This window comes from Amia ocellicauda, chromosome 10, assembly GCF_036373705.1.
Source record: "Amia ocellicauda isolate fAmiCal2 chromosome 10, fAmiCal2.hap1, whole genome shotgun sequence".
NCBI lineage: Eukaryota > Metazoa > Chordata > Actinopteri > Amiiformes > Amiidae > Amia > Amia ocellicauda.
In genome coordinates this window covers 7,579,318-7,723,496 of record NC_089859.1, presented here as the reverse complement: position 1 = coordinate 7,723,496, position 144,179 = coordinate 7,579,318, and the positions used below count along the sequence as shown (strand labels likewise).

The 144,179-nt window shown below is 37.6% G+C and overlaps 5 protein-coding genes, 5 non-coding genes and 1 pseudogene across 11 annotated transcripts; 9 read left to right on the top strand and 2 right to left on the bottom strand.

The window, feature by feature from the left end:
* Window positions 1-70,786: 70,786 nt before the first annotated feature.
* On the bottom strand, window positions 70,787-75,793 carry taf9 (TAF9 RNA polymerase II, TATA box binding protein (TBP)-associated factor). The gene is made up of 7 exons (XM_066714834.1): window positions 75,706-75,793; window positions 74,950-75,031; window positions 74,242-74,378; window positions 73,762-73,896; window positions 73,254-73,335; window positions 72,594-72,707; window positions 70,787-71,570 (listed from the first exon to the last, which is right to left on the bottom strand). Exons 1-7 carry the CDS (start codon window positions 75,739-75,741, stop codon window positions 71,404-71,406), a joined length of 753 nt encoding a protein of 250 aa, XP_066570931.1. The 5' UTR covers window positions 75,742-75,793; the 3' UTR covers window positions 70,787-71,403.
* A 1,683-nt stretch (window positions 75,794-77,476) lies between these two features.
* Window positions 77,477-87,242, top strand: tmlhe (trimethyllysine hydroxylase, epsilon). Of its 2 annotated transcripts, none has more exons than XM_066714832.1 (8): window positions 77,477-77,582; window positions 78,920-79,106; window positions 80,176-80,352; window positions 81,969-82,248; window positions 83,490-83,609; window positions 84,893-85,129; window positions 85,564-85,702; window positions 86,170-87,242. In XM_066714832.1, the coding sequence occupies exons 2-8, from the start codon at window positions 78,923-78,925 to the stop codon at window positions 86,299-86,301; spliced, it is 1,269 nt and encodes a 422-aa protein (XP_066570929.1). In that variant the 5' UTR covers window positions 77,477-77,582; window positions 78,920-78,922; the 3' UTR covers window positions 86,302-87,242. The 2 variants fall into 2 exon arrangements, with proteins under 2 accessions (XP_066570929.1, XP_066570928.1); XM_066714831.1 differs by lacking the exon at window positions 77,477-77,582 and adding an exon at window positions 77,911-78,092.
* A 2,702-nt stretch (window positions 87,243-89,944) lies between these two features.
* Window positions 89,945-97,566, top strand: dkc1 (dyskeratosis congenita 1, dyskerin). The gene is made up of 15 exons (XM_066714830.1): window positions 89,945-90,070; window positions 91,082-91,140; window positions 91,272-91,358; window positions 92,011-92,102; window positions 92,425-92,609; window positions 92,718-92,782; window positions 93,227-93,353; window positions 93,557-93,687; window positions 93,988-94,131; window positions 94,263-94,383; window positions 94,723-94,841; window positions 94,921-95,024; window positions 95,440-95,500; window positions 95,759-95,917; window positions 96,788-97,566. The coding sequence occupies exons 1-15, from the start codon at window positions 90,055-90,057 to the stop codon at window positions 96,854-96,856; spliced, it is 1,539 nt and encodes a 512-aa protein (XP_066570927.1). The 5' UTR covers window positions 89,945-90,054; the 3' UTR covers window positions 96,857-97,566.
* On the top strand, window positions 91,426-91,650 carry LOC136762346 (small nucleolar RNA SNORD17). The gene has a single exon (XR_010820548.1). It is a non-coding gene; the product is annotated as a small nucleolar RNA SNORD17 (small nucleolar RNA).
* On the top strand, window positions 92,246-92,325 carry LOC136762339 (small nucleolar RNA SNORD83). The gene has a single exon (XR_010820541.1). It is a non-coding gene; the product is annotated as a small nucleolar RNA SNORD83 (small nucleolar RNA).
* On the top strand, window positions 92,929-93,153 carry LOC136762347 (small nucleolar RNA SNORD17). Its single transcript, XR_010820549.1, has one exon. It is a non-coding gene; the product is annotated as a small nucleolar RNA SNORD17 (small nucleolar RNA).
* On the top strand, window positions 93,764-93,897 carry LOC136762344 (small nucleolar RNA SNORA36 family). The gene has a single exon (XR_010820546.1). It is a non-coding gene; the product is annotated as a small nucleolar RNA SNORA36 family (small nucleolar RNA).
* On the top strand, window positions 94,491-94,570 carry LOC136762338 (small nucleolar RNA SNORD83). Its single transcript, XR_010820540.1, has one exon. It is a non-coding gene; the product is annotated as a small nucleolar RNA SNORD83 (small nucleolar RNA).
* Window positions 97,567-97,837: 271 nt separating the features above from the next.
* Window positions 97,838-121,362, bottom strand: mpp1 (MAGUK p55 scaffold protein 1). The gene is made up of 12 exons (XM_066714833.1): window positions 120,809-121,362; window positions 107,697-107,831; window positions 107,258-107,336; window positions 106,727-106,812; window positions 106,127-106,195; window positions 104,433-104,629; window positions 102,051-102,157; window positions 101,411-101,491; window positions 100,982-101,062; window positions 100,407-100,609; window positions 99,922-99,996; window positions 97,838-99,528 (listed from the first exon to the last, which is right to left on the bottom strand). The coding sequence occupies exons 1-12, from the start codon at window positions 120,929-120,931 to the stop codon at window positions 99,352-99,354; spliced, it is 1,413 nt and encodes a 470-aa protein (XP_066570930.1). The 5' UTR covers window positions 120,932-121,362; the 3' UTR covers window positions 97,838-99,351.
* Window positions 121,363-128,133: 6,771 nt separating this feature from the next.
* gpr34l (G protein-coupled receptor 34 like) lies at window positions 128,134-131,064 on the top strand. Its single transcript, XM_066714829.1, has 2 exons — window positions 128,134-128,206; window positions 128,943-131,064. The coding sequence occupies exons 1-2, from the start codon at window positions 128,200-128,202 to the stop codon at window positions 130,019-130,021; spliced, it is 1,086 nt and encodes a 361-aa protein (XP_066570926.1). The 5' UTR covers window positions 128,134-128,199; the 3' UTR covers window positions 130,022-131,064.
* Window positions 131,065-142,204: 11,140 nt separating this feature from the next.
* LOC136759598 (uncharacterized) lies at window positions 142,205-143,383 on the top strand (annotated as a pseudogene).
* The last annotated feature ends 796 nt before the right edge of the window (window positions 143,384-144,179 follow it).

Genomic DNA, 144,179 nt, shown 5'->3' with positions numbered 1-144,179 from the left:
AATATGCCCCTTCCTCACGACTACTCGATTACCAGTCCCTGGTTCTCTCCCTCCTGGACTATTGCAACCCCCTCCAGCCTGGTCTGCCTGCAAATACTACCCGCCCGCTCCAGCTCATCCAGAAATCGTCTGCTCGTCAGTTGTCACTCTGCCCCAATTCGCACACGCTACTCAACTACATGTGGGATCTTACTAATGTACTTACTATGTAAAACAAACAATGACAGCTTGCCCTTTTACCTATTTTTTGAGTCCTGGTCACCTTGTGGGAAACCATTAAACTAGACCGAATGTTTCCATTCATATGCTTCCTTGTCACCAAGTTCAATAAGATGAACAGCAAAGTGGACAGAGACAAGGGTGTTTTAGACGTGGCACAGACATTACAATACAGACAACCTGGATAACTGCAGCCCAGAGAACTAGATACAATTAGAGCCACTTTCGATGTTTTCTTAATTTCTGTATTTTATTTGTTCTGTAATTTCATGCAATAAGGCAAGCTGTTGACAGCAATAAAACCTACATTAGCGAGAAAAATAGAATGCTAATTATACAATTTATGTTTGTTTGTTTGATTGATTGATTGATTGATTGATTGATTGATTGATTTACCTCTGCCATGACAAAATTCACAGCAACTTCATAACCTGATATCAGATTTATAAAGTAATTAACTGAAAAGCTAATTAAATATGATTCAGTAGCAAATTACATTATCGCTCTGTATGTTGCCTGTTTTAATTTTCCTTCAAATAAGCCGATATGGTTTATATGCTGGGCACTGGAACCAGATGTTTCAAATGTGTTTCCTGACAGGAAGGAGAAGTTTTTAAAGAAACTGATTGTTTTATATACATTTTCATACAGCTCTTGTATATCATGTTTAATAGTTTGACAAGCATAAGAAGCAAGTCACAACGTGTCTCCTGTATAACCTTTGAACTATGTGACCTTTCAAAACAAGTGAGAAACTCCAAGCTCAGCATGTACCTGACAGTTCAGCATATACCCTTTAGTTTTCAGCTGAGCAGTTAACATCTCAAGGGTGCTCTAGGGTTGAGACACCACTGCCTGGTGTTTCAGGTTGAAATAAATAAGTTTCCCCTAGTCAAGTCCGGTGGAACTCCACAGCAGAGGGGAGATGTAGTCTGTTTATTTATGTGACACAAATGGCATGCAGGTCACCTCTCTCACGACCCCAGTCTGAAGAGAATTACGAAAACCTTTACCCATGAGTATCCATTTATGAGTTCAGCAGATCCCAAAGCTTGTGGTAAGCACTTGGTGTGTCAGGTTAATAGGGAAACGAGACCAGCACAAACATTTCCTTCCCAGGCATGATTGTCTGTACAGGGACACTGGTTGACCTCTCATGGTAATGAATTGAAGGCAAACTAGGATTTAGAACCAATTGGAGACTAAAACAAAGTTAGAAAAGCAGCTGCTGTTTTTTTCTCTACCTCTAGGCTAAGCACTTGGTGGATTCCTTTTCTGCTGACTTATTAGCATCGTGAATGATACGTTGGCCATTAATAAAAAAACGACTGAATAAAGAGATTTAGCAAAAATGCTCACATATGTGAAGTTAGTGTATTGTAGTAGTAGCCCCATTATGCGCTTTTAAATAAAACGTGAACTGTGGGTCAGTAACTGTGGCATCTCAACTGCCAGACTATGTTTACATGCACCTGCTACTACTTTACTGTTCCTCATTAATACCCCAGTTTGGAGTAACTTGCTGAAACTGTAGTATAGTCCAGCTTGTTAACAGATTCCCATACTGACAGGGGTTAGCAGCTGACATAGCAAATACAATTCAGGATCATCATCGCAGCTGCCTGTTTTTTGCACCCTGAACCTTTTTAGAAAGACAGTTCTCAGCAGTGTCTAGAGAACAGGTTCTGTTCTAACACTAAAACTAAACTATCATTAAACTATCAAGTCATTGCTGTTCACCAAAACAAGAATCTCCAAAATTACATTACCTAAACCTCTCTCCAATGTCCCTTTGGCCAATTAAGTATGAATACTGAGATAGTTGTCAGGAGCAGAGAATGAATTTTACCCTGCAGGGATCATGAAGGGATTTTTATTTTTACAAGGTCCACTCCTGTACAAAATAAACTGCATTATAATGTTGACAGTTGAACTGAAATGACTCAAAGAAATATTGCTGCAAAAACCATAATAAAAACTAGTCACATTTCTGGGGACACCACGAGATAATTGTAGGGATGTAAGCCTTGGACTCCCAACGTAAGTAGTGCATTGGAACTGAACAGGAGATAAAAGGGGATTAATTTGAATATCTCCGGTTTATAATAAAGTCTGGGTATGAACACAGATGGCTTCCAACACTGGTGGCTAAGTGTGAGAGGCCATTATAACAGATGCACATACTGAGTTAGAAAACATGTGACATTAATCTATTGTCACAACATTTCAAATTAATCCTGTGAAATGCTAGGCAATCAGGTGCAGCAGGTGTACAGCTAGAGATACAACAACCCCAGAGCTGACATGTTGGATTATGGAATTTAGGCATTTTTATAAAAGCATCCATAACTAAAATATTCTAGAAGACACACACATACACACACACACACACACACACACACACACACACACACACTTTTCAGTTGCATATTTGAGCGATTGTATTTCAGGTAAGTAAACATTTTAGTACTCCCAACTCCCAAAAATCCTTTGTTTTATGAACCAAAAAAAGTATACTCCCACACTCAAAAATGATATAGCAAGTTCAAAGTGAGATGCTTTTTAAAGTGAGTGTATTAAACTGGCAAATTAGTATTGCACACTCCACTGGGTATTGTATTGTTTTAGAGATATCGACTATACTTGTAATTCCTTTCAACATAAAGACATTTTACTTCAATTATAAAGCAGCTTCTTCATTCGGAATATTTTTTTTTTTAGGGAAATCTCACTTTCACTATGCATGTTAGTTTTCACTGACTTAAAAAATGCTGGCCTATCTCTTGAAAATAAATTGATAATATCTAAATGTAACTCAGTTACTTTAAATGTATCAGTGTATATTATTAAACTGCACAAAGGGGTGAAATAGACTATAACTGAGAGCATACCTTTATTCCACCATCTCTTTACTGATCCATTACTTTAGATATGTATGCTGGTTATAACACTTTAAAAACTGTGCACTTGCTAATGAGCTGCAATAAATGTAAATAATTGATAATTGACTGAGTTATTAAATCTCTTGGCAGGGTCTGGAGAATGTTAATCAAAAAGCTAACTTTGAACCCAGGACCACAGGACTTAAATTAAAATAAAATTTAAAAGCCATGAGAATATGCAGTATTTCTTTCCACAAAATAAGGAAAAAATAAAAACAGGTGGGTGTATAGAAGCAACTACCAAAGCCATATTTTGATGGCTCATTCTTCCTCCAAGAAATGGCTTGGATTTGTCTTGGATTACAAAACCCCTATCAACCAAATGGTCTTCTCTCCTTTGTAACCTTCCTGATGTCTTATTTTTCATGAGACTGATGGTGTATGATACTCAAGAGAGAGGAAAAAGCAAGGGAGGGAGATGATTTACTTAACTACATATAGAAAAGATAGGTATACCAGAAACAAAACAATTATTTTTTCATTTATTCCCAATACACATAAGTAAGAAAAAATATATTTACATAAAATAAAATTAAGTAAATAACAAGAGACACTGACAGCAGGGTGTTTGTTTTCCTGGGTGTGTGTGAGAGTTTGTCAGTGCCTAATGGAAGTGAAGTAATTTGAGCTGATTATGTACACTATTTAATAAGCAAACAAATGATATGTAATGTAATGGTAACTGTCTGGCAGTTGAGCAGCATGGTGAATTACAGTAAAACAAAAATCACGAGCCATAAGTGTATTCTTTGTTTGATTCATAAAATCAACAAATGTTTTAATTAAAATGAGAAGAAGAAGAAGAAGAAGAAGAAGAAGAAGAAGAAGAAGAAGAAGAAGAAGAAGAAGAAGAAGAAGAAGTAAGCAGTTTTCATTAACATAAAAGCTTTTGGACTGAAAAAAACTGAACAAGCTTTACATTACTATATCAATAAGAAAATTAAAATCACATTGTATTTCATTAGAAATATAATTAACTTTATCATTTATCAATTTTTTTATCATCTTGGGTTGAACTAGCTCATGAAATGACACTAACACCAGACTCCCAAGCCAGTGGCACAATACTGCTCAACACAAAGAAGCCATGCTTACTTTACATATTATACTGGAGAGAGGTAACCCCCCCACATGCCGGCACGATGCGTTAAGCTAGGGTTGGAATTCAATTAAATAAAAACAAACAATTAATTAGCAACACAGAGATCATCTATGGCAACACAGAAGCATTAATAACATACCAAGAACACAAACATGAATAAACAGCATCCATTGTGCTTTACTGATCATTTACATATTCCTCAGTGGTTGTTATGAATTAGTAATGTGCTAATATTACTAGTATTACAATCGTACAGATCCTTGGAAACAACAAAGCTTGCAAAAAGATGGGAGATATTGGTGTCTGGGAAAGGAAAATCAATGTGTGCCTTTGAAAAGCATCACTCACACATGGGGCTTTCATGAGGTGCAAGGACAGTGTGAAACAAATTAAAAATAAACTTATCTCTAGGACGATGAAGTCTCAAACATCCATCAGGGCTTATATCAGGCCATTTATAACCGTGGCATTCTTTTTTAAATGACTGGATGACTTGACCATTAAATCATTTCATATGCAATTGATGCCTGTTTTAGGTTTAATATCTGCCTGGAATGGAGCTACCTTCTGAAATTATATTATATTAAAAAATCTGTAGGATATTCAAATTAACCAATTACAAAATGCCATAACAATGGTAATAATTAATACTTTTAGTTGTAAACTAAAAATACTTAAAATAAAATAGTAATAGATGATTAGCCTGCAAACCGTACTGGTTTCTGTTAACTTATGTCCTGTGAATTGTTATTGTAATAAAGACTATTACAACTGTAGTGTAATATAAATATGTTATAATGCACATATATTGAAATTACTCATATGTAATAAACATATATTGGCACAAGGGTATTTATATCCACCATATTCTTTCCTCATCCCAAAGTGACTGGTTCCATGTTTGAAATTAAAAGCCCTTTAACATGGAAATATATACAATATTTTCTTCCCCCATGGAAAACTCCATCTTTCCAACTAATCTTTGAGCCCTTATTTCCAACAATAACAGCTTGTCCCTGATTTAATATAGCTGGTCCATGAGGGATATAATACATTTCAAACATTTTCTCTTCCAGCCTATATTAATTGTCCCCACTCTGCTGTACAAAGATTTTCAAGGTATGTTAACCTTTATGAAATATATCGGAAATTCTCATTATAACAAAGAGAACGACCATGAAAACATATTAAATCTAAAATGTGAAAATAAAGTTTTGATTTGAATCTTGGTGCCATATTGCATACTAAAAAAATAATGCAACTAACCCCCAACAGAGCACTTAAAATAACAAGATTGATTTGAACTGGCAATTTACATTCAAGAACTCCCTCGGCAGATTAAATTATTTATATTCATACATATGGATTCATACTGTATTTCACATATAATTTATATGTGATCATAAAGAGTTATAACAGTATAAATCACATGTCCCTTTGCATAAAGGACCATTGGAACAATCAGCTGGAAATAAATTAGAAAAAACATTATAATTTAAGTCTTTCCATCCTGGATTTAATATTATTTATGATGATGATGATGATTTTGTCTGCTGTTGTTTTTTAAGCAAAGCTGGGTCTGGGGTAGAAATTTAATTTCTGGATGAAATTAGCTAGGATGGATGAGTGTATGTGATAGAAGTTTTCATTTCAACTTCTAAAACAAAGACATCAAAGAAACGTGTGTGTGTGGGGGGGGTGGGTCAAAAAAGTAAAATGCATTAAGCAATTCATACTTTTAAGAAAAGAAAGAAAGAAAAAAGCACATTATAAATAATCCAATATTTAGCATCATCTGCTATACTATACATATGTATGCAAAAATGCAACAGACAAACAAACAAACACAAATCTGATTACACACATCGGTTCCAAGCAGAGCTTAGATGACAGCAGATGAGTGTTGACTCCTAAATCCTGTTTCTTGGTGAGATATCTTGAAATAGCAGAGAGCACATAATTTACCAAAAATGCTGCCCCCCTGCTGAGACCCAGCATCTTGTTCTCAGAGGTGTCCTTTACTCGTTCACAGAGCTGCAGTGAAACACTATTTCACGGTGAGGAACAAGGCCTGTACTAATGCGGGTTAAATCAACAGTAGGGAATGCCAGGTTTCATAGCACTATCCTTAGCACATTCTGTGGAGTGAAAAGTTATTTTTATTCCCCTTTAGAAATGCTTTCTTCTTGTGGCCACCTGAATATTTTTTAATGCCCAACTTTCTGCTACTGTTGGTTGTCTAGTCAGCATCCTGTCGGAAAATGGCCCTTCATCTCAGGATAAGTTTGGAGAAAGATCTTGTGATACAAAGTGTTTTGTTTGTCTGTTTGTCCGTTGTCATTATACTTCCTTAGGAATCAAGAAAAACTAAGAAATTATATATGAGAGATTAAATTGTATAACACCATTGTGTGGTATATATGTTAATGCCTATGAAAATTTTAAATAGAACGTTGTGTGATAAAGGTTGTGCTGAGTCTCAGGAAGAGAAAACAGAACAGGTGTGAAGCAATGATGTCTACACCCACACATTAGAACAATTAATTCATTAATATATTTTCTTTTATTTTATTATGATTTTTCCACAGAGAGATTGGCCCTGCGATATGCAATGACATTTAAAATTGTCTTTGCTTCAATAATAAAAGATAGTCCTGCACATCTGCTGCAGAGACTCGTGCATTACCTGATAACTAACTTTATATAACTTCATATTTCTTCTGAACTAATACCTGCTGGTGACTTTTATATATGTATATATATATATATACATGTTTGTACCCATGTTGCATGTAATGAAAAATTATTTAGTTTTACTGTAGCTGACAGCTTCTCAGGGAGATTATAAATCATCATCATCAGCCTTTTGTAATCCACTGGTCTACCCACTTTCCATGTTTCAATCAACATCATCCCTTCTCCAGGTTACTCCAGTAAAGCTTCTGTCCTTTTGCTCCCATCTTCCATATGTATTATTACACGTTCACCCAAGGAAATTGACAAATAGATTTATCACGCAATATTCCACCATAATCTAATATTTCAAATATTTGAATTAATCCAAGACACTTGGCTAATGGCTGAACTGTTAGTGCTAAGAATCTCCCTACATTAATCTTTTCTATGCCTGTGGAAAAAGAGATAGTTATCAGTTATACTTTTCTTATATCTCCAGTCAATTTTGAGGCACTTAAATAGACAATGAAGTATGCATAATTGCATTTTTGCTATTTTATATATAACTTTTATATACTATACTATGTCACCTTTACACAGTGAAAAAGGTGTATTTATATGAAGCTTATTATGTAACAAGGCAAAAAGGTTTTCTGTGGATGAAACTAAAATTTCAAAAGAGCTTTGTCAAGAATAATATCTAAATTTCCTTTATTTGTTTCTCTATAAGACATCTTTGTCATTGCTGCAGCATGTGCATGATGACAACAACACATTACAATGGGCAGATAATATTTAGAAAATACAAATATTTACTGAAAATACACTGAGAGACTCAAGACGGCGGAGTTCACAACATTGTGAAAACAGGCAACATTACTCTTCTGAGATAATCATACAGAATGTATCTGCACTAATCCATATCCAAGACAGTATTTATTAGGACTTGAGATGTATTTATTTATAAATGTATTTATTTATTTGAATACATGTATCTATTTCTTGAAATGCCTGTTGATCTTAATCCTGCTTTTATCTCATTGAGATAATCCCACAGCAAAGCTCTTGAGTGAAGACTAAAAGATTCAAAAATTGAATGAAACATAAGGATGAGATGCAGGGGAAATCATTTGAATAGCGTATCTCTGCGGTTTCCAAAAAATGAGAATAAGAGCATAAGCAGTGTTAAGTTACGTATAAAACTGTAAAGGGAATCTACAGGCAAGAGCATTTACAGTTCTCTGACCCAGATTATGTGTTAAATTGGCCATCATTATATAGTGTTTTTCTATTGTTGGTCTTTGGCAGCTATAAAAGACAAGACAGAACTACTGTAATGAGCCAGCTATGGACTGGATCTAGGCTGACATTTCAGTACAATAAGAATAACCTTGTAATTACCACACAGTTTAGGCATCAAATAAACTCCAGTAAGGGACCCTGAAACACAGACACTTCATTCAGCTATTCATGTTGAAAAGCATCCGAACCACGTGAGACTCCGATGAGTTTCTCAACAACACCCCCTGCTGTGTTTGCCTCTGCATGCTCTAATTTGATATACGCAAATTAACGTTTCTCTGTTTTGTTCGGGAGCTGGATGGAGAGAAAACTGCAGATGAAAATAATTGCCACTGAAGAACAATTCTGGCTTTCCCTGATGAAAGATGGGTAGTGTGGCTGAAGTCTCAAAACAGCACTAGTTACCATTTCCTCTGATCTGAACATCTAGGTCGAAAGAGCAGCAACCCTACTGACAAAAGTAAGGATGTATAGAAGAAAGAGTTTAGGCTCAATCACAGAAACAGATGCTCTGACCTTCTATACCTTTCCATAGACATCAGATTGGCAGTCTCATTTATTCTCTCCCATTTCCACTAACCTTGACTCAATAGACTTCCACCTTTGGCAAGAAAAATAGTGAGTTTCTTTTCCTGCATAAGTTTGTATTTCCAGACACATATATTAAAAGTTTAATTTAATTCTTAAATGGATACATAACAGCTGAAGGTTCTGGTTTCTGGAGTAGAAAGACCTCTTGCCATTAAATCACTTTTGAACAGAATTACTTGCGGAGGTACCACCATATTAACAATAGAGCATCATTATAGTGTCTCATCCTGGTTTAGACATATTGTGCCTCTGTCATAAACTGCTTTAAATCAATTTGTAAAACCTTAATGCAGTATTTCTATGCTGTATCGTGTCTGTTATACTTAGAGAAAGTGTAGAAGAAAAGTCATAACCCAATAAAAAGATGACCGCTGCAATTCTGTCATTCTGTCCATCTTTAGATTGGTAAAGTAAGTCCCAGATTTAAGCAACATCTTGAACACCTTTAAGCCTACATCAGCAACACTTTATGGTTTATTTTATTTTTTTTAAGAGACTAAAACTCAGCATTTTCTCACCTCACATGCTCTGGTAAAAAATACCAAATGCTTGGCTTTGAACCTCTTCCAATGGATTGAAAACAAATAAATAAATAACTTCACACTATTGCCGATGCTTGCTTAAAAGAGTGAACTTTCTTTAACTGTACTCAATATAGATTTTTTTAAATATAGACTATTTTAGTTTAAAACATATCAGCTAAATTGCCTGACTCAGGACCTAGTTGCAAATTTCAAGATACCGTTAAACATTTAAATGTAACTGCAATTCACAACTATCAAAGACCATTACATGTACAACAAAACAAACAAATAAACAAAAACAAATTATTTGTTTATTCTGCTTAGTAGGTGCTGAGCAAGAATTAATTAACTCAATATTAAAGGACAACTTTGCAGCTCTTCATGCAGAGAACGTGCAAATCACATCTGGCCCAGAAACTCAATTGTGTAAACACCCTATAGGCTACTTGCAAGACTGTTCCATCTCCAATCATATACACTCACCTAAAGGATTATCAGGAACACCTGTTCAATTTCTCATTAATGCAATTATCTAACCAACCAATCACATGGCAGTTGCTTCAATGCATTTAGGGGTGTGGTCCTGGTCAAGACAATCTCCTGAACTCCAAACTGAATGTCTGAATGGGAAAGAAAGGTGATTTAAGCAACTTTGAGCGTGACATGGTTGTTGGTGCCAGAAGGGCCGATCTGAGTATTTCACAATCTGCTCAGTTACTGGGATTTTCACGCACAACCATTTCTAGGGTTTACAAAGAATGGTGTGAAAAGGGAAAAACATCCAGTATGCGGCAGACCTGTGGGCGAAAATGCCTTGTTGATGCTAGAGGTCAGAGGAGAATGGGCTGACTGATTCAAGCTGATAGAAGAGCAACTTTGACTGAAATAACCACTCATTACAACCGAGGTATGCAGCAAAGCATTTGTGAAGCCACAACACGTACAACCTTGAGGCGGATGGGCTACAACAGCAGAAGACCCCACCGGGTACCACTCATCTCCACTACAAATAGGAAAAAGAGGCTACAATTTGCACAAGCTCACCAAAATTGGACAGTTGAAGACTGGAAAAATGTTGCCTGGTCTGATGAGTCTCGATTTCTGTTGAGACATTCAGATGGTAGAGTCAGAATTTGGCGTAAACAGAATGAGAACATGGATCCATCATGCCTTGTTACCACTGTGCAGGCTGGTGGTGGTGGTGTAATGGTGTGGGGGATGTTTTCTTGGCACACTTTAGGCCCCTTAGTGCCAATTGGGCATCGTTTAAATGCCACGGCCTACCTGAGCATTGTTTCTGACCATGTCCATCCCTTTATGACCACCATGTACCCATCATCTGATGGCTACTTCCAGCAGGATAATGCACCATGTCACAAAGGTCGAATCATTTCAAATTGGTTTCTTGAACATGACAATGAGTTCACTGTACTAAACTGGCCCCCCCAGTCACCAGATCTCAACCCAATAGAGCATCTTTGGGATGTGGTGGAACGGGAGCTTCGTGCCCTGGATGTGCATCCCACAAATCTCCATCAACTGCAAGATGCTATCCTATCAATATGGGCCAACATTTCTAAAGAATGCTTTCAGCACCTTGTTGAATCAATGCCACGTAGAATGAAGGCAGTTCTGAAGGCGAAAGGGGGTCAAACACAGTATTAGTATGGTGTTCCTAATAATCCTTTAGGTGAGTGTATAAATAACACATAACACAATCAATATTGGATGCCAAGTTTTCAGGATGGTCCTGTTAGTGTATGGTTTCACACCAAATTAGTACAGATACTGGGCCTTATGGAGCTTCTCTAAACATCTTTATTTATTTATATAATTGAATATGAGTTTTAAGAGAATTATTTACATAGTCCTTGACAGCTTAACATACTGTATTAAGTGTAGTAAATTCCTTTAAATATATCTGGATAAATCATTAACATTGACTACTTTTTCTCAAACTTCACAAGCTGGAGCTTTTTACCTTTTTAGTGCAATCCAGATGATGGGCATTCCTTAATCAGATCAATATTGATCTCAGGGGGCTGCAACTGTAATCCTGGAATGCTACTAACCGAAAGATTTTAGGAATAGTCCTGGATGACATGCTAACACCTTGAGAAATAATTGGTTCAAATTGTTAATTTATCATACAGTTGAAATGCAAACTAGAAAACCCTGCAGCTTGCCAGGATCCAAGGTTCTTTAAATGAGTTTATCTATCCACCATCAATATGCTAACAAAGGCATAATATTACCCTGTAAACCACAATCAGTGCAGACACTAAAAGGACCCTATGCGCACTAGGGTCTAAGTGCTTTGTCGTGAATGTGTATGTATAATTTCCTTCTCTTCCAGTTATCGCAACACCACTTTGTCAAATGATCGTATTTTGGTGTCTCTCCTCTTTAATGGTGATATGATTTTGCGTGCTGATAAAATAAGCTGAGAGGGAAACATCACATTATCTTTTCCACCGCCGGCCATTTCACAATCACAGGTTTTCCTGCCGAAGGATGAGCACACAGATTTTCCATACAAAAGCAGCTAAGTGTGGGATGATATTTCAAAATATAAAAGATTCTAACTGTGTTTTTCATTCCTTTTATCTATCCTTCTATTTATTTATTTTCTAGTGAGTGGAATTCAATCCAAATGCGCTGGTCCAAGGTCATTTGAAGGCATTTGTTTGAACTCCCTAAGGAAAAGGCACACCAGTTGAAAACATAAAAGATAATTCCCCCTCAGCTTGTCTGATGAACACCTGGTATCATAGCACCGGTGAAAGGGGACATTTGGAAAAGGAAAACCATGAAAAAGATTAATAATAATAATTAAAAAAATCCTATTTCTATACAGAATGTTTTTGTTTCAGTTCACAATACTGTACAATAGCAATGGTTTAGACCTGAGAAAATCCCCAGCCATGAATATTAAGACCGCAAAATGCTAAATGCTAAACGAGCCAAGAGTGAAATTGGAACGTAGCTATAAATACCCGATAGCCTGAGTAGACCAGGAGATACCATTTAGAATGTGGAATTATAATTTACTAACAGGCTTATAATAGAACAATTAGTGCAATTTTAATGGAAATATATGCAACGGAAACAAAGCTATAATTAAGGGGAATTTCTTGGCCCCTGATCAGTTCTTTGTATGAAAAACTGAATACATGGAAGTAAAGGGCTATATTAATTCAAACAGAAATGCAAGAATGCGCAATGATGAAATAGCACAGAGCTAAGTTGTGTTCTGGTTAGAAAAGAAGATGTGAAAAATTGTATTCACCCCCCCACCTCTTCTGTTAGCCCACATTCCTAGATCATCATTTAATGAGAGATCTTAAGAAAATGATGTAACCACAGTGAACATTTATGCTTCTTCAACCCACGTTATATATTTTTTTTAAAACACTTGTGTAAGGATACATGCAAGTAATCTGAATGGCGGTGGTGTAGAATTAAAACAAAGAAATAAATGTCATAGCCTTGCCATTGCTCCAGAACAGCATTACTGCTAGTGAAATCATTTAAAACTTAAATTAATAACACAATATAGACCAATCATCTAAATCAATAATCAGTGTGGGAGATAGTAGGCAGTGCAAGAGTTTTCTCATTTTTTCTCAAGGCTTTCCATAGAGTTAACATGGCCTGTTTTTCCAAAGTTTTTTTCAAACATTCACTTAAGATACAGTTCACACAATGTGGTTTATCTTCGATTTCCTGTCTGAAGTCTCATTCTTCAAATCAGCATCTTTCTCAACTGCACTGACCTGTGAGTAGCCACGACTGAAGTGAATACACCGGGGATTTATACCTATAAATCTCATCTTTATTCAGTTAACATACTGTACACAGTACCTATAAATAAACCCTAACTTTGAAATTGTGATAAAATTGAATAAAAGTAATAAAGTAGTTTAATTCAGTGTATTCGTTGGAGCTCAAATGGATGTCTTGTCATGCATCATGAAGGTTACACAAAGACACACCAGTTATCTTAAACCTTTTACTTAGGTATTGGTAACTCTCACCTCCAAAAATAGCATTCATTTAGAACAAAGCGAGCTGCTTCTAATGTCATTATCAGTGAGGCTTAATAATGACAAATAGACAATTTAATGGCACTGAAGATGAAGGGGGAAGGAAAGCGTGGCCTTAAAAAAAATAAGTTGACACAATGGTATCTGAGAACCCAGACAAACTGCTGTTGTTTCATGGCAGAGGCATTATATAGTATGGTAATTATTCTAGTCCTTAGCTGTCACTCCTGAAACAGAAGGCAGATGCTGCCAGGTTTCCTCATTTTAAATGGCCAGGAAATGAAAAACTGTACAGATTAAATTGATCCGAATTGTTTTCATTTGATACGACACCGTCTGAATAAAGGACAATTTGCTCCCTTTAGTTCCAAGGTTTCAATTGTAGAAGATACTACCCGGATTATAAGGAGTTAACATGAATCTTGAATATACACTATGAATATTGTCCTGATTGTGTATTTATCAGACCCAATACATAACACAGTTTTAGCTCCTTCACCTGCAAAAATAAGCACTGTATTATATTTTAAATTCATGCAATAATGCAAGTCTGAATAACCTGATAGTTGCTAGCTTCAACTAACAATTAAGTGTAAATTATTAACGCATGATCCACTATTCACATATATAAACCCTTTGCAAGCTAATAATGAACTGTTAATAGCTTGGTTCTTATACATCTATAAAGTACCATGTGAGTACCTAAAGTGTTACACCATTTTTTAAGGAAAACCTAATGCAGATATAACAGTGCTTGATACAAACCCTTGAGGTTTTATGTCAAGCTTTGACATGAACTATACCAAGAGCAAACACTGTGCTCAATGCTAGGAGAATAATACAAAAATACAGTGAGGTTTGCCATTGAACTTGTGTCAAGATAACAGCTCACAATAGGACTACAACAGCACAAAAGAATTAAGCAGTACTCTGCAAAGCTCTGTAGAAAAAGTGAGCTGCTCAAAAAGGCTATAGACACAAATAAATAAATAAATATAGACCGCATCCAGAAATAGTAAGAGGTATACTTTACGAAGACAGGCAAACAGCAAGAGATTTCTGTGACACTTTGCTGACAAAGGGATTTTATTTGTACCGATTAACAGGAAAGGCCTATTGAAAGATTAAACAAAATGTTCCAAGGCATTGATTTCCCCACACAGAAATCAGAACTAAAGATACAGTGACCCATTTTTCCCAAGGTCTCAAATGCATTAACACCCATTCAAAACAAGACAAACAAAAAATTATAGTTCTTCAACCACCTACCATATACCTATCATTCAATAGAATCATTTTCTTGGATCGTTAATTGGAATTGAAGATATTACAGCTAAAACTATGGAATAGCTGATTGCCCAGTTCAAATTTACAACATATCAGTTGTATTTAAAAATAAATACAATGGAGTAAAATCTAAATAAATCTGAATTTCTATTGAATGAACAGTGAGCATGAGATCACAATGTACCTGTGACTAAACAAATGGAGAAAATAAAGAATAACTTTGAATTCAGAGATATTGTCACATGGTGACATCAGCATACTAGAACTGAAAACCAGGGAGGTTCCACTAAAACTGAGCATTTCTACCAATCAGGGGTCCTTTAACCAATACTAAGCTAAACCATGACAATACACACTCCTTTTGACAATTAGATGTTGAAAATATGCAAGAAACAAAACTGTCCTTTCGATCACGTATGTGATTTGTCTTGTGCTTTTTACATAAACTGCCAGTTTCATAAATATATATATATATATATATATATATATATATATACTCACCTAAAGGATTATTAGGAACACCTGTTCAATTTCTCATTAATGCAATTATCTAACCAACCAATCACATGGCAGTTGCTTCAATGCATTTAGGGGTGTGGTCCTGGTCAAGACAATCTCCAGAACTCCAAACTGAATGTCTGAATGGGAAAGAAAGGTGATTTAAGCAATTTTGAGCGTGGCATGGTTGTTGGTGCCAGACGGGCCGGTCTGAGTATTTCACAATCTGCTCAGTTACTGGGATTTTCACGCACAACCATTTCTAGGGTTTACAAAGAATGGTGTGAAAAGGGAAAAACATCCAGTATGCGGCAGTCCTGTGGGCGAAAATGCCTTGTTGATGCTAGAGGTCAGAGGAGAATGGGCCGACTGATTCAAGCTGATAGAAGAGCAACTTTGACTGAAATAACCATTCGTTACAACCGAGGTATGCAGCAAAGCATTTGTGAAGCCACAACACGTACAACCTTGAGGCGGATGGGCTACAACAGCAGAAGACCCCACCGGGTACCACTCATCTCCACTACAAATAGGAAAAAGAGGCTACAATTTGCACAAGCTCACCAAAATTGGACAGTTGAAGACTGGAAAAATGTTGCCTGGTCTGATGAGTCTCGATTTCTGTTGAGACATTCAGATGGTAGAGTCAGAATTTGGCGTAAACAGAATAAGAACATGGATCCATCATGCCTTGTTACCACTAGGTACACTTGCACAAAGACAGGGATTTTTAAGGCATTATAGTCAGGTGTATGATTAAACAATTATACAAAACAGGTGCTAATGATCATCAATTCAATATGTAGTTTGAAACACAATCATTACCTGAAACAGAAACAGCTGTGTAGGAGGAATAGAACTGGGTGAGGAACAGCCAGATTCAGCTAACAAGGTGAGGTTGCTGAAGATAGTTTATTGTCAAAAGTCATACACCAGACTGAGCACAGCAACAAGACACAAGGTAGTTCTACTGCATCAGCAAGGTCTCTCCCAGGCAGACATTTCAAGGCAGACAGGGGTTTCCAGATGTGCTGTCCAAGCTCTTTTGAAGAAGCACAAAGAAACAGGCAACCTTGAGGACCGTAGACGCAGTGGTCGGCCAAGGAAACTTACTGCAGCAGATGAAAGACACATCATGCTTACTTCCCTCGCAATCAGAAGATGTCCAGCAGTGCCATCAGCTCAGAATTGGCAGAAAACAGTGGGACCCTGGTACACCCATCTACTGTTCGGAGAAGTCTGGTCAGAAGTGACCTTCTTGGAAGACCTGCGCCCAAAAAGCCATACCTCCAACGTGGCAACAAGGCCAAGTGACTCAACTATGCACGAAAACACAGGAACTGGGGTGCAGAAAAATGGTAGCAGGTGCTCTGGACTGATGAGTCAAAACTTATATAAATATTTGGATGTAGCATATGGCAGTTTGTTCCTGAAGGGCTAGAGAGCAGTACATGAATGAGTGTCTGCAGACAACAGTGAAGCATGGTGGAGGTTCTTTGCAAGTTTGGGGCTGCATTTCTACAAATGGAGTTGGGGATTTGGTCAGAATTAATGGTCTCCTCAATGCTGAGAAGTACAAGTAGATACTTATCCATCATGCAATACCATCAGGGAGGCATCTGATTGCCCCCAAATTTATTTATGACAACGACCCCAAACATATAGCAAAAGTCGTTACACTGAAGATAGTTCTTAAAGAAAAACAAGGAGTCCTGGAAGTGATGTTATGGCCCCCACAGAGCCCTGATCTCAACATCATCATCTGTCTGGGATTACATGAAGAGAGAGAAGCAACTGAGGCTGCCTATCTCCGCACAAGAACTGTGGTTAGATCTCCAAGATGTTTGGGCCAACCTACCTGCTGAGTTCCTTCAAAAACTGTGTGCAAGTGTACCTAAAAGAATTGATGCTGTTTTGAAGGCAGGAAGTGGTCACACCAAATTTTGATTTGATGTAGATTTTTCTTCAGTTCACTGTGCATTTAGTTAATTGATAAATATAATCTATTAACATGTCTATTTTTGAAAGCATTCTTTACACCATTTTTTCACACCTGCCTACAACTTTTGCACAGTACCGTATATATTGATATATATACAAGACTGATGTGAATATATAATCTAAACAAGAACTATACTGTATAATGACTATTGAAAGTATAAACCAGCAAATATTACTCTGCAATCTACTTTAATTATACATTGGTATACAAACACTGAGTAATTTGTAAAAAAGGATTTGTGGAAAAAACTCCAGAGGAATTGGAAAGCGAAAACTATTATTTTGCAGTTAAAAGCACCTTCACTTACAGCCTGTATTACATCAGCTGAAATGGGGAAATATAAAAAATGCCACCTTTAACATAATTATTAGGTTTTATTATGTCTTGAGGTGTTTGTATAACTTTGGAAACAATGTGAAAATAAACAGATTCACTTTATATTCCACAAACAAAGTCACGGCAGGGAGGCCTTTAGAAATTTGAATTTGAAAAATAATTTCTTTCAAATATCCCTGTGCTTGTTATGAAGATGCCTGTGGGTCTGTGTTCAAGTAGGTCTCTCACTTTTACATTCATCATGGGAGTCTGTGACGCTTTCATTAATATATGTAAATTATCATTCTGTTGTGACACTGCCGCTCAGTGCTCTCACAGTTATAAATTCACTGGTTTTATGTACTTCCACTGTCTTTGTCCAGTCAGAAGCCAACTCTGCTAATCTAGCTTCCCTGAATTCACAAGAGCTAAACAGTTTTACCCACAGGCAGGTAGCAGTGTCACATATCTCACTGTGGTTGTGTTAACCCACGATAAAATATGATGGTTGCCAATATGCGAGCAGCTGGCGCAGGGATCTAACTGTGAGTGCTCTGCGTCTGCAAGCTGTGGACTGTGGAGTGTGAAACCATCCAGTTGCCTCCAGCCTGGCAATGACCATTAACCTGTCCCAGTTGTTGTTGGGGTCATTCAAAAAGCCACAATCATAGTACAAGAAAGTTTAGAAGAGTTTTAAATATATATTTACAGAAGCTTCTAGAGAGAGGTGTGAATCTGCATAAAGGCAACCCTCATATCTGAAGTGAAACATGCACTGATTTATACTCTAAATATATGTATGACAGCAAGTTCTATCCATTGTCAATTACAAAAGACCCTCCTAGGTGATTGTAATACAGTGTGGTCTTCAGATCTTCACTGGACTGATGCTCTATATGGACTGCCCAAGGAACAAGGAATGTTTCAGGTCAAACAGGTTGCCTCAATTAAGTCTAGTTGTGTATCTTGTTGACCTAGGTGTTCCTCACATGTAAACCTTCCAATACATAATCTATAGCCCTACAATCTCTAGAGTTAAACATTCTGATGAACATGGAGTGGATGCTTTAGCTGCCATTAGTACAGTTAGTTACACAAAACGTTAAATGGTCACAGATAAAGATTTTCCGGATAATTAGCAGGATTGGCAAAGTTAAAACAATGAAAGCTCTAAAAGAAACAACACCAAAAAAAAACTCTACCTACTGGGTAACTGTGGTAAAATAAGACCTTTGTTGTGTTATGAGCACCAGCTTGTATATGTCCTCTGAGTTGGAAGAGAATGACCTCATAGATGCTGTTATCTTCCTGTACAGGAAACTGTAGCATAAAAATAAAAGTAAATCAAATCAAATCAAAGCACTAAGTATGATGAATGCTCTACCAGAGCAATGTCCCTTACTGCATTGCTGTTTTAAAACACCCTGTGGAAAATAAGTCAGGATTGATGCTCTATAATGTGACTGTTTAGAGCTACAATCCTGTTTAGAGCTACAATACTTTACTTACTTTAGATTTACTGTAATGCTGCACCTAATATTGATGGCCTGCCTGTATGGTTTGAACACAATGCACAATTTAAGATAGGAATTAGTAAATTAAAAATATCAAAACCTGAACTACTTTTACTTAACAAATTATACACAGAATGTGCTGCCCTATGATGGTGGTGCAATACAAGTGTGCAACACAAGTTTTGTTTGTTAGTTTGTTTGTTTTAAAAGGATAATATTACATCAAGAAAGCAATACATAAAGTCAAAAGCTAAACAAATTCCAACCCTAAAAGTTGATCCTGTACTCTAATGATAAAGTTGCCTGATCCAATCTTATTCATATCACAGTACTGGAAATTGCAAAAAATATTTTAATCCTTCGTTTCATTTGTACGTGGGTTGAACTCATCTGTTTCATCCTTCATTTTTTTATTTTTTTAACCAAGACAATCCCTGCATACATTTAAAGGTTTTATCTTTTGTGAGGGTTACAACTAGGAAGAGCTACTGCAACAAAGGGATTTATTTTAGGGCCCCAGAGATTATGATAAAGAAACAGTGTATCTGAGCATACCAAAGAAAAACAAGGGCATTGCACGATACCTAGTATTCCCTTTTTATTACTTCTACTATTACAATTGTTGCTTTTTTTAATGTAGTGTATTGTTATCAGTATTTAAAGATATTAAATGGACACAATTTGACAGGCTAATCCTTAAAACATAGATGATGATTATTATTAATATGTTTAGTAGTATTACTATTATTAGCAGTAGTAGTGTTGGTGTTAATAATGATTAAATAAATATAATATCATACATTTGAGGAAAAAACATATTTGTGCAGTAGGCTTGCTCTATTAAAACCTGTTCCTCCAGGATTGATGACACGCACCAATAAATCCACAGGGTCACCTTTCACAAATCAAAATAATGGGTCTTAGCTCTCTTATCAGCCCTAGGGATATTTTTCAGTGAAGCCATTAATTGGTAGTGTTGGCTCACACTCTCTCCAGCATGGTGCAGAACGTCTTCAAAATGGAATTGTACTAATAAGCTGCAGTATGGTGGTAGTCAATCACATTCGTTCTGTGTAAATCTATGCAAAAAGATTCCCACTTATACTGTTAACTGAAGCATGGGGGTTGCTCCAGTAAATACAGTGGAGAAGAAAAGAGATAAGTTAATCTGTTTAAAGCATCACATATTGGTGGGGATATAATATGTGCTTGTATGGCAGCTCATTTCTTTCACCAGATAACCTTGGACAATCCTGATTAATCTTGGGTACCATGGCACGTGTCCATTGAGTGGTTTTGCACTAAAATAATAAGTGGCTGAGCAAAGCAGGGATTTTTTGCTGTTAATGCATGGTAGCCTGTACAGGGAAAGGAATCAGTGCATAGCAATTTTTAATTTTTACACATACATTATGCTAACCTTGAGTAGATATACATATCCTCCCTGTTGTGGAGAGGCAGGGAGGTGTACCAGTGTGTGGATCTGGAGAGAATCAAAGAAGAATTGATTACAGTAACAGACTCAGATTTTGATCGTGGACTTTGCATTGGATTACAGATTGGATTGAACGTGGTCTGTCATGCTTGTGTTTATTAGTTGTAGGTGTATAGGTAGACTCAAAATAGAGCTGGGTGTTCATTTGGTTTTTGTATGTCTCTTTGTTTTGCTTTGCCAATGCACTGCATAAAATAAATCACCACCTTTCACCATAACTCTGCTTTGTGTTTCCTAAACCCTTACATCCCCACACGGGATCATAGCACACATATATATATATATATATATATATATATATATATATATATATATATATATGCTGTACATTGAGTGGAAATGGAGTGGAAATACCTTGAGGAGGCCTTCATCCAGCAGTGGATCGATAAAAGGCCGCGGGGGCTCATCTGAATGGCAGCACACAGAGGCCAATTGGCAGCGTTGTTGTACGTTCCATCCAGCAAAATCCCATAGTCCCCTTTGGGAGCTATATTCAACTTGAAAGATTATTGTTCTTCACATACCAATACTAAGGTGATATTCTTAAAACATGATTGACCAATCATATGGAACCCCATAATAAGGAAACTCATTACTTCATTTATAATCATTGCTATACAATTCCCTCCACATATTTTTTTTTCTATCAAAAATATATTACTTTAAATGGTAGATTTACACTTGTATAAATATTAGAATTATATATTTGGGTTACAACATTGATGTTATTTAATATTAAATAAATATATAAACAAATAAAATATTAATGAAAGCGAAATTGGGTAACTGTTCACTAGGATACCTACAAGGTATTGCTAAAAGGCAGATTCATGCAGTTCATACATTATGCAGCTGCGATGTAGGTTTCTGGCAATTAAAGGCCTTTAATTTTTAATTATACCTGACACATGTAATATCAGATAATTATGTCTTAGAAAATGTACATGTTAAGGGTGGTAATAACAGTTTCAGATCACTTGGTCTGAATTCCCAAGTATTAGCTACATTCAAAAGCCCTGCTATGGTACAACTGTTCATTAGGAAAAGTGAGAGGGGTTAAGAAATATTGTTATGGCTCAGTCACTTATCTTATAAGACAGCCAGTGTGGTCACTGGGCAGAATCTCCTTGGATTCCTCTGGGAACTGACGCCCAAGGTTGACAACAGCAAAGTGGTCTATATTACATGATTTATCAAAAGCTGTCATAAAGCCTTTAATTAAGGCCTGATGACAGACAGCCACTTAAGATAAAAGCACAACAAGTCTTGATGTGGATTTCTGCCTGACTCTTCAATGCCGTGTGGACATCTTGGGACACTAGTACATGGGAGAATTTACTTTCTCATCACATCCACATCTCAGAGTTACTCTGGAGTTGTGTTTCTCAACCTATTTTGTATGCAGACCACCTGATTATTTGGGGAGATCCCTTCTGAATCTTTATGTGAACAAGGATACGGGATTGCATTGCCAACCAGAATTTGGAATATGCACTATTGTCTTACACCATTAAGGTACTGTCATGAGTCAAGGTCCTAGGCAGAAGCCCTTTGAAGTGAAAGGGTCTAGGACCAAAGCACAGGGTGAAATATAGAGCAGATACAAAGAGAACAAGGCAATAATCAAACTACATTGTAGAGACAACGGTAGATCAGGAACACAATAATATCAGTCAGCAAGAATGCTCTGTAATCATTATGGAGAGCAGGCAGACTTCACAAAGTATATATACAGGGAACAGGTGAATCAAGGAAACAAGAGACAGGTGTGCTAATGAGCCAGAGAAACAGAGGACAGGTGTGCTAATGGATTGGGGAACAACAATCAATAAACCAATAATAGGGGAAACTGTGAACAAAGGGCCAGGAGGAAAAGACAGAATCTGAGAAGAGTGACATCTGGAGTAAACTTGTGGAAGTTCATGCAGGAAACATGACAGGTACCTAAATCCATCATTAGCATTTACAACAACCAGAAACCATTTCCTAGCCAACAACAAGATTTGAACAGCTCCACATAAAAAAAAATATAACATCAGCCCTAACAGAAGACCAAGTTTACTGGAGAATCTAAAAGTAACCCTAGCCTAAACCAGAATATTACAATTTCATTCCTACCTGGTTCGATTCCTAAACTTAATGCTAATGAAAATAATTAAATATGGAGTACATAACTTTTTTGCAGACCACCTGAAAAGAACCTATGGATCGCCCTTGGTCCACAGACCCGGCTGTGCAAATAAATCAATGTATCGAATCCTGTTTATTTTCATTCTGTAATGTTTACTGAGAAGCAGTGGAAATAAACTGAAGTTAAGTAAAACTCATTAGCTGCTGAGTAGAAAGATTTTCAGTGACACTGTGCTTATATACACACTTTATATATGTATACATGTATTGTGAGTGCTTGTTTAAATGTGTTTGTCCCCTACAAGAGCTTTAATATTCTGTTCTGAAATAAAAGTACACAATTTGATCATTCTGAGCAAACACTTACTAAAAACCAACTGAACAATTTGAGTCATACCAGATTATCAGTAGCTCCAGCCTTTGGGAAAAGAAGAAAAAGAAAAAGAAACCTCCCACACATGGTATTTCTCTCGTCTGTCCTTTTTGAATAAACCCTACAAGGAGAACTTCCTCAGGAGAAAGCTACCTACAGAGTTATTGACATATCATTCAGATCATCAATATAAGTGTCTTTCCCAGAAAAGTCAGTTCCTGCAGTGTTTAACAGAGATTACAAGAACGGATGTATTTCATAACTTAACATTTAGCCAGCTGGAGCACCGTACACATTTAAAAGCATCTTTATTATACTGAAATCCACATTAAACCTTTTCAACTGACACTTTGCTCGATGCAGCAGATACATCATATGCATTCACATTAGAAATCCCACATAACACAGCTTTGATGCCAAGAAATACTGGCATGGAGCGAAATGATCTTCACATTTTTTAATGGTGTACACACATGAAATTTGAAGTTCAGGTTTTAGGGTTTTCAGAATCCTCCCCATACCACCCACAGTCACCCACAGCAACCACTAAAAAGCGCCAAAAGTGGCTCATCTGCTCCTCCACGCCTACATCCTAGAGTACATATGTCACATTTCTCTGTTACTTTTATCTTCGTGGAAACAACTAGGTGTGAAAAACAAACTATAAGCCTTGGAAACTGAAAATAACAAGATCTAAGATTGACCCAATCAAACGAATTTGAGTTTGGTTGCCGATTGCATTTTACATTCCCCGGCGCCAGGATATGAAGCAATAAAAGCACCGAAGATTATCAGAGTTCAGTTTCCCGTGTGTATTTATTAGGTTTATTGGTAAGCAGTGGTGTAGTCCAGGGCAAACACAGGCATTAGCCCTATGCCCACTTCAGTTTAAAGGAACTTTGCATATGGCCACTTATTTCTGGAAAATCTTGTGTATACCCTCAAATAATTTCCTTTGCCATTCCTCGGCCGAGAAAATGCCAGAAGCTCCCCCAACCCAACCGCTCAACAGATCGCCAGCTATTTGTCGAATACAACAAACCTAGCAATTTCATTATTGTTGCCATATGAGACAATGGAATATAACTTTGCAGGATTGGGAAATGTGACCTTTTTTGTTTAACTCTACCAGAGGTCTTTGCTTTTCTCAGGAGACCTCATTCACAAATGCCAGCCTCTCTTTTGCACTGTTCCTCTGTCATTAGTATTTTCCAGGGTTTATGAGCTCTCTTGGCATCTTTGAATACTACGATCAGATAGAGGTAAAAGTTCTTGGTGTTGGGATCACATTCGTCATTCTAATAAGAATTTGTCTGCCTGCTTTTTCAGTCTTCTAACTGCATATTTTAATATATAGGCTACATTGTTTTTTGGAGGGGAGGTAAGATTCAGTTATTGTCAATGTGTGTTCTTGTTCATTTCATTTAAAGTGGGTTTACATTTTTTAGAAGATTAAAATATACCATACTCTACGTGGTTCTGTTGTTTCTGCTCATTGGCATTCTAAAGGAGCACTGAATGTTATGGTAGCTTCTGAACTTTACTGCTGTGAATGCAGCCCTTATTTCACAGTGAAACATTATACCACTCACATTAACACTGAAGAAACAATATCAAAAGAGATTGATCTTAAAGCTAAATATAATGGAAGGAATCATTTATGAAACTACCCACTTAAAAAAATAGAAACGCCTACAGTCGGAGGCTTATGCAACTCTTCATAAATTCGACCCACCGGAGAGCAGCTGAATGAGACAGCTACACAAAATAGTTTTCAGGGCAAAGAATAAAACCTGTGCATTCATCCTTTTTATTGTAACAGGAAGTCTGGTTACATGTGGAAACTGCCTGTAAAAAAAACATTCTTCCATGGTCATGTTTTGTTGGAAAACAAAACAATGGTAGTGTATATCGGTGTTTATAAACAGGAGGCATTTTCCCAGAAATAACTGACTCTGAAATCAATAGCAAGCAGATTTCTTCAGATCCGTTTATGCTTTAGAAATGAGTAGATCATCAATGACTTAGAGGCTTTTAATCTTCCCAGCATCTTGGCCGTTCCCCCAAATTCTTCCCAGAAACTCCCTGTTATTAATCTGTACTGTTAAGTATCTGGGTATATTTTTTATCTCAGGATTTTCAGTGTCCATTTCCCCACTCCACATTTAAAACCTCTAAATGCGAACTTCAAAGTTTTAAAAATGCCATAGCAATTGGTAAGCTTTGTGATTTTTCTTTACATGTGTCGCATAACTCTAATAACACTCTCCCACTCTCTTACAGTCTTCTTATGGTATATTTCTCTTGAAACAGTTCAAGTTATTGTAAAACAGACCTTCAGCAAAAGTGGCAGAGGATAAAAAGTGCTTTGTTATGTCAACTGGGATGTTTGTTAGTGCAAGTTTCGTTGCTTTTTCTTCCTAATACAAAATCAGATCATGACAGAAATTTTCTCAGCGTGATGTGCTTTTTGGAGTTTACAAACCCCCCACACGCCCTAGAGAGGGGTTATCCTCATTTTCTCTTCCTAGCTGCTTTCCTGACATCCCACATGTGGTAAGTGTCACATTAAATTGAACTCACTTCAGTTTTATTGTACATTTAGCACCTCCAATTTATATGTCCCCTTTCATTCACTGCATAATATCAGAATTGAACCACATGCAGGCACATGTACATCCTTTAACAACTTTTAACTCTTGCCAAAATCTTCTACTCAGTATCAACTGAAAACCCAGGGGCCAGGCACTTAAAACAGGAATGTGACACAAATAAAAACATCAAAAACATTTGTAAAAATAGTTTCCTTCTTTTTTCATTATGCCAGCTAACGGTGGAAGGCACCATTGGAAGGTATGAAATATAAAATAAATTAGACATCAGCCATGAAATGCTGTCAGGGAAGGAGTCGTAAAACCTTGCAGTAATTGTCACAAATGGGAAGGGCCATGCAGGGATTTATGTTTGGTTGCTTCCACTGGCAAGGGCATTCTCCACAGGTGTTAATCTTATAGAGGAAATTCATTTGGGTGGGACACAGAATCTTCCATCAGTTGATACCAAACTGCTACTCTCTAATGTGTGTGTCAGCTTTAACCTTGTTGATCTTTACATGATGTTTGTAAGATACTGCTATGGCAGTATGTATATTCAAATCTCTAACTGAAATGTTACACTAGGGCATGATAAACCAATAGCTGTGGAATTGATCACTCGCTTTAAAATAATTACTTTTCTTTTATGGTAACACTTTACAGTAAGTCTCGCAGTAACCACTGTTACACAACCATAGTCATTCATTCTCAAAATGTAATTCGATTTTTTTTAATGGAAAATTGGAATCGGATTTATATGTAATCACATATGCATTTAATAAGAACCTTAGATACAAATGTAGTTACAATTGTGTACTTACATATACTGTTAATCATTTCTACACATTAAGTACATTGTAATAATGTATAACTACACTGTTCTTATAAGTAACTACAAATGTAGTTACTGAGTACCTACTATGTAACTATACTGTAATTGTGAGAAACGTGTTACCGGTTTGACAATGGGATTGAATAAGGAAGGCACGTGTACCTTTCTTTCCAGTTGGGGTTATCCCTCTCTATCGCAGTAGGTTCAGAGTTACAGCACTCATTACAGTACAGATTAAAAAATTATGTATTTTAAATAGTTTAAAGAACTGACTGTTGTAATATAGACTCACCTAAAGGATTATTAGGAACACCTGTTCAATTTCTCATTAATGCAATTATCTAACCAACCAATCACATGGCAGTTGCTTCAATGCATTTAGGGGTGTGGTCCTGGTCAAGACAATCTCCTGAACTCCAAACTGAATGTCTGAATGGGAAAGAAAGGTGATTTAAGCAATTTTGAGCGTGGCATGGTTGTTGGTGCCAGACGGGCCGGTCTGGGTATTTCACAATCTGCTCAGTTACTGGGATTTTCACGCACAACCATTTCTAGGGTTTACAAAGAATGGTGTGAAAAGGGAAAAACATCCAGTATGCGGCAGTCCTGTGGGCGAAAATGCCTTGTTGATGCTAGAGGTCAGAGGAGAATGGGCCGACTGATTCAAGCTGATAGAATAGCAACTTTGACTGAAATAACCACTCGTTACAACCGAGGTATGCAGCAAAGCATTTGTGAAGCCACAACACGTACAACCTTGAGGCGGATGGGCTACAACAGCAGAAGACCCCACCGGGTACCACTCATCTCCACTACAAATAGGAAAAAGAGGCTACAATTTGCACAAGCTCACCAAAATTGGACAGTTGAAGACTGGAAAAATGTTGCCTGGTCTGATGAGTCTCGATTTCTGTTGAGACATTCAGATGGTAGAGTCAGAATTTGGCGTAAACAGAATGAGAACATGGATCCATCATGCCTTGTTACCACTGTGCAGGCTGGTGGTGGTGGTGTAATGGTGTGGGGGATGTTTTCTTGGCACACTTTAGGCCCCTTAGTGCCAATTGGGCATCGTTTAAATGCCACGGCCTACCTGAACATTGTTTCTGACCATGTCCATCCCTTTATGACCACCATGTACCCATCCTCTGATGGCTACTTCCAGCAAGATAATGCACCATGTCACAAAGGTCGAATCATTTCAAATTGGTTTCTTGAACATGACAATGAGTTCACTGTACTAAACTGGCCCCCACAGTCACCAGATCTCAACCCAATATAGCATCTTTGGGATGTGGTGGAACGGGAGCTTCGTGCCCTGGATGTGCATCCCACAAATCTCCATCAACTGCAAGTATATATATATATATATATATATATATATATATATTCAGATATAGGAAAAAATATAATTATTCTGGCGTATTTTAAGTATAAATAAGAAGTTCCCGTACAGAATTCTTAGACTTACCATACAGTTTCAGTCTTTAGGGAGCCTCTGAAAAATACTTGCAGTCTGTCAGAGAAAGGGAGAAAAAAAAAGAAGAATGATGATTTTGAAAATCCAATGTTACTGTCGCATTTTAATACCTACAGTTCTTTGATTAGAATGTGGGCATAGCAATAATTCAAATTTTTCAAGGGGAAAATATAGATTAGCTCCCCAGGCATAATGCAACTTTTTCCACACTAGCTGTGTTGATTAATATTATGCAGTGATAACATACACTAAAATGAAGGCTTATAAATCCACTGAAGATAGGTGATTTCCAGTTATTTTGCTATTTTACCATTAACAATATGGTACTAGCAACCTACAGACACTCCTATGGCAAGCTATATATATTTAAAGATATCTCTAAATCATTTAAAGATATCTGCAAATCATTTAGAGATATCTTCAAATAATTTAGAGATATCTTCAAATAACATCCTGTTCATTTAGAGATATCTTCAAATAACTTCCTGTTAATTTAGAGATATCTTCAAATGACTTGCTGTATTTTGGCTGAGATTATCACTTCCTGTTTCCTTATTCAGTTACATAGAAATGAATGAACAAGTTAACAGGAAGTGATAATCTTAGTCTACATACAGGAAGTCATTTGAAGATATCTCTAATTGATTTGCAGATTTCTTTAAATGATTTAGAGATATCTTGAAATATTTGAAGATATCTCTAAATATTTGAAGATATCTTTAAATGAATTACAGATATCTCAAATGATAATTTGGCTTGCCATACACACTCCAGACCCTTCTGTAGATGTCGGACAATCATAGAAATCCACGGGTGAGTGTTAACAGTTTACACACCCCTTAACTTTGATCAATGAACTGTAATCTTTACATATATTTTAGGCATAATCAGTATTCAACAAATGCTGAACATACATCATTAAATAAGTATAGTTTATTGAATGGTATGTATAATACTGAACAAATCACTGAATAACAAGCTAAGCTGTTGCTGTTGTTTACGATAAAGACACAGCTACAGAATAAGATAGTAAAGACATCATTAGAAATAGGAAAATAGCCCTCATCCAATTAATACATGTCACCACATTTGAGATTTATAACATTAGCTCCATGAAATTCATAGGGCCATGGTCACAGCCTCGCACTAATGTACATTTTCATTACAATGTATCTACCTTATCCACAGATGAAGGTCATTCTAGATTTGTGTTGCCACTAACATACGGCCTTTGCACTTTAGACTATCTATATAAAACAACTAAATTAAAAGCGTGAATTGTTAAGCTTACTAAATCAATAAAGTATGTGCAAAAAGAAAGAAAGAAATAGTTGCAGGAATTCAAAATAAAAAGTCATTGACTGCAATTGTATTATTCCCAAGTTGATGCAACCTGCTACCAGCACAATGCAATGACGCTCATTTCAACATTATAAAGTGTTATTTTGGGCCTAATATGCAATTCAACAAGATAGGGCTTGTCATCCTCACACAAAAGGACCTTGAAATTATTCTGGAGTTGATTGAAAATGCCTATTAAATTCCTTGATGACGCAAAAGCATATTTTGTTCAATTAACTATGATCTGGGTGGGGGGGTGTGTGTGTTCCAAACTATAATTAGCTATAATTAGTTATAATTGTTTAGTCCATGTTTAATTTGTATTGATTTTCTTATTCTGTGTTAGTTTTTATTTCTGCACAATACTGTTGTCTTTCCTCAATCTGGCCTCAATGAAAATATCAATATTACACAAAGTGCACTCAAAATGCATATAACGGTTTGAAAATGAGTAGGATGGAGTTATCTAACTATTTACGTAAATTCCCATTGTTATGCCATCCTCTTTGCAGACTTCCTTTTAATAATGGTGAGGAGTTTCAGTTTTTTAAAAGACACTGGAGAAATATTTAAACAGTTAAGTCATCCTTATTTATTCAGATTACAGATAATGGTTGTGGAAGATTCTGATCCTTTAACTAAACAATAGTGCGATTTTTCGAGTTGAATAGAATTGTTTATCCATGTAATTGGCCTATATAATACTGGCTATTTTATGGGCATACAGTATAGATTTTTTTGAGGGGCATGTTGGAAAATGAAAGACAAAACATCAACAGAGTTTAAAAACCTGACTTCTGACATTCACAAAGAACATCCTGGACATAAAATATAGATTCCGGTCTGAAATGCTGTTCTTGACTCTGGAACTGATCCACTGTAACAATGATAAGTTTTAATTTAGCATCTGTTTAAATAAATTATAAGACCAACTAAGACTGAACCCCTGATCGTGATTTCCACTGAGCAAGACCCAAGAGTGTGCTGAAATGAATGGCCGCCGACAGCCTCAGTACAGACATTCCTTGTAGAATTACAAGTTGCACATCAGCATAGAACAAAAGACTAACATCAAACTAGGATAGGTGTTCTATAAATGTTCAATTAATGCATTAAGCTAGTACAAGCTCTTAAGAAATGTAATTACAGTAAGATCTGTTACAATATAAAAACATTAGTTAGTTCATTGTACACAGATGGTTATTTAAACATGAATAATAATCTATACATTATTTACCCCTAGGTAGGGTTAAGATGGGAAACATATTATGTTTTGCTAATTACGTAACAAATCCCTAGCACAGTTCATGTAAAGAGGCCTGGCAGTTTAATTACACATTATTAATTCACTGTTAAAATAGACCAGGTTATAAAGAATGGAACATAACATGGTAAGCAGCTGGATTATCATCAGCCAACCAGGTAACATTTCTTCATCTAATTAAGGACGGGGCAGCCACAAACTGTAAAATGACGAATTGCAAGTTGGATCCTGTAGCTTGGTTGTCCGATTCTGAGCTGAGGTCCCTCTGCAAGGGTTATGTCTGTCCTCTGACTGACACTAAAGCCCTCTTTATTTAAGAACTGAGCTTTCAATGCAGATAGCAGCAGACAGTTTGTCAATGCACTTTTCTCCAGGGACAAGTCTGCGTCTTCATATCTCCCAGGTTGTAGAACTATTTGAATGATAATTATCTGGAAGAATCTAATGGGCACAAATGGGGATGATTATAATCAATCAAAAATGTAAATGAAAATCACTTTATGTGACATACTCAAGGAATATTTGAAGTCACGTCTGAAATGTGTATTGCTCTACAATATTCTAGCTCTGAGGAGAAATGTGCTGTAAAGGCTACAGAACTTTCATGCACATGACAATCAAAATCCATGTAAAAATTACTTGTAATTGTAGTTAAAGGATATTGTATTTTGAATGATATAAACCTTTTGATACACAAAGTTCTTTACATGTCCTTACTTGACATGTTTTATGTAACCCAAAGTACTCCCATCTGTGTGTGCCTTAGGCCCAGCCAAAGGCACAAAAACTGCAATTAATCTGAAAATGTGAACGGTACCACAAAAAAAATTACATAAATAAAAACAAACAAACAAGTTCAACTAACCCTGGGACTGTACATAAACAAATTACGTTTGTGAGAACTTTAAAACTAATGAGAGAAAACTACAATTAGGATGCTGTCTAGACTATTGTACAACTTATTGTAGTGACACAATCAAATTGTTTACAGTAGGAAATGTATGTCGGCACCAATTTATCATCACATTTTTGAATGCTTCTATTTCCTTTTCTTGACGCATTTTTCTATTGATGTTTCAGATCAGATTATTATTTGTCAGGCCATCTGTACAGACAAAAAAAAATGTTTCTGACGAGATAGGAAAAAAGCACGAGGAACCTTTGCAATTGATCTTTATTTATCAAGGCAATGTTCAGAATGTTACCCGTGCAAAGAAGACAAAAAGAGGAATAAAAGGCATATATATAAATAACACAAGAACACTCCAGGGAAATCACAGGAGGATGTAGGAAAAAAAAATGGTATGTTCCACGGATATCTTTTTAAAAAGGTCTAAAGCATTTCCTGATAAGTTTTCTAAAAACCATCTTCCAATTGCATTAAAAATAATTGTCAGTTTCACAGTGTCAGTGTGGCACATTGAGCAATTCGATGTTACATATTTTGTTGCCAGCTAGAATAAACAATCTAAATTGTGAGTGTCTCGCTATGCAGCTTTTATCTGAATGCAGTCATTTTCCAGCTGGCTGTATAGACCTGTTTTAAATACAGAAAATGATATTGAACTCAATCTGCTCAGAGGTGTTTCTGTGATCTCCAAAGGATTGCTGAAAACATTGTGGTCCCTATTTTTCAGTGCAAGCAAGCTGCCCACTCCGTAGTAAATGAATTAGATGGGCAGCTTGCCCACACTGGAAAATTGCGGCCCTACATCACAATTGTTCTTTACCAGGAAACTAAATTAGCAAAATGAATGGCATGCTAAGCTGTAAATGCAGCACACTTAATAGCAAGACCAATAAATACAATACATTATAACAGTAGCAGACTTAATAAGCTCAACTTCTTTTTACACAATATTTGTATGTAAATGCACTAAGGTTGACTTAAAGATAGAGGATTAATTAGAATTATAAACACACACACACTCAAAAGTGCTATTCAAGGTGTTAGGAAGCAACTGAGTTCTGTTTCTTTTGATATTATAGCCCGTATCCAGGGAAGATTCATAGCATCAGCCCTTAGTGACATTTTTGTACACTCTGTTCAGACTAAGCCTCCTTGTCACCTTTAATCCCAAAAAACTCCAACTCATGTGTCAAGCTTTTACTAACACAATCCCCTGAAATCATATGAGCTTTGTTTTAGATATTTCAGATGGGTCACGGACGTGTAACAGGGTTTGACATATTTGGGACATCGGTGCTTTACCTTTTGTTTTAGGAGAGCCAGGTAAAGCAGAATGTGGCAGTCTCTACACATTGTTTCTGTCATCTCAAGGTTAATGCACTCTGACATAGCAAATTATCTGGGGAATTTATGGAGATGTACCAATGATGGCTTTCTTTCTTTTTTTTTTGTTGCAGGGATTTCCAAGGGAACATTGCAACAGCACCTCAATATGCTCTAGTTTAAATCATTTTAGGAGACACAAAAACCCAACACCAAACACTCTAAGATATACAAGATGTTCCTAGTCAATTAAAGTATTGGAATAATTCAATGTATTTGCATATTCTCTGAAATTAGATTGAGTACAGCTTATTACTAATTATCAACAAAGTGTGCATGATTAAATTAATGTTAACCAAATACAATTATACACTATTAGGTTCTAATGCACATAGTTTGTAGCAATACACTGATTAATTGAGATGATAAAAGAAACACAATGGATGATTGTTCATGATTGTTCAGCAGGTGGTTGAATGAGAAAGTTATATCGACCTCTTGGAGCCGAAATAAAGGTTTTCATAAAGTTTCAAAACTGAAAGATAACTGTAAAGATGAAAAACACTCAAATGTAAAATAAAGCCTTACTAATATTTTCTCTTCCTCTTTTTTTGTAATACAGTAGCATTTAGGGAGGAACCAAACACTGCCTGTTGCTTTTCATTAAACCGCCATTTTAATTTATTGAGCCATTTGGGCTGTGCCTGAAGAAAAGTCATTTATTGGCTCAAATGAACTGGGCAGATTCTCACACTGTAAATTAAGGCCACTTTACAAACAATATTGTTACGAGACTTCGACACAGGACTTGACCAAGCTCCTTAATTATTTATTTGACCATTATTCACTCTAGTTAGATGTTTAAAGAGCGGCTGGTAACAACCCTGTAGTGAATGGGAAGTAACAGCACTGTCAATTTAAATGTGAATGTTTGTGTCACATTTAACCATGAACTCCAAATTGGGAAGGAATTATTTGTCACATTTGGCTCATTTCAGTGTGGCTCAAAATGTAACTGATTTTCTCCAGAATTAACATATTGTCTAAGATATGCAAGCATCTTCCCCAGGGCTCTTCTCTGTGAATTAGGGAACTGACCCAATTAACCCCACCAAAATCTAAGTTTTATATGTTTTATTATAAATATGTGAATTTCTTCCCAATAAATGTGTTATTAAATCAAAGATTAATCTCTCATCTAAACACCTGTGGTAGATTTTGTAATAAATTGAATTAAAAGTCCGGAGTGGGCTTGTAAGGTACATATGTACCCTTTAAGCCCACATGTGTCCCAAATAAGCCCACAGGGGTTTTAACAGTAATTACTTCCAATTGTATTGATTAAGCACTTAATATTTTATAGATTATTGAATTCAGACCTCAAATAACCAACCTAACCAGTTCAAATCATATGACAGGAAAACATGACAGGAACAACTTTGTGCATTTGCTCTAAAACCAATCATCCTCCTAAAATGTCCTGTCTTTTTTGAATTTCAAAATAAAAGAGCAAGTGGGCTTATATAGAAACGTGGGCTTAATTGAGTCACTTCCCCTACAGTACTTTTACACATAAATCATACACTGTCTTTCTTTTAGGATCACAGAAAAATACAGTTTAGGTGCAATGAAATCCTGCAGTGGTTATGATTTGAAAAACAGTTTCAGGGAATGGACTTATCTCCTAGAAAAGAGTACTCCTGCTGATGTTAATATAGATCAGGATAAATGTCAGGTACTTGAGTCAGGGTCTCCCACAATAGCTTTGCATCATCAGTGAGCCTTTACAATACATTAAGCCGCAGGAGAGTCCTGTGAAGTTAAGTTGTCCCTGCAGCTATTTCACTAGGAAGGAACTCCATAATTGTACAGGTGTGAACAAAACAATACCGAAGACATTTTTTCTCGCAGCAGGATTTCTCATGTTAAGAGATCTATGGTGTGCTTCTCCACAACCTGCTAATATATCCCAGCAAAGAAACACAGTGAAAGAAATAGGATAACAAACACTGAATAAAATGCAGAGAACATAAAAAACAGGAGACTGTGTTGACAAGATAACAAAATGCACTCCATAAAAGAGATGTACTGTGTGATGTACTGTGTGAATTCCAAAGGGGCAAAATAAGGTATTGGCTTCAAATATCGGTTCTAAAACTCAAACTCCTTTCAAACGGGTTATTTAAAATGAAACATTTATCCACTTTAAAAAATATATAAAGGTAATGAAAGCAATTTGGTTATATAAATGAGGCTTTAAAAAAAAAACTTTCATCTTCTTAAGACAGATTGTTGAAGTGAAAGTAATTTAAAAAATTGACCAAGGAAAAAGAAAATCAATGGAAATGAAAGGAGAGGAGAGCAAATGGTGGAATAAGAAAATAAAGTATTATTTAGGATGCAGAATTCCAATTCATTTTGTTTTTCCAATAAGGTGTTGACATTGAAAATAAATCTCAGATTTCAAAATGGTTTTAGATTACACTTATGTTTTCAAATGCCCTTGGTGTGCCCTTCTGGACACCTGACAGATGCTTAGTATCAAGACAAGAATGTGACGGGTTCAAATTCCTAGGTGGAAATAAAAGGATCTTAAAGTAACTCAGCATCAACAGGAATCACAGGAGAGAATAAAGAGGGAGGTATTTTCAGTTGCATGGAAATTAAATAAACCAGAAAAAAACTATTTAATGAGAGTATAGAAAAACACTTGGAGACAAACAAAATGGGCATAATATTTTGCATTTATATGCTCACAAATGACCCATCTAAATGAAGTATTCCTGAATATCCTGCCATTGGGAAGAATAGCAGATGTTAGCTCCATTAACATCTTCCAGTTAAAGCTTCTGGGGGACTTGTATAATACACAGCTGTAACCCAGAAGCTTTTATGGAATTAGCTGGAAATACAAAGTTCTACAAAACCATATGGAGTTGAATATGAGCTTTAACACCTTAGCATTAATGTGGAAAATTCTAATTTTTGGACAGAACGCCCCCCCCTACCCACCCACCCAGTCTTGTTCACAGTCTGTTCCTGTTTTTGGGAACATGGTAACATTTTGTAAGAGCAATAGCCTATGGACAGGATACAAACTGCTGCATCATTATTACACAGAAGGAAAGGCAAAATAAAGTAGGTCAAAGTAATAAAACAGTTTGTCCTAAGGATAGTTAATATGTGTACTGTCAATTGAAAATGGAAATTAAGAATGTTTCGGAAGAGATGTTTCTGTGAGTGTTTTGATTGAGCAGAACTTGTCATTAGATGCCATTAATTAATTCTGTCAGATTACATTTATTTAAAATAATAATATGGTATTAGAAATCTTGAATCATTCTGAATTTATTACTAGGAATTTTTTGTCGTTGTTGAGATGCTTATATTGTGTATATCTTAAGTTTTTCACTTCGTCTGCCATTAGAAGTGCATTTGTCTAATTAATTAATTTTTCAATTGGAAATAAAATGCAAATATTTAATGCAACAAAAAGACAATTGTGTTTATTATGTGTCACTTCCTCTAAGAATCAATTTTCTGAGGCTGGAAGTGACATACAGTGTCTATAGAAAGTCTACACCCCCTTGAACTTTTTTCACATTTTGTAGCATCAGTGCCTCAGAGTTTCATGCATTTAAATGAGGATTTTTTCCACTTATCTACACACCATACTCCAAACTGTTAAGGGGAAAGAGGTTGTTATTGTGACAAATATATATTTTATTAATATAATAATTGTATAAGTCTCCACACCCCTGAGTTAATACTTGTTGGAAGCTCCTTTGGTAGCAATTACAGCCATAAATCTGATGGGATTCGTATCTACCAACTGTTCACACCTAGATTTCGTAATATTTTATCATTCTTTAAAAAAACACACATAAACAACCACACATGCCACACATTTTCAAATGGATTTAGGTTGGTGCTCTGACTTGGCCACTCCAGTGTAGTGTGCTTCGGGTCATTGTCATGTTAAAAGGTGAACTTCCTTCCCAGTTTCAGATTCTTTCAGAGGGCAACAGGCAACAGTCCCTCCATTGAGAAACATCCCCAATAACATGATGCTGCCGTCACCATGCTTCACAGTAGGGATGGTGTTCTCTGGGTTCTCCAATGAAAGATCTATTGAAAGTTGAATTTGTCCGGAAATCATGCAAATCACTACAATTTGACACAGGTGGAGGCCACTTTACATGGTGTGTGATTTTAAAGGTGATTGCTTACACCTGAGCTAATTTAGGATTGCTAGTACAAGGGGGGTGGATACTTATCCAATCAAGCTATTTCAGTTTTTATTTTTAATTAACTTTCTACAACTTTCTAGTATATTTTACTTGGAAATTGGGGATAGGAGGTAGGATTTTAATTCCAGGCCATGTATATACACACACACACCTGTACATGTATAATAAGGTAAGCTCTCTGCCTCAGAAGATACACTAGTTGGCAAGAAATGAAATAACTTTTACAGCTTCTACATTGCACTCAATAGTACACACATCTCTTTCTTGTAATGGTCTTGGCTGCATGTAAATGCTGAATATAAGATCTTTGTACACTGCCAGATTATCTTTGGAGAGCAATATTTTTATCAACTGCTCTCACGTCGTTTTACTGCTTTTCAACGTTCATTTTCTCCCTCCTTCAGAAATTACTGGAGCAAAATGCTGACCTTTTAAATGAAAGGGTTTCTCTTAAGTTGGTCATTTAAATCGGTTAACTGTCCAACTGTCTGACCTTTTGAACAAATTATAATTTATATCCACCTGCTCAAACCTAATAGCACAGCCGTGATGGGGTAAGACTTCTGAAAATAAAATACATGCACAGAATCAGAGAGTCTGGTGTACTAATTGCCTCCATTATGTACTAATATAACAGAGAGCATGAGAAAGAAGTCTCTTTCACCTTATCTTATTAAATAAATTGACGCAAATGTGTTTTGGATTGGACACCATGTAATTTAGAACAAGTACCAAGAGCAGGCTTAAATAATGACCAACTCCATTTAAGTTGGGTGTTTTGTTGCAATTATTTCTGCACTACTAAAAAGCAAACATGGAAAAGGTCAACATTTTTAGCATAATCAAATTCAATCCCCTCAGAGGCCGATATTGTAGTCTACTTTCTAGTTCAAGGAAGAATTATTACTTGGCTATCATCAGCATGGAAACTTCACATTCAGGACTGGTATGGACATTTTCCATCATGGCTGCTGGCAGTTAAAAAATCAGAATAAAAATAAAAAGGGTAAAAGAAAAACGCTGCTCAATATCCTATCTTGGCAATGCCTTGAAATAGATGTCGATGGAATTAGAGGCAGATTGTTCGATAACAGCTACAAGGGATGACATTTAATTGGCTGCATCAAAGTGCCTAGAATGCAAAAAGCCCTGGCACCCAGCAAAGGCCTGGGTACAAATGGGTTAAAGTGTCTTTTCGCTACCTTTGATTAGTGATGTTGTGCAGATGTCTTCATCACTCTTTCCTTTTTACACCATTTAGTATATCGGTCTCATGAGACACAGAACAGATTTACATTTTTTATTTATTTTATTTTTCTTGGCCTGTTCTGTAGGAAAATGCTCGGATGGACGAAACAGCCGGCCATAAAAAAAAAAAAAAAATGTTAAAAAATAAATTAGATTTAAAAAAAAATATGCTGACCTGTTCCATGACAGATTTTGAAAGCACAGAGGAGGACGTGTTCATTTCAGATGATTAACCCTTCAACAGAGAATTGAATTCAGAGAAACAGTTCACTTCATGTTCTGAAACTTTCTACCTTCAAACATTGACTCCAGGTCTTGAAGAGCCGATGGGTCTTCTAGTTTTCATTCCATCTGATCTGTTGACTATATTGAATAAATTATTGAAATAATTAATCTAAATGGCCACTTGCTTCCATGTCTTTGGCCTAATTAGGAGTTGCCAAACTTACCAGGCTGTGGCTTTGCAGGGAAAGGTATGAGTATCACTCTTAATATACTAACAGTAAAAAGTATAGAGAGTATTCCTGCCATTAACATTATTTTGGAAATAGTTACCATCGCTTTTCATATTAGCTTTCTTTCTATTTCATTTGGAACTGGCAGTCCTGATTCTGTTACAACCTTCCAATCTGGAATGACCAGTTGGCAATCAGTGCTTAAAGGGAGAGATGAAAAAAACAAATGGAGCCTCCAAAATGAGTTGTGTCAAGCCAATCCACTTCTATTCACACTGGCAAGCCTACAGCGCAAACTGTAGCAGTATTTAAGCCAAACAATTTACCACCACTCTGTCAGGAAACACTGTTTTATGACCACAAAATTAAATAAAAAGAAAGCTTATGAAATGTGTACTAGTAAAGCTGTCAACTAAGAGTTAGAAGAAGTGAAATTGGCCCATAGAAACTACAGAAATTAAGCCAGTTAATCACATATTAGATTAACTTAAGTCACTGCGACATAAGATGAGGTATAATACAAATGAGCCTACAACTGGCCATTCCACAAATTGAGAGCATCTTCATGTACTATATATAATACTCTCTAATAATATCACCTTCTACATTTTCTTAGTATTTCTTATATTTTGTCAGAATGATAAGGCTGTTCTTTTAACATCCCCTGGCCTTTCTTCATCACTGATTTACTTAAAGTAATTGTTGACTGTACGCCTACCTTGGCTGTCCTTCCTGGGCACATATGAAAGTCTGACTTTAAGCTCAGCTAGATTTGTTGCAGCAAAAAGATCATTTGAGGTAATGAGGCCTGCCATGGTTTTCCTCAGAAGAGCTCTGGAGAAAAGCTCTCTCCAGCCCCACTGATCACACACTATATACATTCTTGATCATATAAAAGACATTACTGCTTTAGGGTACCATACTGTGGGAAATAACTCAAGATTTTTACTAACTATGTTATCTAGGGCACAGATACTTACCCCCTTGGTCACTTTCACATTTTGTTGTGTTACAACTTGAAATTGTGATGCATTTAAATGTTGTTGTTTTTTTATTTCAAATTTGCAAATGTGCAGGAGTCCAAAGGGGATGAATACCTCGCATAGCCACTGTATCAATCATAATTTACAAAGCTAATGTTTGATGGTCGCCATGTTTGACAGCGGATTTTACTGGATTAAAAATTAGCTATTGGGAGATAGTTTTCATTAAATCCAAGATTAGATCAAATAAAACAATCTCTTGTAGCCTACATTTATATTAGTATACATGCAAATTAACAAAAAAATCTCTCAGGTTATTGTTCTGTGTGTTCTTGGTAAAGATGAATAGTTCAGACCCTTGGCCAATTATCATCATTTCCTTAATCATGAGCTATATGTATTTAAGCATATAATTAAAACATACAGAATATTCATAATATGAATAGTTTATGCTTCAAACTGAGTATAAAGATATGTTGTTTACTTAGAAATTTGTGGCATTTTATTCCCGTTTCTTTTCCATGTGGAATTTCATGGATGTGCCATAACGGTGCTTAAAAAAGTGGCACGAGTGGATTTCTGTCAGATGTCCAGCATGAATTTCCATGATCAATATCCATATATGAATAATAAAACCTTGAATTACTTGATAAGCATGTTACTTAGTACGTTTTGTGCTTCCCATTTATATGTGCAATCGAAACATTAAATTGATACTATCAGGTAATTTCATAATTGTAAGTTATTGTACCCCTTATACGTTATGTTTAAACAGGTTAACTACAAAATGTAATTACCTGAATTTCAACTGCTGGTCTTACTCACAAGTGAATATATTACCAGCTTTGAAAATCTAGCCCTATGTTACACGTCAACAAGTAAATGTATTTCAAAAGTGTAACATTTGCATTTTTAAGACATTTCAACAAGCTGCTGTTTATTAGATTTAAAACCTATCCCCTTCTCAGCTGGACATTTTAATAAGCAGAAATCTTCTCAATTACATGCAATTTAGAGTTAGAAGCCTCTTCATTTGTTGGAATATATATATATATACACACACACACACAGACACACACACACAACATAGTAGGACACATTTCTACAACTATAATCATGTTTAAGTTATCTTGCTCTAAAATATAAGTACTGGGAAAATACATATAATTTAAGAGCTCGCATTGAAGCCAATTTTATTGATGTAATAAATCAACCTTAATGGTTCATAAAGCTATGAACTAGTTATCTGAGGCAATCTATTCAAATTCTGCTCCTTGCAATGAATATATCTGTTACAGCTGTATTACAGCTTTGTTCCCTTACTGTGTGTTATTTTGCTCTCCCTTCAAATAAGCATAGACATGCAACAGAATCAAATCAGTTTGATTAAAAGGCAGATGAAATATGCTGAAATATTCTGTTTCAATCCTACTTTCTGTACACTTACTCTGTACTGTCCATGAAAATTAAACAAATTATATCTCCCAGTATTTGAGATTGTAAGCAATTAAGACTTAACTTATTATGTCACACACTTTATGATGTTGAAGGCCTTTACATTTCCAGTTTATTGAGAGATCTGTACCCAGCATCTCAACCTCTGCTGATCCTCTCACAGCTGCCAAGATATTATGCCAAGATCATAACAATGTAACCTTTCCTACTGGACATATGAAGCATGTCTCCTTTGCACCACGTTTCAGCTGCTTTTCAAACTCCAGCTGGATTCACTGGCACATGTTCCATTCCCATTCCTCTCCAGTACTGAAGACACTAAGTTACTTTTGTGATGTACCTGCATGGCCTCTACAATCAGTGCATGCTTAGAAGAAATAGACATTTGAGTGGCCTGGATTTTACTTACTGGTGATGACAGCAACTGAAAAGAAACATTATCCTCTTTTCATAGGAGATAACATCAGGAAGTGATTGTTTCACTGAACCCTGGAAGATCTAGCAAGACCAGGAAAGTCCAACTTGTTTAAGAGCATTAACTGCACCACAATGAAAAAAGCAAAAACTCCTGGCAGCGTGCATAACAGATTTTAAATTTGGAATACCAATGCCAAAATCTTGAGGTCCTGGCGTGTGCAACAAGGATTATTTGACTTCTACTTTCAACTGCTGCTACTGGCCACAGAAATAGAAGCACTTATCAGTAATGTGTTATGGGCAGAAGTATGGAGTAGTGCTTAGGGCTATGGAGCAGAGGGTTGTGGGTTCAATCCCAGGTGGGGGATACTGCTGTTTGTACCCTTGAGCAAGATTGCTCTAGTGAAAATCCAGCTGTATAAATGGGTCATTGTATGTGATATATTATAACCCTGGATAAGGGTGTCTGCTAAGAAATAGATTTTAAAAAAGAATTCAGCATTTGCCATTCCTTATACTGCTTTCTGTGTCCTAAGATGTATCACTTCTCCTTTAATGCAGGTCTGTGTCACTTCAGAGAGATAAAGGTAGCCAAGGGCATGCCTTGTCCCTACACTTTACTGAGGTTTACAGAGAGCTCTCAAAGAGTATATGTCGAGGCAGGGCAATATGTTTTTACACCAGGAAACCACAGAACAAATGCCAATAGAGTTTACCCTCCTCTGGTGACACACAGCTGCAAACAAATAAATCGCTTGAACACCACGGTAAGCAGTCTCAACAATGACATATCCTCCGTGTCTACGATGGCAGTCAAATGGCTGATAATGTGGCTCATTCTGGTTTTATTAATAACTCTATTAACTACCAAAGACATAATTCAAGCTCATAAACTGATTAAGGACTGTTTAAGACTTTAGTTTAGAGCAGATATACACAAGATTAATGTGTAGAAAACAATTATAATAATTACACTGTATATTAAACATGTCTGAAAAAAATGCAGATTTTGGTCCACTTAAAAATGTTATAATGCCTCTCTGACTTTATTTTTATTGGACATCGTTCATTGTTATTACATTATAGGTGTGATTACAAAATCGACATAACAACATATTTGATATATCTTTACGCTTCTGTAAACTTTACAATCACATGAGATTTGTCAGTGGCAAACCTGTCAGAAGATTCCCAATAGTTTGCGGAGGGATTGTACTGTAAATATAAGTATATCCACTGAATAACCTGTCTAAACAACTTTAATATGATGGTGAAGCAGTGAATATTGCTGTCAGGATCAGTAAACGTTATGACTATTTGCAAAAATAACATACAACGAGAGACTTGTGGTTTCAAAGAACCTGGAATTTTCCAAATGTGCAACAATATATGTAATCTGGAAATGGATATGATACAATATTTCCAGAGGAATGAGGTGAAGCCTGTTTTTCTCATTACTTTTTTTTTTACCTGAGTCACTGGCTTCAATTGTGCATACACATTTCAAACCCCAATCTTAGACATTGTAAAGGAGGACTAAAGTGCACATGCTATTGTTAGATTGTAATATCTGGGTTTAGTTTAGTTTGATTTGGGGAATTGTATGTATGGATATTTCTGCCTGCCTTACTGCAGGTGAAAAATTACCATTTTAATTAAAAAAAAATATTTTGCATGTGATTAGAACCAGGAAATAAAACAGGAAAACATGAGTTAAGTATAATTGGTGTTGACTATTTCCTAAATGCCTAAATTACTTTAGGCCTGAGAAAATGCTCTTACTTATGATTCTTTAAACTGAGAATGTGTAGTCCCTTGACTGCTACTAATTTCCCATGCATATCCTCAAATGCTTTGTTCCAAGTAAACATTTTCCACATTTATACCCATTCCTCAGGTAAGGAGTTTTCTGGCAAATACTGCAGAAATATTACCTGGTTGAATCACACGGGACTAATATGAAAAGAGTACATCTGTTTTCATCTATAGATTTCTGATGGAAATAAATGAAAGGAGGATTTCACATTCCACTAGAGAGGATGTAAAGAAAACAAAATGGCACTAAACTAAATTGTATTGATGACTGCAAGAATAAAAAAATCTGTATGCCACAACTGAGCCTTAACATCTTGTTAAATCATTTCAATTTGTTATTGATAAAACTTCATGAATTCGGAGAGCACAAAGTATTTTCAACCTCTGCCATGATTATTTTAATGTGGAATTATAACTGTGTGGAGCAATCTTCTCTACTTTAGGCATTATCGCAACTGGAAGAGATGACACTGTCTTGGTTTTAAATGCTATGAGAATACAAGCCCAGTATTGGAAACTCTACAACCATATATTCCCTGGGCTCTTCCAAATGTTTCCCCCAAGGTGCAGCACCAGTATCTGTAATCTTTTATACAACAGGCTGTAATTTGTGAAGTCATCCATTCTTCCCGGTTGTCGCAAGCAAAATTTAAAATAGATATCTAAGATAATTGGCAGAACCCCCAAAAAAGCTAAAAGAAAGAAATGAATGTATTGCAAGGCCTTGGATTATTGCCAGTGTTTGTATATGTGTTTCTGATACTGCTCTGTGAGGATAATTACAGTTTTATCTTCAATGTGGACCATGTGGAGAGGGAGATTTTTGTCAAGTAGAAAAATTAAATTTCACGGTTTGCTGAGCTCCAACTAAACAAGTAGAAGCTGGAGTGTCCATACAATAATTAAATCTGCGCAAACAGACCCTCTGTTCTCACATGTATTTTTCTACCGTCTCCAGCACAATGAAATAGATAAAACCAGAACTGTTGTCTATAATTAAACTAGTCTTTGCTGAGGAAAGCGCACAACACTAAACAGATTTTGATTCCCCTGGCATGTATGGTTTATTTCTCAAAATCGAGTGCAGTACATTGTTTACAGGCATCATTGTTTTGTTCCGTTTTTAATTAACCTTTTTGCAGTATTGTTCTGTAAATTGTACAAATCCCTAACACCCAAGGGCTGTGCATTGGTATTGGGTTAATCACTTGCTGTGATGGCGTAGGGACAGATGCTCTGAGGTTTGCCCAAGATGGTGATCTGAATATGGTGTGCAACCCTATGATATGCCACAGTTGTGCCTTGAATAAGGTGCAGACCTATGCATTGGAGTCACTAGTTGCTGTGGAGATCAAAAGGAGATGGTGTAACAGGACCCACATTGTAGAAGATACTCTTAAAGAAGCGTAAATCTTCTGGGTTCTCCAGAGGGTATACAAAAAAAAAAGAGATGGTTTGGTTAAAGCGACTACCTCCGAAGAACACGCAGTAACAGGAGATCTTGAAAATCCTTTGAGAGGAACCGACTTCAGCCCCGCAATCTAGAACATTCTGGGATGCCTTAGTTAGTGAATCTAAATGACTTCGCCATTGCCTTTCATCATTCAGGCTTTTTAACCACCACCTCACACCACCTTAAATACCTCCGATTCTCTGGCATAACAAGAGTCTGCTCTTTATGGTGTGGTTTTATTGAGTTTTCTCCTCTGGACGTGGAATGGTTGTAAGGGAGGAACTGTAGCAAAGGTGGCCATTGTTATTCAGCACTTTCACATCTTTAGGATCATATCAGTAATTTTTTGATGTGCTGTGGTGTCATTTGTGTCACTCTCGCACTCATAGCATAGCTTTTTTTTCCCCCCTTGTGATTATAAATACACAAAAAATCCAGCCAAGGCTGCAGCTTTTGTTTTTCACCAGGAGAGCATGACTTGTGTACTTTACTGTCAAGAGCAAATGCGTTTACCTCGACAATCTAATTTGCAGTAAAGCAGGTCAACAGTTCCTTATGGCAGATATTAGAATATAAATTGGAGACTTAATTTGGTAAATAGTTGTTTTAATTTCAGCGCAGGACAAGAACCTGTCTGATTAATACGCTACTGTCGAGCGATGCGTTGTTTTCCCCACCTTGCAGGGCTCTGTGCAGGACTCGCTTTACAGGATCTATGTCGGCTACATTATCAAGGAGGGACATTATATAATGGAGGACATTAAAGAGGGACAGCAATTAAAGACGCTGGTAAGGTGCTTCACAGATGACCCCAGGAACTTGAATTTGCTTTTCGGTCTCCCACTTACATGTTAATGCAATTATCTCACACATGACCCGATATCTAGTTCAGTGTGTTTCCATTAATTTACATTAATGTAATTAACCCAAGCCATGTCTTCTCTTGCCAATTCCAAATGATATCCCTAACATTTCATTAATCTTCACAGAAATATTAAAACACAATATTAACCCACGGCTTGAAATTAGAGCCAGTCCAATAGGGTACTGATGTATATCTTGTGTGCATAGAGAGGAAGAAGTCTTCTAACTAGGGTAACAACCAAATAGACCCAAAGATCTATGTATGTTAAATTCTAGCCTTAACCTTAAACCTGACTCCAACTCTAAAATAGTGTACACTTAAAGATATCAAGGTTTACACAGATTAGATTTTAAATAATCTAGAATACAAAAAACCTTCAGCATTTGTAGAGTGTAATACGTTCTACATACTACATACAATTGGATGAGACACTTAGAAAAATGTACATTAAAAAAGTAAATTAAATAAGTGCAGGGTGTTGCAACTGAAAGCTTTAAATTAATTTTGTGGGCCACTTGACATTATTGGACAGTAAGGATTAGGGTATTTTTAGTGGCAATAATAACTTCACCAATCTCTAACAGAGGTAAAATAGTTCACAGAGATGATGAGTGAAAAGGCGTCTGCTATAATAAAGCAAAAGCCAGATTTGTTGACCTTGTGTCAAGAGGGTACCTGTATAAACAGGAACACTGAAAGAAACGTCATACATGAAAAAGAAATAGGGGCACTGACACATCGCAGGACCTTGGCTGACCCTGTCACAAATCGAGAGCTGACAACAGCTGTGTGTGTGCATAGGTGTATTGATGTATGGTAATGAATTCAAATGGAGTTTGAATATTAGAGTTAAAATAACAATAAATAGACCTCAGTAAGCATTAAAACCTTCAGCAGAATCTTCCCCAAATACATTATTTTCATTCCATCCAAACACAGACTCTTTGTAGCACTGAAGACTGACCGAAGACTGATTGGAAACAGAAGATTGCTTGTTTTTGCCCTTTGTGTCAAACTGTAAATGTTGTGTTACCAATGAAATCATGTCTACCTTTACTGTATTATTTCTTGAAGGTTCCCCATCTCTCTACCCTATAAAATAACTCTTGGGAATTCCACATGGTAAAGCCATGCTCATTAAATATCTGGGAATCAGTATTATATCAGCTGAAGCAGTTTTCTTTACAAGGTGAATCAAATGAGCTGAAGCTTGATACTTTAACTTGTATGTTATTTGGGGAATTTCAGTAGAGATGCTATTATGTGTACATATGTTAACATTGAGCTATGTTAGTGCATAGTTGTTGAAAGGTGCCAATATCACTTTAAGAGAAGGATTTGTGGAGGTGCGGAGGGGTACTCTTTACCAAACTGCATTTTACCTGAAACGTAGAAAAAAAGAGATGTGAAACTATGCATGCCACATACTGAATGTCTGCAATACAGTTCAAAATTTAAATAAATACAATTCTGAATATCAGACACTGCAGTCCAGATTTGTAACAAACGCACCCTGCTTGCAGAGGGTGGTAGTGTATTCTGTTGACCACATCTCTGCTGCAGATGACTAATCCTCACGGGTCTCCAGTGCAAAAAAACTAAAAGTCTACAAATTGTGATTAAGTATGTGATTGGCTGATGGATTAAATCCTAATAAGAAGCCACACAGATTGAATAATTCTCTATACAGAAGCCTGTAATATTCATGAGGTACCTCTTCAGAAGCTACATCTCTGTAGTTATGTGCACGTAGAAAGCATGAAGCTAGCATCAGGTGTGCGTTCACAAGCCAAAAGATAGATTAGAAATCTTTTTAATATATATATATATATATATATATATATATATATATATATACAGTGAGGGAAAAAAGTATTTGATCCCCTGCTGATTTTGTACGTTTGCCCACTGACAAAGAAATTATCAGTCTATAATTTTAATGGTAGGTGTATTTTAACAGTGAGAGACAGAATAACAACAAAAAAATCCAGAAAAACGCATTTCAAAAAAGTTATAAATTGATTTGCATGTTAATGAGGGAAATAAGTATTTGACCCCTTCGACTTAGTACTTGGTGGCAAAACCCTTGTTGGCAATCGCAGAGGTCAGACATTTCTTGTAGTTGGCCACCAGGTTTGCACACATCTCAGGAGGGATTTTGTCCCACTCCTCTTTGCAGATCCTCTCCAAGTCAACAAGGTTTCGAGCCCGACGTTTGGCAACTCGAACCTTCAGTTCCCTCCACAGATTTTCTATGGGATTAAGGTCTGGAGACTGGCTAGGACACTCCAAGACCTTAATGTGCTTCTTCTTGAGCCACTCCTTTGTTGCCTTGGCTGTGTGTTTTGGGTCATTGTCATGCTGGAATACCCATCCACGACCCATTTTCAATGCCCTGGCTGAGGGAAGGAGGTTCTCACCCAAGGTTTGACGGTACATGGCCCCGTCCATCGTCCCTTTGATGCAGTGCAGTTGTCCTGTCCCTTTAGCAGAAAAACACCCCCAAAGCATAATGTTTCCACCTCCATGTTTGACGGTGGGGATGGTGTTATTGGGGTCATTCCTCCTCCTCCAAACACGGCGAGTTGAGTTGATGCCAAAGAGCTCGATTTTGGTCTCATCTGACCACAACACTTTCACCCAGTTCTCCTCTGAATCATTCAGATGTTCATTGGCAAACTTCAGACGGGCCTGTACATGTGCTTTCTTGAGCAGGGGGACCTTGTGGGCGCTGCAGGATTTCAGTCCTTCACGGCGTAGTGTGTTACCAATTGTTTTCTTGGTGACTATGGTCCCAGCTGCCTTGAGATCATTAACAAGATCCTCCCTTGTAGTTCTGGGCTGATTCCTCACTGTTCTCATGATCATTGAAACTCCATGAGGTGAGATCTTGCATGGAGCCCCAGACCGAGGGAGACTGACAGTTATTTTGTGTTTCTTCCATTTGCGAATAATCGCACCAACTGTTGTCACCTTCTCACCAAGCTGCTTGGCGATGGTCTTGTAGCCCATTCCAGCCTTGTGTAGGTCTACAATCTTGTCCCTGACATCCTTGGACAGCTCTTTGGTCTTGGCCATGGTGGAGAGTTTGGAATCTGATTGATTGGTTGCTTCTGTGGACAGGTGTCTTTTATACAGGTAACGAGCTGAGATCAGGAGCACTCCCTTTAAGAGAGTGCTCCTGATCTCAGCTCGTTACCTGTATAAAAGACACCTGGGAGCCAGAAATCTTGCTGATTGATAGGGGATCAAATACTTATTTCCCTCATTAACATGCAAATCAATTTATAACTTTTTTGAAATGCATTTTTCTGGATGTTTTTGTTGTTATTCTGTCTCTCACTGTTAAAATACACCTACCATTAAAATTATAGACTGATCATTTCTTTGTCAGTGGGCAAACGTACAAAATCAGCAGGGGATCAAATACTTTTTTCCCTCACTGTATATATATATATATATATATATATATATATATATATATATATATATATATATATATATATATATATCCATGTCCCTTGAAAACAACTGGAACACAATATGACAGGGTGTGAAATGATGGCGGACACCCTGAGAGTTTGCAATGTAGATAAACCTCCAGCACCAGCGGGCTGGTGGTAGTGGGTCACACTTCCACAAAGAGAACTTCCAGATCTATTTTGCAGATTATCTGTATAACTAAAAATATGACTGTGGTGGCCAGGTGAAATGCTGCAGTTCTGGTCAGCACCACTCCATATTAACTGTTCACTAAACATTGTGTCCACCGGTACAAAGTCCCATCCTGGACCTTTAGGCATCACTAGTGATATGGTTCATTCATCAGTGGAAACCTCCTTTCATTTTATAAGCTTTTTGCCAAAGGGAACTTCATTAGTATTGTAACGATCCGGGACTCGGGGGTTATCTGTGGGGTTTGTTCATGTCTGTTTAATTACTTCCGGGGGTCAGGGGTCGGCCCTGCGCGGGAACATGGGGGCGCCGTGATTGGGGGAGCTGGTCACGGGGTGCAAAAGAATAAAGAGGTTGGAGTGGTGGGGGAATAGAGAGCGCATCACTCCGGGTTAAATAAAAATAAAGTTCTTGTTCTTGCATCCTGCGCCTCTGTTCTCGTTTCTTCTGCAGTCGTGGAATGTAACAGAGCCAGAGAAACGGTAAATGTTTAGATGATTTGACCATCTTATAAAATATTTTTCTTTTAAGCATTTATTAAAAATTAAATTAAATATGTTTATCTCCCATGCACATCAACAAGCAGAAATGTCTTGCATTTATGTTTCCAATCTATGCAAAACCATAAAGAGTTTAATAGTATTGAAATGGTCATTATAAATTGAAAAGTTAATAAAAACATAATTTCACCTCATTATAAACAGTACATTTCACAGTTTTGTGAAACCATACATATTCATGATTAGTTTAATTTTGTTTTTGTATTGCAGGGGAACTTATGAAAGCAGAGCATTACCTTAAATAAATTAAAACACATTGAGTTACTTAAAGGTCTAATTGCGCAGTTTTTTTGAGAAAGTGTTTTTAATTCTTGTTATGTTTGAACATACACATCCATTTCAAGCTTAAAGCTGATGTCAAATCCTCTGAACAGAAAGGTTCATATTACAAAACACAGGAAAATGTTCTATATATTCATATCTATAGTACCATGTACTGTGGATCTTCGAATGTGTGTACCACGCTATAAAATCTGTGTGGAAACAAGTAATCAGTGACATTATTCAGACTATAATGGTTTGCCAGTGTTGTGTCAGTACTTGCCAGAAAGAAAAAAAGATGGAGTGAAGATAAATCAGAAAAATCTGATAAATTTAACAGGTTATATTGGAAAAAAACTGAGAATGACAGATCTACATTTTGATAAAATTGAGTTCAGACATCTGTAGTGACCACTACGAACACAGCACACAGCACAGCAATCATAGCTCTTACGCGTTGTCTATTACTATCAGTCTGTTTGTTGGTCTGTCTATCCTCTTATGAAAATTGTTTATAGGTTTCCATACAATTCAATACATTCACACAGAAACTGTTGCAGTCTTTTTCATAGCAATTTGTTGCCAAAAAGGTCTGTGTGAAAGGGTCTAAGCCGGCATATCGACAACAGAAATGTTCCACATCGCGACTTAGTCTAGATGCTAGCAAATTCACAGCAATGTGTGTGAATGGAGCAGGATAGGAATGCCAGCATATGATGCATCATGTCCTTGTGACGCAGTACGTTAGCTAACTGCCATAACCAATCAGAATGGAGTGACATACAGTTTGTGTTTCCCTCCTGACTAATTGTTTTCAGTAACCTGCTTAGAATGAAGAGCCCAGTAAACACAATGGAAGGAAACTGGCAAAATGGGGACATGTATCTGTAGACTGAGCTACACTTACCCAGAAACCATCACTACGCAGAGACGTTTACCTGTATCTTCACAGAAGCGTAAACCAGGCTTCAGTCTGGGGCTATCCATGGCAATCACCATGTTGGGATTGCAAATGTGCTAATCAAACCCAAATACATGTATCAAATATGGCACCAAAAACTAAGAAAAGCTAAATAACATCTAACACGCCCACAGAATCCAATTGTATCACAATAATTACAGAGGAATCAGAATCAAATGTTAAATAGGCTACATGTAGGCTCTAATGTATGTATGTGTGTTGGCTCACATAAATCAGCTATAGTGTATGTGTATATCATAAAACACTCACAATAGATTAGACTTTTGGGACATTTGAGGATGATCACACCTTGTGATACATAACACTTAATTTTCTTTTGATGGTTAATTGATTCTTATTTTTATTTATTTTTTAACATGGGTGTTGAAGTGTAGTTGGGAAGTTTCTATCACAGCATGATAATAACCAAATTTTTGCTAGTCTCTGAAAGTCTTCAACATTTCACAAGGTAGCAATGTTTTATCGTCTTTAAGCCTGTGTTTCTTACTGCAGTATACATGGCATTTCGTTTTTTCCTTTCCATTTATGCACCACTTAAAAAATAAATCATTAAATATGAAATATGATCACTAATTTTGTTGCCAGTCTTTGAAGATTAAGGATCTTTACTTACATTCACATTCTGAAAGTCCGTTTTTAGGTTTATACATAAATGTACGTGTCCCCACTGGAGACATTCAAAGTAATTTGCAGAACAACTGGGTTAAAGGACAACAAAGAGAAAAACACAGATATAAAAATGCTTTACATTCCTATTTTCATTAAACATGTAAACATTGAGATTGGGTGAACGATGTAGAAATTACACTCATTTTTATATGTGGTCCCCCCAATTTTAGGGGCTCAAAAGTAATTGTAAAATTGGTTCCATGGCCAGGTGTGTGTTATTCCTGCATTAATTCAATTACAGGTGAGCAGATACAAAGTCCAGATTTGATTTCAAGTGTGGCATTTACATTTGAAAACTGTTGCTATTAACTCTCAATATGAATTCCAAAGAGCTGCCACTGGGAATGAAGCAAGCCATCATTAGGCTGAGAAATCAGAACAAACCAATCAGAGAGACAGCAAAAACATTAGGTGTGGCCAACTCAACTATTTGGCACATTCTTCAAAAGAAAGAATGCACTGGTGAGCTCAGGAACACCAAAAGGTCCAGAGACCACGGACAACAACTGTGGTGGATGACAGAAGTATTCTTTCCCTGGTGAAATAAAACCCCTTCACAACAGTTGGCCAGATCAAGAACCCCCCTTTCAGAAGGTAGGCGTATCTGTGTCAAAGTCAACAATCAAGAGAAGACTTCACCAGTGTAAATACAGAGGGTTTACCACAAGATTTAAACCATTGGTAAGCCCCAAAAACAGGAAGACCAGATTAGAGTTTGCCAAAAAAACATCTAAAGAACCCAGTACAGTTCTGGAACAACATCCTATGGACAGATGAGACAAAGATCAACTTGTACCAGAATGATGGAAGAGAAGAGTATGGAGAAGGGAAGGAGCTGCTGATGATCTGAACATACTACCTCATCTGTGAAGCATGTCATGGCATGGGCATGTATGGCTGCCAAGGGAAGTGGATCCCTTGTATTAATTGATGTTGTGACTGCTGTCAAAAGCAGCAGGATGAATTCTGAAGTGTTTAGGGCTTTATTATCTGCTCAGATTCAGCCAAATGCTTCAAAACTCATTGGACAGCGCTTCACAGTGCAGATGGACAATGACCTGAAGCATACTGCGAAAGCAACCCAAGATTTTTTTAAGGTAAAGCAGTAAGTCAATCACCTCACCTGAATCCAATTGAGCAGCATTTCACTTGCTGAATGCAAAACTGAAGGCAAAACGCCCCAAGAACAAGCAGGAACTAAAGACAGCTGCAGTGCAGGCCTGGCAGAGCATCACCAGGGAAGAAACCCAGCATCTGGTGATGTCTATGGGTTCCAGACTTCAGGCAGTCATTGACTGCAAAGGATTTGCAACCAAGTATTGAAACTCACAATTTTATTATTTTCATAATTTGATGATGTTAGTTTGTCCAATTACTTTTGAGCCCCTAAAATTGGGGGGACCACATATGAAAATGGGTGTAATTCCTACTCCATTCACCCAATTTAGATGAAAACACATTAAAGATGAAAGTCTACACTTATTATTATTATTATTATTATTATTATTATTATTATTATTATTATTATTATTATTATTATTGATTTTTTTTTTTCTTGGCAGACAACATAAGTGCAAAACAAAGTGCAAAAATACAGTTAAGTACACTTAGAGAACATCCTGACTGTTTCCTTTCAAATCCATTGTGGTGGCGTAGAAAGCCACAATGATGACAATTGTGTCACTGTCCAAATATTTATTACCTAACTGTATTTGCAAACAGCATTGCATGAGCTGTTCAATTTAAAAAGTAAATTACAATTCTATTTTATTTTATTTAGTTTAAATATTCTCAAACTCTTCCCACTTTGGAAATCAAACACAATGCTATGACAGGGTGGGGGGCAACCATTTATTCCTGGAGGGTTTATAGGTCTCTCGAAGTCATTAATCACCAGACACCTAAAGTTGAACTAATTAAAACACTGATCTTGGCACAATTGGCTCGATTTAGCAATTAACGATCTGCATTAAACAAAAACCAAGAAGCACCTCAGGCTTCCAAGAGTAGGGTTGGCCACCCATGTGCTATGCAATGGCATACATCTATTATGTGCACAATTTTATCAATTAAAAAGTACAACATTAATGAGAATAAAGGACAGATGAGTCAATCTTGAGTCATTCCTTTTTTAATGTAACACTGACTTGAACAACCATAGAGACTTGACAATGCTTTGATGAATTCACTGTAAGGTGTAGCTGAATATTTTCAGTTTAAGTATATATATACAAGCACCCTTATCTTTTTAATTAGTACAAGGGGGATTCTAAAAGTTCAGATAATTTGTGGACGAGATGAGAAGAAGTTAATTTAGTTTGAATATGACTCATCAGGCATTTTCAGGGTGCGTGTTAACTTCCTCATTAAATAGATATTTTCTAGACATGTTCAGTCCCTTGCAGTAATTTGTGTGTGGGCTGCTATTTTAAAAGTGATATAATGAAGAGGCAAGCTGTACAATTTACTTATTTATTTATTTTATTTTTTCACTCAACAAAAAAGTTAACCACCAATGTTTTTCTATCTGAAAGTAAAGACCAGTTACAAACAATATACTCCAATGACATGTAATGTCACCAATGCCTTAACTCAGTGTTCTTAAGCAAACAGAATCTTCTGGCTTTTGTTCCAACCAAACTATAACTATATTATATAACAATAATTATAACTTAATTGGTCTGATGAGCTGATTAGCTGGATTAATTAAATGATTCTCTAAAGCCCTCAAATTTTGTTTCAGGTTGAACCTGAATTAAGAATCATTTAAACTACAAAAATAATCTTTTCAGCCAATTTAAGCCAAACAGAATAAGACCTTAAAATAAGTCATAATGAGCTTTCAGTGGGAGGAAACACAGAAGAGAATGGGTAAATTCATACCATAACTAATCACAAACTAATTACATTTATATATAGATGTGTGTAGTTGTCTCTAGAAACCATCATAGAAAACCGCAGGTGGTAGAGCATTTAGTTATAGGGCCCTGAAACCCCGAAAACTGTGGAAAGATCTTCCAGCCTCTGTCTTAGCCTTCAAATCACGGCTGAAGACTCATCTTTTTAGTCTCTGTTTTTCTAACCCAGGGCTTTTCAAACTGGTCCTGGAGTACCCCCCGCCCTGCTGGTTTTTGTTCCAACTTTATTACTGAATTGAATGGCATATTGCTTTGTTAGATAAATTAATGATTCAATTAAGCAATTAAGACCTTGGTTGGAACAAAAACCAGCAGGGCAGGACCGGTTTGAAAACCACTGTTCTAGCCCATAGTGCCGCCATTGTGTTATGGACATGCAATGCACAATTGTACCAGAACCAGAATTTTATTTTTGTCTTCCAGCAATAGACCCTTCTGAGGGGCCGATGAGGCACCTCATCCACCACTGTGGAAGCCCAACGAGGCACAACCCACCACGGAGGACTAAAAGTGCACCCATACCCCAAGCTCTGACGAGCCATCACCACCCAAGGGCTGTTGACATTCCACCTGATCCACAGCTTCCCCATGAATGGCCCCCCGACTTTATAAAGCAGGAAGTGGCTGGCCTGGGCAGAAGAGGAGAGGAGAAGGGAGGATGTCCTTGTGTCTTTTTCAATAATCTTCTACAACTTTCCTATAATATTGTCAGTGGTAAAATATACATGAAGTATAACGATACATACATATTGAACTTTTCTTTAATTGTTGTTTTGAGATGCATAGCTAATTATGACTATGCTTTAACAAGGATTATCCTGAGTGAAACCACTGCCTATACCGTTATTATCAGTAATCCCTATAATATCCCAGATGATATGCAAGTGTGAATACTTTATAATACATCTTGATAACACCAATTTCAGCTCTTGTCTAATTAGGTGAAAGATATTCAAAGAGAGAAGCAACCTACACCTTTCAACAACAGAAATTCATTTTCCTGCATCTGTGAATTATTCAGAGATTCTAATCAGCCTGTCTGAAGCATGTCAGATTGGTCCAGTTTGTTTCCTATTTAAAGGAAGAGTGATCAAGCCTAAAGCAGCTATCTCTTAAAATTAAACAAATACTATATATAAGCAGTCTCAGGCAGGAGTAAATGCATACTTATTAAGGAATTCAAAATTCTGGTTCTGTATGAGTTCTATGCATAGTGTGATATTATTTACTTTGACATCAGAACCTTGAATTGAATTTACTTACAGGTGCTTCATAGTGGGTTTGTGTCTATTCCTCATTGGTGCTGTGAGTTGAGTGTGTGTGGAGGCCTCTTGAATAGGTGCATACAGTATGTACAACTGTTTTTCTAGGCCCTGCAGAGGACAAAACTTTGTAAGGACCTTAGATCCCTTGTCTGACCTGTTCTGTTCCTGCTTGAATGTAGCATCATGATGAATCAGCAGAGAACAGTTTTTGAGATAAGTAGTGGTAATTTACAGCTGTGCCTTCCATGTGTGATGTTTTATATCAATCTTATCACATGGTTCACATGGTGTATCTTTTCTTCACATGTTGCCAGCATACAACGGCTCTTTTAGAACACTTTTGAGATCAATTGGAATACATCTTCCATTTTAAAACATGGAGTAATGTGTGTGCATGTTGTATCTACTCGTGTATGGTTGGGAAGATGTGTTGTGACCTAAATCTGCAGAAGGGTATTTTGTTTATTTATTATATTTGTTTATTTAAGATATTGCACTTGTTTCTATGAGGAATTGAAATTTCTATTGAAAACACAACTCTCTGCTCATTTACATAGAGCTGAAGACAATAATCAATATTAATGCTCAATTCATACATTCTAGTTTTAAATAATGCATAAATGTGCTCTACCATCTATAATGCTCCCACAGTATTTAACCTTCTATGGTAGTCTACTTCAATGATGGTTCTTATGGATGATGATATGGCTCTTCTTTTGAAGGATTTAATTGGTGTCCACTATGCCTACAGAGCCAGGCACACAGGTGACTCTGGGTGAGTAAGCAATCCAGCTAAAATGACAAAATACTGAAGTACAAGTACTTGAAAAACGTACTTCGTTACTTTACACCCCTGTTCAAAACTGTGTCCCATGTGCAGTTAAATGTGGCTATTTGTCAAGCTGATCCCTTGAAAATCTTATTAAAATCTACTGAATTGCTACAATTCATCATAGGCAGAGAATGTCAATTTGTTAATTTAAAATGGATACATTTAATTAAGGCCCTCACGTGTGTCTAAAGTTGTTACAGTTTTATTTATTCCCAGTCACACTTTAACACTAAACCCACTTCAATACATAATTTGAAGTACTGTAGATAAAGTACTTTTTTTAAAGTGCTTTTATCAACACCAAACACTGTGAATGGAAAAAGGCACATTACCCTTTGTGTTGACAATTATATTCACATTAGGGGAAAATAGGGTGAATAGGAAAGGTTCATAAATGGACAGCTAGCACAGACAAACAGTATGTGTGTTGTAGCAGCTTTCTCTTCTGCTATTTGTCCAGGAAAGTTTATTCACTGATTGTCCAGTCCATAATCTCCTGTTTGTGTAAACCAGATCCATTGTGAGAAGCAAAGACTAACAAATTACTGCGGAAAACAAGTGCTTTGGTTTTATCTTGGATCCTATGGGTTTTATTGAGTTAAGTGAGGACAATTTAGCAATAAAGTCTTTGTCAGAACTTGACATAATGGCAACCCTATCTTCAGTATTGGAAGGTTCAGCAAAAAGCTGGCAGACTGCAGAAAGGCATAACATTAACTCATTGGCTCATTTTAAATCAGCATTTTTGAAAGCATTCTTGTCTTCAGATTTCCAGACTGCATCCAAATATTCAGATAATACACAAACGGCAATTAGCTTACCAATAAAATAATATTCAGAATCCTCCTTCTGCACTGTGATAATACATTGCCATATTGAAAGGAGAGACGTTAGACAACACACCACTGTGTTAAAATAAAATAATAAATATAATTATATTAAAATAATATCAAAATTATTCCTACCAGAATTACACTACTCTGTATATCAGGATAGCTTAGGTTTGTAATATAAATTAAGTAAAAATTTATTTTATAATGTAGTGGATGGGCAGAAGGGATTGTTGTGTCACACAAAATGTCATGTTATGTTCAGTAGGCTTGACAACATTGGGCAATATACAGTGAGGGAAAAAAGTATTTGATCCCCTGCTGATTTTGTACGTTTGCCCACTGACAAAGAAATGATCAGTCTATAATTTTAATGGTAGGTGTATTTTAACAGTGAGAGACAGAATAACAACAAAAACATCCAGAAAAATGCATTTCAAAAAAGTTATGAATTGATTTGCATGTTAATGGGGGAAATAAGTATTTGATCCCCTATCAATCAGCAAGATTTCTGGCTCCCAGGTGTCTTTTATACAGGTAAAGAGCTGAGATTAGGAGCACTCTCTTAAAGGCAGTGCTCCTAATCTCGGCTTGTTACCTGTATAAAAGATACCCGTCCACAGAAGCAATCAATCAATCAGATTCCAAACTCTCCACCATGGCCAAGACCAAAGAGCTGTCCAAGGATGTCAGGGACAAGATTGTAGACCTACACAAGGCTGGAATGGGCTACAAGACCATCGCCAAGCAGCTTGGTGAGAAGGTGACAACAGTTGGTGCGATTATTCGCAAATGGAAGAAACACAAAATAACTGTCAGTCTCCCTCGGTCTGGGGCTCCATGCAAGATCTCACCTCATGGAGTTTCAATGATCATGAGAACGGTGAGGAATCAGCCCAGAACTACACCGGAGGATCTTGTTAATGATCTCAAGGCAGCTGGGACCATAGTCACCAAGAAAACAATTGGGATCACACTACGCCGTGAAGAACTGAAATCCTGCAGCATCCCCCTGCTCAAGAAAGCACATGTACAGGCCCGTCTGAAGTTTGCCAATGAACATCTGTATGATTCAGAGGAGAACTGGGTGAAAGTGTTGTGGTCAGATGAGACACAAATCGAGCTCTTTGGTATCAACTCAATTCGCCGTGTTTGGAGGAGGAGGAATGACCCCAATAACACCATCCCCACCGTCAAACATGGAGGTGGAAACATTATGCTTTGGGGGTGTTTTTCTGCTAAGGGGACAGGACAACTGCACCGCATCAAAGGGACGATGGACGGGGCCATGTACCGTCAAATCTTGGGTGAGAACCTCCTTCCCTCAGCCAGGGCATTGAAAATGGGTCGTGGATGGGTATTCCAGCATGACAATGACCCAAAACACACAGCCAAGGCAACAAAGGAGTGGCTCAAGAAGAAGCACATTAAGGTCCTGGAGTGTCCTAGCCAGTCTCCAGACCTTAATCCCATAGAAAATCTGTGGAGGGAGCTGAAGGTTCAAGTTGCCAAACGTCAGCCTCGAAACCTTAATGACTTGGAGATGATCTGCAAAGAGGAGTGGGACAAAATCCCTCCCGAGATGTGTGCAAACCTGGTGGCCAACTACAAGAAACGTCTGACCTCTGTGATTGCCAACAAGGGTTTTGCCAACAAGTACTAAGTCGAAGGGGTCAAATACTTATTTCCCTCATTAACATGCAAATCAATTTATAACTTTTTTTGAAATGCGTTTTTCTAGATTTTTTTGTTGTTATTCTGTCTCTCACTGTTAAAATACACCTACCATTAAAATTATAGACTGATCATTTCTTTGTCAGTGGGCAAACGTACAAAATCAGCAGGGGATCAAATACTTTTTTCCCTCACTGTATGTGGTATATACTGTATGCATCACTAGTGAGTTAAACATTATGATTAAATTAACAGATATTCTGTTACAAGATACAGAACCTGACCTGTATACTTTTTGTTTTAAAGTAGGGAAAATAATAATAATTAAGAATTGCTTATGTTGTCATTACAAATTCATGATATCTACAATTTCATTCCAAATAGCACCTTGTGGAGTAGCTGCTAAAGCTTGAAGCATGTGTTGCAGATATAATCTAATTACTTCTCCTCTATAGGCCCAGAAACCTAACTAATTTCACTTCATAAATCTAATTCTGATCTTTTAATTTACAGCCAAGTCAGTTTTTAATACACATTAAAATTAAGATATAAGATATGCTTAAAAAAAAGCAATTGCAATAATGTGTTATTATCAACAGCCACTGTGCACTTATAAATCCTACTTGTTATCTGACTGTAAATCACTATTCCATCTGTATCTCTTTTGCTGTTAGGTGACCTACACAGGAGAAGACTTAATTGAGATTATCAATAACTTAAATGTTTTTCTTATACCCTTCAATCCTAAATCGATTAACGACTATGCCATTGGAAGCTTAAGTTCTCATTTCACTTCATTTACATAAGGGGGGGGTGAGGTATTTTTTTGTGGAAGAGAAACTTATTTTTTGTATTAATTTCAGAGCTGACATTTCCTAACTGAAAATATGACCAAATTTGCTTTTAATTTTAGTTTTAATTGCATAACTTAGTAAATTTGTGTTTTTTGGTGGGGCCACACTGACACAATGCACAGGAACAAAAAGTGTATGATATGCAAAAACAATCCCAGAGCAATTTCTAAGTGCACTGTATCTTTATCATTCTTTTTGCTTTTGCAATGGTGTGGAAAATGAAAAATACAAAATATGCAAATGGAATTGCAGCCAGACACTGGGTGATGCCTTGTACATATAAAGAAAAGAAGAAGAAAAAACACGCATTTTGAACAAGGCATGATAACGGAATGTGATTTTCTAGGCGTGACCCGCAGCAGTGGTCATGTGACTGAGCACAGAGTTACATCTTCAAAGAGGACCCGACTGAAGACCAGTTAATACAAAAGGTCCTAGCAAGCATCTTCTCTCGTGGCCTGCCTGCTTCAGTGAATGCTTCATCAGCCTGGCCCCCTTAATTTGAGAGCAGGGTGCATACATGCATGTGGTACTTATCTGTCTATTGGCACTGCCTGTCACTGGCAAGCAGCAATGTGTTCCACTGTTTGCATATCTACTGTCATCACTTTGACCTTCATTCCCCATGTGCTCAATATACACTATCATTAAGGTAATTGACCCTCAAATCCATTTGAACAAAGTAAACTTTAAGCAACGTGATCCCGACTCCAGTGACGTATGAAACATCAGCTGAGACATAATTCACTGTACCTGATGTTCCTTGTTCTTGTTTTTAAGGATGAGCAGGACAGAGAAGAAGAAGAAAAAACATCAAATTACAATTAACACTTAAACTGAAGTTACTTAAAATAATTGTGTGTTCTTATTCGGTGTTAATGAAAAGTGAGACTGCAGTATATATACAAATAGTGAGAACAAGTCAGACGTAGACTTGCCATATGGGAAAATGTTCTTGCAGTATTAAGATTCAACAATTCATCTAATTAATTCTGGTCACTTTCTATTGGGTTTTACTCAAATAATCAACAATGTTAAGCCTTTCTATGCCATCGAGCTCCTTCTTCTTCTGTGATGTCAGGGAGAGCTAACCCTTCACTTATGATCGATATGCACTGTAGACCTGGAAACATCAAATGTTATTGGTTTGTAGAGGGAAAAAAGAAACTCTCCAACAGCTACAAATGAGAATCGAGGGGGGAAAAGAAAAATCACAGTAGGATTAACCTCCCATGTTCTCTCTGTGCCTGAACCCTGCTGTCCTCTTGTAAGGCACCATGAGTAACTGTTAAATTATGTAAAACCCATGAAGAAGCAAACATATCCTTCTTTTTATAGGTCTCCAATAAACAGCACAATACAGTTTACAGAGTTGTGCTTTAACCAGGCTCCAAACCCCCTAAATGTTTACAAAATACAAAAGAAAAGCCTGCTATGTAAGAAGAGGTCTATTTTCAGGTCCTGCTATTCAAAGAGGTTATGACGAACACAACAGGACCCATACCTCGCAACCACTGGTGCATGTGGGGTTTCATAACCTGGCAAAGGAAAATCAACAGGCATTTTTCACATTTTACCACAACACCCCTGCCCGTGAAATACAATATTGAAAAATATATATTCTAACATGCCATCAATCCCATAGAGGGACTCTGGGCTTGCGGATACGACGCACTGATACACACCAATGTGTTTTTCTTCGGCAACCATGAGCCAGAGCTAAAGCAATATAATGGGGAACTGATTGACATACAAGGGTCTCGAGGTTCTTTTGGGCTGCCATTCGGCCAACTCCCAACTGGACTGGCAGTACTATAATGGGCCAGTGTGTGGAGGTATGTGAGGCAACACGAATAGTTGAACCAGAAAGATACTTTATTCCAGGCAGCTGGGGAGATATTGCATGATATTTTTGGATACTGATTCATATAAGAGGAAAAAATCGGACTAATGCAACATATATTTGAAGTTATTGAAGTGTTGTGTTTTGTTTTTATGTCACTGTATAGAAAATAATAACTAATAAACATATTTTTGTGTCAGTATACAAGTGTTGGTCCCCTTTAAAAGACTGCAGAGAAGTATGGGTTTTAAGATGAAGGAATGGTACCTGAACAGGGTTTGAAACTCCACATTAAAATGTCAAGTTTCATTAAATGGGTTGACTAAAGTGGAATTTGTCTCTAAATAGGCATTAAAAAAACAAGAATAAGCATCTTTTTCACCTGTATTGTCTGTTGATGAGTGTTCTGCGTTATTAATATGATTCGAGATTTGATTCATGCAGACAGCAATGCAATTTCCAATAACTTGCCTTACGCAATGGTATACTGAGAGATAAACATAAACTTGCATCAGTTGTAAATGTTTCTTTTAGCTGGCTGTTCTAGATGCAGGGCAAAGTATGAAAATGACTGAATACAGAACACATAATACACTTTGTTTGCTTCTGTACACCCACGGTTTATTTTTCTTTTATGAGAGATACTTTACTCAGTACATGGGTATAAAGGTTTATTTGTTATCTTTTCTTAACATAGACAAACCAAAATTCATACCGGCATAAATACAAGCTTTTAGCTGTATCTCTTGAACCCAAATGAAATCAAAATATCAATGTACATGCAAACAGCATACTCCAGACACAATACTTGGTGCCACTTGTACATTGTGTAGATGCAGGAGTCTTCTGGGAGACAGAAAGCCTGCACAAAGTTGACGTGTTTGGAATTTTTCAACTGACAATTGGGTTGAAGTTTTGATTCATTGTGTGTCAGATGAAGTTATAGATACATGCTTTTGATTATTTTATTTTTACAAGCAGCATGAGCTGAAATGTTATATGTAAGGACAAATGTTCTAATGGTCATGTTCCCTTTTGGATCATACAAGCAGTTTTTAAAATAACTCCCATCTGAGCACAACAAATTTGTGTCTTCATCTTTTTTATTTTTTCTTCTTTTCTTATTCTTCTTTCCACTTCAACAGTATATACTTTCTTTTGGTTCCTATAGCTGATATCACACCTCACTTTCTGATATTAAACCCTTATCATGTGCCCATAAGGCACCTCCTGCAGCCCACTGCAGGGCACAAATTAATCTTTAATTATTAGCTAATTTAAGTTAAGTAGCTCATGAATAACTCCACGAGAGAATGAAAAAGCCTAGTAGTTGTGAGCAGCTAAATCACTTATCAAGGCACTAATCAGGACATTGTAATTAAGAAACATATGATCTTAAAACTCCTCTAAATTATTAAGTACACTATGATTAATGTGTCATTTTGGAGAATTCATATCAATTGCCCTTTTCCTCGTCATTTCATTCTTCTTACAGATGCAAGGTATTTGCATTACACATTTTCTCTATAATTGGAAAGCATAACGGGTGAATTGGCATTATATTGGGATGAGATGCTGATCCACACAAAAGTGTAAATCATATACACCTGGCAGCCTTTGTATCCACAACATAGAGAGTGACAAATATATTAAATGGCAAATCGAGTATATCTCTCGGATATATGAATTCCATATATCTTACCTTCTAACATGTTGAAATGGTAAATGCCTCTGCTGGAGAACTTGTTTTTCTTATAGAGCCGAAGTGAATGTAATCATCCTATTCAATGGAGCATTTTCCAGCTTTATCATCCTTTTAGAAGCAGCCATTAGGTACCTACCAGCCGACCAGGACACTGAATAGCAAGTTATCATTTAGCAGCAGGTCAGGTAAGTCATTATCCAAGACTAGATCTCAGAGCAAGATTTGGATTTCTTTGGCAGAGGAAAGGAGAGTGTTCATTGCCAATCCAAAACCAACCTGCCCTATAGATAATATAGGCATTCAAAGGACAACCAAAGGAGCTAAACAACAAATAAGGGAGAATCAACTTTCCAAAATCGGGCTCTGACAACATCAACCATTTGGCAGATTTTGGTAAGGTATCCGAAATGAATGCAATCATTTTAAGACAGCTGTTATAAATCACAACCCTGGCAATGTAAACACAGTCAGATTGGGGGCTCTGTGTCTGCTGAAAGACACCACACAAACTTGGTGCACCTTACGCCAAGCATTAAGAGGAATTAGAGGGGATTGGTTTATGGCAGGCAAAGGATTTGATAGACTTCGATGAGCAACTGTTACAGTGCCAACTTCAATTGCTCCATTCTTGACCTCTCAGAACTATCGACTGAAGTCTTAAGCAACTTGAAGGCTTTACACTCCATCCCTGAAAAACATTTATTGGACGTGTGCTGCATCCTACTTCAACAGTGAGGTACAATAACCGCCATGCACGGAGCTCCCATTTTCTTCCCCTACTCAGACTGCTGCTCGGTTTCTCTTCTACTAAAAAATGTTTTCTCTCATCGTGATTCTGTCAGAAGGGACACATTCAAAGAAAGTGTTTTGTTCTAGCCCACCACTTTTCATCAACAGTTTGGGTGTAAAAGTGTAAAAATACATTCTTTTAAAACATTAATAATAATTCTGGTGTGCCAGACAGATTTAAGGAACGAAACCAAAGGCTGGCATGTATTCATCACAGGCAGTCCACCTATGTGTCTAGAACTGTCTCATCCTTTTGTGGAAACAAATAGTGTTCATATTTCCTAATATTTAACTTGTAACATGAAAGTTACATCACACAATTTATGACCTGAAAGAAGGCAGACTCCTATTGCTTGAGTTTGATATTACTAAATATTTCCAAGCACTCTAACACATCCGCGTGAAATTTGTTCCTGGAGGATGCGCAGCACCCCAAACGCTAAATCATTCAGGAGTCACTTCCTTTTCCTATACAATAAAAGGCAATGCGTTTTGCCACGCTAGTGAATCACACAAGAAACTACGCAAGTCTCTGAATTAGAGAGTGCAAAGACAATGAGATAGATCTTTATGTGGAAGTCTACAGAAGGATTGTAATTACAAGGCAACAATGTTTTTTGTTTTGTTTTTTGCTGATAAAATGTCTGCCACCTTCTTACTGTCAGGACAAAGAATACTTCAGTTTGCAAATGACAGTATCTGAAAAAGAAAGATCTAAAACAGTTAAAATAAGTGAAATGTCTGGAAAACAGCTGCTGGCTGTAAAAGTGGGTGTAAATGTATCCTTAATAGTCTTAAATTTGTACGGGATCCTGTTAATGAAGGAACTTTTGTTACACTCTGTTAACCTGGATACGCTGCAAATGGAAAGGAACTCCATATTGCTACTAAAGCTTTTATTATTTTATTTTTTATGATCTGTAGCCCAATCTTTTGTTAGATTTACAACATAATTCTCTGAGCCGGAAAATAGCCATTCAAAATGCATGCTGTCTATGACTTTCCAAAAGCTCATTATCCTCTCATTCACACGGCAGAAGACAAGTTCACGAAGAGCAGAGGGTATTAGATCATTTTAATTTTTTTGTACCAGCCACCCAAAGCATAGCCTTAAATCCTAACATTACGAGAAGGGGAACCGAGAGCACTGGGATTTCGAAAAGCTCCTTGTTCACACCCTAGTAAATATAAACCACATCGCGCTGATATGAAACATGTGACAAGTGATCACATTTGTTTTCTTTTATCTATTTTTTACCTCTTAAATCCAAATCCTTGGCTTTTACAGCCCAATGCTTTTGAGATTTTAATGAATTCTGATGACAAGCTTATTGGGGCCCTCTGGAATGAAGTATTATTGCTCTTACAAGGACAGCACATCCTCAGAGGTAGTAGGCAATATCATCATTTGGAGAGAACTAACAGAGGACATGAAAACACAAATAAATATTATTGTCAGCATCACTGAACCAAGGTGTTTTTTGTGTATCAAAATATGTTGGGGGGAGGGGGGGGAGAAAAGAAACAAACTTCAATAAAATAAAGTAATGTGTTGCACTGGGTAGAAGGAAGATGCCAAGCACAGTGATCTCCAAAGAGACGTTGTGAATTTGTGATTGGCAGATGTCAGTTTTGAGTTATGTTGGCTAATATTCATAGTGTTGGTGAAGCCTTTTTGATTATTTCTTAATATTTTAATGTACGAAAAGCATAACATACGCTGTGGACTTGTGTTTGGGAATCTGAGAGCCTGTAAACTTTAATTTATGACTGATCATGAGAGCAAAATCAAAAAAGCAAACCGGAGAGCCAGGCCCGGCAGCAGGATTAACTCGGCAAGGGGGCATCAGATGTTTTTTTCATCTCAAGTCAAAACGTCAATGCATGCGATTTGTCACATAAAAAAAATGTGATGACAGATACCGCCGCCAAAAGCAGGAGCCTGAAGGGGGGTGGGCACAGAAAGTTTTGGAGCAAATGCGTGAGATTTTACCTACAATGTGTGACAGCGGGTAGGATGCACAGAATACCTGTGGGCAAGTGTGTACGATTTTAGGGACAATGCGTGAGAGCTGAGGAGCCTCAATGCGTGATACTTAAGAGCTGTATTTGCAGCCACACTGTCCTGCCACAAGAATACTGCACTGCTTCAGGACAATTCATAACTGAAATGGTCAAATTGACCCCGGACTTCTACTGTGTGAAGGCCAATCAAAATTATATATTTTTCCAACTGGTAAAATGTGTGTGACTGGCATATGAATGGTGCAGTGGAGTTGCATGAATGAAGCACATAGACGGACCAGAAGTGAGCTGTGTGCCTCTGAAAACGTTTTTACGATATTATTCTATTCCGCTACACAGCGCAAAACTCTATGTAACACATCGGGTGGGCATGAGTGAGGGGGCAAATTGTAGGACACAATAGGGATGCAAAACTGAGGAGGGCACTACCACCTTTTGTCTCCTTATGGCACCGGGCCTGCAGATAGCATACCAATATGAACTGGCAAAAGCAAAATGTAATGCAAGGCAATAGTATGAACTAGCAGACAACAGGGAAAGCTGTTACCTTTGGATGTACATTGCAAGGAAGCAATCTATGAAGCAAGGCTAGATTTGCTGTTGGTGACCAGCTGCTACCAAGAGGCTACCAAACAAACCTGACCACCAATATGAGTTAATATGAGCTTGTGCTTATCCAGGTGTAGCAAGACAGCTCTGTGGCATTCGACAAAAACGTCCCCATGCCGTTTGTGCCAGATATCAGCTTGCTCACGGGCAGATTGTTTTGACAAGGCACAATAAAACACAAAATCCAATGCACTTAGGGACCCAGAACTATAAATGAACAATAAAAGCACTGTGACTTTTTCCAAAACAAAAATAATAACCTTTTCTCTAATGACAAAATAAATCAAACTTTGAGCACATCTGAACTGGATAAATATAGTCTAGACCTCAAAATGGGTTTACTCGTGTAGCTCAATAATGGAGAACATACAGCTATCTTTGTTTTTTGTTTCTGGGTTTGTTTATTTGGTTCTGTTTTTTTTTTTTTAAGAGCTTTGGGTTTAAAGCACAGAAAAAAAAATCAACAATTTGTGGTAAGGATAAATGGGGAGGCATTACAAACAAGTTACCATTGTTGCTCATTTTTGCAGAAAATACATTTCTAATACGGATGGCAATCACAGTAGTAATGATTTCTGCCTTTATACACACCTCAGATAAAGCTAGTTTTGTGTCAGTTCATACAAAGCTGCTCTTATTTAAAATTGCTGCCTCTATTGTTGATTTATAGAAGATACATTATAAGACCAGATTAAATGGTAAAATTGACTATGGCTCATTCTGAGTATTGTTCCTGGATCTTGCTTCTTAAAAATAATATGTCCTTTCATTAGGACATTTAGAGTTTAGGTAATGCTTCTTGTTTCATTAATTAAGGTGTTGCGTTTAAAGACATACAAACAGACAATTGTACTGCAATCATCCTTACTAATGTAGAGTGTGCAGGTCGGATTCAACATTAGACACAGCAATGGGTCTCACTTTTATTTATTTATTTATTTATTTTTAGTTTTAAATCTCTGTGACCAGTCAGATTTGTCATGAAAATATTGTTTTATTGAAATATCCATGTGATGCTAGCTTTTACTTCTGGGCCGGGGTTTATTCTTCAGCATTTGCCTTTGAGACCCACTGGAATGGAAATGAATACCTAAATCATCTTGTATAAAAGTTGTATAATAATGTGGTTACAATAACGCAAATGCAATCATTTTTCCCAGCATTGTTTGCCTTGAAACCGCAGCTGTTCAAAACCAGTAGGGGAAAAAAAAAACAGAAAAACTATTGTGTCACAGAACAGGGGAAGTCTCTAAGGAAAGGTGTGTTATTCCACACAGTCTTAAAGGCCTTCAACACAGAAACAGACGGTGACACCATATGAGCTTCTTGGAAAAAGATGAAAAGGTGACATCAGAGTCAAATAAATGGGGATTCATTAAAAAAGAAAAATACTCACAAAGACTGCCAGAATTGCAATACAATATCCAAACCAAACCAGCTCCCAGGCCTAAACCTCATATGCAATTTATTTCTACTAGAGATGAAACACCCGGAATTGCTTACCCAAAGAGATGTCACATGCAACAGTAAAAACAATAATAAATTCCACGAAGCTGGCAGCCAGCCTGCGAGTTATTTTATTTGCCACATCCCGAGACATCTCCTAGTACAGGTATTCATGAAAGAGACAGATTCCTCAGCTTTAGTTGTCAAGCTTCATTTTCTCAGTGACTCTGCAATTACACTAAACTAACTTCAAGTAAACAAATGACTACTGCAGGGAATGACTGTTCCTATGTATTCATGTTAGGCTCTGAAAAAAGGATTTCATTCATCATTACATGTGTACATGGATAGACAAGAGCCCTATTTATGTATGCTGGTGCTACACAGTCATTTTATGATATAGGGTAAAATAAATTAGATATATCTAGAAGGTGAACAAACAAGACATGGCAACAGAAACTGCAGTTGCCTCCTCTAGCTAATTTGATGTACATCATGAGGCAAAAGCTGGAGCAGTCCATCCTGCAACAGTCATTATTCTATATGTAGCATGTAAAGCACTGCAAATATTATCTTGGAAATTGGAATTGTATTATTTTTAGGAGTGTAGAAGGAAACACTCCTTTATTCCAAACAAATACTAAACTAAAATAATTACCACACACTTCTCAACTGTTGTAAAATCTCATGAATGCATACTAATCTTAGCTTTATAAAATGTGGTGTTTGATTTTAAAGATGGAAAGAAACAAATATAATTGCAATATTCAGTCAAAAACTATTATATATTTTTCCACCATTAATGGCCCAATAGCACTAAGCAGCATAGTTCGCACTGCACAGGGCACGGACCCTAAGCACAGTAAGAAGAAAATGATTCTGAACCGAGAGCAACACCTTGTGGTATCCAGACGAACTGTCGGCAACAACACCCGTGTGCAGCCAAGAGTATAAGAGAATATTTGGAAATGCTGTTGCAAAGAGCGGATGAAGCCAAATTAAGCCGAGATCCCAAGGGATGAAAGCAATCCCCTTTTAAAAGCTTGTGATTAACAATGTATAATTGCCTTTTTAAAGCACGGCCTTGAAAACTTTTAGACGAGCCCAGTTTTTGCTAACTGCATTACAGAATGAAACATTTCAACGGGTCTCATTAAGATGGTTGCTTTTGCCCATGCAAGGTCCAAGTCACCTATCGATATTCCATATAATGCAGTTTTAACATTGTGCTATAATTCCAAAATAATTGATTCCATCTTTACTTTAAGGTTTGGAATTTGAGGGCATATTTCATGTATTTATCAATTAAAATGATGCTTATTCAACGGGATTTTTAAAACTTTTTTTTCATCTGAAATAACATAAATCAACCTGAGAAAATATAATTGATAAACTAGCTATACCTACATTTGATAAAATAAGTGAATTGCCAAATATCTGCATCTGCCTTATTCAAAACTTCTCCCTGACTGTTCCTCTATTATCCCTGGGCAGAAAAGCACCCCTTTGGTTTTGTCCATCGCTTCTCATTGTGAACAACAATCTCTCTCTGGCTTTCCTACTTAGCTTCTGCCACCAGTTATACAATGACTGAAACTAAACACATCCCCACTTTTCTTCCTTTCAGTGAAAAGAGCAGCAAAATGAATCCCAGTACTTCAACAGTGGCATGCTGAAGGTATAAAACACCATTAAATCCCCCCCTAAAGGTCTAGAAAGATTCGTCCAAACCTGGTCTCAATCTTACCGCTCCCGAAAAAGAAAAAGAAAAAAACTCTTGGAAATTGATTCTTATACTATGGCACTGTGACAGGCAGTCGATTTCTGACCCCTTTGGCACAGCTTTTTTTTTCAAAGTATGGTCTGCAGCACAAAATCCCTCTCTCATTTTCTTTCTCCCTTCCTTTGTTTCAAATGGTGACTTCAGGTCTCGGACACAATTGGTATTCAAGGCAGCATTAATCACGAGGCAATCATAGTAGTTCCCTCGAGTCAATCTTTGTGCAGAATTAAAATGTTTAAAGAGGCTACCAAAACTATTTTAACCCCATCAATCACTCTCACTGTACACTTCAGTACAGCATGTGTAGACATACACTAATACGAGTTTGTAGACAGTTTCAAAGACACAGGTATTTTGAAATGCACTTAAAATCAACAAACAATTGGTGTTCATTTATTGGGAAAGGTATCACTCCTTTTATAATACAAGTGGAACAGGAGACAAACTATTTCTTTGTTTGATAGTCCATTCACTGGAGAGAAAGTCTAGTGACTATGAGCATAATCTCATATCTGCTACTGGTTACTGAGAAGATTGCTATAAGTTACAGAAGAGACCAGATCAGTATGATTTACAATCGTGGATTGCACTGAGGCAGCATTATTGTTACACTACAACTTTTTCGCTATATTCTTCTTCACCCATGCACTCCTTGCAAAACATTATCCAGAGTGCTTTCAGACTACAAATTATCTACATCCAATCACAGAGCTGATAACCACCAATACTTAATTTATCAGCATTTTGTTAAGCTGGTTTATAATAATATACAATAAAATACATAAGACTGCTGCTGTCTTCGTTCCTTTTTTTTTTTTCTTTTAATACAAACTTGGCAATCAGTCTTGTGAACTGTCCATAAAGAAAAAGGAAACCGCTCCGAGCAAGAAACAAAATGGAAATACTAAGCAGTCTAGCATCTACAGTATTTACAATGAATTACTGTCCAGCGATTGGCCGACAGAATTGGTCACTTCTCAGGTCATAAAGCATCATAATCGTCGTCCTCGTCGTGTTTTCTCTTCAGCGGATTGGAATCGTTGGCCGAGTTCTGTGACGACACCATGTTTGTTGTGATGAGAATGTTTTTGGAGCCAATCAGCGAGGGGTTGATGAGGACGTTTTGGACTGTAGGCGTGGACGGAGTGGCTGTTAAAAAAATAAAAAAAAATCCGTTATCAGGACTGAGAAGTTCATATCACACTTTAAAAAAAATGTATTGGCTACTCCCCTTGATTTACCTAGCAATGCTATGGCAATTGATTGATCAGGGCACTTCTAGACTTGATGAAGTCACAAATAAATAACCTCCCTGAAAACCGTGCAGCATTAAAAGTGTCCGGCAGTGATCCATACCCTGTATTATGTACTTATTCCTATAGGGAAACACTGTCAATAGCTCAGAGTAAAGTATAACAAACAAAATCGTCCATCAGCAGACTCTGCAGTCTTTGATTGGATTGCATTGCATACAGGCGATTCATTTCAAGGGCTTTTTTTTTAATGTAATCACATTAGATTTGAAAGCCGTTTTAATTGTGATCTTAAGTGATAGATGCGGTAGGGTTAATTTATCTCTTGCTGAACTGCAGGGAATTGGAGCAATTCTTTTGGGAATAAAAAAAGATGTCTTAAAACAATCACAGAAGAGGTAAGAGATGCATAAAGCTGTATTAAAAGATCAAATTATTCTAATACCATATTGTTTGTTAGACATTTTAGGTTTCCTTCTTTCACATACAATAAATGCACTTTAAGCCAAAAGCATTTTCCCATTGAAGGCTATACTGCCCCCTAATGACAAATGTAAGCATAAAAGTCACATTTTGGTACATTTTTAACCCCATATATATATATATATATATATATATATATATATATATATGTGTGTGTGTGTGTGTGTGTGTGTGTATAGGAATAGCAGGATTTATCGTTGAGGACAGAATATGCTTAAGAAGGGAAAAGAAAAGGTTCAATTCTGCATACTGAAAAGGAACTAAATCACAGAGAATACTCTGGTTTCATAAGACAAAGGAGGTATAAGATAAGGGGGAATAACTTCACCCACAATTTGACATTTCTGTTGCTGTTTCCATAGTTCTACACCTCCAGTCGTGCAGGGGAATAGATCATTGCAATACAAATGCTGACGATCGCACAGTGTTGAATTACCTGACTTTACAGTGGAGGACTGAGACGATGGGATCTGGACAGTGAAACGCTGGCCGGTCAGCGACACGGGCGTCCCAACTTTGGAAGTAACCACAGTCTGCGCCGAAGGGGTGCCTGAGAGGGGGAGAGGGTACGACAAAGACGTGAGGAAAGAACTCTTGCATTTCATCTGTAAATCAGCCTTGTTCGCACCAATTGATGTTATAGACAGGATTACAATAAAATGCAATGCAATTATTCTGCTGAACTGATAACTACATATGTATGTCTTGACAGATGCCCTTACAGTGACTTACAGTTTACACAAGCAATACAAAAGTGCAGTAACACAATTCAATACAAATTTCAATGTAAGCATTAATACAAACTACAATTTAAGAATTACAAAAGTGCAGAGGTACAGTTAATATAAAATGCAAAGCATACATCCTAGTTCAAAGAGGTAACAAGTGCAGGCGTGATTCAGTGAAGTCCAAGGTATGAGCTAAAGGGAGGGGTCATAGGAGAAATCAGAGTAAAGTAAGAGGGAGCATAAGAAAGCATACTTATGTAAGTGCATATAAATGGCTTTGGAGTGTAAGACGTTATATTACAAGTACAGTGTGAACAGTGTGTCTTGAATAATCGCTGGAAGGTGGTCAGAGACTCTGCTATCCTTACCGAGAGTGGGTGTGCTGGGCCGGCTGGACACGGCTCCTACACTCAGTCTGGGCACAGTTATTCGGCCTGAAGAGGAGGACACCTGCAGAGGAAGGCTCTGGTCATTTTAAAAACACTGAAAGGCAATACTTTATTGAAGGAGGCTACTTTAAACATTTATATAATGGAGTTATTTTAAGAGCATTTCCCCAAGCACGCTCATCATAAAAGTCAAGAGTGATTCTCAAAGCAGCATTAAAATGCTTGCAAAGACTTAGCAGTGTGAATGCACTTAAACAATGACAAATATATCATGTAATTTAATATTATCCCAATTTAGGTTTAGTCTAGATATTTTGCCCCTATAAAATGATATGTTTTACTATAGAATTAACTTATTTTTTTCAAAAATTTAAATAGCGTGTTGTGGTTTTGGGTTGTGCTTTACCGAGGAGAAAAACTAAAATACATCAACAATGAATTAAAAAAAAGAAAATCCAGAGTGAATCTTTGTATTGATGATGCTTACCTTTTTCTGCACGGACTTCAGCCTGTAGTTGGGAGCAGTTAGGCAGTAGCGGTCGGGAGGCAGACGTGGGCCTGAGTACGGCTTAATCAGTGGCAGGGGCGTCTGATTCTTCTGTTTGGCCACCTCCAGCAGAAACTAAAGCAAAAAGGGGTTACACTATCATTATTTATTCTGTTAACTACTTATTATAAGCTTGACCTGTATCTGATCGAATCTGTAGAAATAACTTTTTAACTTTTCCTTCCTGTAATGTGCAGTTTTCTTTTTTTTCTGCATGAGCAATAGATAGATACATTATTGACTGTCATTTTTATTTAGGCTATTTTATTTTAATTTTTTTTAAAGATAATTATTTCCAGAGGTAGCTATCAAATGAAGAGTCAGTGCTAAACTCATTGCTGAAGACTTTTCATAAGTGTTCAACTTTTTGATCTATTTATTTTGAGAAGGGAAACTATAACTGATTAAAATTCAACTTACATCTCTTGGAGGTGGAGACGTAAAGGACTGGTCCATGCGACACTGGATGGCTAATCTCACATCATCGGCATCCACAGTTGACTTCTTTGCATGGGTGGCATAGATTTTTGCATCTTCTATGATAGTTGTCACATATCCTAAAAACAAAACCTATTATTAAAGTACACAGCCTGACATTTTCAGTTTCAAACATTTCACATTACCTACAGACAAGATTTTTCAATTGTTAAAAGTGCACAACAAGTACAAAATACCCTTGAAGGCTTTAAGACAGAAAGCATAATACAATCTGTGGATGTACAATGTGAGAGTTCAATTCAAATTGATATTAACCAAATGTGTTTTTAATTCATAAACACCCCAATAACAAAATCATACTGAAAAACAAAATTAAAGGTGGGGGGTATTCCAGTTGTATATGTTTTTGTAGTGTGTCAAGCAACACTATTGCACATTACAATCAAATGGGGGTCAGATCCAAGTTATCTTTCACTTAATTCGATATCTCATTTGCTACAGTGCATAGCACCACATTACTCAGTTTCCCGAAAGTATCTAATGCAACACACAACTAATTGGAAAAAAGTCTTGCATATGCATTTCAGGAATATATCAGGAATCATGGTAGGAAACAAATGTTGGTTTACCCCGTGTGACTTCAACACAATGATACATAAGTCCCAACAGGAACAAAGGAGGAACACTTACTGTATGTGAACTCCAGCATCTGATTGATGACCCTGGGCTCATACTCTGTGATGCCCATGTCTTTTAAAATCTGTGCCATCACCTAAAAAACAAATCAATCCGTGCAGTTTGGACAGGTCAAATTGACCACATGGTGATTTGAATAAGTAAGGATTATAATATAAGCCATGCATTCATGTAACACAAATTAGTGTAGTTATTCAATAACCGTATGCTGTTTAGTTAAGTTTACTAAACACAATCTGTCTTTGCAAAGATCTGCAGCTTTTCATGTTAACTAAATCAATTAAGTCTTCACATAATAATTGCTGTCTGTATAACATGGTATTAGTTCATTACAAATAGCTGAACGAAAGTACGATGGCAAGTTTAAAAGCACAGCCATTGTCTTACATTGTGCAGAGCTATCTGACGTGGTTTTGGTTCGGTTTAGTGAAGTATGTTCGTACCGATGACTCAATCAAAATATACCAGTCTATCTAATGTGGATTGTGGTTAAAACGATGACGCTTTTATAACTAGGATGCACTGAAATATATTAAAACCACGCATGCCGCTTTTTCTGTTGTGTACTACACTAGTGCAAACTAGTTGTCAGATAACAAAACAGGCGCCGTTTACAAAAAGCACCGCATGATCTAATAATTAAATCTTCAGACCGCAAGACCACATGAAGGGCGTTTATGCTTGTATTTGTGAGACAAAAACATAATAATGAATGCGTAAATTAAACAGTTTGTGTTTAAATGTTCATACCTGTGCATCTTTCGGCGCAGTTTTCGGGGACGCCATTTTGGATCTCGCTGTCTTCCGCCACAGTCAGCTACACTTCCGGTTTGACGCAGATACGCAGACCACGCCCCCAAATAGGTGGGGGCGGGGCTATGGCTCTGCAATTCACCAGCAGGTGGCACTACACCAACATACCTACAATCACAGACACTTTCGTCAATAACAGTCTTCGCATTTGAGATGGGATACATTATTGAAGTAATTCAACTATCAAAATATTTTCTTATGTAAGGTTTACAATATTGTTATTGTCACTTAACTGTAGCAGTATTATTTATTTATTTATTTATTTATTTTTTAGCAGATGCCCTTATCCAGGGCAGCTTACAAAATATAAGCACAATACGAAGTGCAAAAATACAGTGCAGTACAAGGCATAACACATTGCAAATTCAAATTTACATAATGCAGTGCAATTCAAACCATAATAATTTTTTCTAATTCCAATTTACACAAGTGAATACAATAAATGAGGTCTTACATCCTGGATTGTAAAAGCTGTGTGCAGACAAGCTGTTAGGTCACAGTCAAGGGCCAAGGGAAAGGGAACACATGGGAATTCAAAATAACAATATGAGTATTAGTAACCCAAGAAATATGATAAAACGTTGGAAAGTGCTTTCTTACAGGAGAGTAAAGGACTAATATTACAAGTATTGTCTGAAAAGATGCGTCTTGAGTAATCGCCAGAAGGAGGTCAAGGACTCTGCTGTTTTGACTTCAGTGGGCAGGTCGTTCCACCACTGAGGGGCCAGGGATGAGAAGGAGCGGCTCTGGAGGAAGGAGAGTGGAGAGGAGGCAGTTTGCAGTAGTAATCAGTTGTTGTTTCCAGTTATCTCCATTTTATATGTATCCTGATAGTGATAGAATACATCAATTTGCATAGACTGATCACAATAGTGCATACACACATTCAGGATGTATAATTGAATAAAATACGATTGTACTGTTACACAGCCTTACACTTATTAGGGGATTATATCAGTTTAGCAGACTCTATAGCAGTTTAGGGTAAGATTAAATCAATATATATTTGCAATGTGTCGCGATTATGGGTGCACTTTGCAATCCTTGTCCTTAAACAAAATAAAAAATAATAAAACAATTTCACTTTTTGGAAAGTGTGCAGATTAGTGATATCATTTTCAATCTTGTCCTGTGGCTTTTTATCAGTTGGATCTTCTTTTAGAGCCCTAAACTTTACAGTCTATTAATATAATGCTGACTAAACATTGCACTTTTGACTACCTTTGCAAGATTATGCAAGGTGAAAGCTCAATAATTTGTCAATTGGACTTCTATATATATAAATACAATCATACAGTGGTGATCAAAATTTTGTAACCACCAGAAAATGTAACATTTATTTTAATGTTTTACTGAATGTTTGTTTTTATCTTTAATTACCTTTACCATTGTCCCGTTCACCATTCTTTAGTTATTTTCACTTCCTTCAACTCCTCCAGTTATGGGAACTTGTGAATGAGAATTAATGCACATTCTTCCACTTATATTTTCTTTATGGGAATATACCATTGGCATTTAAAGGTAAGAATATTGAGCAATACTATGCAAAACGTATAGTTGTTTTGCAGGCCACGTAGTGACAGTGGCCGAATTCACAGTGCTTTTTTTTTTGTTTAGGCTTGCAGATGGGTTATATAAATACAAGTGTCTGCCATTGATATTTACATAACACGTTTAGGGCTACAGAAAATGTCCCAGAGGCAGATGTGGCAGTGCATGATGTGTTGCACATTGCAACTGACATTTCAGGACCTGTGATACTGTGGATCTGATTGTGGTACCTGGGCTGCACATTGCAACTGCCGCTGGTTAAAGTGAGTTATGGATACTGTGTGTTTGTTGTCTGCATTGTTTCACTTTGTTGTGTCTGTTTGCGGAAACGCTGTATCTGCTCTGTGCCTTCTATAGTTGCTGAGAATTGATTAAATGCACCATTAGATGCAGATCACTGGCCTGCATCTGTAGTTTCCATGCACCACTTCTCTAAGCAAACTACGTAGTGCATCTCTTCAGCACCTTACAATGGTCGCGTCCTTGTAGCGCAGATCTGCCGAATTCCGCCGACCCCATTGGTGGAGCCGCGCAGAACTGCGCACATCTGCGCTGCAGCGACGCCAGTGCCTGCTCCGCGGAGCGCCTGCGTGTCAGCGTTGTGCTAGCAGAGCAGGCATCGGGAATGGCGCGGAAGTGCTCGTTTAATAATTAAGCCTATAGATATACCATGGTATTAAATGAATGCCTTGTGCTGAAGTCCAGGGAATCTCAATCAAATTCCACCTAAGTGTGCGGAGAGGGCAGCTAAGAGGAAAGTTAAAGCTTTCAGAGTAAGTAGCACATGTTTTCGACTTTATCCGGACAGAGCTATACCAGCTACATCATAACTGTACAGTTGATGTGCATGTTTATAACAGTCCGTATTGAGCAGTGTGACATCTGTAAGCAGCGGTGCTTCCTGAGCTTGGCTTTGGATGTGTCTTTGCATGTTGCAGTTTGTTGAGTGCCAATGTCATAATCAGTTATTATTGTTACTGTTGCATATTTAGGGTCTGTCGATCAGTACGTGAGGTCGAGGATGGTGGCTCTAAAGCTGGGATGTATTTTACTCTTGCATTATGATATATTTAGATTAAACAAAAACAAAAAATACAGAACTGTTAATGATTTGTGTAAAATGAATCGTGTGAAAATATATATACAATATTTTAAGCACTAATAATAATAATAATAATAATAACAAGAAGATGAATTCCACATAAACTAGTATAATTAGATTCGAATTTTCTGATGATATTATTATTATTATTATTATTATTATTATTATTATTATTATTATTTATTAAAAATTCTGCCAAAAGAAGCTTAATTGATTGTGGGCGACTGGCCTCTGATTTTTTGTTATAATAAGATATTCATACCAAGTGAATGCTTAGAGTGTGCTTAAAGTGTTAATTTAAAAAAGGAAAATAAACCCAGAATTTAGTCTATAAAAGTGTTTGGCAATAAGCTGGTGGGAGACTGACATGCTGAGGTCCAAGTATGTCAGAGTTTGTGAGGAACTTGCTTTGCAGTAAGAACCTGTGTGTTGTTGTGTGCATTCCTCAGATTAAAGCACAATGTCACTCACTCAAATCTTTTGCTTCTTTCCCCCCAGATCATGGCTCTAACGCGTGCAATTGCTCGTCTGGGTAGTGGCTTGCAAACCTTGCCTAGAAGTGGTGCCCAGACTTTGGCCAAGTGGGATTTTGGACATATGAGATCCCTGCCTGCTGTCAAGCGTTGGCAGCACACAGCACCACAGTCTGCCAGCTGTGTTTGGCACCTCCGAGATGATTGCCTTGGTAAGATATTTAGGATTTCTCAGGATGTAGAAAATAAGAGAGTACATTTCTTATGACTTTAGGGATTAAGTTTGAAGTCAGCTTTTCTTTTATTTAAAGTAAATCAGTGGTTAATTTGAAATGCTATTTCCCCCCAAAACTATCATAAATCGTTATTGTATAGAACTGTATATTTTATAATCATAAATTAATGTAATGGGTCCATGTCAGGGGTCCTGGGAACGTCAAATTAACTGCAACTTTTACATTCGGAATAGTGTTCTAAAAATACTTAATTACTTATGTAATCAGCTAACTGCGTATTGACTGCGACATACTTACTGACAGTTTTACCAAAAAAATCAGCAAATTATCAAAACAAGTGCTCTAAGTCACAATTCATTTAATGCATTTAATTTAGTTTTAAAGGTTATATGACCATTTTTTCAAAAACCTATAAATGTGATATCTGTCACATCTACAGTTCTGTTTTAGAAGATTAAAAAGTCTGTATTCTTGTGTATATAACAATAATAAGGTGGGTGGATGACACAGAGACCACACGACCCACAGGGAGCTGCAACTTTTAACAACTGACTGCTACAGTATATAGCCGATAGAAGTGACGAAGTCATCCACAAAGTAGTGTTCAGTGTTGAAGGTAGAGGAGACTTCTCATCAGGAGTGCCAGTCACCGGTGGCAGTGACAGTGCTGAAGTCAGAGTCAGTAATCCGGTTGCTGCTGTAATCCTCTATGCTGTTTTTATATAACTGAGCAGAGGGGGTTATGAAGTTCAGACTGAGAGATTTAAGCACTAACAGTAAAGTGCCTAAAGAATACCAACCTGTAGGTATGAACAGTTTAGTCCTGTTGTATTGTCAGATGACACACATAATGTGTTGGCCCCTATATATATATATATATATATACATATTTGCTAGAACTTTAGAAATTATTCTAGTCCAACATCTAGGCATTCTGCACAAACTGATGAAAGTGCGTTGTGTTATCTGTTCTTCTGTGAGGCATATAGATTCAGTTGACACAAATGTTCACCCAAACAAACCTAATTATTGTTCTGGTCCGCAGAGCTCAGCTACAGGGGGTTGGTGATGCACTTTGACTATGTGTGGCTTCGGGATCACTGTCGCTCTGCCTCCTGCTACAACACGAAAACCAACCAGCGAAACCTAGACACTGCCAACGTGGACCTGAGCATACGGCCTTTAAAAACAAGAGTGGATGAGGAAACCATGTTCCTCACTTGTAAGTACGGCCTTGAGCTGTATTTGTTTCACCTCATATTATCACCAAAACTAGTGACGTGGGCAAAAAAACTAAAGGTGGTTTAAATCAGAGATGATGATTATGTCACCTTCAATTTTCTATATGGTATCATAACAAACCCTCAGTTAAATTCAGATATAGTTAACTTTATTGTCACTTTAGTTTATGGAGCACAAATTATATTTTAAACAAATAATAGACATATTAGAAAAAAGGGTGGGGGGAGTTCAAATGAGAACATAAGAAAGTTTACAAACGAGAGGAGGCCATTCGACCCATCGTGCTTGTTTGGTGTCCATTAATAACTAAATGATCCAAGGATCCAGTCTATCTTTGAATGTTCCCAAATTGTTGCTACCAACCACATCGCTGGGGAGTTTGTTCAGATTGTGACGACTCTGTGTGAAGAAGTGTCTCCTGTTCTCTGTCTTGAATGCCTTGAAGCCCAATTTCCATTTGTGTCCCCGGGTCCGTGTGTCCCTGCTGATCTGGAAAAGCTGCTCTGGTTTGATGTGGTCGATGCCTTTCATGATTGTGAGGACTTGGAACAAATCCCCACATAGTTTTCTCTAATCATTAACTAGAAATAAATGTTTTATAAATAAATTATATTTAAAAAATAAACAACAATGATGCAATGTAACACTTTATTAAGGCACTTATTGGCACTGATGGTAAAAGCATCTCCAATTTGTGTACACTCTCGTAATTGGCGAGACCTGCTATCTTTCTCTCTTCATTTTAAACCCAGAATCAGACCGATCTCTGTGTGCTGTGACTGTTCTCCTTCACAGGGTATTAATGCATCTGGTTAACTTGCAGGGTGCAGATTACTTTCTAGTCATTGCTCCAAAGAGATAAAAAAGAGATAAACCATTGTATTACTCAAAGAGCTTTTAGGGTTGTAAAATGCTAGATACATTGCTGGTAATACATCCAACCACTTAATTGGCTGGACAAAATTACACAAAATTGCATGGGAAGCTGGTTACTTGGATCTGAGCCCCTAAGGACTTGTTCTGTTTATTTCAACAAACAAGAAATTACAGATCACCACATTTTAACAACTGTTTATGTAACACTGTTCCCATCTTGACAAAGATACATAGTGTGATAGCAGCATGTGAACTGTTTTTTTAATCCTGGATCCTAGATTTGTAATTGAATTTCCTAATGCACCGTCTACCTTGCCCAATGCAGTGTTGCTAAGCCATGTGAACGTCATATATTTCCTAACAGTGAATTACTAATAGTGAAATACTATTCTACACTTCATTAATTTATAAATAGAGACTCCAAAATACTGACATTAAATATCATAAAATCATAAATCAATGCATGTAATAGAATATTTCTTAGTGTAGAGAGAACAGAAGCCCAAACTTCTGATGACTGTATTACAGTCACTTCTAATGAGTAAAAGGTATTTCTCTCTGCCATTCCTCAGAAATGGTTTGTTTATGCAGCGTGTGTGCTGCTGTTCTGGATGTACTAAGTAACTGTTTAAACCACAGACACAAACCCAGTGAAATTATTAAAATCCACACATGCTTGGTTTTCGCCATTCATTATCTCACTGGCTTTGACTGTTTCAGGGCCTGATGGTCATGTGACACGATACAACCTGGCCTGGTTGGCTGAACACAGCTATGAAGGACAGATGCGAAACGCCGTCCAGCCCAGGATTCTGTGGAACTCGGAGATTTACACCGACGCCAAGGTGCCCTCGGTTAGCTGCGAGAACTTCATGAGCTCCAGCGAGGGGCTGAAGACATTCATGGAGCACTTCCTGCTGTACGGCATCGCTTTTGTAGAGGACGTGCCCCCGACTCTCGAAGCCACTGAGACGGTTGCTCAGCGCATCAGTCTGATCAGGTGAGCTGACGACATGCACTTCCATCTGGAGCTGTGGCGAGGACCCGAGATCACTTTCCGAGTTAAATCCATGGTGATAATGTCACAAGGCTCAGGGGAAAGATTAACAGCTGGATTGCTTCAACTAGTGTGAGATTAGACAGTTAATCATTACATCTCTACTTTAAAAATAAGCCATTCCTGTTTCCCTTGGCATGTGATGGTAATTTCAACATTTTTTATTGCAGTATTTTAAATCACACGAATTCCTTATTTAATTATTTGAGAATACAGCAATTTACACATACATTACTAAGAAAACCCCCAGCCTTTCCTCACCTTCAGGAATCTGAGTCTGTAAGAAATCATGGTTTCTGGTTAGCATGGATTTGTCACTTGGCAACATGGTGCTGGTCTGGTGTGGTTATTACATATTTGTAAAATACAGATGCTCTTAAAATACTTGGTTTCCCGGCAGAAGGTGTTTTGATCCAAGGATAGCAGTACCAGAATTAAACCCAGGAAACAGCAATTATTATTTTTTCAGTATTACAAAAAAATTGCACAGTTATCTAAGTTGAAATAATTGTTTTAGAAATCTAAAATTGTCCGTGTGTGCTAAGTCTTAAGTGAAGAACAGGAAAGAGGATTTGGGGAGATAAGAAGTACTTTCTGCTCACCATTAAGTCTGTTAATTAAATACACAACAGGTGGTCAAGTTTAAAAGAATGGCTTTATAAAACATCTAGCCAGTTCTACATTCATCATGGCTCTGCTGTGGCAAAAAGGCAAGGAAGCAATGGCAAGGGGGGAGAAGTATAATTGTTTGTTACTTAATTATGCAGAGTCTGGACTTTTTCCCTGGTGATGAAGTACTTCAGTTTGAAGGCCTTTATGTGCATAGAATGCTATGGAACAGGACTGAATTTTTCATGCTTTGTTACTCCAGACTAGAGAGAAACAGAATTGTTGTCCACATCTGGTATAAAGTGAGATTTTGCTCAATCTGAATATTTGTTTCATGTATTCATTAGTGGCAGGGAAATTGCTCAATAATTATAAAGCAGGTATCTAAAGAAAAATACTAAACAGTATCAGAAGAAATGCAGATTATCGTTTTACTTTCTTAGTAAGTAAGAAATTAAATAATTTGTTTTTACACACTACTGGAAACAATGTTCTTGATCAGGTGAGCCAAGAAATAGTCATACACTGACATTTAACAGAGTGAAAATAAGATGTTTTCTGTGCTTATTTTCAAGGGAGACGTTGTACGGCAGAGTGTGGAATTTCACCTCGGATTTTTCCAGAGGAGACACGGCGTACACTAAACTTGCCCTGGATCGTCACACAGACACTTCCTATTTTCAGGAACCTTGTGGGTATGTGCTATTGTCACATTAGAATGCTTCACACATTTTGTACGAAATTAAAAAGTACCCTTCTGTCTTTTCTATGACATTGATTTCTGAGACATCTGACATTGTACTTTAAAATGTACTTTGAAACATCATACGAAAGCAATCTTTTTGAGTATCTTTTTTTTAAGCAGTTATGAGATTAAAAAAGGTTGAAATTAAGAGATTCCCCTATTATATACTATTTACACACAATAATACAACATATAATTCTGTTACATAATTTACAAGATGCACAGTAGTGGATGCTTGAAATGTTATTGAGGTGAATAGTTAATTAACATTTCGATTCCATCAACATGCTTCCTTTAAATGTAGAGAAAAGGCAGCAAATTGGATTGATTAGTGCTGTTAGAGATTACTGCTTTTCACTCACAGCACTACTAGAACTGCTATCCTTTTCCAGTCACAAACAGTCACATTTTTATAATTCTTTTGCTATTGAAAGAAGCCTATTCATCAGTGCTGTTTTAAAAACTGCCAGGCATTTTCTGATCCCCATTCTTGAGCACAACTGTTTTGTGATTTGAAGGAGCATGCTTCCTCTTTCTTTTCGGGTTTAACCATGCTCTCAAAGAGAGTGTAAACAGGTTAGGAAATTGTGTTTAAACTGAATATAAGAGGATGTGATCAAGATGCCATATTTGTTTATGTCAAATGTTTGCAAAGCACCAAAGAGGTTAAAAGATGTTCTTTTATGATGACAGATGTCTGTTTCTTGTTCATTCCCACAGTGCGAGCCAAGTGTGTGTGTACATATCACTCTAAAATTTGATGAACGACATGTAGCACTGTGATTGTCCCTCAGCTTTGGAAAAGGCTATACGGAAAATGGGAATATGCTTAATTTTTATTAAATACAAGAAAAACAATCAAGTCAAATCCAAAAACATGACAAAAGTGCAAGACTAATACCCCAAGAATGCTTCAGTGAGCTCCTTTGATCTTCATTTTAGATCCCAGGATTATCAGATTATTTGTTAAAAACATGGTGCAGCTCACAAGATCAAATGGTTCATATCAGGTCTGGGAAATTAAGGAAAGTCAAATACATCCTGTTTCAAGTTGCGTTTTTTGTTTTCGATTGTTCTTATTAATCTGACACAAGATTGTCCATTACATCTAATTTTCTAACATTTATATCTCCCTATTTTTTAAAAGCAAAAAAAAACCCATAATTTTAATGAGTGCATACTGATGATTTGGCCCTAACAAAAGCGTTTTCCTTCTTTTGGGGGCGGCTGTAGGATTCAGGTGTTCCACTGTCTGAGACACGAAGGGACCGGGGGAAGGACACTGCTTGTGGATGGCTTTCATGCCGCAGACAAGGTTCTCCAGGAGACCCCCGACAACTTTGAGCTGCTCACCAGGGTCCCCATCAAGCATGAGTACATCGAGAACGTGGGTGGCTATCACAACCACATGATTGGAATTGGGCCAGTGCTCAATGTCTATCCTTGGAACAACGAGGTCTACATGATCAGGTAAGTTGTTACACATTCAGTTTGCTTTTAACTCCACTGCATCTACATTTAAAGGCATGGTGCATTTCAAACACTAGCTCCCAATCCTGGGGCCTGTTCCCTTTAATGTTTGAATTGGCATCAATTTGTATTTTCATTAAGGAGTTACACTTGATTTGTTATGAACTATGTTATTTTAATAATTTAATCTGAAGAAGAAACAAAAAACTATAATGGGCATTGTTTAACTTATTCTATAGAGTGATTTCCTGAGTCAACACAACTAAAAGGAGGATATGAATCATGGGTAGGAAGCACAGCTTAGCAGCTCACTTGAAATATTTCTGACGACATTCAGTGGCGTGGCTCTGTAACTTGGCATGGTTCTTGAGTTTGAAGCAGTTGAAAATGGGGATATAATGGTTGTTTTGTTTTGTGTGTTTTTTTTCTCCTAGATACAATAACTATGACCGCACGGTGATCAACACTGTTCCTCATGACGTTGTGCAGCGCTGGTATGTAGCTCATCGAGCTCTCACCACAGAGCTGAGGAAGCCAGAAAATGAGCTGTGGGTCAAGCTGAAGCCAGGAAAGGTACAGTGTTGGATGTTTGTTTAATTTATACTTTGTGCTTCCAATCAGGGCCCCCCCCCGATCTACAGACAGGAAGACTGGGATGTTTTCACAATCTTATTATATATATGTTTTCCTTAAACATGCCCCAGAACTGGGCTTTGCATTGTTGCAGAAGGTGCTGAGTCACCATCAGATGTTTTTTTCAAAAGCTTGAGAATTGAGCTTTACACGTGGAGAGCTACTGTAGCCTGTGACTCATCTCCTTTAATTTTGGTTGTGGGTTGACTTTTTAAAGGAAGATTTTCCCACACACAAAATGTCATAGTTGGTCCCTTGGTAGTGCTAAAAAGGCCTACAGATTTTTAAAGCTAATTCATGTTATATATATTTAATGTGAAAGATATTTAGCATATGTTTTATTATATTACTGTATTTGTGTGTACTTTATGTGAAATTATTTCTGCTCCTTTTCCACGGTTTTGTAGGTTCTTTTCATTGACAACTGGCGGGTCCTCCATGGCAGAGAGTCCTTCACAGGCCTGCGCCAGCTGTGTGGTTGCTATCTGACCCGGGACGACGTTCTCAACACTGCAAGATCTCTGGGGCTCAAAGCCTAAATGCGTACCCAGAACTTCAAACCGCAGCTTTAATCAACCAAAGCGCTCCCTAGTCACAGCTAGTCTAGTCTTCTCAGCACTCTTTCATGAATTCAGTTGAATTTAGTATAAAAAAATCAGTCCAGCTAGAAGGTACTATCTGAAGTACACTAGTATTGTCTCTTAAAGTTGGTGATACAGTAAGGGTAAAAGAACAGAGGCAAGGTTTCTAATCTGGCATCTCCCACATTATTCTTCAGTATAATGTTTTTATTCTATTTATTTATTTTGTTTTACAGAGACACCAAAACATATCTATGATTCTTATAAGAAAATGTTATTTTTCTCATTCAGTTTAAGGCATATTACAATTGTTGTGACTGAAAGCAAGTGAGATGTGTGTGATAGATCAGTCTCTTTTACCTCAGTGTGCCTTAGTGGCTTAAGTCATGTAAAAAGACAAACTAAATTGGTTCCTGTTGTATAAGACATACCTTACCTTTGATTCCGTGATACTGTACTGTCAAGGCAAGCAGTATTCATGTCTTGATTTAATGAAGAATTACAAGGTGTGTCTGTATAGTAATTGTTCAATTCAGACGATTTTGAAGTACAAAGTTAAACAACACTAAAGTAATTAATAAGGCTGTTTTCACAGAGTATGCATTGATGTCCTTTGTATGTCATTATGTCTTTACATTACCATACAGTGAGCAAACGAATACCTTAAAATCAATAAGAAATGGAATATCTGTCCCTCAAAAATGTATAACCCTACACTGTCTTCTGTTAACTATGTTTTTCAAATGAACCGAATACATTTTATTTTACTGTATGCATTAAAAAAATAAACTGCAATCTGAATGGCTTTATAAGCACTGTTTTTAATTAATATAGGTCTGTTTATAATTTGTAAGTATTAAAATTTCCAACATGAAAATAAAATCCTATATAAATGTAAACATGTTGCAATGTATTTCCTTCTTTCAGATGAACTAAAGTAAATTGTTAAAGCAAGAATATTAATTCAATATAAAAATAATTCATAATAGTTATATGCATTATATAGAAACAGATTCAAGTAGAGTCAGAATTCTTTAGGGTTAAGGAAGAATTTTTGTTGGCCATACATATATTTCAGGTCCTTTTTTTTAATTATGAATAGCAACGATGAATATGGATACTCATTCCTAGAATATAAAGAGCAGATTGTGAAATCCTCATTATCTAGCCTATTGGTTAATGAATGATATTCTTGACAAGGGATGGCGCTTGTCCTGCTGATTTAATAGAAAACATGAAATCACAGATAGTTCAAAATAAGCAAGTATCACCAATTACGCACTTAAGTTTAATGCAGAAGAAGATAAGATAGAACCCAGAAGGTCTCGTACTATTAACATCTATGGAGCAGTAACCCTTCTGAAATCTTAATTTGAACTTCTTTTAGTTTATGGTCACATGTAACTGCTTTAAGTTATGCATGTACATTTGGCATACAACAAATAGACTTTCAAGTTAAATTGTGTGACTTGTTCTGAACTTGTCTGGGGTTGTGTCTGTATAAACACAGTGGAAAAATAAACATGCTTTTCCCTGCAGAACGGAATGGAAAAATAAAAGAATGTTTCTGCAATTATTTGTATTTTTATTTTTAGGTAATTCCTTTCACATACGGCTTGCATTCTATGTGTGTTGCGGCAAAGTTAAAATATTGGTGTATTTTGTTCTAATTAGATGGTAAGTAGCCATTCTAAGTGACTTTTGCCATGAATGGTAAATTCTTAACGAAGAAAAACAAATGTAACTATCAGTATGTGGAAAAGGCATACCAGTAGAATACACAAGGGAGGAGACCCCATATCTTCCGGGACACTTACAATAGGAGAATATCACAGAATACTAGATACATACCACATTTTAATGTAAAACAGTGAAGCTGGGTGTTGGGTATAAACAACACCACTGACTTTAAAAACAATTATAACTCATTTAATCAGGAAACAATATATATGTTCTCCCACTCTGAGACTTAATTGTAAATATTGAACTGTCTTCCGACCGTGTTCTTAGTTTTGCACAATAGACCAACAATGCACTAAAACCTGTTTTGTTCCCTATCCAGATTGTGTTTTTCCTCCCAGCTTGGTTTTAAAATGTGGTAACAAAATGCAATACAAATTGTTCCTTCATCTTGGGATGTTCTGTTAATCTCCCCCATGTCGGCCTCTCACGTATGGACAGTTGGTTAATCAGTCAAGGCCTTTTATCAGAATTGTGATACTCCTGATTGGGGCGTCTCTTGGTGAAATGCCTGAGGTGTGAGATGCAGAGCGCATTGGAAGCACTGGCCAGAAGGAAAGAGGGACGTTTATGAGTATTCTCTTCTTTCTACTTTAATTTGAGGTCCTGACTTACACAGTTGCTCAATTGGTGAACATCTGATACTAACTTAAAGGGCTCAATAGTTTTTAACCAATATTTAAAATGATTTTCTTTCAGTGGATTAGATTACCCATTCTCCCAGTCCTCCTCCTCCAATAATAATAATAATAATAATAATAATAATAATAATAATAATAATAATAATAAAATAATTGGAATTGGAAGCTGTAAGACCCTTAATCACACTCACCCCATGATTTATGTTATACACTTTTGCTTGTTTCAGATGTTTTAATTGTTCTGTTCATCCAAGTACCACCAGAATAGTGCTCTAGAGTTTTGAAAAAACTGGGCACCTGTCAGTGGCAAGGGTTTGTAGTTGACAAGCTAAAATCATATTAATCTTTTTTTTTTTTAGGTTCACACCTGAACAATATACTGGTACAATACATTCTGACCTTTTATAGAAATAAAAGTAGAAAATACATTTAAAGCATACATTATATTGTACATTTGAACTCATTTATATTATTGTATTATATAAACGATGTATCTAAATGTTATTGTGGTGGTGAAGGAGGTAAAAAACATAGCAAAGGTTACAAAGGTTAAGAGGAAATTTGAACCGTCTTGCTTATTTGCCTGTTAGTGTTACTATGTAGTTTTTCCCAAAATTGTATCCAGTTTCAACTCCCTGATTGAGCAGCTTATTCAAGATTTCCACAGTCCGTCTCATATGTAAGATTAAGAAATGTGTAAAATATTTATAAATCACTAAACATATTTAAAGACACCCCCCAGACGTTTATCTAATGTGGTATCTAATTTCTACACTACTAACTCATATTATTTTACTATTTAATATTCACCATCTCCAATGTGGTAAAAGTGGGTTTAAAAAACAGCGCAGCCCGTTTCACTTGCAGTGTGTACATACATACGTATGATTATTACTATGATTTTGATTATTATTTGCAGAAAGCCTTTGTTGACTCGTTTGAGGTTCATCTACCAGCACGAAGCAACAAGTATGCTGTGCATGTATTTGCAGTGCAGTGTTTGCAATACACCATTTCATTAGTATCAGTTAATTATGTATTTTTAGGAAAAGTAAAGAAAAAACTTGAAGGGGAAAAAAGACTTGGAATGAAAGTTTACCTTTACATATATATATATAAACTTAGATTTCACTAAATCTACCCTCTAAACGTGTACCTCCTAAACGCGCCGCACAAAGGGCGCCCCCCGCTGGAGATAATAAATGGCTTCTACTTCCAGGAGGACGTGACGACAGCGGACTCTCGCGGTGTGTTCTGGGATTCAGAATGGTAAAAATAGACATGCGCAGAAAGCCCCACGTGTGCTCCTTTTAGAAGTAGCGCAGCGAAGATGGCGGACATGAACAGTAAGTGTGCACTAGTTATTTCTACTTGCATTGATTTAAAATAGGTTTTTAGGCATTTTCACTTCTTAAATGTGTGAATCATTGTTAGCAAACTTAATCAAGCTGTAATGAGGGTCGTTCAGTGTGGTTTTAGGGTAAAGTAGAATTAAATGTGCCCTGCATGTCACATGTGCGCTGTGTCTGCAGCATGTTGCAAATTCGTGACCCGAGGGCTGATCCCACTCCCTCACTGTGTTTGATAGTTTAAATCAACATGTTAGGTAGTTGGGACTGATTTATCAAGATGTAATAGATTTTTTTTTATTATTATTATTAAATGTGATTTCAGGAAATCTGAAATTCGTCACGTTACTTGCATGGAAAAAACGACGTATTTTTAATGAAAAGTTTGGCGATCACATGAGCCTGCATCTTTATTTTAAATCGCTTGCATTCGTTTTTTCCACCCAGTTATTTGTGAAATTGTTAAAATCGCGTATATGAATTGCGTAGGGATGTGTCTTATCCAGGGCCATAAACACATTTTTCAATCTTCTGTCAGTTATTTTAGGCTTGGGGTAATTATATTTTCCCATGGTAGATTAATGATGGCTAAGTATGTTGGGTTTTTGTGTTGATGTGGTTTAATTGACTAAGTTTAATTTCTTGTCACCACGTGTTCAGTGTGCCACGTGGTGTGAATGTGTCCGTGTTCGCCACATTTACCCGCGTCTCCATCACTGCGAACAAAATGGCTATACATCTGTGACCTGATAGATTTAGGGAAATGTTCAGTCTGGGAGCATTAACAGAAAGAACAGCATTTGATCCATTAAACCGGCAGATGATGTTTTGCAAATCTCAGTGCTTCCAGTTTGCGCATTTCTGGCGGCCATTCTCATTTGTGACAATGTAGCATATTGCAATCAAGTGTGAGTCGAAGAAACGCTTACACAGATGTAACGTTGTAAATAAGTGAGATCAATACATTCTTTACTGTTAGTTAATACTGTTTTTTTTTCCACTTCTAAGCTTCAGCTAAGAAAAACAAAAGAAAGAAGGAGAAGAGGGTCTCTGATGAGGAAGTGGGGGTAAGTTGCTTAAATTACCAGTTATTTGCATCAATTGTAGATTTTTGATTTGTACTTTTTTTAATGTTGAACCATATAAATGAATGTTGGAAATCGCTTCATTTATGGTATCATTTCCCCCCCGTCAACAGGAAATCCAACAGATGGGTGACTTCCTCATCAAGCCGGAGTCCAAAGTTGCATCCCTTGACACCTCACAGTGGCCTTTGTTGCTGAAGGTGATTTAAATGTTTGAAGTTTATTCACAATTAAGCCATGCCATAGTCTTCCTGCCCAGTGCTGTATGTGATATGATGAACCTGTTCATCCATTCTCTGAGTGCTGCTGGCTCCCCGTCTCTGCAGCACTCGGTGTCCGTTCTGGGCCTGAGTGTCTCGGCGCCGGGCTCCACACTGCCCCTCGGTGTTCTACTGGGGGCTGGTGTTGGGGGCCGGAGAGCGGTAGCAGGACTGGGGGGCTGGCAGGAGGTAGTATCTGCCTCTGCAAAGACGCTTTGAACGATCTGATCACATGCATCCAAAGGCCTAGGAGATTTTCACCACTCGAGCAGTGCTTTAAGTAATGGTTTAAATGTCGCCACTTGTTGCTGCAAGTGTTTAACATTCTTCATTAAATCCGTAAACTTCAACATAAATCACTTTTAACATGTCCACTTGCCCATGTGCTTGGAGGTGTTCTTCAGACTGCTGTCTATCACTCACATTTATAGTTGTTACTTAAATGATAGTAGCACATGTGGTAATGGTATGTATTTTTACAGCCTTGCTGCTTGCCTGTTATTTCTATATTTTGGGCCTTTTTATATTTGTGTATGAAGTCTCATCCGTGATCTTAGACGGTCTGTAAAATGTTATTGTAAACCTTTTTCAGAATTTTGACAAGCTGAATATAAGGACAGCACACTACACACCTCTCCCAAATGGATCAAATCCTTTGAAGAGGAATATCCAGGACTATGTCAGGTAATGAGTTTTCTTTTGATAACTTATTTTAATTCCATGCTTTTGTGAACTGATCAAGTACAATTTAAATCCATTAATTTGTATGAGAAAACTTCAGATCTGATGTGTTCATTTCTAATGTGATACTCAACTGGGAGTCTGAAGCCAAATGATGTTTCTGTATAGATTGCATTAGCACTCTGTGCGAAGATGACCAGCTATCTATCACCCATGACTGATGGTTTCTAGAATCCCAGCAGAAAAGGAGTCCAGTAGATTAATTACTGCAGTGTTCAAAACCTTGACCTGCCTGGAAACTTAGCAACATTGTCTCTCCATTCAGGACTGGTTTTATTAACCTGGACAAACCGGCCAATCCATCCTCCCACGAAGTCGTAGCCTGGATTCGTCGGATCCTCAGAGTGGAGAAAACCGGGCACAGTGGCACGTTGGATCCTAAAGTCACCGGTTGTCTCATCGTGTGTGTGGAGAGAGCCACACGTCTGGTCAAATCCCAACAGAGTGCCGGTGAGTGGATGTCTCTTCTCCTGTTCATCTGTTTTGGTTTAAAGTCACTTCAGTGATACAAATAAAAAAGAGCAGCACCTCCTAACTACTCTTTGCAATTGCTTTCAGGCAAAGAGTATGTGGGAATTGTTCGGCTGCACAATGCTATTGAGAATGAGCATCAGCTTTCCAAGGTAGGTCTTGTTAGTATTTCATGTTAATGCTACATAGACTTAGACTTCTTGCAAATTGATGCTCCATTTAAAGTAAATTTGTGTAACTGTGTATTTGTTAGAAACTTGCAGTGCTATTGATAGGGTTCCCCTGCCCAGTGCTGTATGTGAGATGATGAACCTGTTCATCCATTCTCTGAGTGCTGCTGGCTCCCCGTCTCTGCAGCACTCGGTGTCCGTTCTGGGCCTGAGTGTCTCGGCGCCGGGCTCCACACTGCCCCTCGGTGTTCTACTGGGGGCTGGTGTTGGGGGCCGGAGAGCGGGAGTAGGACTGGGGGGCTGGCAGGAGGTAGTATCTGCCTCTGCAAAGACGCTTTGAATGATCTGATCACATACCACTTTGTATGCTTTGTTTAAGGTAGCAGGGGACTTGGTTTTGTGTACTAATGGTTATTTTTTTGTTAGGCGCTGGAGACCCTAACAGGCGCGTTGTTTCAGCGGCCTCCTCTAATTGCAGCTGTGAAGAGGCAGCTGAGAGTCCGAACCATTTATGAAAGCAAGCTCATAGAATTCGATGCGGACAGGAGGCTTGGTGAGTTGTCTTGGATGTAATCTGTGTACCGTCTAAATATCAGGTTAGATGGACTGAAAGGTGGGAGATCATTAACTGGCTGTATGCTGAGGTTAATTTAAATCTGACAGTATTTTAGGACTGAGGTTTCACTGGACTTTAAACCCAGTGATCAGTAGGAATGATAGACCATGTGATTAAAATTCATGACCCCTCTCCTGCAGGCATTTTCTGGGTCAGCTGTGAGGCAGGCACGTACATCAGGACACTGTGCGTTCACATCGGCCTTTTACTTGGGGTCGGGGGTCAGATGCAGGAGCTGCGGCGAGTGCGCTCCGGAGTCCTGGGAGAAAAGGTAATTGAATGGTTTTGTACCTGACGGCATTGTTGGTCTGTGGCCTAACTGAAGAGTTGTACATTCATGTGAATAAATCCAAAGTGTTGAGTTCAGGGCAGGGCTGCTCCCCTGCTCTGGTAATTAAACTTTGGTACACAACGTGGCTGGGGGTAGATCTTTTGTGAAGTGGATTCATGTTTTCCACTTCATTTACTCCAGCCTACATGCAATTGTTTGGAGGGATTTACTTTCAAACAAGGTTTATTACGATTAAACAATTTCTAGAGGCTCGTGTTTTAATTTACGGTCTAATTCCAGGATAACATGGTGACCATGCATGATGTGTTGGATGCCCAGTGGCAATACGATCATAACAAAGACGAGACCTACTTGAGGAGAGTCATCTATCCACTGGAGAAGCTGCTGGTTTCCCACAAACGTCTTGTAATGAAGGACAGTGCGGTAAGTCTTGCTTTGTACCTACTAGCAGCATTGTGGTAAAACTATGCCATTTGCAGCATGGTGGTTTACAATGTGCCAAGATTTGGGAAATGACTTCTGTATCAAGTTTAATAAAGGCCTTTCTTTTATAGGTTAATGCCATTTGCTATGGTGCGAAGATAATGTTGCCTGGTGTCCTCCGGTACGAAGATGGCATTGAAATGAACCAGGAGATTGTAGTCATCACCACTAAAGGAGAGGCCATTTGTATTGGTAAGCCTTACACTTTACACTCGGGTTATTCTTCAAATTACCTACCCTTTCATTCTTATTTGGAAGGCAGTATGAATCGAATTAACCACTTTGCAAATAACTCCAAAGCCACATGATGTTCTTGAATAGATTGCATTAGCACTCTGTGCAAAGATGACCAACTATCTATCACCCCTGACTGATGGCTTTTGGAAAGTTATCTTTGAAATGTAGAGTTTAGCAGAATGCTTACAATGTCTGAAGATGTTCTAGAATGATGTCACTTTGATAGCTAGTTCTGTTTGCCTGCAAAGGCTGATCAAATTAGTTTTAAAATCCTTTTGATTTTTATAATTCAAGCGGTTGCCCTGATGACGACCGCAGTCATCTCTACTTGTGACCACGGGGTAGTGGCAAAGATCAAGCGAGTCATCATGGAGAGAGACACCTACCCCCGCAAGTGGGGTCTAGGACCAAAGGTAAGCACTTTTGTTATCTTTTGTTTGTTGTATGAATTTGTCCAAGTACAAATTGTTTTAATGCACTTTGTTTTTTCAGGCGAGCCAGAAGAAAATGATGATTAAACAGGGATTACTAGACAAACATGGCAAACCCAATGGAAGTACGCCTGCAGACTGGAAGGAGGGATATGTTGATTACAGGTAAGGACAGGATGAGCAACTCAACCTGCAGAGTGGGGGGATGGGCATGTTTCACTAAACTTCCACTCTAGAATACAAACTAGTTGTCACTAAAAGTGACCTGAATTCTGCTGCATCTGAAATTCACATCCTGTCACATTGGAATGAAAATAGAATTCTCCATTTACATCTTGCAAAACGTTCTTGAAAGGCATGTGATGTTTGTGAACCTTTTCTGTGGTTTCCTAACCATTGCAAAGGGTTTCTCTAGCAGATATCCACTTGTCTTGTTTTGTGGCTTGAGTAGGGGTTACTCTGCAGAAACCTAGAAAAGTATTCTTGGGCTAGTGGTTTTCCGGTTTCTGTAGTCTTGCAGACTCTTCTCAGCAATTGTTCCGGTGTTCTATGTTTTTAATGCTGCTTTTTCACTTTTCAGTATAACGAAGAAGGCCGATAAAGGTGACGCTGGAGTTGAATCAAATCAACCTACTGCCAAGGTATGTCCGTTAACGCTTTAAAGGAACTTTTTTACCACATTTACATTATTAATATAAGATTTGGATTGGTAAGATTGTCAGGGGTTATTTTAAACAATTAGTGTAATCTGATTGTATGAGACCCAACATCAATCACCAAGCGCTGCAGTTTGTGTGCACTGTTTTGTTCCAATAAAATTACCAGTGTTCATTTTTGATAAATTGCCGGTATCCCCCTCGACTGATTTGTATCCTAACCAAAGTGATTCCTCCTCACAGAGGAAGAGAGAAGCGAGTGGCAGTGAGAGCGATGGGACGGCTGCTGCTTCTGTACCTTCCACTCCCAAGGCAGAGGACAGTAAGAAAGAGAAGAAGAAAAAGAAGAAAGATAAGAAACTAAAAGAGTCTGAAGAAGCAGTGGAAGAGGCTGCTCCAGAGGTAAACTGTCTAGGGCTGTAAATGTTAAAAGCGAGATGGCCTGGTACCATATATAGTGTCTGTTTTCTTGATCAAATTGTTGGCGTTGTAGAGGACATTCTCTAAGTCCCTCAGTCTCCCTGTTTAGTCGGCATCTATATACATCTGCTGCAATAAAAGCAGTTTGCTTGCTTTTCCAAATAGGCACAGAATTGTAAAGCGACCATGGCAATAAGCAGACAGTTATCCCTTTCCAGTCTGGTGGTGACTTTAGAGGGAGTCAGTCTGCAAAATCAACGTGGAAGCCGTCGTTGTCCGGTACTATACTGTATAATACTGGCTTCTGGTTGCCACTACAGCATTTACACTTGGGGTTGGATTAAATCAAAGCTTTGACCCACCCACTAATAAAAACAAACTGAACTTGACCCAGTTATGGCTTCATTCTGGTTAAGATGCTACTTCAAATCATGTATGTAACTGCTATGTACAGGTTTGTAGTTTGCCATTAGTGTGTGGGTCAGTTTTGATTTTCATCCTGCCCCCAATTCTAGATTTCCTCAATTGCTATATCAGAGCTCATGGTTGGTGTTTCTCTGTGGTAGGAGTCTCCTTTCCATTAAGTTGCTACTTTTTCCCAAGAATAGTTTAAACCTACATTGCATATGCATTTTTTGAGATGCTGCAATGTGAAATACCTTTTTAATTGCACAAAATACTCCGTACGTCCCCTATACTGGGTTCTACACCATAACTATTATGGATTCCATGTCAAGTAGATTTCCCCAGATCGAAGCAATCGCCTGGGTTGTAAGCAGTGGTGGACTTGAGTTTCCCTGCATCCCTCCCCTTATACAAATGTTCTCATGATGCATATTCCTCCCTATACAGGAGGGTGAGAGTGCCAAGAAGAAGAAGAAAAAGAAGAAATCGAAGGAAGAGGAGGCTGCATCGGATTGAGACTGGAATAGTGCTTTGGAACGGTTTTGAACAATATCCCTCCATGAGGAAGAGAGCGGAGTCCTGGAAGTGATGCACTTCATGGATATTGAAGAATGTGGCACTGAAGCTGTTGACGGGTCGTCATCCCCAACCCCCCCCCACCCACTGCCACCTGTTTTAAACCAGTTAGTCTGTGAGCAGCTGGCTATAGAGAATGTGATCAAGGCTTCTCTTCCTATATTTTACTCTCATTACCCTGTTTCTGTACGGACATGCAACAAGAGTGGAGCTCGGCTGGGTACGCTGTTAGCACATCAGTTCACCCGACTAGAACGGCAAATCTTATGTTTTTGGTTTCCTCCTTATAAACTGCCTCTGCCGTCCATGTGGCGTTGCCTCATGAATTATTCTGGAGTTGCTCGGGTGTGTAACCCTTATTATCATGTGTGAAGATGGACACTGTTTTATATTGTACTGTTTATTATTTTTGTACTGTAAATATCTGAAATGACAGCATGGTGGAAATGTAATTGACCATCTGTGTAATGGGAGTTAACTTGATATTTGATTTATAAATTTTTTTTTTTTCTTAATAATTCTGGTCTATTTTTCTCCTACAACTAGAGATTCTTAGGTTTGTTACCAAACTTTGTAGTGCAAGTGCCATCCCTGATAGAAGGAAAAGATTAAATTTGGCTTGACACAGGCTCAACCTGGTCAAAACCTCACTACTCTAAAAATGTAATTTTTTTTTGGTAATCACAACAAAAATTCTTGGATGTACCTTTCAAAGGGCCTCTGTCTCAAAATGGGGAAGTGAAATATAAGCATTAACATCTGTGTAAGCCAATCTGTTTCCTAGTATGTGCACTTAAGTTTAAATATAGTGGCATAAGTCTGATGAGGCCCTTTTGTTTATACTATCCTTTAAAGTTGTAGGTATAGTTCAGTGACAATTCACCAAAAAGGTAGGATTGTTGGAAAGCAGGAACGACAAGCTTATGTAAATGCCCTGCAAATGCTTTATTTGTGAATCATATGCATTATGGCATAAATACACCCACAGTTCTACCTATACCATCCTCATGACCCCTGAACTATAATGTAAAACAAAATTGAATGTTATGCTTCAGGACCCACACCATTGATTCAGAACACTTAGGAGCATGTCAAGTTGAAAGTTTCATATTGCACCATTTCAATTGGCTGTACTGAGGGTAGTTTAGTGTAAATATGTATGTGGTTTTCTCTTTCAAAAGAGATTGAAGTTCCACATGCAGACTCACTTAGTGCAGCACACCCTGTGTGTTTTGTAGGCCTTTGTAAAGCATTGTAATCACTTAATAGTGATTAATAGTACTTGGTATAATTCTGATTTGGGCAACTAATCTCTTGGCAAATATCTGATAATGGACAGTGTTCTCATTGAGAGAGCTCTATTTGACATCTTATGAATTGTTACCTGATTATAATGGGTCACTTTTATGAAGACATACATCAGGTCAAAATGATTACACTGCTTAATAAGCATGCATACAAACATACCAACAAAATCTGGTTTTAGATGTGAACATTAATGTCATAACTTTGATGATGTGGAATGTTAAAGGGCCAGTCCAATTCTAAACCTCATGAAATGATTCATGGAAAGGTGCAGTTTCCCATTTTCTTTACTTTCTGATATGTCAAACAATATATAAATGTGCATCTCCCTGAGACTGGAGTATAAGTGACTTCCTTTCAAGGACCAATTCAGTCTATTACCACAGTTGCAATTTTTTAGTTCAAGTTGGCAATGATCAACCCTGACACTGCACTGGTTTTCAGCCTACTGTGGCTCTGTAATGTGATTGAAAAATGCAAGGTCAAATGAAAGGCAGATAAGAATTTGAAAGCTCAACAAAAACCTGCTGCCACTGGCCACCTAGACCCAGGATTATTCACTACTATTTTAAGCAGGACATTGTGCTGTCCATTCAATTAGTATAATTTTGACAGGTCCAGGATGCAGTTAGTTAGATACTGGCAATTAAAGTGATGGAAGACTGATTAAATGCTCAATCTAAACATACTTTAAAGCTTTTTCTTAAAGATTTCATTCTTGCCCAACCATCTATAAACACTATTTAGTGTTACATACCACATAATTATTGCCACTAGTGATTAGTGATAAAATATGTGCAAGAAATGACCAAATGTCTTTAAAAAACCTGTTAACCCAGCATTGACCTGTGCTTGCCTCCATTTTGTGAGAAAAAACATGTATTGGCATGATGTGATGTTTTGACAAAAGATGTGAAGCAACTCCAGAAATACCTCTGCCTTTGTATTGCTTTTTTAGGAACAGTGAATGTGCCCCAAGTGTTGATATAATCGTTACAGATTTTAAAAACAACAGGTTAAAAAGGAAAGGAAGTGATACATGGAAGGCTTTCTCTATCTAATGGGAAACTGCACCTCCACAGGTCTAGGAGTTAATTCAACTGGGGGATTTTGGGAACAGGTATGTGTGATCAGTACACCCAGGACACGGGCACCCACTGGGGTGTGGAGCCGACGTGCTCTATGGCCTCTTCCACTCCCTTCACGCTCTCCTCCACATCGTTGTTCACCAGCGTCAAGTCAAAATAGTGTCCGTACGTGCTGAAAATTTCGTCCGACTCCTTCTGGATCTGCTGCAAGGATTCGGTCTGGAAGGAGTAACGATGTATGACTTCACCAGGAATATATGGCATTGGAATTAATTACTTTTCTACACAAGGTCTTAACCCCACAGGCAGCTACAAACCCGGATTGGGCAGAACTGTGTATTGTGTGAGTGTGGTAAGATATTGGCATTATCCGTAATTATTTTGGCGTATTCTTACCAAAACCTAATATTTTATACAGTAGCTACATTTGAGTGCCATGAGTAGTTTTGCATAATAAAAATAAGAAAACAATATGGAATATAATAAATATGAAGAGGTTATAAAAAGCTCAATTTAGATTTTTTTATGTAGGTCATGAATAAACAATACTGAATCAGAATACTGAGCAAAGCTGTTGTGGATTTGAAATTAACAGCTGTTGGTTCTAGTTACCTGGTTGGCAGTGGTAGTTGGGGCAATGAACACAACAATAGGTGCAAACTCTGCTGTCCGAAGGAGTTTCAAAGTCTGAACAAAACAACAAAAACGGTTATGTTAAAAAAAATGTTAAAACTTCACCCAGTATTGAGAAAGATATCAGTAATTGTTGTAGCATCCAGCAGAGGGAGCAGTTGTTTCAAAATCACCATTGATGTCATGATGTAAGAGCAATACATCCCCAAATCTCTTCAAACAGCTTTTAACTTCTTCGAAACCCCTCAACATATTACTTTGGTTAATGTTTCCAGTTTACCTAAATAAATACTTTGCAATCTATATGTTTTGAGGTAATAGTCACAAATCAAAAGGGAGGGAGATACAGGAGAAAAGTATAAGCATAAATGCTGACTACAAAGAAAATCAATTTGTGTAGGGTTGTGCTATTGGCTGTACAGGCGCACTGTAATTCTTTGACATGCTGCCTCTCAATTCTGTACCTGAGGTTCGACATCCAGGAGGGCCACTTTGCCTTGCTCGTGGATTTTGTGGATGGTTTCGAATTTGGTGCCAAACATATGGCCCTGGAAGCTGCCGTACTCCAGGAGCTTGTTGTCAGTGATGGACTTTGTCATGGCCTCGTTAGAAATAAAATAGTATTCTTTACCATCCTCTTCATCTTTTTTCGGGGGCCGCGTAGTATCTGTCACCATTCAACACACAAGCAAAAAGGTAAATCCTTGGTGCTGGCATTTCAATATGAAGTATGAATCCTGTTGGTTAAGGCTGTGTCTACCCCCTAAATTTGCAATTGTAGAGCACTAGGAATTCATACGCTGATTAAGATGCATTTGTTTGCTACTTTTAAAGTTATTAGATTATGTTCCAGGATATGGAGCAATCTTTGTTGACTGCTTATACAGAATATTCAGTCGGCTCTTTTTCTTTTTCAGTAGTTATGAGTTCATAACAAAGCTTTTTTCAGAAAGAAGCCTCCTGCTTATTTCCTGTTTTTCTACCAGATTATTATTACAAAAATACAGTGTAGTGCACTGTGTACATCAGATATACTTACGGGGGGAAGGATAGGCAAATTTCTGTGGATGCTTGGAAAGTAAAGTGCTTTTGATATGGCTTCTTCCTACTCCAGGTGCACCTGAGCAGGACAAGTGAAACGAGAAAGGGCTTTGCTGAGGCTCTGTACACATTAAATGGATTTTAAGACACAGAATTCCCACTGGTGTGCTTTCCATAAGTCCTGGCCTTTAGAAGCTGCCATTCTGAAATATAAGTTCACACGGCAGCCAGACTTACATTCATGACTTTAATACAGAATTTCACTTTCTGAAACTCATCCACTCATCCACCCATTCTGCTAAGACCTTGTGAATAACGGCTTATGTGCTTTCACAATGTTGGCCTAACAACAACAGAACTGAAAATGACTGAGCACTGAGACGCTTCATAAGTCTTGGCAAGCTGTTCCTATGATGAATAAACTCACCTATTAGAACCAGTGTTTTCCTGTTGAACGCAGGGAGTTTCACAACCTCTTCATATGAAATGACATCTAACTGATCGAAAACTGTCGGAAAGAGGGAAAAAAGGAAGTGAAAGCCAGTTTTAAATTCTGGAGCAAAAAACAAAATCATAATAATGGAAAAATGGGACACCCATTTAAGTAAACTGTATTCACATTTGATAGTGAGACTTCAAAGCTCTTGAAAGAACCAAAAACGCCTCTGGCCAACAGGACAATCCTACAAACCATTGAACGCACTCCAAGTACACATCCATTGTACTTCTATCTGAGTGCCTCCCCCAATTTCTTTCTGTGTCTGCACTCAATTAGATCAGATTAGACCTGGTAATGTGTGAAGTATATTCGAAGATCAGATACCCTGCCTCCCGGGTTGGTATATAAAGTTGCTAAAATGGTGGTCTACAGATAAGGACAGTCTGGTTACTGACGTGTAGTGTGTAGTGGTTAAAATGGGCATTACTGTAGCAGCCTTCATGTCTCAAAAAGACAGGCCCTCTCCATTCTGCAGAAAACGGGTTAATTTTTATTCTGGAATGGCCCAGTTTCAACCTTAATGATCTCATTTTCTTGAGCAGATTATTTTTAAGGACACTTCTCTTACTAGAGCTGTGTTTGGCCAGGTACTTGTCTTTGCATTTCTTCTTCTTGCCGAAGGGACTGCAAGATTGATTCCCCTCTGTCCCTGCCTTGCTTCTGCTAGCCACCCGCCTGTTTAGAGAGAGAAATCTATTGTTTGTTTCCTAGCATCCTGTTTCTGACTGATGTACACTCCACCTTCAAATACAGTCAAAACAGTTAGCACACTGTAAACTAGACTCCTGGAACCTGAGGGAACCCATTACGCTATTAAATGCCAACTAATTAGATGCACTTACAGTTTTTATTCCTGTTGAGACACTATATACAGTGAGGGAAAAAAGTATTTGATCCCCTGCTGATTTTGTATGTTTGCCCACTGACAAAGAAATGATCAGTCTATAATTTTAATGGTAGGTGTATTTTAACAGTGAGAGACAGAATAACAACAAAAAAATCCAGAAAAACGCATTTCAAAAAAGTTATACATTGATTTGCATGTTGATGAGGGAAATAAGTATTTGACCCCTTCGACTTAGTACTTGTTGGCAAAACCCTTGTTGGCAATCACAGAGGTCAGACGTTTCTTGTAGTTGGCCACCAGGTTTGCACACATCTCGGGAGGGATTTTGTCCCACTCCTCTTTGCAGATCCTCTCCAAGTCATTAAGGTTTCGAGGCTGACGTTTGGCAACTCGAACCTTCAGCTCCCTCCACAGATTTTCTATGGGATTAAGGTCTGGAGACTGGCTAGGCCACTCCAGGACCTTAATGTGCTTCTTCTTGAGCCACTCCTTTGTTGCCTTGGCTGTGTGTTTTGGGTCATTGTCATGCTGGAATACCCATCCACGACCCATTTTCAATGCCCTGGCTGAGGGAAGGAGGTTCTCACCCAAGATTTGACGGTACATGGCCCTGTCCATCGTCCCTTTGATGCGGTGCAGTTGTCCTGTCCCCTTAGCAGAAAAACACCCCCAAAGCATAATGTTTCCACCTCCATGTTTGGCGGTGGGGATGGTGTTCTTGGGGTCATTCCTCCTCCTCCAAACACGGGGAGTTGAGTTGATACCAAAGAGCTTGATTTTGGTCTCATCTGACCACAACACTTTCACCCAGTTCTCCTCTGAATCATTCAGATGTTCATTGGCAAACTTCAGACAGGCCTGTACATGTGCTTTCTTGAGCTGGGGGACCTTGCGGGCGCTGCAGGATTTCAGTACTTCACGGCGTAGTGTGTTACCAATTGTTTTCTTGGTGACTATGGTCCCAGCTGCCTTGAGATCATTAACAAGATCCTCCCGTGTAGTTCTGGGCTGATTCCTCACCGTTCTCATGATCATTGAAACTCCACGAGGTGAGATCTTGCATGGAGCCCCAGATCGAGGGAGTCTGACGGTTATTTTGTGTTTCTTCCATTTGCGAATAATCGCACCAACTGTTGTCACCTTCTCACCAAGCTGCTTGGCGATGGTCTTGTAGCCCATTCCAGCCTTGTGTAGGTCTACAATCTTGTCCCTGACATCCTTGGACAGCTCTTTGGTCTTGGCCATGGTGGAGAGTTTGGAATCTGATTGATTGATTGCTTCTGTGGACAGGTGTCTTTTATACAGGTATGAGCTGAGATTAGGAGCATCCCTTTAAGAGAGTGTTCCTAATCTCATCTCGTTACCTGTATAAAAGACACCTGGGAGCCAGAAATCTTGCTGATTGATAGGGGATCAAATACTTATTTCCCTCATTAACATGCAAATCAATTTATAACTTTTTTGAAATGCGTTTTTCTGGATTTTGTTGTTGTTATTCTGTCTCTCACTGTTAAAATACACCTACCATTAAAATTATAGACTGATCATTTTTTGTCAGTGGGCAAACGTACAAAATCAGCATGAGATCAAATACTTTTTTCCCTCACTGTATATATATATATATATATCACACAGCTATATATATATATATATATATATATATATATATAAATAATGTATGGTACCTTTATATATATATATATATATATATATATATATATATATATATTTAGTAATATATCTTAGTAATATATGTCACGTATTTATTTTTTTATATTTGGTTTTTGATAATTAATCAGTTTATAATCAATGATTCAGGATTTCAAAATGATATATTGATGTGAATTGGATTCAGTAAGAAGCCATTTCAAATATGTTACAAGACACAGTTGTTGTATTATGTCAGTCTGCTCAGTTAGCGGAAATATAATCTTTTAATAAAGCTTTCCGTGGCTCTGGTGTTTAAATCTACAGCAGAATCATTTTATTCTTTATTATACTGAAACTGCCGTACAAAACACAATTAAAGTGATTGTTTTTGAATGAGCCTATCAATGCTGCAACCTTCTCTGTTGCCAAGAGCAGTGTTTCCCTGGGACATACCATTCCTGCAGCTCGGGGGAGGGGATCAGACCAGCAAAATCCGCTGCTGAGCTCTCCACCCTGCCTTGCCACCAGTTTGGATCCTGCTTATTGATGATCTGGATGATGTCTCCCGTTTTGAACTTCAGCCCTGCCTCCTTGCATGGGATGAGGTCATCTTTCACTGGATCATAATTAAACTGAGCCCTCACATACATCTGCAGAGAGAACAGAACCACTGCAGAGAATTCAGATGGAAACCCCTAAAATAGGCAGACAGTTCATGAAATACTCTGCCGCAGTGTGGTAAGCCCATTACTCCTTCCACAGATATTCTGGCTATTTATATACAACTACAAATGGTTAAAACATATTACTCACTCACTTACTTGGATTAAGGAAAGATACAGATATAAACATTGATAGGTATGTGCAGTAAGATGTTTAACATGGACTTGACTGTATTTTAGGGGCCTTTCAGACACAGGGTTTGATATGGATTGAAGTGCGGTTTGCTTAGTTTAGAGCTATATGTGAAACCTCCGATAGTGATGAATCTTGAATTCACATTCAATGAAAATGTCAATGTCGATTCGAATTATTCGCAAGTGAACTAGGCGTGAAACGGCCCTTACTTACCTGGTTAACTCATAAGACACAGAAGTCAGCTCTGATTGTCAAGTGCTGTCACATATTCAGATTGATCGGTTAATTGGTTAGTAAATTGGTCAACTACAGTTATATTAGTTTTTTTTTCTTCTCACAGCACTCACTGTTGACTCCAACTTCCGGCACAGAAAATGTCTCATTAACAAAGTGCTTCTGTGTGCAGTCCCGTTCCATGTTAAAGCATAGACGAGGGAATTTTCACACTTTAAACACTGTCATCTTTTAATGCACTGTTAAAAATAAATAATACTCTATGCAACAATATTAGTATTGTAACAGAATTCAGGTCTCCGCATAAATATATGAATGGAATCCTAGGATCTATTCATTTATTTTTCTAATGTGTAAAGGGAGGATGGTATTATTTTGATTTGGATAGTGTAGTTTTGTTAAATATTTTTAACAGTGATACTAACAAAAGAATACTACTTCTACTTCCGATTGCAATCGGGGCCTTTTTTTGTGTATCAGAAATATGCTGTTATGCATTTGACTCTACACTACATAAGCCAAGCACATTGCAATGCTACTGCTATGAAAAGCTGTGCTTACCCATAAGCATTTACAGGATTATGTAAAGGATTATGAGCAGCAGATGACAGAGTGAAAACAGTTTTCTTTAAGTGTTTAAAGTCGGAGGTTAGAATCAAAATGACAAAGTAATGATCTATAAACCACTATCGACTTCTAATGATTGAATAGTCACCTGTTAACTGTCATTGGCTTAGAGGAAGACATGCCTGATAAAGAACAAACCTTGTTTAACAAATGCAAGTTTATGTGTAACAGCATACAATCACCACGTAGAAAACGCCAAGAACTAATACACAATCACACAGCTGAGGTTATTTTACAGGCACAGACACGTGTAAAATTGCAATGCGCTTCAATATTCTCCAGTGAAGCTTATGAGCAAAGCAAATACCTGAAAATTAAGTACATCGTGTTTCTGTAATTTGTGATGAAAAGAAAACCAAATAAACATAACTAGTGTACAAAACAAAGCAAAACGAGTATGAAGATTAAGATGATTTTACATGGCTTACCTCAAATGCTAGGGACCGGTTTTGCTGGTTGGGGATAATCGTAAAGGTGACAGTCCCATTGGTGTCTTTCTGTCATGGTAAATATACATAGAACAGTAGATACATGTCAGATTACAGGAAAAGCAAACATAGTCTGGAGATTTTCATTCAAAGAACTAGCAGTAGCTGCCCAGTTTTTTAATTATGGCATTTCTGTGTTCAGATCTTTACTGGTGACTGAAAAGCTGTGTGTAAATATGTGGGGCTGTTCTAATGCACTACAAGAGCATCCTTTAGAAGTAACACAAATAAAGAAAGAAAATGTATCAAAACATAAACACATCATTATTTGTATTTGAATTTGCTCCAGCTAACACGGACACACAGCCTCAAACACTGAAGGAAACCTCAGAACCATTGTTTGAGTGCCATCAGACTAGTTTATTCCAGGAAGGAGGGATATTGACATTCATTTTGTAAGAAATATATATTTTAAGCCCCTTCTTAAACATTTATCTTTCCTATCTTTTTAAAACGGTTTGCTGGCTGTGTTTCAGAGCAATAGGCTCTTAGCGTTTCCTTTTCTCTGCCTATTCCAGACTAAGAAAAGCCTATACTTGCCAGCATTTTCTGCAGCTGGTCCACAGACTGGTTTGATACACTCTTCCCGTTGATCTCTGCAATTTCATCTCCTTCGTGCAGTGAACCTGGAAAGCACAAAGAAAGAAGTTAAAGCCTTTGGACTGGATTTCACACTGCTTGCTCAATTTCAAGTCTAAAGTCTCACAGTATAGTAATGCAGTGATCATTCATTATGTTCCCACCTTCCTATATAGTCACTACTGTATTTTTCTTTGATGGTTGAATCACCAATTGACATATTATTTATTTCAATTCATTGAGTTCTTAGTGCCATTTACTGTGATAGAGCACTCACACACCCCTGTACACCCCCATCTCCACGATAACTTGACAGTAAACACTTCTGACTTGCACTCAATTATAATCCTCCCTTTTTTTCCCACAATGGACTCTCTCCAAACTGCCCGAACGGAGTTTAATTTGTGTAAACTGCTGGAGGTGTGTCACATATATGATTAATGCATCTCTGAATATGTGAACAATGAGATTAAAACTATTTGTCGATAATACCTTGTCTGTGTATCATCCCACCATGCAGTATTCTGGCCACAGTGCATCTCTGTTTCTCATTTAGTTTTAGTGTAACCCCCTAGAATGCAGAACAAAGGAGAAGCAGAAAAAAACACTAAGGCTATATTCATAAAACATGAATCACGATCTTAAGATACAGCCTGTCTTTTTTCCTAATAAGAAAAACAAGTTGGATCCTGAAAAACTTATTTACCAGTAAAATATTCCAGATGGAGTCCTGCAAAATACATGTAGGATTTCAAAATAATCTGGGTTATGGAAATCCTGCATGCTGGTTTGTGTGGGTTTAGTAGGACTTTATGTTGATTATGAGTTAGGAAGCATAAAACTGAACAGTGGTTCTCATGTTCCTGGTCATTTGGCCGTCCTAATGAAGGCCTGTGATGATAGGTGTGTGTACAATGAAGGGAGGAGTTACCATGGGCTGTTCAGGGTTTTTCTCAAACTGCACCAGTCGCATCTTGGTCACTTCCTTGCCGTTCATAAAACCCGAATCTGCACTGCCATTGCTGTGCACTTCTTCCCCCATGGCTTCCTGGGTCTGCATAAACTGCTGAATACAGAAAGGACAGATTATGTTAAACACACTAATCAAGGAATCACGTATTTGATATACAGTTATAGAACATTAAAAAACAGTAATATAAGGTGTCTCCTGTTCGATTAAAGGGGAGCTTGGTTAGGTTGTCAGCCTTCTTAGACCCTCTGTCATCAATTAAAGTGGTCTCCGTATGTTAGTGGTCGGGTATTTTGCTGACTCATGGGCTGATGAAAAACCAAAAAAAGTCAAATCTCCATGCTTCTTTAATCATTCTTAGTGCTCTTCAGCTGTTCAGGCAAAATTTGTGCATTTGACTAAAATATGATCTGAATAGATCACCCAACTGTGAAGTGCAGTACCGTGAAACGAACAGGCTGTCCTGTGCTTCTGGGTCGGTCAGTTAGCCACGTGGAGAACATGTTCAATATGTAATACTTAGGCTATGCCAAGTCTGAGTTATTTTTTAGGACCACTGAATTGAAAACCCCAATTTGGAGTTTAAAGAGATTACAAAAATATAATGCAATGCATTCTTAAATGACCAAAATATGTGCAAACAAAACAGTCCCTAAAATGGGTAAAGCTTCAGGTTCATGCTTATTGATTCTGAAAATATCTGTTATTTAAGAATAGAACAATGCTGGTGGGGATGCTTTTCAAATCAAAGGACTCGTTTCACATTTCTCTGTGGCTCTCCTCAGAGCCAAGCAGACAACCTACTCCATTTAATTAGCGGGGGTTAAAGATGCATTAGCATCTGCTGCGGGTTAAAAATTAATCTGTTTTGAACACATCATTAGGTCCTAATAACTAAACCAGGCCGCACTGAGAATAGTGTGAGAGCTACAGGTCAGTTGTTATGGGTACACCAAATTGTACCGTTAGGGAGCCGGCCTGTGCATTCGAAGAACAATATTGATATAAAACAAAAAACCCTTGTAAAGATGAAAGGTGCCCATTACGTATACTCTCAGTACGCACGTCACCTCAGCTGCTGAGCAGACTGCAGTTTTGTTAGGGTTAACAGAGAAACTGTTGTCATGGTACTTGTTCACCCAGGAAAGTAGCTCTACTCAAAGCCTTTTTCACGCTCAGTAAAGATAAAAAAATATGCATACCATTTTTACAACCATATAGGATATACATAAAAAGTACAATACACATAGTTCATTAACTTCTCTGGAAGCTAGGCATATCTTGCTTCTAAAAAATGACAAAGTAGGCATCTATAATCTATTTTTAAAAACAAAAGAAACATTTTATTTCTTTCTTTTTTTACTTTACTCTTGTAACTAATTGCATCCTAACTCACCACTGAAAGGTTTTTCAGCTGGCTTTGTTTAACACAGTCAGTCTTTTTTTTCTGCTGACATCTATTACTGAACCCCAAGCCACAATGAGTCTCCTGACTTCCAATTTAATTAGATTTTTAAAACGCGAGAATAGTATCAGTTTGAATGTGATCTATATTCCAACACCATAAGGCTAGTGACAGTGGAAACAAATGAGAAAGAAAACTATCCGGAATAAAAAATAGTGTTAGACCTCTTAAGCCATCGGTGTTCCCCCTCATTAGAGTAATGTGTATGGTTTACTGCACATCGTAAATGTATTTGACTGCCCCACTGCTGAGGGCCGTTAGCAAATCAGCTGTCAGCGATTTCTAGGGATTAATACATGCTCACGTGTGAGATGATATTGTGTGCGTGTGGCAAGCATGCCAAAGGTTGCATGCCAAACTGTCTGCAGTTTATATATCATGCTTTTCTAATGCTTTAGGGTCCTGCAATAAAAGCATATAAAGCTTGAGCTGAAAATCTAGGGTGTGGCAAGCAGATGCATGGTTTTGGCAGAGCCCAAACACTTCATTATAGTACTCTTGTAAACCTTCACTAAACAAACAAAAATGAAATTACACATTATACACAGATCCATGCATTTCTTTAAAACAACTGCCATCATGCACATCTAATAGCAAATAAAACAGAACGTCAGCTGTAGGCACATCTATAATGTCTGGAATGCATTTGTTTTCTTCTTGTGGTGCTCTACGCAGCAGAAGCGCTGTTGAAGTGAATATGGAGGACACAATACACGTCCTGTTGTCGGTCTTGAAAAATGATTCAGAGGAACACATCTGCAAACATTCACTGAGAGTCTGTCTGTAAACAAATGAGGATTACAGGGTGCCGTTATCACTGCTGACAGCTGGAGAATCTGCTGCAGCCCCAGAGAAAGTCAAGCTGTTTCCAGCCCTGTGTTTCCATCCCCACGGTATCATCAGCTTAGAGCCTCCAACGCCTCCAGCCACACAGCTAATCAACTTAAAGGCGGATAGTATATCTAACATGATAGATAGGAGGCTACAGCTAATCTTACTTGCGTAGAAAAACAATGGAGCACCTGTGGGCACCAATACGAAACTCCCCAACAAAAATACCAATGGCTGTGGAGCAAATATTTTATAACCCTGTAGATCCTGTACTTATTTCTGCATTTGTTTTTCTTTTTTAATTTCCTGCAAAGATAATATAGCCAATACATTTCAAATACCAGATAACTAAATGCACACAAGCACATTAAGAAAATGCACTGTATGTCCTTTAATATCTACACAATCCTGCTCAGACCATGTACAACAACAACAATCTTCCAGTATTAACTTTTTTTTTTTTTTTCAATCCCTGACACAAATCTAACCAGTGAAAACCTTTTATATTGCATATAGCCAGGTAAACAGTATCAGATGAACAATAACTCGTTTTGTGGGACACTGCCTCTTACATTCCCCATCTATCTTGGAAACCCAACAGATAAATTGCCTATTGGAACCACAGCACCTCTCTATGATTAATACTATTATTATTTCAAGATATGGTGTTGTAATAGATCAGAGCATAAGCCTATTTCTGGTATTTCGATGTATTTAGCAATTTTATCCAGTGTACATGTTTAATATCTGTCTTTGTGGTTGCACTCTTTGAGTAATCTGAGTGATTGATAGCAGACTGATTCAATACACACAACACAAGCCTGCATTGCTTTGCCAGTGAGAATTATCTCAATGCACAGTAATTTATTGAAAGTAAGTGAACAGTTCCTGGGGGGAAAATCAATTCATTAACACAGACACTCTTGGGAAATGTACCTGCACTTGAACAAAGGCATGTATCTAGAAATATACATACATATATAGTGTTTAAGCACAAGAATCTTGCCTATACATATAAAAGCTTGTGATGTGTTTCCACTGCATCACTGCGCCTGCTCAATCTGTGATTGTGAAAGGAAAAAGCTGAGAAAGTCTGTCATCCATTTCTTTAACAATCTATTGATTTCTTAGATGGATGCTGTGTGGGGGGAAGAGTAATCGGCTGAAGCATCTACCTGCGTGTGCACCCAAACAAAAACAAAAAAAAAATTACTTGCTATAAAGGAGACAGCTGGTTGCATTGTGTTGGCCAAATGCTGACAAAGCCATTAACCCTTTTCTCTCTTACCACAGGCTAGGTCACCCAAACCTTTGTGACAAAGGGGAAAACAGCTGCAAGGAAATGTATCCCACTCCTGAAACCACCGAGCATAACGACTGTTGCCTTGTTTTCCAAAGCCCAAGGCTGGGAAGCACAATCGGCTCAGCACAATAGACATGCCTATTTACTTCACAACAAAACAAGTCGTAAAAAGTTTTAAGCAAAATTGCTGAAAATACGGGAATACTTCTTATACCAGCACAGGAAAGAAACATGACTCGGGATGATAGCATGTCATGTCAGTTAAACATCAAAGAATGGAAACAGGATTTCTCAAGTGGATTCTTGTTTTTCTGGGAGGATCCATTTCATTTTCTTTTCTTTTTATGTCACAGTTTTCGACTGAACAGCTCATCAAGCACTCACAAATGGTAATCCAAAAGACTTGGGTGTTGTGGGTTGAAAACATGTGCGATGATTTTAATACTGTAGATATTGAAGATATATTCAAAAAAATCCAACTGCATTTGAATGGTGCAGCTCATTGTGTAGTGTGTAGGTAAGCAACTGTTTTTCAGAATCTGTCTTAAAGTATGTTTCAGTAGTTTCACAACACCGATTTGCATTGGGGTGGTGGAATGTGATCTGATTTGATTTTGGCTTATTATTAATGACGGTCGGGAGCCGGGTCCGGACCGTCAACCCCCCCCTTACAGGGACTGAGCCAAGGAACTGCTGCAGAGGCGGTTGGTGACAGGGGAGCTGGTGGGATGCAAGAGAATGAAGCGCTGGGTGTGTGTGTTGATAACGGGGTATTTATACTCTTTGACCCGATGTGAGTGTGATGATATCAGAGTTGTTTACTCCCGAAATTAATTTATAGATTCCATGTGTGAAAATGTGTGGTGACTTTAAGTTTTTCTGAAGTAACAGACATTCATTTCAGTCTCAAAATATCTGCAGTGCTGTAAAATAAAACACTCTTGGCTTCACCTTGAAATATTTGCATGCATCGCACACACTGTTTGAAGTTTAGTAAGTACTGTTCTTGGAATTACTCATCTGATAACAGAACTGCAATAAGGTTGATAAAAATGCATTAAACACATGATGTGGGGTTAACTGCTGATGTCACCGAGGTATACAAAGTAAGAACTTAAAAAGAATGTAAGGAAGATCTAGTATTATCTGATGATAAAATAAGATGTGTTTCTGACCATTTGATTTAATACACAAATCAATCTTTCTGCTTATTCATTTATTTATTTGGTTTAACATACTATGAACTGTTGTATGAAAAAAATCATCCTTTATACATGTGTTAAGAGGTTAGAACATTTAAAAAAGTTATCCTTAGCTCGTAGGAAATAAAACCTTATGTCAATACTAAAGCAAAAGCAAGAGGCTAAAACATACACACAGAAACCAGATACATTCTTGGGATCATTCTGACTACTGGATAAAGGAAGTCAACAATGTGCTAAATAAGGTGCACCATTAATCTTCACACTAACCCTCCCACACAACAGGGTCCTTATCTGACACCCTATTATTCTGAACTACAGCAAAACAAAAATTGCTTTAAGGCTGCAGAAATCATCCTTCATTCATACACTTGTGTTCTGACAACACCATTGCATCATCATGGATTCAACATTGGATTTATCTCCAAAAAGATAAAAAGCCCCTTTTCACGGCATACACACACAACATTGTGGCAAAACATTCTCCAAGTCTAATATTTACACAGGGATTTCGATCCAGCTTTCCCACAGAATGGAGAAAATGGACGTCTAATCTCTCAGAAGCTGAAAGTTTGCTGTTTTGCTGTGTAAGGAACAATAATGAGAAGGAAAATGTGTGAGATTGTTGAGCACAAAGGCCATAGATAAGAGAGAGGGCTAGCAAAGGTCCTACATTCGTTAGAGTGCTTATTCAGGGAGGAGCAGTTATTAGACCTTAAGCCACCATCGTACAGAACAGACATACTTAACAAAACATGACAATAATATAGCACCCACTTATTTAAATGTAACAACAACAACATTAAGACAAATATTGAATAATGGTGGGTGACTTTCCCAAACAAGGCTGGTTCAATTGAAAGCAATAGCAAACGGCAAAGTTCAAGAGGCCTCCTTGGTTCATTCCTACAGACCGGAACACAGTTGTGTTTAGGGATTTTCACCCATCACCAACTCAGAATCATTTAGATTATTTGTTTGGAAATCTATACAGTTAACAATGTCAAACCATCCACTACAGTAAGAAGATTTAGTAACAGGACTGCCATTTAGGCTACATTTTTTTCCCCAAGTGGTTCACTGGATCAAACACTCAGCCCCAGAATGCAAAAGAGGGCCTCCTGCCTCGAGATAAAAAGTCTGAATCCAGGCTGAGCCACTTTCTAACTGTAAGCGGGGTTTGTTACCAGCAGCAACACAAACCTGGAAGAACATAGTGGGGTTTGGGGAGTTGGGGGAGGTGCCAGGGATGTTTGTGTATTTATCGTATAACGACTTTGGAGCAAGATGCCGAAGGAGAACATGCATCTCATTTTACTAATCCCCACAGGACTCTATGTATTTGGAACAGAACAGCCTGTCATTTGTCAAGATGTTTTCATGCTCTCAAAATAAATGATGCCTCAGATGAACACCCAGGACCTCGGCCTGTGTTGTTCCGACTGCTTTCATCTCCGATGATGAAACTCAAGTTGCTTTCTTGCCCTGTAGGGCCGACACTACAGACCCAAGCAGGACCTCCCTGGAAAACGAATGTGAGTCAACATACTTTGGGAAATCAAGGATATGGTCCAAATTCACTTTGTAGACTTTGAACATGTCTCTCTGAACAGACCTGAGGGAAGCACAGTTATAAACAAGTTGTTTACGCAGCAACCTAAGACACATATTTATCACCGGGTTGTAAAATTAGTACCACAAAGACGTGCAGTTCAAGAGTACATTTCTGAAACACTACCCGAATGTCTGAAAATAAGGTTGACAACAGAGGAAAAGAGCAACAAAGATTATTAGAAAAAGTCAGAGAATAGAGAGTACTTGCAAATCAGCAATGCTATCCTGACCACACACCATGTTTATGTGTGCCTAATTACTAATTGTCCTTAACTTTTTCTATCATAATTATCGATCATAATAATGTTATTTCTTGCAAAATTCCAGATTATAAACAGTGTAACAGTAATTCTTTCACAAAGAGCTTGAAAACTTGATGCCTTCATTTTGCAATTCAAAATACTACAAATTAATTTTAGTGACATAGTAGTCCTTGTCAAAAAAAATATATTCTGTGGGGAATGTATTTACTCCCTAAGTCAGGATTAGTTTATTTCAGCTAAAAGACTGCAGTGTTATTTATGATATACACGTATATTATTTGTATGTGATTTGATCTCTTTATTTTGGTCAATGTAACTTGTTGTGCTTACAAAACGTGTAGATTTTCTTCAGCCGATAGACTCTGAAATATGGAATGCGATGTCCACCCATGCAGTTAACTTTCTGTTTCTGTTGTAAAAAAATAATTAAGATACAGCTGCCAACTTTAATCTAAAATGTCCTATGCTTAACCTTGTCAGCATATATTCAATATATAGATTTAGGGCCCCATCCAAGACTGAAAACGCACAGGAAACAAGACTTCAATCTCCAAGTATGGATTCTTATCTGGCAAACACACACAATACATTTCCAAGTAAATTGCTGATGGGTACAGTCTGCACTGTGGAGGGAAGTCACATGGAACCAGGAAAAAGACAGCAAGTTCGGTCTAAAGGTTAGGTATCATCAGGATAATTAAACTCCTTAAGTAGTAAAATCCCCATGGTCAGCTAATGAAGAGATTAACACAGTATTTCTATAGGATTTGAAAGAGTATATACAGTAAAAAACAATGTCTGGATGACTGCATCTCTCCTTATGTGTGGTAAAGCAAAAAACAGACAATCCTTATTCTTATTCAGGGTCATTGTTATGTATAGATTTCAAAACATGTAAAATTGTGGTACTGTACACACTTGCTCAAAATATTGCAAATCTTCTACATTAAATTCAAAGCAAGAATTCCCCTACAAGTTATCAATGACAAAGACTGAAAGGGAACATAAAGACAAGAGAAAGATCTATGCAAACTGTTTAGGAACACAAAAAAAGAAAAGGCATTTGTACATTAACATCCCTTTCTGACTGACAAGGTCAATCTGAGGCACTTTTGAATGAACCCTACCATGAAAATAATGTATTACATAATATGTTGTCAGATTCTGTCAGACTACGGAGTCTCGGCTAAAAATAATAATAACTGAACCAAGGATAGAGTTCCCAATTATATTAGACTTTAAGTGGAAATGAAAATACTAATTCCTTTAAATAAAGATGTCCTGGACACATTCCACATTTTATTATGGAGATTCAAACTAGTAAACTGCTGAACTGAACTACAGTACAGCATTCAAGAATTCACCATTTTATCCACAGCCACATTCTTTGGCAACACCATGGCTCTGTTAAAAAATGGTTGGATCATTTACAAAGCAAAAGATGAAAGATATGATCCTTTCAGACTCTGGTGAGGTTTTGAGAAATACTGTTCAACGATCAAAAATGCATTGCTGGAGCACATAGGACACATTATTATGACATAGCAATTGGTTTTTGCTACTGCAGGGGAAAATAATGCCATCGGGTACATTTTTATGGCACTAACTGCAATAAAGATGACTGAATAGAATTTCACAAGAACATAGCCATGCATTGCAAAACCATGCATGCCACTGATTTAAAAATACAGGGCCACTGCCACATTCTAATTTGTGCTCTTAAATGTACTAGGACAACCTTTAACCTGCCTTCATCCTAATGAGATACAGCACTGGCGTCATTTGATCAAGCAGGAACCTGAAGTAAAAACTGAATATGGAAGTGATATTAAATTGGTAATATGAAAGGACTAATACTACCTGTTGTGTAGTTTCTTGGATAAGTGTTTGAACAGTAAAAAACACTTAAATAAAGCTTTCTATAATCTCATGTCGAGGACTTTCATCAAGGTCAAGACTCTGTAGGAAATGAATTAACATGCATAAGCCTAGTGTGATATGTTTGTCACTAACAGTTTCCACTGCTTCAGTGATGGGAACTTCAGAGTTAGTGACGTACTTTTCCTCACAAAAACATCAGGGTAAGCATTTCTCCGCCTAACTGCAGTTCCTGTTTCTAGATTTCAGTAAGCCAACGGGTCACATGGAAAAAAGTCTGCTGGTCTGGAATGCTGTTGTAATTTACGGCTCTTGAACTGTCAGCAGCGTCTGCTTCTTTTCTGTCCAACTTCCTGTTTCGGCGAAACCACTGACCCTTTGGACACTACAGAAAGAAACGCTGCCACAATTGTGTTTGAATGTGCTGAATACTCACATTACCCTTATAACATCATAAAGCAGAGTCCAGAAAATGACTCGAGGGGGAGCAAAAAAACTAAGGGTGAGAAATGAGGATTGGTGAATTTTCGAGCAGCAGCACGTTTCGCTGACATATTATTAATTATTTTCTTTATATCTAGCCAACCCTATTATATTTCTCGTGCGTCATTTTATTTATTTTTTGTATATTTTTTCAGTAATAAATACAGCATCACTTTACAGTAGACCTGAACACCACAAAACTATTTCACTAAGCCACAAAATCTAACTTTTAAAAGGTATTCATATATATCTTTAGCTCATGGTTTTCTTTCAGATTTTAACATCTTACTTCAGCTTTGTTTAATTAATCCATCAATTAACTTGCACCCTATTAGCAAAAGGCTCTGACAAGTCTTTTGTCAAGTCAAGTGTTTTTTCTTTTTCAAATCACCTAAAAAGAATCAACAGATAAAGAGGAACACAGTCGACATTATGCAAGAGAGGAGAATAATTTAGTTAGTTTGGTTGCTGATAAAGATTAGACACCATTTGTCCTCAAGCACCTCATAAAACTAATCTAAGAGTTTTCACTCTCCTCTCACAGCGCTGTGAGGACGTAGCACCAATGTGAGTGTATTGATTTGTGTGGACACTTTGCAGGATCCCATGAGAACTATCCATTTCACATACATCATTCAGTTAATAACAACCCACCGTGTAAGCTAAATAAAGCTTAGGTTTGTCATAATCAAATGGTCTGAACTTGGCTTCCAGCATCAAAATGTCACTTGAAATTGAATTGAATTGAAACAACCACAATACTAATACTTAGTATGCACTAGTGTTTTGCTTGATGGAGAGAAATGCTAGTCTTTTTGGTAATTTCAAAAATATATATATTTTAATAGTGAAGCAGAGACTTGTTGGACAAGACAAGACATGGCTACATCTATAAATAGAAGGCTGCAGTTTTTGCCTCCAAGATTATGCTCTACTAATTCATGAGTCAGTGCACAGGGCAGGCTGACGCTGCAAACTGCCCTAAGCTGAAATAAAATCTGTACTGGCATTACAGTAAGGCTATCCCTACGGGGTATTTACCAAAGAAATGAAGATAAAATGTCAAGCCCAAGATTTTCTTCTAGTTTAGATTTATCCAGTTGTCTCTGGTCCAATATTCAGGAAAGCATAAACACTTTTGGCTGGAGTACTAAGGCAAACGATTAAAAATAAATAAATAAATAAATAAATAAATAAATAAATAAATAAATAAAGGCTCAACGTAAGCCTTTATTACATAACATCCCCCAATGGTTTATCATAATCCTTACTGTATTTGTTTTAGGACCAGTTGTGTAAGGGAAAGACCATTACCTAAGACCTAAGCCTCCGAACTCTGAAGCATCCAGAGGTGAAACCTGCAGTGTATTTTCACTCTGCAATACTTTGGTTATCGATCAACCCCCATTTAATGAGCAGATTCCCTTACACAGACAACTTTCACACTTGGTTGGTTAAAAAGGCTAAATCAACCCCCTACCTGTGTTTACCTAGATAAAAGCGGTCATTTAAGTTTCCTATTCTTTGAGAGCCATGCAGGTGAAACAGAAAGACGGTGCTGTCTCACCCCCAGCTCTTCCACAGGTCTGATCACGATTTATAACTCGTGCCCAAGACTGCACAGCATTAGGGAAACTGTTCACTGCAGTCTCTCAATCCCAAGCCCTCTTCTCACTCCACAATACCGTTTTTATTTTCAGTTTATTTATTTGGACACGCTGAATTTCTAATATGCCCCTGCCTTGTAAAATATGTTGCCCACTGTTGTGTAAATACTGGGATTTGTTTATACTCCGTGGCTATTTAAGTCATTTAAACACTGTGCAGTATTTGAAATGAAAGGTTATTTGTGGCTATGGTCAAAATTTTTGTTTAACAGGAAGACATGTTATACTGTTGCAAAGACCCCCTCCCCCTATAAGCACCTGCTCCAGCTGGTTTGTTCACAGCTGTAATGTAATCTCCTTACAGTTACCCTATTTTACATTGCATTTGTTCTTACACTCCTGGCCTGCTTAGGCCCATGTTTTGTTTCCCATGAGACTTTCCTTCTCATTAGTTCTTACTTTCTTGTACAGGGGTGAAAAGACTTCAATACAATTTCCCAGGAATAAGTTTAGGTTGCTCATTAAATTCTTACAAACTTCAAGGAATGTGTATATAGTATAATACCCCTTTATCTAACACCCAGATTGTGTACAATTATCTAAAATACAGCTTTAAATAAATGAAGGCAGGAAAGAGTTTAAGGGAAAAGAATTACAGTTAATCATCTAAACTATTTTGACATTTTAGATTTTTTTTTATCATATAAACCCTGATAGTACTGAACACAATTCAAAGAGATACTACTTCAATAAATAAAGAGTGCTGTATTATTATGATTGTTAAGCTTGAGTTTTGCAAGGAATTGTGTCAGTTTGATTAAGGGGTTGTCCTTTCCTTAATTACCTGAGAGCTCCGTTTTGTTCGGCCAGCTGGATTGGATTCCTTTTAAACCTTGCAGTGTCATAATGAATCATCTTTCACCTCAGCCTCTTCCTACTCCAATGTGTCTGCTCAGATTACATGTTTTTGGGTCTGTCTTTAAGACAAGCCTTGTACCCCCTGATGTGACCATTACAGGTGTGTCTAGCAAGCTTCAGCTCACCCAAAACATTTTAGTGGGTAGTCTAGCATCAGGCTTTTGGACTAATTGACTAGACCACCTACATTGCATCTTTGCTATAATTATATATATGCTTTAAATATGAAATCTTCCGAGGATTTTTGTTCCATCATTGACTTTTCTTAAATTTAGCAGTAGACTTTTCTTATGTGCGGCTGTTTATTTCGGTTTATTGTTTGCATGCATCTAGTAAACATTTTATAGGCCTATATATTAATGTATCTTACTTATCATTTCAAAGCAGATGCCCTTTCAGAGGGTGACTTACAGTTTACACAATACAATCAGTACAAAATACATTTAAATTGATTATTATTTTTTATCTCTGGTTAGTGCCTCGGCCTTTCCAAATTCACCGCTATAAAACAAAATACAAACTTTAACAAGATAAACAACCAAACCAAAATCATCCACCAGTATCTTATTCGTTTTTACTGTGTATTGTTTTCTCTGTACAAAAATGTCATGTGACTTATGTCATATGTAAGGTGGGTGTCTAGTGATGTGTGAAGGGCATCTACTCTGTCTAGGCATATCCAGTATGAAACTGCCTTAGAATCCTAATCATACTGATGAAATTGCGAAGTCATTGATAGTCATTGCGTTTAAATGGTGTTATTAATTTCCGAACAACAATGGCATTTGTTCATACACACTTTAATCAAATTATTCGAGTATTCAAACTTTTTAAATGCATTTATTTATTTGATGGACATAGTTATTTGAGGCATAGCATTAACTTGTTTCAGTTCCTTGGCAAATCCCATGATCTTGATGTGCAGGAACATATCAAACAAGTCTCTTTTCAAACAGTGTTGACGATGCCAAGGTGGCTTGGCACAGTTCAGGTCAAGAACAGGCTGGCAGCCTTGTTTAATGTCAGTTTTGTTTCCACCCGTGTTCACTTACAGAAGGTTTAAGATGAAGGCTGTTTAGGGAATTATAACATTGCTAACATTACACCTTGTGTCACAGTAAAGGGATTACCTGTGTCCCAAGAGTTACTTAAATTCCTTCCAAATCATGAGTATATAAAGGGAGAAAAAAACTAATGGGCTATTAAATATGAAATAAGCCATTTCATCTGTGCAGGACGAATCTGGTTTTGATTGCATTATTCCCCTTGTCGTTAAATGCCCCCTACTGCATTGTGCAAGCATAGGATGAGTTAGAACAGGCTGGAACCAGAAGAACATCCTAAACTGTCCATCTGGGACATGGACCTTAATGCACCAGAAGTGTCCCCTGCATTAGGACAAACTACAGCACCATATAGCTAACCGGATCGATGAGGGGTGGACACAATGTACAGAACAACAACAATAACGAGTGGCTTGGGAAGCAGTGCATGCAATGACATGCTTACCTTCTCTGCCTTGGGTTTGTTCTGCAGCAGCTGCTCCAGGTACAGGTCGGACAGCGCGGTGCGGACGCTGCTCACCCGCTCCAGCACGGCGGCGGGCTCGTTTTTACTGGATTTTAATGTCATCCTGAAGGTTGGATAGCAGCTGTCAGTGAGACTGCTGTGATGGGATAGGGTGCCGTTGCAGAAGCACCGTAGTCTATGCCTGGCGTCGAAAAGGAGCGATAAGGAGCCGCGGCAGGCTGATAAAGGCCCGTCCCGGGTTAAAGTCCTAAGTCCGGGACAGATCTGCAGTCTTACCGGCACAGCTGAGCGGGCGAGTCAACATGAGCGACGCGGGGGGCCGGAGCGGCGGCGGGTTCCTTGGCTGAGGGCGCTACCAAGACGCGGCGAAGTGGGGGGGGGCGCCACCAGAGGACGAGCTCATGTTATGAAGCATTTCATTGCCCCAGCTTGTGTGTAGTGGTTCTCTAGACCAAAATGAAGGTAATGCGACAGCAATTGAAGCGTTTAAAGCTTGGAAAGTCACTAATGCGCCGATATTGGACACATTTGCATTGGTGTGGCCCAGAGCTCAGTGTGGCGGTCCGTGCTGAGGGTTCGTTTCAAGAATAAGAACAACAGCCTATTGCGCAATAGCAGAGTGAGAGAGAGAGAGAGAGAGAGAGAGAGAGAGAGTCTGTGTGCATCAGACTCCCCATATGGAAGTATATTTGTAAGTTCAATTTTAAAGATCACACAAAAAGGAAATTGACCACATTTCACATTTTTTCCTTGAAACTTCCTTGTTCATGACCGGTCACACAACAACAAAAGGAGTGATACAGCTTCAGTGCAACCATTCCCTGAGGGCCTGAGTAGTTGTTCACACCGGTTTGGCAGAATTAAGACGACCCTTCTTGTATGTCCCTTTGTTTGAACCTTCCCCTGGTTCTCCTTACTTCCACACTGGTATTGAAAACAAGACCCATGGTGAAGTGTAAATGACTTTGCACAATATCTATATCAATCATACTTTCATTAATGCAGTAATCATACGAATCTGATAACTACAAACACAAGATGTGTGTATATATCTTATTCATGTTTTTTTTAATGTTAACAGCAGTAAATATATATATATAAAGATCAGATTCTAGGCTTATATATTTTTTAAACATACCTCAATCAAACTAGGAGAGTTTGCTTATTTTCACCAGCTGTGATATATTGAGTTTGAAAAGTCAGTTGAGAGTCTCTCAGTAGAAAGTACTGATTAAATTAGTATATTAAACTTCGATGAATAAATATGTATTGACCATTCATGTACATCTAATTGCAATGGTGGCAGGCCAGCAAGTATGATTTGGAAATCACAGTCATAAAATATACAATACCCATTAGACAGTAAACGCACCATCTCTGTATTATAATACTGCCTATTTTAATATCAGAGACTACTTTTAATTCCTGCAGTAAGCAAAAGGGTTTACATACATACACATATATATTATTTTTTTCAACGCTCCATTGTCTCGGACTACACAGAGTTTATACTGTTATAGGGATGTTGTCCATGGCAATACTGCTCAACAGACTGAAAAAGTTGCTGACCCAGATTTCCTCTGCAGAATATGCTCAAGTGAAAGGAGGAAATTAAATCCCTGTGTAAACATAAAATGAGGGGATATTCAATCCCTAAAAAGTTGGGCATGGTTGTTCAAGGATGGGAAATGTCAGTGCAGAGCTAAAACAACATTTATATGTTACCTAAGTACAAAGCTCTTGCACAGCTGTAACACCCAATGAATTTGTAAATATAATATATGCAAATTCATGACCAACTGTCCATAACAAAACTGCTCAAATGAGACATACAAAATATGTTGTAAATCACCACAGATAAGGGTGTCTGCTAAGAAATAAATAATAATATTACAAATTAATTAATTAAGACAGAAAAGGGAAAAAATAAGGCTCATAATTGCAGTTCACTTTAGAATAACTATACCAGACAGAAAAAAAAGCAAACAAAGTGAATCAGAAAATGACATATTTAAGCTTTTGGACTTCATCAGCAGGGGCTTTTACTTTGTTTATTAACAAGAGTGATGCATTGTGTTAAGACTGTTGTAGGGTATAGGGGTGGTTCCAGACCCATACATAATTTTTCTTATCTTTTGCCCTCATACATTTCAATATTTGTGTGACATCAATATAAACACTTAGTATTGACAATAACCATGCAATTATATAAACGTGGCAGTGTTTTGCTGTTTTTCTTTCTATTGTGGGTGATGGTAATGGTATTTTTCTTTGCTTGATCAAATTGAATAGTGCATATTGCTCTGCAAAGCCTGGAGAGATTAGGCTCTTATAAAATTATAATTAATACAAATGTGTAATGTTTGACACACTATGATCTATATATTTTTAAAGAATATGGTGAAAAGAACTCATGATGTTGTTTTGTATTATTCTAAACAAACATGGGGGGAAGTCAGACTTCACAGCTGAGACTGCGCTCTACGGAAGTTTCCATTGAGAAGGAAGTGGTACTCCACAAAACGGCCCTCGAGGTAGAAATGTAAAGTCTAAAGCAAAAAGAGAAAGGCAGTTTGCAGAGCAGGTGTTGGGTGCTGGTATAGGACAATTATCATATGCATGTTTTCAGTGAAAAGGTTAAAACCTTTCAGAAATATTGTATTGCTGTGTGGGCTTTAGCTGTTAAAGTGTATTCAGAACCGAAGATGTGCAGTTTTTCAGATCAACAGACTACAAATGGACACAGCCTGCCAACTGAATGTATTTGCTGACATCTTCTGGTTAAAACTGATACTTCAGCTTATGAAGATATCTTTAGACCAGCTTCTCAGCTTGAAATAAACTCCCCATAAATGTACTGTATACTAAGCACACAGCTCAAAGAGATATTTTACATTTTATTTCAAGGTTAGCAATATAAATTATAAATTATGTGGGAAAATATATTGTTTGAGTCTGTATATAAACATACATATAAATCAAAGTCAAAACAGCCTTTCAGAAATTAGTTAACACACATTTGTAAATGTTACAAATACATGAGTAAGAAAATATACTTCATGGGATAAGAAAAGTGCTTGATGTCCTTCTTTTAACATTTACTGATGTACATAGGAGGAGCTCAAAGAGAAATTGAATCTGTGCTAAAGGTAGGTCGAACCCTTATCACCCTTAGTTATCAAATCATTTTCTTGTCAGATTCTGTCAAAACAACTGGTGAAATTTGAAATACTCATGTGTTAGATATGAGCTTTATTCTAAAAGCATCTGAGCATTATAGACACAACACTGTTATGAGTATTTATTTAATCTGTTATGCTGTGGCTGTATTTACTGACTCATTTATTGCATCACAGTTTGGTTTGTACATTGGTGTGTCAGACAGGGTTGTGTGCATCTATCCATTAAACAGGAAATGTGCATGAACATGTCAAATCTTTAGCTGGTGGAGCCAATAGTTCAAATTTGTGGGAAGACTGCTCTGGAAATCATAAACAGGTCTTTGGTTAATACAAAATACAATTAAAACATCACATATAGGCTATATGGTAAAATAAATGTCTTCGAGGAAAATTCACAATGTTAATTTCAAATTATAACTTGTATTATAAGTCAAAGGGTGGAAGAATATTTTGCTTTAGTAAGGACTGGGAAATATGTACAATTATTTTCACTGTGCATCATTTGAAAATATTTTAAAAAGTGTTTTGCAACAGCATCTGCTTGCGGGCTTTGTGTAGCAGAGACATTTTTATCATTGAATCATTCAAGAGTCATGTAAGCTGAAGAAAGCAGTTACGGCGTACCGAGTGGTTATTGCAAAAAAGCCTCCCCCATTTCAACACACGTATATTGATTTACCCATTAAAAAATGACTGTGGCTTCTGGCTTCCTGAGCTGTGAAAGTCTATACAATGAATGTAGAATTCTTTAGGACCATTTTTATGTTTTATTTTTGAGCATTTCTTTTGAGATATGTTGAGGATATTTTTTAAGGTCAATGAGAAAAGTGCAAATGGAACATGTAAAGGAAGGGAGAAACTGATGTTTATTCAAGGATACTGTAGCCTGCTTAATTTACTGTATATTGGTTTCAGGTAATAAAAATGAAAAGCTCTTCCTATGACAAGCAGATGAGAGTAGTCATGCTTGTAACAGATCTGGTTATATGCAAAACTGTTTTCCTGGAAGACAGATTCAAAATTACTTATGTTCCAGATGTGAAAGAAGAAAGTATTATTGTTAAGCAAAGAAGAATGTAAATGCAACATAATTTAATGAACTTCTTTCTCTTTGGGTTTTCTAAATCCTTTTTGTAGTGTATGTAATACAGGTTCAGTGTGTGAAACTCAAGTTTTTACACAAGTATATAGCTTATTTTTGCAATTTTAATTAAATAAATTTTGTAAGATGACGATTACATATTTGTACATGTTATGTTAATTCAAGTCAAGAAGTAAACTGGAAAGAAAGAAACAAACAATGAAAAATAATAATTAAACTCACATTTTCAGAATGGACATTTCTGTATTTATACTTCTTTTATTGAGTGTCTAACATTCCAATACCAATGAACAATGTTATAGTTTTTGAGATGCAAAACACATGATTCATTCATTCAACTTCTCTTCCTTTGATGGTAATCAGACCAGACTGGAATTGTTGTGTCTGATCCTTGTTGGGGAATTTACCTAAATATTAATAGGCCAACATTGTTCTTCTGTTGACCTATTTCTTTCAGGAATGCTAAATATACTCACCATACTGATGTTCTGTGGTCAGACATTTTTCTGAATACCTGACATTTATTAATGCTATAATAACAATCTCTTCAAATTCAATAATATTGTATACAGGGCCGCCATCAGGATTTATCACTGATTTATCAGGATAACATTTTCCAAATTGTGCCCCCTCATCCACGGTGGGGGGTGCAACACACTTTGACTATGTGGAGTGCTTGTATGCTGTCCGTGGTGCTCACTGCCAACCTGGATCCGAAAAACTAATATTCTTTGAAAGAACATCTTTGTTCATGATATTTGAGTCTGTAATCCATATATTTATATCATGTTGAAAATATGGTAGAAAATATACTCACCACATATGTTCAACCTATAAAATAAATATATGCATCACAGACTAAAATATATTTTAATTTTAATTAAATTTGGTGTATGAAAAATGTAAGGATCACATGTGTACTATATATTAAAAATAGATATGTTTCCCGTGGATAAAGGAGACAGTATAGTCATAAGTCATAAGGGCTTGAAGTTTTTTGTATAACATTTCCCCTTTGGGTTTAATGGTGGACAGTAATTACAGCAGTGAAAAGTGCTTGCACAATTCAGAGGCCTCTAATGCATTGAAAAACATTTACCACTGCTGATGGTAACAAAGGGGTTGTTAAATGGTAGTATGGCAGACTCATATGATTCAGGTAGAAACACAAACAGAAGAATTAATGTGCTCAATTGCAAATTGATGTGACCCCCACAATAACTCACTCACCACATAGGAGGCCAAGGAAATCGGAATCCACTTCAACTAAACCCAGCTAAAGTCGGGGTATTGACAGACCACTGAAGAAGAATGATTTTTGTTGTACACAGACCTTGAGAAGGAGGACGGAACTATTATTCTCACTGTCATTTGCAACCCACAGGATACTTAAAAAAAGCATGCTCTGTAGCTGCATATTACCGTAAATTGTTACAGGCATAGGATGTATATCACCTACTTTAATTGTGGTTTTCTGCAAACAAGCTATCTCTATATAGATAAATGCAACATTAAAGCAACACATTTCCCTAATATAACCATCATCATCCAGTAGTGAAAAGCACTCTATATGTTGAGATCATGGAAGATTAATTGTGTATCCATGTATTCATAGTCCAGCCATAAAAAATAGTAATTATCTTTGCTTTTGGTATCTTACTCTAGCAAAACTTTACAGTTTCAGGAAAGTTGAAAAAGAATAATTCATTTTGAAAGCTAAATTCAAAATAAATAAAGAATGATGGTTAAATATATGCCCTAGCAAAATTAGATCCCTGATATCAGACTCATGATTTACAAACAATTACATTTAGAAAACAAATATATAAATCGCATAAACAATGTAAAGGAATTATGCAAAATAATGGTCAATTACAACTTACATGACCCCCCCCCTGAATCAAACAAGGCTTTCATTGTAGTCAGGAGCCCACTTGTCATGGTAGCAACTCAGAAGTCATCTCTCCCAGCTATTTGAACAAATCCATCAGGAAGGCCACTTCAAATGAGTTCCAGAGAGTATACTATGAGCATCTATCAAAGCAGTGATTGGTTTCTAGAATCAGTTTTTAAGAGTGAGTTAAACAGGAACATTTATAGGAGAACTTTGCCTGTAACTTAGTAGAACTTGATATATGTCAAATGTAAACTTACAAATTATTGAAACTGTTTATGACTGTTCTGCAGTTTACAAGACCTTTAGTCGTATTTCTTTAACCCCAGACACCAAAAGCATAAGTTTTTATTTGAAAATCTGCCCACATATGCATTTTCTTTCATTTATCCCTTCTATGATTCACACCAGTACTGTGAACCACCTACTATAATCTTTTTATCTGTCACCACCACCACTGATGAAACATAAATTAATACATACATACTACATATATTTATCCACCTGACTATCTAGATTTGTAAATATATATAACATATACTTTGACTTTTAAAGTGGGTAAGGGGATTTTATTTCAGTGAAATTAAACGTTTGCTTACACTGATATTTTTTGGTGTGTTTTTATCTTATTTCATATATTTTTGTGTTAGTTGCTAAACTGATTACTGTGTGCCTACTAATCCAGTTTAAATACATTTAAGCTTGATGTGATTAGTGTCTTATGACTTTAAAAGCATGTGTTCTAATGCTTCAAATAAATGTGTGAATCTAGAAAATAAAACGTATTTAAATAAATAATAATAATAAAAAATCTTAGAGTTCTGTATTTAACACGGTATAACTATGGTGTATGTTACAAACAAATGTGATGTCCAACCACAGTAGTGGAGTTTACACACTTGTGGTCACACAATGCATTCCTGACCTCATTCAATCAGCAAGATGGACATCCCCCCGGCCCCCTCTACCACCGAAAGGCCAGTGTCAGTTTTGTTTTACTAAGGTGTTGTAGCCCGTAGGAAACACTATGGTATAAAATAAGAGGAAGTGAAGGCAGTTTAGAGGTACTGACGTTTTTTCACATATAGGAGCAGGCTGACGCAGACGAAAGAGGAATTTCCACTAAGTGAGTGTGTCTAAAGCTCACAGCTGCAGACTCACAGTTTCAGACAGAGCAGAGGAGAGCTCAACGATGACAGGTAAGACACAGTTAAACAGAACTGTACAAGTACAACTTTACTGAACCGTATGGATTTAGTTATTTGAAACCAGTATTTCTAGTGTGAAAATATATTGTAAAGGTATGTAGTTGAGGGCACTTATTTCCTTGCTGTTCATTAAAATAATTAATATATAATTATGGGTGAAATGTTGACACAGAGTTAATGTTCTTGATTTTTAAACTGTTCGTTTACTTATATTTCAAGGTACTGCACACAATGTTGCTATACAGGTATTATTACATATGGAATATGCAAGCAAGTAAATAATGAGGAAAATCACCAGAACACTTTTATATAGCATTTATATGATGCAGTATATAGCTGCATATTATAGCAAACTGGCAATGCATTTACAGTAATTTTGTAAACATATTATTATTATTATTATTATTATTATTATTATTATTATTATTATTATTGTTAGTAGTAGTAATACTATTGCATTGTGTATGATAACCTAAATTATATTTTAAATACTCTATAATCTACTTTTCTGATACATATTGCACCAGTATTTCCAGCATATATAATTAATTAAAATATATGAAAATAATGAAAATGCTTACTAAAGGAACTAAGGTATTGTAAGGAACAATAGAGCTAAACAAAAATCAAGATTTTATTGGGGGGGAGGGGTTTGTTCCTGCTTTGCTGTAATTCTTTTCAAATCCATTTAAACTGAGCTGTTAACCATTTACTTTTACCCACTTAGGTTTACAGATAAATATGTTGACACCTTCCAATAATGCTACCATGGACAGATTAACTACTGCCAGTTACAGCGAGGATGAGAAAATGGCAGATGCCGGCTTGAATTCCAGTGGTGTCCACAACAACGTTTCCTGTGAGATACAAGATGGCAGCCTGTCCCTGGTGTTACCAACATGCTACTCTGTCATCTTTATCATTGGACTGCTCAGCAACATAGTGGCCCTCAGTGTGTTTTTCTTCAAGAAACGGACAAAGACCTGCATTTCTGTCTACATGAAGCACTTGGCCATAGCGGACTTCTTTCTTGTCCTCTGTTTGCCCGTTCGGATCTACTACCATAACAGTCCCGGGCCCTATTTTCTGTGCAAGACAGTCGGCATTTTCTTCTACATCAATATGTATGCCAGTATCCTGTTCCTGACCTTGATTAGCCTGGATCGGTATTTGAAGATAATCAAGCCTGTGTGGGTCTTCAAGATCCAGAAAGTGAAATGGGGCCAAAGGATGACTTGTGCTGTTTGGGTTGTCCTCTTCTCTGGTATGTTCCCTTTCTTCTTAGAGAACAATGAATCCCATCCTTGCAGTGGGACGTGCTTCCATTTCCACAGAAAGGGCCTGGTAGGGGGTATCATCAACCTCATCGTCGTGGGATTATTTTTCCTCCTGGCTTTCCTCTTCCTTGGTTTTTATGGGAAGATTGCCATTAAGCTTAAAAGCATGTCTCTTGGGAACGCTCCACAGAAAACCAAGCAAAGGAAGAACATAGCTATCATAAAAACCTTTGTTGTGCCCATCATCTTTACCCTGTGCTTCATGCCGTACCACGTTCTTAGAGTACCGTATGTGCTTTCCCAGATGGACATCATAAAGGGTCTAAGCGCCCGTCAGACACTGCATGTCCTCAATGAACTGGTCCTCTGCCTCTCGGCTCTCAACAGTTGCTTGGATCCCATTATCTACTTCTTCCTCTCATACACGTTTAGGAAAACCATACTCTGTGCTTTCCAAGGCCAGTTCAAGAAGGTCTACGCAGTGAACCTAAGAGGGACAAGTTTTGTGAGGTCTGTCACTGAAATCTAGGTTGTAGATTGATGAAAACAAATTGTATAGGCTAGGGTTGACATCCATTAAATGCACTCGATGCAAACAGTAGCAACTGGAGGTGAAAACATGTTGTATCATCAGAAATAAATTGATGAGTGGTTGTAAAGCGTAGAATTGAGTCTTTGCGGTACACTGCAATATGTACTCCCAGTTTTCTGACTGGAAGGTGAACACAAGACAACTTAAGAACTGTTGATGGATTTTATTTAGAGAGAAAAACAGTACAATTGGCACTGCAGTGAAAATATCTGACTGTTTCTCTATGGATGTGGCCTGAATTGTACTCTTTAAACTGACACTTTTAATACTTCTGTGCATCCAAACTTTATCATATGAGTTATTTTAATGTGTTGCTTATTTTAACAGTTGCTTACTGAGTGTTGTAATATTCTTCTTTGAATTTACAGTCCACCCACCAATGTGGTTAAAAGTGAGGTTTATGTTTTCATATATTTCCCGCTAAAGTATTTCTCAGTAGTAATGTTCAATATGTCTTTCTTTATGTAATTTTATTTAACCTTATTTATAGAAAAAGTTTTAAACATGCACCATAAATCATCTAGTTTTTTGCAAAATGACTTGAGGTTATTACATAAAGCCTAGTGAACATCAAAATATGTTACTCAGAGAATGACCTTTATGAACTACCTGATAATGCAGGAATTTCCAGTAAGTGTAACCTTCAGTGCAAAACACATTGTGTGGGCTGTTTCCCATGTTGAATGTAAAAGGGACAGAAAATTCAGTTTTAAATATGTGCATTCCTAAAAAGTACATGGTTTTTTTGTTTTGTTTGTTTTTTAATATACAGAACCAGTACTTGATATTTTATATGTAAATAAAATACTGCTATAAAAATGAAAAATATATATATTTTTGGTATATAATAATCTTATTATGTTTTGTAAATAATGTATATTGTGTATTTATTAAAATCTATTTTTTTTCACATTACGTTTGATTTTGTATTATATATTTTTTCTGATTGAGAGACTGTCAACATTTACTGAAAGTATGTGTCATTTCCTAGTATTATTTTATACAAAAAAGTGTAGTGTTTTAAATGTAATAAAAACATTCATACATAAGCATATTTGGTAATCGTAAATATGAGACAAATGTTTTCTTTTAAATAGTCTGTATATGTGAAAGCTCTTTCCTTTGTAGTGCTGCAATTTTTTTTAACTGAATTTAACTTTGTTAATGAGAAGTGGTCAAGGCATTTACCACAGCTTTAATTATTATGGTATATTTTTATATTGCATTACATGAAACATGCTACACTTTTTTTTATTACAGTTTATGTAAAGTTCAAAATGTGTCTTTAAACAGTATAATAGCTAGCTATGTATGAGTTACAAATCCATATCTATCTCTCTATCTATCTCTCTATCTATATATATGAAGATTAGAAAAGATAAAAGAAAAGATTAATCAAAAAAATCAAAACTTTGACCCACTCGCTAATAGAAAACTACAGAACTGTACTCAGTTGCGGCTTCATTTAAATGCCACTCTCTTCTAATCATAAATGTAACCTCATGATGTACAGGTTTGTAGTTTGCTATTAGCGGGTGGGTCAAAGTTTTGATTTAATCCGGCCCTAAGTAACAAAACTTGATGCTGCATAAAGTCTTGGAGCATATATATATATATATATATATATATATACAGTGGGGGAAAAAAGTATTTGATTCCCTGCTGATTTTGTATGTTTGCCCACTGACAAAGAAATGATCAGTCTATAATTTTAATGGTAGGTGTATTTTAACAGTGAGAGACAGAATAACAACAAAAAAATCCAGAAAAACACATTTCAAAAAAGTTATAAATTGATTTGCATGTTAATGAGGGAAATAAGTATTTGACCCCTTCGACTTAGTACTTGGTGGCAAAACCCTTGTTGGCAATCACAGAGGTCAGACGTTTCTTGTAGTTGGCCACCAGGTTTGCACACATCTCAGGAGGGATTTTGTCCCACTCCTCTTTGCAGATCCTCTCCAAGTCATTAAGGTTTCGAGGCTGACGTTTGGCAACTCAAACCTTCAGCTCCCTCCACAGATTTTCTATGGGATTAAGGTCTGGAGACTGGCTAGGCCACTCCAGGACCTTAATGTGCTTCTTCTTGAGCCACTCCTTTGTTGCCTTGGCTGTGTGTTTTGGGTCATTGTCATGTTGGAATACCCATCCATGACCCATTTTCAATGCCCTGGCTGAGGGAAGGAGGTTCTCACCCAAGATTTGATGGTCCATGGCCCCGTCCTTCGTCCCTTTGATGCGGGGCAGTTGTCCTGTCCCCTTAGCAGAAAAACACCCCCAAAGCATAATGTTTCCACCTCCATGTTTGACGTTGGGGATGGTGTTCTTGGGGTCATTCCTCCTCCTCCAAACACGGCGAGTTGAGTTGATGCCAAAGAGCTCGATTTTGGTCTCATCTGACCACAACACTTTCACCCAGTTCTCCTCTGAATCATTCAGATGTTCATTGGCAAACTGCAGACGGGCCTGTACATGTGATTTCTTGAGCAGGGGGACCTTGCGGGCGCTGCAGGATTTCAGTCCTTCACGGCGTAGTATGTTACCAATTGTTTTCTTGGTGACTATGGTCCCAGCTGCCTTGAGATCATTAACAAGATCCTCCCGTGTAGTTCCTCACCGTTCTCATGATCATTGAAACTCCACGAGGTGAGATCTTGCATGGAGCCCCAGACCGAGGGAGACTGACAGTTATTTTGTGTTTCTTCCATTTGCGAATAATCGCACCAACTGTTGTCACCTTCTCACCAAGCTGCTTGGCGATGGTCTTGTATCCCATTCCAGCCTTGTGTAGGTCTACAATCTTGTCCCTGACATCCTTGGACAGCTCTTTGGTCTTGGCCATGGTGGAGAGTTTGGAATCTGATTGATTGATTGCTTCTGTGGACGGGTGTCTTTTATACAGGTAACGAGCTGAGATTAGGAGCACTCCCTTTAAGAGAGTGCTCCTAATCTCAGCTCGTTACCTGTATAAAAGACACCTGGGAGCCAGAAATCTTGCAGATTGATAGGGGATCAAATACTTATTTCCCTCATTAACATGCAAATCAATTTATAACTTTTTTGAAATGTTTTTTCTGGATTTTTTTGTTGTTATTCTGTCTCTCACTGTTAAAATACACCTACCATTAAAATTATAGACTGATCATTTTTTTGTCAGTGGGCAAACGTACAAAATCAGCAGGGGATCAAATACTTTTTTCCCCCACTGTATATATATATATATATATATATATATATATATATATATATATATATATATATATAGTATACAATTAAATTAAAAATAAGTTATAGAAAGTGATAAAAACTCCATTTAATTTACAGATTCCATCGTTAATTCAATTTAATTTTGAGTTGTATAAGATTATAAATTCAAACCTCAATGTGTCTTTTGGATTTTTGTAATTGTTACAGTTGAGTAATTCTTGATTCATCCCGTGTTCAGCTCTGTTTTTGAAGCCAGCAAACTTGAGCCAAAGTGCGATACATTCTGGAAAGAAATACAGTTTCTAATTCAAGAAGGTGAAAAGGGCTCATCCAGATACCCAGAATTAGTTCAGCAGGATGTATGGAAACATAAAAACAAAAACAGAAATTGATATAACTGAGTACTTTCCCTTACAGCTATTGTATCTGCATGATCTATTGTGGTCTACATTATCTACAGTAGACCGGGTACATTGTTTTTTTGTTTTTGCTTTTTTTCAATTATGAAAAACGTACTATTCAAAACATATGATTTATTTTATCTTATTCATTATTATTTTTAAAACTTATTTTTAACTTAACATATTTAAACATTTAAACATCAGTTTCTCAAACAGATAATAATACAACAATTTAATTTTCTTTGACATACATAAACATGAGCAAACGTACCCTCAAAATCTCATTGTACACAGGGCGGTCCGTGTGCTTTTTAATTGTGGTTTTCTTTTTTGTTGTCCTGCTCTTGTCTGGGAGTAAATAGGCCTTTACATACCTGAAAGAACAGCAAAACAGACTTTTTTGTAGGGCAACAAAGAAATAGAGCAGTCTATCAATCAAGAGGTGTCCTCCTTAAATATGAAGAGTTCTAGTTAAATTGTGTCTTCTGCTGAGTAGCTGAAATTTTGGAAAAAGACAAGGAGGGGCAGTTTCATTGCTACCTTAATTTTGGTTAATTACTCCTCTATTTGGTAAGGCTGTGTCGGTTCAGCAAGATAATAGAGGGCGCACTCTGACGTCGAAATGAAATGCAAACACATTTAGGTCCATTTTGTTTAAACAGTAATGTGTCACGTAACCCTATCTACGAAAAGTGGTGACACTTTTGGTGACAGCTCGAGCTATTACCAGTTGGTGCAGCTTGGGAGGCCCTAATGCATTGTCTCTGACAGTAAAAACCAAGCCACTACAAAAACTCCCTTACTTCATTCACAAGCAGTAAAAAAAAAAAGCCAAGGTAAGTGAACAGAGAATGAAAAAGCTGGAGAGTTATTAATGAAAGCGCTCCACTCATGGGTCAGAGTGTCCCCGTCGAACTTCAGCCTTATCCAGGTTTCTGCATTGGGAGACATAAATCTGCAGTTCCTGGCTCCTCAGAGAGTAATCAAGGCAGAACTGAATGCAAGCCCGATTGTCAGGGTTGCTGGAATCAGCGCTACTGACACTGCACTCGTTGTCAGACACCTGGGAACAAAAAACACACCGCTGTACAAAATTACCTGACCTTCTCTGTAGTCTTTACACACACAGCAGAACTGTGAAGCTCAGGCTGTTAATTCAGTTACACATTATTCTATCTTGGATGCTTAATATAAGTATGGGTTTAATTTTATGCTTTTAAGCATGTATTATACCTTTCTGTATATGGTACATTTTAAGATGGAAGGTCAAATAGCTATCTAAAGAGACATTAAGGCCCAGAACAAAGAGAAAGTGAGCTGCACAAACTGTGTGAAGTGACATCTCTTATACAATAAGGCAAACACATTTATTTTAATTAAATATAACTTTCGACCCCCCTCTCTCCCCATATATTAAAATGATTTGGTCCAGGATCACCCATTGCTGACTTTGTTTTATACAGATAATTCTCTGCATGGGATGATGTTTATACACAAGATGAGAGTCATATACAAATGAGAAAACTCTGCTCTGTGACTGGCGGGTTTCTCGTATATCATTTATGATTGTAATTGTCCATCCCAGAGTGTCTGACACATTGCGTCAACCTCAAGTTAGAAACATCTCAGTTTCTTCCGTATTTTGTTTTGATCTGTCAACTATTCTAAAGTGCAATACTGCAAGACTTTAAACACGCAGATCCGTCTCCCACCTAACATTTGCTCTGAACATAAGGTTTTCAACCTCTTAGTTATGATTCATCCGCTTCATTATCTGAATGCAATGTGAGGGCGGAAGACACACATACAAGTGATATATTGTTTGACCTTTAAAAATCCTGCAAAGAGGTAAAACAATAATATAAAAAAATAAAAAAGCAGACACCATGTTGTTTGTGTCCTGTCAAATCCATGACATCTTAATTTAAACTTTTTGCAAACAGCAGATTTGGCAGCAAAGTACAAATTCAGATGACATGGGAAGAATGATAAATTGCACATGTTCATTGACTTGTCTTCACCATGAATATTTAATTTCTTACCTCTGAGTCCAGTGCTGGGGATGGTGATGGGATTTGTTTTGTGTTTTGGTGTGAAATGTTGTTAGAAATTACTGAAGGACAGTGACCTAGAAATACCAAAAGAAAAACAATGCAGGGCAGAAGAATATAGAATATAGGCCTAAGCAATACAGGAGTTAAAAAATCTGTCTACATTAAACTTCAAAAGTGTTTTCCCAATGATGGAAGGTATGGCTGAGGGACTCATAGTATTCTATAGAAAACCTATTAATTTGCACACATGCCTTGCAGTCAATATGTTCAGTATTATCTAAAATAATCCCTGTTCCTTGTGCTTTATAAGTCAGTCCTGTCTTTATTAGAGCCAGGACTGAAAAAAGCTTCTGGTTCGATAAGAAGGCTCTTTTTAGAAATCATATTAGGGTCATTAGAAGTGATATACAGTTGGAGCCTTTATTTCCTACATAGTTTCTACTCATGGGTACTATTACTAAATTTGCTGTTTTACGATTGGGACAGTCGCAGGAGAAAATGTATCAGCTCAAACCCCAGTTTTCCCTTCACACAAAGCACAAAAACAGTATCACCATTAAAGTGTTTTTTTCCTCTCACTTTCGTAATGCGTCTATATGTTCAATGGCATTTAATATAATTTCCAAATAGCTATAAATATATTATCATATCATATAAGGATACGAAGTTCAAACTTGATACTCACTTTCCTCAGAGGAGTAAAAAAAAACTTTGGCCGCTTGAGCTCTGGCCAAAGCCTTGCTGATGGGAGATGCATTTGTATCAGGGCCTGTATTATTAAAGAAATACAAAATACATACATACATACATACATAAACAAATAAATAACAAAATCATTACAATGTGTGAAATCTGTTTACAATTGGAGCTAATTCATAGTCCTATATACTGCATTATTTGATTGCAGTTTAAGAACATCCAACTTTGGCCAAATATTACTACTTTAAAAAATACATTTGAGTATTTTTTCAATGAAACATTACCCTAATTAAAGACATTTGCCATGGACTTGGAAAGTGTACACTGCCATACAAAACAGATGTTTTTCCAAGTAGCCAAAATATAGAACATAAAGTGACATTTTGTCCACAACAAAAGGAGAGTTATAAAACACGTGGCAACATGAAAGTTCAGTGAGGACATAACTGATATCAATGGCCAAGGCAAACATGTAAACAGTCTGATAGCATCTTCTCCAGCAACACTGAAGCAAGAAGTTAGATTGGATCAGAAGAGATGCAGCATTAATAGAGATAAAGGCAGATGCACCATGCAAACTCAGCTAGACCTTGTCTGATGTCAGTTTTTTTCAGCTTCCTCTCTCTATATACTTGGCATTTTATACAAACACAACAAGTTAAAAGATTTCAAGCTGAGGAGGTTCAATGATGATTCCTATTATGGTCAGTTTATTGTCAGCTGAAATAAATATTAGAGCCAAAATCGATAAGAGCGATTAAGTCAGATTCTAAAGGGGAAGCTGCTAACACTCCACAACCAAAGCGTGCTACGTGTGTTAACATATAAATATTAAACTAGAAATGAAACGCCTAAAAATATATGCAACCAACAGACCACCACGAAAAGCATCAATAAAGGAGGAAGTGAAACTACTATCTTAGAAAATGAACATGACATGGCAAATGTTCTAAATGAGTATTTTACAGAAGTGTTTACGAAGGAAAAAACAGATAACATGCCACAGGTTAACAATCAGTCCAGTCAAACAAATCACCTGGGCCAGATGGTATATTTCCAACAGTACTTAAAGAAATTAGGGAAATTGTTTATAGACCAAATATTACAATTGACACTTAGAACAGGGGATGTGCCAAAATATTGGAAAACTGTTAATGTCATACCAATCTACAAGAAAGGGGACAAAACTGAGCCAGGAAATTACAGACAAATCAGTCTCACCTGCTTTACTTGTAGAATTTGGGAAACAATTATTAGACAATAGAGGAGCATCTTAATGAAAACCATATTCTTGGAGACAGTCAACATGGGTTTAGATGAGGCAGATCATGTCTTACTAATTTATTAGCATATTATATGATATACTTAGATTTTCAAAAAGCTTTTGATAAGATTTCACACCAAAGACTGTGAAGAACTGCATTTCGTCCCGTGTGTCTGTGTAACAAGGTCACTGTCTCACTGTCTCACAGTGCTGCGGTACTGTGCTATAATTCAACCCTGATACCCAGAAGAACAGGGTCTGATAAGAACCAGTTTTCACAAGCAACATCGTACAAACCTCCCTTATATTAAACATTACGTATGCCTTAATTGTCCCAGGTTTGACTATATATGGGTCTTCCTGAGCAGTTGTCAGGCAGAAACCAAACTTACACCCATCACGGGACAGACATGTGGGCCTGTGATCTCTCTCTCCTGTCTGGTCTGCATAAAAGTACCTGTAGTTTGTAACTTCTTTATGACTGTTCTCGAGATTGCCTCTTAAACCTCTTCCTTGCAGCAGTAATAAAAACCTTTTGATTGGAGGTACATCTCTCTCTGGATTTCTGCGACTCTTCAGACTGATCCTTAAATTGGAAGCTGTAGGCATTCAGGGTAATGTAAGTAGATGGATTATGAACTGGTTGATGTATAGGAAGCACAGGGTGTCGATTAGAGAAGTTGCTTCTCACTGGAGTGAGGTTGTTAGTGGAGTTCCACAGGGATCAGTACTAGGGCCTTTGCTTTTTCTAATCTATATTAATGAACTGGACTCTGGGATAATTAGCAAACTTGTCAAATTTGCAGATGATACTAAAATAGGTGGCTCAGCAGATACAATCTCGGCAGCACAGGTTATTCAAAGGCACTTAATAATATTCAGTTGTGGGCTGACACCTGGAAGATGAAATTCAATGTGGACAAGTGCAAGGTAATACAACCAGGTAACAAAAATATCCACTGTAAGTACACTATGGGAGGAATAGAACTGGAAGAAATAACGCATGAGAAAGATCTAGGAATCTACATGGACTCCTCACTTTCCCCATACAAACAATGTGGGGAAGCAATAAAAAAGGCAAACAGAAGGTTAGGGTATATTGTCAAAAGTGTCAAATTGAGAGCAAGGGCAGTGATGTTCAGACTGTACAATGCACTAGTTAGAGCTCATCTGGATACTGTGGACAGTTCTGGGCTCCACACTTCAAGAAAGATATCGCTGCTCTAGAGGCAGTTCAGAGGAGAGCAACCAGACTTATTCCAGGTCTGAAGGGAATGTCCTACTGAGAGACTGAGGGAACTGAACACAGAGAGTTGTCACAATCTGAACAAACTCCCTAGCGATGTGGTTGAAGCTGACAATTTGTGAATTGGATAGGATCCTTGGATCACTTAGTTATTAAGGGACACCAAACAAGCACAATGGGTCAAATGGCCTCCTCTTGTTTGTAAACTTTCTTATGTTCTTATGTTCATGAAATGCATTTCTTGAGAGATGAAGAACAGACAGACACAAACCAACAACGACAAATGAATGGGGTTTAGTGCAACCATGAGTTTGTGATATCATTGCAAGAATGACTAGATTTTGTTTACAAACCAAATTCATTGCTGAGGCAAGATATGTTGTGTTCAGGGGAATCCTTCACTGTATCAACTTCCCCTGTTTCTCGTAGTTCATCCTCAGTTTTGTCTCTGCTGTGTCTTAGCATGACCTTCTTGGTATATTTCTGCTAGTCCAGGTTTGGCACGGCTTCATTGGTCAGGCTCTTTGGTTCTCTGAAGGCCTCTATTGTGTTATTCAAGGAGCTTGGAATTTCCTCAAAGTTTTTTACCACCTCATTATCCTTTTCTTGAGCTCTCATATGTGCCAACAACGGTGCTATAGCATGCGTCCTGTATTGAATAGTCTGTTCCATATTCGTATAATTGAAGCAGTCATCTTGTGTCATGGACCGCGGTGCAGGAGTGGGTGACATGAGTCTTGGAGAAGGCTGTGGGGTTGGGAAAAACAAACCAGAGGACGAGGCCCCTTCAGAGGCCTTCAGGAAATACAGTTTCCTATGTAAGTCTTCAGTAAAGTGTCTGCAATTTGCCTTCCTCAGTGGCTGGTGCGATAAGGACCTCTGTAATCTTGGAAAGCTCCCCAGGTCCTCAGTACTAAACCACTTTAGCAAAGAGTCACATTGTTCTGCAGTGTTAAATAGTTTTTTCACTCTGTCTGGGAGGATCGATAACCCCGCCAGAGAGAGATCAGTCCCAGCTTCTCTACAAGACTCATGGGAATTTGGAAAGGAGTTGCAGGAACGCAGGGCCCCTGTTTCACTGTTTTCAGGGACTTCAGTACTAGTTGTGGCATCAAGCACTTCTTCCAGTACAACACCAAGGGTTTGCTCCTGGTGTTTTTCACTGAAGGAGGCTGTGGTTCTCCGTGGTGCCTCCAGATATTCTGAAACAAGAAATGAAAATGGTATTTCATTACACATTGATTTGATAAAACCTATGTTCAATGTAATTCACTTTTAATTTTTACTTATAGAATATTATATATCTTACTTAGCAAATTGCATAAAAAGCAGTTTTGTTTCTCAAACTAGCTAGATAATATGAAGTCCTGGTTTCTATACATTTCATATTTCTATTAATTTAATAAATCAAAGGGGGTGGGGGGGTCAGGAAACTTATGAGGAAAGTTTAAATAAAATAAATAAATGCCCTTATATATGAAATGCACCTTGCCATTTTTTAAATCAGTATGATAATAAAACAAGTGAATATTAGTAAATTGAATATATGTAAATATCAGCTTAAGCTTAGACCAGAAAGCCATGGAGATATACCTTTGTGAGTCACAGCTGTTTTTAAGATTGCTGTGTCTGTTTGTGTGTCCTTGCTCTGCTGCTACAATATAAAAGAAAGGAAAACTCAATCACTCAATTCTAAATAATCTGTATGCTAAATAAACATTAACAAATAAACATACTCTATCCTATTAGAAGTTGAAAATAAATACCAGTTGAGTTCCTAAAAACATACGACAGAGTAGTTCAATTTATTCACATTTCTCTCTGGTTGGTTCCCACGTTTCTCTCTCTGTACTATAATAACTTGCTCCTGTTACAACATCCACCTTCCATCACACTCTGCGTTGACACAGACAGGAGGGGCCTTTCACACTGAGGTACAATACAGATTGAAGTGCAGTTCGGTTCGTTTGCAGCTATATGTGAAAGCTCTGATAGTATAATCACACAAGGATGTGGATCAAACCGAACAGACCGAGAACACTAGAAAGGGGTGATCTTGGTTAGTTTGAAAGTGAACTTTGTACATTTGTCATATGAAAGCAAACGGATTCATGAAACACTTCAAACAACAATCCAAACTGTGGAAGTGAACAACTGAACCAGTTGAAAAAGTGCCCCAGAATGGCAGTAAAATATCCAGAAGTTATAAGAGATTTGTCTTTAGTCTTAATTTTTGGCTGTTTATCTTGTGTACTTAAAGTTAATTGTATATGTTTTTAAATCTTGAACCTATTAATTATTATTATTAATAATACTAATGTTTTATCCAGAGAGACTTACAGTTTACACATTTCAAACTTTTCAAGTGCAGTAATACAAAAAGTACAAAATACAGTATGCATACATCCTAGCACATTGAGCTGACATGTGAATAGAAATAATACAGAAGTCCTAAGTATGTGCTAAAGGGAGGGGTAGGTATTGAAGAAGTTGCAGTAAAATGACAGAAGTACTAACAACTCTACCTCGAACTCTACCGCTCCCTACGGTCCACTTTCTCGTCCTCTATCACCTCAGCCAAGAAGTCTTACTTCCAATCTCTCTTCGAATCCACTATCAACAACCCTCGCAAACTCTTCTCCACCTTCTCCTCCCTCCTTGCCCCCCCTCCCCCTCCCCCTCCCCCTCCTCCTCCCCCATCTCTCACTGCTGATGATTTCACCTCCTTCTTCTCCTCCAAGATTGCAGACATCCGCAGGCTCTTCAATACTCCACCCTCATCTCCCATCACACCGAAACCTCCCACTGACCTAGCTTCCTTTTCTTCATTCTCACCTCTCTCAGATGCTGAAATTTCTGCTCTACTCCTAAGTCACAAACCCACAACATGCGACCTGTACCCTCTCCCTTCTCGTCTCTTCCAAGCAACCGCTCCTGATCTTCTCCCCTTCTCTCCTCACTCCTCTCTGGCTGTTTCCCCTCTGCATTTAAACAAGCTGCTGTCATCCCACTGCTCAAGAAACCAACCCTTGATGCCTCCTCTCCTCAGAACTACCGCCCTGTCTCCCTACTTCCCTTCCTCTCCAAGACTCTTGAGCGGGCGGTCCACCGTCTCACTCACTCCTTGATCCTCTGCAATCCGGCTTCCGGACAGCTCACTCCACTGAGACGGCTCTCCTGGCTGTCACTGACTCCCTCAGCCGTGCTCGGGTGGCCTCCCTCTCCTCAGTCCTCATCCTCCTTGACCTCTCTGCAGCATTTGACACCGTTGATCACTCCATCTTCCTCTCCTGCCTCGCTGACCTTGGGATCTCTGGGACTGCTCTCACCTGGTTCTCCTCCAACCTCAGTGACCGGTCCTACCAAGTGACATGGCGAGGCTCCTCATCCACCCCCCAAACTCTCCTCACAGGCATTCCCCAAGTCTCCGGCCTGGACCCACTCCTGTTCTCTCTCTACATTCACTCCCTGGGCCCCCTCATCGCTTCCCATGGTTTCTCCTACCACTTCTACGCTGATGATGCCCAGATCTTCCTGTCTTTTCCCTCTTCTGACCCTCTCATCCCCTCACGCATCTCTTCCTGCTTGTCTGCCATTTCCGCCTGGATGCACTCGCACCACCTCAAGCTCAACCTCTCCAAATCAGATCTCCTCTTTTTCCCCCACTCTTCCTCACCTTCTGCTGACCTCCCCATCTCAATCCCCTTGGAATCCACCACACTCTCTCCTTCTTCCTCTGCCAAAAATCTAGCAGTCACCCTTGATCCTGCGCTCTCCTACTCCCAGCACATCATCACGCTGACGTGCACCTGCAGATTCTTCCTGAGCAACATACGCCGGATCCGTCCCTTTCTCACCGACTACTCAACTCAGCTACTCGTCCAGTCACTAGTCCTCTCCCGCCTGGACTACTGCAACTCCCTCCTGGCCGGCCTGCCTGCATCCACTACCCGCTGCTCCAGTTCATCCAGAACTCTGCGGCTCATCTGGTATTCTCTCTGCCACGATTTGCACACGCTACTCCACTGCTCCGCTCCCTCCACTGGCTCCCGATAGCGGCACGCATCCAGTTCAAGACTTTGACCCTCACCTACCGCTGTCTCGACCACACTGCACCAAGCTACCTTCAGACACTTGTCTCTCCATACATCTCCACCAGACCACTGCGCTCCTCCAGTGCCAGAAGGTTAACTCTGCCTCCTCTCCACTCTCCTTCCTCCAGAGCCGCTCCTTCTCATTCCTGGCCCCTAAGTGGTGGAACAACCTGCCCACCGAAGTCAAAACAGCAGAGTCCTTGACCTCATTCCGGCGCTTACTCAAGACGCATCTCTTCCGACAGCACTTGTAATATTAGTCCTCTATCCCTGCTAGATAGCACTTCAGCTTATTATGCTCCTCGCGTTCTTGATTGTTTTCCTCCTTGCTCCCTTTCCCGTAGCCCCCATCTGTAACCCTAAATCTTGACAGCACTTAGCTTTCACCGTCCAGGATGTAGGACCTCACTTACTGTACTTGTGTAAATTGTAAATTGGAATTTGTAAAATGTATTATTTTGAATTGCTATATTTTAGCTAAGTTGAATTTGTAATGATTGATGCCTTGTACTTCTCTGTATTTTTGCACTTTGTTTGCACTTATGTTGTAAGTCGCCCTGAATAAGGGCGTCTGCCAAGAAATAAAAATAATAATAATAATAATAATAATAATAATAATAATAATAATAATAATAATAATAACAATACATGAGTAAGCAGGAGCATAAGCAAGAATAGTTTCATAAAAACATGCATAAGAGCAAGAGTGCTGAGAAGCCCAGGAGATTAGGTGTGCTTTCTAACTTGTTCTAGCTAGAATATCAAAATGCATCTTTTCTTTTGCTTGGTTTTGTGAAGACAGATCTAGCAGTCATAATGAAGATCATGCTGAAACATGTTTTCCCTCACAGACAATACTCTGACCTATATTGTTGAGCATTGTTGAGTTATGATTCACCGCAAAAGTGATGGAGTGTATACCAGGCCTGTGTCAGCAACCGGAGGTGGGGGGGGGGGATGCGAGGGGGCGGAAGACGCGGATGCGGTGGTCTCAAGATGGGTTTTGAGGTATTTCTTGATATCTCATTATACTTCTGTATGTCTTCAGCAACCCTGTAAAATTAAACAAGCAGCAGCCATGCATTTCTGTAAATATCCATAAATATTGTATAGTGCTTTTCCTTATATTT

What these genes read in the sequence shown, in the direction of transcription:
- dkc1 (XM_066714830.1), top strand. An exon ending in CCGGAGTCCTGGGAGAAAAG is followed by an intron (nt 93,688 to 93,987) that starts GTAATTGAATGG and finishes GTCTAATTCCAG; the next exon opens with GATAACATGGTGACCATGCA. An exon ending in GAGGGATATGTTGATTACAG is followed by an intron (nt 95,025 to 95,439) that starts GTAAGGACAGGA and finishes TTCACTTTTCAG; the next exon opens with TATAACGAAGAAGGCCGATA.
- mpp1 (XM_066714833.1), bottom strand. Translation starts at nt 120,931, where the DNA reads ATGACATTAAAATCCAGTAAAAACGAGCCCGCCGCCGTGCTGGAGCGG. An exon ending in ACCAGCTGCAGAAAATGCTG is followed by an intron (nt 106,196 to 106,726) that starts GCAAGTATAGGC and finishes TTACCATGACAG; the next exon opens with AAAGACACCAATGGGACTGT. An exon ending in TCCCCCGAGCTGCAGGAATG is followed by an intron (nt 102,158 to 104,432) that starts GTATGTCCCAGG and finishes CTCTCTAAACAG; the next exon opens with GCGGGTGGCTAGCAGAAGCA.
- tmlhe (XM_066714832.1), top strand. Translation starts at nt 78,923, where the DNA reads ATGGCTCTAACGCGTGCAATTGCTCGTCTGGGTAGTGGCTTGCAAACC. An exon ending in CCTCCGAGATGATTGCCTTG is followed by an intron (nt 79,107 to 80,175) that starts GTAAGATATTTA and finishes TCTGGTCCGCAG; the next exon opens with AGCTCAGCTACAGGGGGTTG. An exon ending in GGAAACCATGTTCCTCACTT is followed by an intron (nt 80,353 to 81,968) that starts GTAAGTACGGCC and finishes TGACTGTTTCAG; the next exon opens with GGCCTGATGGTCATGTGACA.
- taf9 (XM_066714834.1), bottom strand. Translation starts at nt 75,741, where the DNA reads ATGGCGTCCCCGAAAACTGCGCCGAAAGATGCACAG. An exon ending in CTGCGCCGAAAGATGCACAG is followed by an intron (nt 75,032 to 75,705) that starts GTATGAACATTT and finishes TTTGTTTTTTAG; the next exon opens with GTGATGGCACAGATTTTAAA. An exon ending in GTCCTCCACTGTAAAGTCAG is followed by an intron (nt 71,571 to 72,593) that starts GTAATTCAACAC and finishes TTTTTTTAACAG; the next exon opens with CCACTCCGTCCACGCCTACA.